The 141,070-nt window shown below is 43.8% G+C and overlaps 7 protein-coding genes across 23 annotated transcripts; 4 read left to right on the top strand and 3 right to left on the bottom strand.

Moving 5' to 3' along the window:
- Window positions 1–869: 869 nt before the first annotated feature.
- Window positions 870–29,615, bottom strand: Sema4f (ssemaphorin 4F). 9 transcript variants are annotated; one of them, XM_048352811.1, is made up of 14 exons: window positions 29,308–29,615; window positions 26,119–26,270; window positions 25,431–25,490; window positions 24,948–25,046; window positions 19,721–19,814; window positions 9,714–9,833; window positions 9,462–9,613; window positions 8,645–8,823; window positions 8,282–8,429; window positions 7,934–8,147; window positions 7,695–7,804; window positions 7,428–7,588; window positions 3,451–3,509; window positions 870–3,168 (listed from the first exon to the last, which is right to left on the bottom strand). In XM_048352811.1, exons 1-14 carry the CDS (start codon window positions 29,456–29,458, stop codon window positions 2,558–2,560), a joined length of 2,310 nt encoding a protein of 769 aa, XP_048208768.1. In that variant the 5' UTR covers window positions 29,459–29,615; the 3' UTR covers window positions 870–2,557. The 9 variants fall into 9 exon arrangements, with proteins under 9 accessions (XP_048208768.1, XP_048208770.1, XP_048208769.1 ...); XM_048352813.1 differs by lacking the exon at window positions 9,714–9,833; XM_048352812.1 differs by lacking the exon at window positions 24,948–25,046.
- A 17,644-nt stretch (window positions 29,616–47,259) lies between these two features.
- Window positions 47,260–100,221, top strand: LOC125356382 (meiosis 1 associated protein). Its single transcript, XM_048352807.1, has 9 exons — window positions 47,260–47,550; window positions 50,340–50,522; window positions 52,610–52,775; window positions 69,609–69,782; window positions 73,698–73,860; window positions 74,545–74,686; window positions 95,608–95,814; window positions 98,490–98,630; window positions 99,894–100,221. Exons 1-9 carry the CDS (start codon window positions 47,311–47,313, stop codon window positions 100,050–100,052), a joined length of 1,575 nt encoding a protein of 524 aa, XP_048208764.1. The 5' UTR covers window positions 47,260–47,310; the 3' UTR covers window positions 100,053–100,221.
- Window positions 100,222–101,042: 821 nt separating this feature from the next.
- Dok1 (docking protein 1) lies at window positions 101,043–104,112 on the bottom strand. Of its 7 annotated transcripts, none has more exons than XM_048352800.1 (5): window positions 103,643–103,786; window positions 103,027–103,326; window positions 102,782–102,887; window positions 102,419–102,603; window positions 101,044–102,179 (listed from the first exon to the last, which is right to left on the bottom strand). In XM_048352800.1, the coding sequence occupies exons 1-5, from the start codon at window positions 103,700–103,702 to the stop codon at window positions 101,370–101,372; spliced, it is 1,461 nt and encodes a 486-aa protein (XP_048208757.1). In that variant the 5' UTR covers window positions 103,703–103,786; the 3' UTR covers window positions 101,044–101,369. The 7 variants fall into 7 exon arrangements, with proteins under 7 accessions (XP_048208760.1, XP_048208757.1, XP_048208758.1 ...); XM_048352802.1 differs by having other exon boundaries at window positions 101,046–102,179; window positions 103,603–103,745; XM_048352801.1 differs by lacking the exon at window positions 103,027–103,326 and having other exon boundaries at window positions 103,643–103,760.
- On the top strand, window positions 104,056–125,531 carry Loxl3 (lysyl oxidase like 3). Of its 2 annotated transcripts, XM_048352798.1 has the most exons (16): window positions 104,056–104,569; window positions 106,172–106,496; window positions 108,282–108,445; window positions 108,978–109,192; window positions 118,935–118,991; window positions 119,611–119,670; window positions 121,945–122,164; window positions 122,557–122,737; window positions 122,864–123,018; window positions 123,258–123,425; window positions 123,563–123,725; window positions 123,907–124,150; window positions 124,246–124,361; window positions 124,439–124,575; window positions 124,687–124,798; window positions 124,995–125,531. In XM_048352798.1, the coding sequence occupies exons 2-16, from the start codon at window positions 106,184–106,186 to the stop codon at window positions 125,066–125,068; spliced, it is 2,379 nt and encodes a 792-aa protein (XP_048208755.1). In that variant the 5' UTR covers window positions 104,056–104,569; window positions 106,172–106,183; the 3' UTR covers window positions 125,069–125,531. The 2 variants fall into 2 exon arrangements, with proteins under 2 accessions (XP_048208755.1, XP_048208756.1); XM_048352799.1 differs by lacking the exons at window positions 118,935–118,991; window positions 119,611–119,670.
- Htra2 (HtrA serine peptidase 2) lies at window positions 125,481–128,755 on the bottom strand. The gene is made up of 8 exons (XM_048352808.1): window positions 128,175–128,755; window positions 127,869–128,073; window positions 127,582–127,776; window positions 127,306–127,338; window positions 126,983–127,088; window positions 126,751–126,820; window positions 125,929–126,024; window positions 125,481–125,837 (listed from the first exon to the last, which is right to left on the bottom strand). Exons 1-8 carry the CDS (start codon window positions 128,711–128,713, stop codon window positions 125,672–125,674), a joined length of 1,410 nt encoding a protein of 469 aa, XP_048208765.1. The 5' UTR covers window positions 128,714–128,755; the 3' UTR covers window positions 125,481–125,671.
- A 200-nt stretch (window positions 128,756–128,955) lies between these two features.
- On the top strand, window positions 128,956–131,930 carry Aup1 (AUP1 lipid droplet regulating VLDL assembly factor). 2 transcript variants are annotated; one of them, XM_048352809.1, is made up of 12 exons: window positions 128,956–129,124; window positions 129,201–129,338; window positions 129,417–129,567; window positions 129,753–129,937; window positions 130,136–130,208; window positions 130,314–130,387; window positions 130,605–130,671; window positions 130,776–130,878; window positions 131,001–131,120; window positions 131,224–131,339; window positions 131,526–131,644; window positions 131,746–131,930. In XM_048352809.1, the coding sequence occupies exons 1-12, from the start codon at window positions 129,075–129,077 to the stop codon at window positions 131,780–131,782; spliced, it is 1,233 nt and encodes a 410-aa protein (XP_048208766.1). In that variant the 5' UTR covers window positions 128,956–129,074; the 3' UTR covers window positions 131,783–131,930. The 2 variants fall into 2 exon arrangements, with proteins under 2 accessions (XP_048208766.1, XP_048208767.1); XM_048352810.1 differs by lacking the exon at window positions 131,746–131,930 and having other exon boundaries at window positions 131,464–131,605.
- A 490-nt stretch (window positions 131,931–132,420) lies between these two features.
- Window positions 132,421–139,409, top strand: Dqx1 (DEAQ-box RNA dependent ATPase 1). The gene is made up of 12 exons (XM_048353573.1): window positions 132,421–132,661; window positions 133,356–133,606; window positions 133,845–134,038; window positions 134,471–134,858; window positions 135,222–135,455; window positions 135,544–135,643; window positions 135,736–135,894; window positions 135,976–136,167; window positions 137,521–137,640; window positions 138,041–138,231; window positions 138,545–138,735; window positions 138,945–139,409. Exons 1-12 carry the CDS (start codon window positions 132,433–132,435, stop codon window positions 139,099–139,101), a joined length of 2,406 nt encoding a protein of 801 aa, XP_048209530.1. The 5' UTR covers window positions 132,421–132,432; the 3' UTR covers window positions 139,102–139,409.
- The last annotated feature ends 1,661 nt before the right edge of the window (window positions 139,410–141,070 follow it).

Raw genomic sequence — 141,070 nt, 5'->3', positions numbered from 1 at the left:
AGCAAATGCTCGTATTTTAGCTCCGGAGTGCTGGAATTACAGGCATGTACACCTGGTGGGTTCTGAATTCACATCCTCTTCTCAGATAATTTTAGGAATACATTAGTACAATGGGCAGGATGTTTTCCCTCTCCACAAGCTCACAGATGCAGATAGATTTTATTTCTATCAATGAAACCAATCAGGTTCCCAAACTCCCAGACACCTAAGAAATGACATATTTGATCTCAATCATCTTAGGGGTATTCATCTCTCTCCCTAGATTTGCACAAGAATACCGGGGACTCATGTGGCTCCTAGCAAGAAGCAGGAGAGCCACGCTTTTATTGCTTCTGAGCAGCTCATCCAGGCCCACACAAAGAAAAGGTTTCATTTCTCACAAGTGAGCTCCTTTTATCCATACCAAAGCATGGTATCCCCCCACTCCATACCCCTTACTCCTCCAACCAGTCACAGCCCAAATCCACTGTGATCTAGTGTCCCTTACCTTAAAATCTTTTCTCCACCCTCTCACCATAGAGGCTGTAATCCTCTCAAACATCCTCCTACTTTCTCCCCAAAGTAGAATCAATTTATGACCTCAAGCAATTAGGGCTGGCTGCAGTGAAGGGTAAACCAAGAACATAGACTTCCATATAGAAGGACCAGTAGGTCACAAAGGTCAGCCACATCTGACCTGCATAAAAATCTTATATCTGCCTAAAATCTCAAACCTAGCTGCTAAGATCTGGCCAGAGATGTCCCAGAGCAAGATATCTGTGAGACACTGGCCCACTGTCCACTATGTGGGACTTAAAATGATTGCATGTTGTTATGATTATAATATGGTTAAGCTATATAGTAATGGCATAATAAGCTAATAATTATAATAACAACATCTATGGACATAGTGCTTTATTGTTTACATGTTTTCTCATTTATTCCTTGCAGCAACCCTGAGGTAGTATTATTATCCCCCCTTCACCCAGATGAGTAAACTGATGTCCCTAGGTTAGATGACATGCTAAAGATCATATGCTCATTAGTGGCAAAGTCACTGATAATTCCAAACCCAAGGGGACTCATGAGTAGTTCACAGGCTGCTGTCAAGGAGTGCAGAACAGAAAATTTCAGCTAGGAAGGGCTGGACCATTCACCGAGCTTGAGGGTATCCTCACTGGGGATGAACGAGGCACATTCATTCACAGGCCAACACCAGGACTGAGCAGGAGAAGCTTAGAGTATGTGGGAGTAGGGAAGCAGGAAGAGGCCTGGGACTTTGGTGAGAGTTGACAGTATCTTCAAATACACACACAGAGCTCCGCTTCTATGGGCTGGAGAAACAGCATCCAGCAGCTACAAGTCCAAGACCTGGCTATAAGCAGCAGACTGAGTCTAAGACAAGTTGCCACAGAATGGCACTCACCTGGATGCGGCCCACGTGTAGTAAACCTCAGGAAGTGGTCCTTTAACTTTGTTAAGGCCTTGAGCATCTGAAGAAAGCCATAAAAACTTTCCCTCCAGAAAACTACAGACTCACGTGTACAGACAAGATTTTTTGCATACAATTACAAGGAGTTCATGGGCCCCAGCTAGGGGCTCCTGCTTTAGGGCAAGGGTACCATCCTGAGTAGAGTCACTGATACAAACCTATCAATAAGTAATTCCTATGACGGTTCCTCTTTTGTTGTCCTTACTATTGAGAATGTTGTGAAGTTTTGGGGTGTTTTTGATGAGAGCCAAGGAAAAGGAGGGTCAACCTACCCTCGAGCCAAGGAAAGAGAAGCTCAGGCTGGCAGTTGTAACAGCCAGGGAGAAAAAACAGAGAGAAAGATGGGGTCACAGGTACCACTGCCCTTCCTACCCAGAAGGTCACTTTGGGAACTTTTCTCTATTCAAATTTAGAGGAACATTGTGGGATGATGGGTGTGGTATTTTGTTTCCCTAACTGGGAATAGGGTGAAAAGTTCAGCAAGCAAGGCCCTCAATTCTAACCTTCCCCTCTCCACCCCTCCAAAGCACCTAAGCATAGGCCCAAGTCATTCATGCATATGAACGCCAATGTATTTACATACTTCCTCTCAGGGAAGAAGAGAAGTTGGGAAGGGGCAGGTCTCAGGACAGACTCCAGGTTATGGCCTGGGGATCATGCATTCCCCATGAAGAATCAGCTAAACCAGAGAATTCAGGGCACAATAACCCCTAACACCTCCATGCCTGTTCCTTCCATCCAGGGCTCACTGGAAAACCAAGTCAGAGCTATGCCCTGTGCCCCATTTCCAAAACTGGTGAGCCCAAGATAGAAAACCAGGTCTGAAGGGCCACAGGGGTGGAGAGGTGAGAGGCTACCCCAACTTATTGCAGAGAGCAATTCTGATCTCTCATGGGAATCAGGAATTAGGCAAAGGCCAGGCTGCAAACCCAGCCAGGCCTGGTGAGGGGACACACTGAAGTCCAGGTGATCACTCAGACTCACAGAACTGAGAGACCATGATGATCTTCGATGCCCAGCTACCTTGGTCTCAGTGGCCACTTAGTTCCTATAATCACTCATATACTAGTGGTCATTTGCTCAGCTCTAGATGGATGTCTCATCACATGTGGCTAGAGGAGCTCCTGTAAGTCGAATGTGGGCTGGGCTAGTGTAAGGATCAAGCAGGAAGGGTGGAGGGAAACCAGCAAAGCCACTGCCCCTCTTGGCCAGAGCTAGGGGTAGCCGTTCATCCTCAGGAGAAGGGGAAGGAGGGTCTTGACTATAGCTTGTGGTCCCAGAGGGTGGGGCCCCCAGATCTAAGCCCACCTTGTCTCTAGCTAGTAGTTCCCTCTGTCTCCGTTGCTGCTGGCTTCGGCCAATCAGGAGGAGAGTCAGGGATGCTGCAAGAACCCCCAGGATAAAACCACCCAGTCCAGCACCCACTGTGTGAGCCTGGCTTGGAGGATCCCTCGGACTGCCCGATACCAAGCTGTAAGCCGCTACCACACGGGCTGCCCCGCCCTCCTGACATTCACAGGCATAAGCACCCATAGCTCCTGGGGTCACTACCACCTCTAGCCCATCCCGCCGAGGGGTGAGTGTAGTCACTCCACTGGGCTGGTGCCACACACAGGATGCCCACGCTGAGCTGGGGGAGCATGGCAAGACGACATGTGCAGCTGTGGCCACAGGAACTTCAAACACTACTGGATGTTCTGTGGAGAGACAGCAGAGGCACAAAGGTGATGAGGCTATAGCTGATAAAGCACACAGGGAATGAGGCTACAGGCTGGGAGGGTGATGGAGAGAAGTATAGGGTGAGGTCAAACATGGGACAGGGCCATAGGGGAAAATGCCAAAAGAGGGGATTCCCAAAGAGGGTCAGGACCTGAGTCACTAATCACTCTGTATTCTAGGACCCAAGTAAGTGAGTATAAAATGGACAACTTTCTAATCCCTTTGTCTATCCCACCCACACTTATCTAAACCATACAAACCTCCAGGTTCTCTGGGACACAAAGAAGAGACATCTGCTGACTCTATATCTTGGACCAGCCTACAAAGGAAAGAATACATGGTAAATCCAATGTCAACATTCACTTCTAGGGCTGGGAATATGGCCTAGTGGCAAGAGTGCTCACTCACCTCACATACATGAAGCCCAGGGTTTGGTTCCCCGGCACCACGTATATAGAAAATGGCCAGAAGTGGCGCTGTGGCTCAAGTGGCAGAGTGCTAGCTTTGAGCAAACAAAAAGAAGCCAGGGACAGTGCTCAGGCCCTGAGTCCAAGGCCCAGGACTGGAAAAAAAAAAAAAAATTCACTTCTACTTCCTCAGAACCTGTGGAACACCCATTAATTCATGACACCCTCTGTCATCTTATAATCACCCTGAGAAGTAGTCAACATTCTTCTCATCAGCAAATATTCCCCCAGTACTCCTATACTCCTCATGATATTTGTCATGTCAAATTATATATATATATATATGTACATATATATATATATATCAGACTATGAACTATTGAAAAGATGTTTGGTGGATGTACTTTAAAAGAAACAGGAAGCCAGGTATGGTGGTGCATGCCTGTAATACCAGCACACAAGAGATAGAGGTAGGAAGATGAAGAGTTTGCATCCAGCCTGAGCAACATAATGAGGTCAAGGCTAGTCCAGATACCTAGTGACATGCTGTCCCCCAACCCAAAAAAAAGCCAGATACAGTGGCTCAAACATGTAATCTCAGCTACTTGGGAGTCAGAGATGGGCAGGATCACAGCCTGAAGCCAGTCTGAGAAAAACGTTGACTTAAAAAAAAAAAATGAGACCTCGAGGGAAAAGGCTGGATGTGGCAGTGCACACCTGTTATCTCAGCTATGCAGGAGGTATAAATCAGAAGATCATGGTTGAGGCTGATCTAGGGGGAAATGTGAGATGCTATTCAAAAAATAACTAAAACAAAAAGAGCTGGAGCATGGCTCAAGTGGTAGAATGCCTGGCTTGAGGTCCTGAGTTCAAACCCCAGTACTACCAAAAAACAAAATTAGGAAAGGAAAGAGAATCATCTAAAAAATGGACCTGGTTGGCTGGGAATGTGGCTTAGTGGTAGTGCTTGCCTAGCATGTAAGAAGCCCTGGGTTCAATTCCTCAGTATTACATAAATAGAAAAGCCAAAAGTGGCGCTGTGGCTCAGGTGGTAGAGTGCTAGCCTTGAACAAAAGAAGCTCAGGACAGTGCCCAGACCCTAAGAACAAGCCCCAGGACTAGCAAAAACAAATGGACCTGGTTGTCCACAACCACAACAATTCTCTGGGGGGAAAAAAAGAACTAGAGACACATGTCTCTGTGTTTGTGTCCTGTCTCCTATCTCCTGGCTCTTCTCCAGGCACCATGGCATCCCACCTCAGCTCTCCACTGGATCTGAATTGGTTTGTTTTTTTCCTAACAGTGTTAAATGTATTTGCTGGCTGCTGGTCTTTGAGACAGGAGTCCACCATGCAGTCACCAGCCTTTTAATAATGACTCCAAGATTCGACATCTCTCAAAAAAAAAAAAAAAGAATAAGAACTGTAGAGGGCTGGAACTATGGCCTAATGGTAGAGTGTTTGCCTTGTACACATGAAGCCCTGGGTTCAATTCCTCAGCACCATATATATAGAAAAAGCCAGAAGGGGCGCTGTGGCTCAAGTGGTAGAGTACTAGCCTTGAGCAAAAAGAAGCCAGGGACAGTGCTCAGGCCCTGAGTTCAAGCCCCAGGACTGGCAAAAAAAAAAAAAAAAAAGAACCATAGAATATATGAGAACTATAGAACAATTGATATCCTTGAAATGAGATTGGTGTGAGAAGGTGAAAATTTCTTACAAAGCTAAGAAAAGAAGTGACCACCAGTAGCCAAACCTGTAATCCTAGAATAATTGGAAGGCTGACATAAAGAAGATCATAGTTTGAAGACAGCCAAGGCAGAAAAGTTTACAAGACCTGTCATCCCTAGCTACAAGGCTAGCTGAGATCAGGAGGATCAGAGTTTAAGGCTAGTTCAGGCTGGCCTCAAGACTCTATCCAAAAGCTGGGCACAGTAGGATGTGCCTGTCATCCTAGCTACATTAGGAAGTAAAAAATAGGAGGGTCAAAATCTAAGCATACATCTGAGCAAAAAGCAAGACCTTATTTCAAAAATGACCAGTAAAAAAAGAAAGAAAGGTCAGAGATAATGTTAAGAGTACCTCCTAGCAAGTACAAGGCCCTGAGTTCAAACCTCATATCATACAAAAAAAAATTTACAAGCCTGGTTTGTTCAGTGGGTATGGTGAATGTGGGACATATACATAGCTGTGGTCACAGAAATCTTATAGCCTATACTTTTCTCTTATGTGTGAATTGATATATGGAGGGTAGAATGTACAGATGTATCAACTTAGATTCACACACACACACACACACACACACACACACCCCATGTTCTTCCCCTCCTCTTTCTTTCCTCTTTAAGTTCGTAATATATCTTAAGGACCATGGGAGCTAAAACCAATAAAATTTATATTTTAGGAAATACTAAAACAATAAAGAAAGTATTTGCTTCTGTCTTAGAGATTGAAAGTTCTTCCTCAAAGAACTAAAAGATGAAGTCAAAATTCTTAATCCAAAATACAAAGCTTCGAAGCCTGCCACTCAAGTTATTTACATCCCCAGTTGGCAAAATGCCAAGTCTGATCAAGAGTTAGCACAAAACTTTACACTTACAATTCAAAACAAATATCTGAAAAACAAAATTAAATTTTATGACTAGTGTGCTTATGTGTTTGTTATCATTTTAAACATTTTAGTTCTGTGTTGATATGTAAAATAATCTATTTTATATCCCAAAGAAAGTATGAATGCCTCTAAAGGATTTGTAACCTTGTAATTCTGTAATACATGAGGCTTACATATACACTTACAGTTCCTTAGTATATATTGTAAATGATTGGGCTTCAAAATAGGGAACCTCGAGGACAGTTTGAAAATACTTTCAAAACAATTGATCAAAGTACTTCATTAGGGGCTAGGAATATGGCCTAGTAGTAGAGTGCTTGCCTCAAATACATGAAGCCCTGGGTTCAATTCCTCAGCACCACATATATAGAAAAGACCAGAAGTGGCGCTGTGGCTCAAGTGTTAGAGTGCTGGCCTTGAGCAAAAAGAAGCCAGGGACAGTGCTCAGGCCCTGAGTTCAAGCCCCAGGACTGGTCAAAAAAAAAAAAGTACTTAATTATATCAGGCATTGGTGGCTCACACCTGTAATCCTAGCTACTCAGAAAGCTCAGGTTTGAGGACTGTAGTTCAAGGCCAGCCCAGCCATAGGATCTAAGAGACTCTTATCTCCAATTAACCAGCAAAAAATGGAAAATGGAAGTGTAGCTTCAAGTGGTTGAGCACCAGCCTTAAACTATAAAGCCAAACAAGATCTTAAGGCCTCAAGTTCACACACACACACACACACACACACACACACACACACACACACAAATATTTCATGGATGGGATCTCAATTCAAGATTGAAAAGGGATTTCGTCTTTTAAAACACATAAACACATTAGAGTTCCCAGTATATCCAACTGGGAAAATTGGAACATTTGATATTTGATGAGTAAAAATAAGATTTTAATATGATAATGGTATCTTACCCATTATATGGCTTATCCATTACATAACATAATGGATATATTTTAAAGAACCTTTCTGTGTTTGAGATAGACAAAGAAAGACTCATGGATAAAGTGATCTGATGTCTAAGATTTGCTTCTTATTAATTGGGAGCATTGATGAACAAGATTGGCCAGGAAATTGATTATAAAGCCAAGTGGTAGACAAGTGATGTAGATACTAACACAAGGAGAAAATACACAGGGATTAGGTGGCATTTGTGGATGAGAAACAGATACATGGACAGGGAAAGCCCAGGACAGCAGGCAAGAGAGCAGTGTAACATACTCACCCTCGGTGCTCACCAGCATGGGCCACACATGCATCTAGCCGGAAGCTCCAGGCACAGACAGGGTCCTGGGCCAGGATGCACTCTGAGCAACTCTGGAGGCGACCACAATTGGTCGTGTTTACTTGTGTCACCTCAGAACGGGAGCCAACCAGGAGCCAGCCCTACAGAAAAGGTGCAGAGAAGAGGAATGCATTGTTTCACCAAGACCCTGGGATCATTAATTGGATCAAGATTCAGATGCCACACGACCTGAAATCTATAACTCACATGGAACAATTTCATGTTCTCCACTGGCTGTGGCTCTGGGAACAAGGCCAGATCCTCAAGGACGCTGAGTTGGGCTCCGATGTGCACTGCTCGGTGAAGGTGTCCGTCCTCTAGGAGCCAGGCAGGAAGCAAGAAGAATAACATAACTATCCCTGTGCCTGGGGCTCCGAGGCCTGTATGTAATGTATTAGGGACCCTCTCTGTAGTAAGATTACCAGGCAACTTGCTTTTAAGTATACCTGTCCCCAGATAGAGCACATCATATTCTTTCCCTGAGAGGCTGGTCACCCTGTGGGCCACGACTCTGAGATAAGCTATATCCGTAGTCACCAGCAGGGGTTGGCCATCAACTGGCCTATCCATGAGTGGGTGGTCCCGGATGAAAGTGAGCACACGGTCAGGCAGAGCGAGCGATGAGCTAAACTGCTGCAGCTTCCTGTTGTTGGTAATGCACTAGAGGAAACAGAGGGCTGAGTGACCACACTTCCCCAGGAACAGGAAGTGTCAATAATATTCAACATCACACTTGACCACATAGCAGCTCTTTCATTCAGGCCTGGGATAAACACCTGCCCCAGCCCCCTCACCTGTCCGGGTCTAGGCTGAGGTACTTCACTTTCTATGACAGGCATTGCCCTGTTGCACTCATGTTTTAGTTCTCGAAAGGGACCGTTCAGTGCTGTCCGAATGTCTTGGGGTAGGAAGGCACAGACAGCAGAGACAACAGCCCCTTCCCTGAAAGAGACAAAGGTTGAGACCTGATATCTGGAGGGATAGCTTCCCACAAAAGAGAATAACTCATCCTTTGTCAAGTCACATGACCCCTCCAAGATACTCATGGGAGCCAGCCAACCCAGGAAGCCATCTACTCTGAAGGAGACAGCATGGACACCATTCCAAAACCACATGTCTCCCACCCCGTCACTCTCTTCCACACCAAGACCCCTCACCACTGGGAGGAAAAGATGCCATAGAAGACTGGGGTCCCTGCTCCAGGTTCAGGTTGAAGCTCAGCCATGTCCTGTAGGACACTGAAGGCCCGGCCATGCTCAGGCCCTGGACATAGAAGGTCAGCCTTCAGAAATGTCGTCCACCTCTGCTTGAGGGTCTTCCGTCCCCCACGGTCACCCTAAGGCAACAAGCACATGGGAAATTCTTTTTAGAAGACCAACATTGGGCAGAGAGTGTAGAAACCAATGCAAAATTCCTTCCTGACTTCACACAGATATATACTGATGGGGAGATAGGCATAAAAATGCAAGGACAGACACACTGACAAACTGTGAGGATAATGAGATACCCAGGTGGATGGGGGTCACAGTAACACAGTGACTAATCCAACTGTGCACTTAATTAGTACCATACTAAGGCATATTTTACAGAAGTTCCCTTATTTAGCCCTCAAAACAACCCTTACAGGTCAATTTCATAATGCCCATTTGACAGGTGATTTTCAAAGATGCTAAAGAACCTGTCCAGGGGTCACAGAGGCAGTAAGTGGGTACAACAGGACTTGAACCAAGGTCTGTCTATCACCATTTCCTACTTTTAATCTCTACACAAGTCCACCTCCTGTGGACAGTTTATTTAGAGACCATAGCTCCTCCCCTTCCCATTCCTTAAGCTACCAGGGAGGAAGTCAAGGCAGAGAGAAAAAAGCAGACATGACAGATGCAGTCAGATCAAGAGAGGAAAGGACAGGATGATAGACCACAGGAGACAACAGACAGCAGGAGATACAACTGACAGGGGAGATAAGGATCTCACCGCACACACTCGAGCCACCCGTGGGACCTTAATGAGTTCATATGAGTCAAATACTCTGGCAGTCTCCGTAAAGAAGAAGTAGACTTCATCATCTCCATCTTCATCCCCCCATTCGGCTGGGCTCAAGACCATGGCTGAGACAAAAGCTGGGGCTGGGGAGACCAGTGGTTTCAGATCACCCCCAGACACAGTGTTGGACCACCCAGCTTCCCCTTAGTCTGTCCCCCAGGAAATCCCTCTCTCTCTCCCCACCATTAAGCCAGGAAAGCAAGGTTTCTGTACGAATCCAGTCCTCAGCAAGACCCACAGCCCGAGAGATAATCGGCAGTGTCCCCAGGTAGTTCTTCACTGTGGCAGCATAGAGGATCCCCCCTGTAGGGTGACAGGAAGAAGAGGGTCTGTCAGAGACCCACTGAAGAAAGCAAAAACAGTTACAGGCAGGGCAAGGAGTAAAGCAGGACAGCCACTCTCAGGACTGATCATCCAGCAAGTGCCAGGCACCATACCATTAAGCACATCACAAGGCTCATATGACTTACAGTAAGCAGAGAAACACTACTCAAAAACAGTAAGGAAATCAACATTAAGTGAAAACTGTGCCAGAATGTCAATCAGTGTGAAAGAACAGTAAAGCCTCTTGTTGATCTTGACGTAACCCGGTAATATGCTCATTGTACTGTGACTCCCCAGAGGGAGCATTTGTTTTGTGTCCATCCCAATCTTACTTAAGTGCTCTACTGTAATAAAGTCTGAGGAAACAAATGTGCTTTCTGAATATCCCTTGGTGTTACTACACACATACAACTCTGTAGAATACTAGAATTATTGGAGACTTGATCAAATACAGATTACTGGGCCCAGTAATTGCCATTCAGTAGATGCGGGGGTGTTCCAACAACCTGCACTTCAAATGAGCAATTGCAGTTACTCTGATGCAAGGGCCTGGTATATATGCAGGTACTCTATCACTTGAGCCACAACTCCAGCCCTTGGAAAGGTATGTCTGGGGTAGAATCTATCAGGCAGACCTAAAAATCAATTGACTATTAGATGTGAGAGAATGGAGTATGATAATGTCTCTTAAGCTTGTAAGGTTGATGGTAGCACATAGCAATATTATTAATCAAGGCAGGAAATGATAGCAGAAGGCCCATGAAGGAGGTAAGTAGAGAGGAAGTAAATTCCACTATTGGACCTTCCAAAGTTGAAGTAACTACAAAACATAACTTAAATTATACATAATTACATAATTAAATTAAAGATACAAGAAGGCAATTAAAAAGAACAGTCCAGGAAACGGGGCCCGAGTCAGCAACCTAGGAGTCATCATACATCCTACTTAAAAGTCACAACCTGAGCAGCATTGATAGTACTGGCAGTGAGCAGGGAATGGTAAAGTAAGAAAAGAGCCCTGGTGGACACTGATGGGGAGAAGGGGAGGAACTATAGGCAACTCAGAGACCAGACCAGTGAGTCTGGAAAAAGTATGATGGAAGCTGGGTTGGAAGCTGCTACACAGACATCTTAGCAAGGGCCCATGGATGCTCATGTTCACTGAGGGAAGCAGGAGGAAGTAGATTCATACAGAAAGAAATACAGTCATCCTGGATTGTGGTTGTTCCAGAGGAGCTGTGTGTCATAGGCGCTGATAACTAGCCTTGACAAATCACTCTATGCAGAGAAAATCCAGGCAGCTTCTGAGGGCAGCAGTGGAGGGATGGAAACTTCCTTGGGTGGGGGGGGGGGGGGCAGCTGAAAGAGGAGAATGTTCACCATTTGAAATTATAGAAAGTGTTTCAAAACTAGGAAGCCTTGCATTTCAGCCCTGACTACTTAAAAGTCAGATAATCAATCAAGGCACAATGAAGCATGCCTATAATCCCAGGAGGCATCAGCAGAAGGATTAGAGGATTCGGAGTTCAAAGCCAATCCAGGCAAAAAATGCAGCAAGACACTGTCTCAAAAGAGAAGACGCAGGGGAGGGAAGGGGAGAGAAAGGGAGAAGAAAGGAGAGGAGAGGGTTCTGTTGTCTCATGCTAGCTACTCAGGAGGCTGAGCTCTTAGGATCATGGCTTGAAGTCAATATAGGCAATTATCTCCAATTAACTAGCAAACAAACAGAAGTAGAGGTGTGGCTCAAGTGATATCCTTAAGCAAAAAAAGCTAAGGGATAGTGCATAGACCCAGAGTCCAAGCTCCAGTAAGAGCATTAAAAAAAAATAATAAGGAAGGAAATGAAAGAGAGAAAAAAAAAGGGAAGGAAAGGAAGGGAAGAAAGAAAAGAAAGGAAGGGAGGGAGGGAGGGGAGGGAGAGAGGGAGAGAGAGAGAGAGAAAGAAAGAAAGAAAGAAAGAAAGAAAGAAAGAAAGAAAGAAAGAAAGAAAGAAAGAAAGAAAGAAAGAGAGAGAGAGAGAAAGAAAGAGAGAGAGAGAAAGAAAGAGAGAGAGAAAAGAAAATAAAGAAAGAAGAAAGGGGATAGGGGTATAGCTCAAGTGACAGAGCACTTATCTAGTTTGCCTAATATGTACAAGACAAGACCCTGGGTTAAATCCTCAACACAAGGGGTTGGGGCAGAAAAGAAGTACGCTTTTAGGCAAATTACCTTTCCTAAACCTCAGGTCCCTTGAATGTAGAACAAAAATGATTGAGTAAATGCTGAGGGTTTGATGAAATAACAACTGCAGAGCTCCAGCTAGAGTCTGGCACACTGTGGGCATACAATACATGCTAGTCACAGTCCCCTGTGTAACTTCTCAGGGCCAGATGTTTGACATGCTACCAGAAGGGGAGGAGGTCATCTCATTCCCTTCCAGAATTTTTTAGGAAATCAAAACCAAATATTGGTCATAGGTCCCAGTAGTAAATGCGTCAGCAAATGAGGCAACCCTTTGTACTTTGGGGGGCAAGAATAGGAGCTGATACAGAAGAGCTTGGTTGAACGCTTTCCCAAAACACACTCCAAAACCAAAACTCTGGCAAAAGCTGCATCATGGATTCCAGAGAACAGAAGGAGATGTTGTAGAGGAGACAGTCATAAATATTTTAAGAGACTGGCTCACTGTATAAGGCTGAGGGAGCTAGTATTCTGGCAACAATAAAAGACCACAGATATGCAAAGAGCCAACAGGGGATGGAAGGTAAGGGGTCTCCAATTTTTCTAGTTGATCAGTGTAGAAACCAGCAATATTGAAAACTAGAAACATAGAAAAGAAAATACTCTGTATAGAACAACAGAGGGTCACTGACACTAAGGCTAGTAGGAGAACTAGACACTTAGGGAGGAAGTAACTTCAAAGGGCTTGGAATGCTCCAGGAGCAGCCGAGAACTTTACAGCCTTACACACTCATACACAGAAAGGACAGCAGCCACTACAGTCACAAGGACAGGAGAAGAACACAGGAACCAGGTACCAGTGGCTCATGCCTGTAATCCTAGCGATGAGACTAAAAGGTAGAGAAGGGCTGGGAATGTGGCTTAGTGGTACAGTGCTTGCCTCGCATGCATGAAGCCCTGGGTTCAATTCCTCAGTACCACATAAACAGAAAAAGTCAGAAGTGGTGGGGTGGCTCAAGTGGTAGAGGGCCTTGAGCAAAAAGAAGCTCAGGGACAGTGCCCCAGGCCCTGAGTTCAAATCCTAGGACTGGCACACACAAAAAAAAAAACAAAACAAAAAGGCACAGAAGCAGTTCCTCTAAAGAAAGGAAAAGCTTCTGCTTGTCTTCCTAAGAGACTGATTATTATGGGATGTGGTAGGATGAACCAAGGATAACCAACTGCTGCCTCTAACTAACTTAGGTACCTGAATGAGCAATGGCACCAAGCACTCAGAAAAGAGAAAGATGGTAGAGGAGCAGGTTTGGAGAAGGTGAATGAAGATGATGAGCTCAGTTTGGGAGATGATGCTTTTGAGATGTCTTCTGGGACATCCAAGCAGAGATGTCTGAAAGGCAGTTGGATATGTGACCTCTACCCAAAGGTAATATGTGGAAGGTGTTATGGGGTTCGAGGGAGGAGATTCCACATCGTGCCAAGAGTCCACCACTCAGAGATAGTCTCAAGCAAAAAGATGGATTTATTGGGGAAGCACAAAGAGAACTGACCGGCCAGGGACGCAGTGCAAACTTGGGCGCTGACACTGTGACCCCGAGCAGTCCTCAAATTGGGGTTTATAAAGGTAAAAGTGTAGCACAGAAGTAGGAGGTTGACGCAGGGGGTAGAGCAAGCAACAAACACGTTAAGCAAGCCATTTACAGAAGCACAATTTTGGGGTCAGGTTGACCTAATAATCAAGATAGAGTCAGCTCTACTCCCCCCAACATTTCCTACCAAGTTTCCCTAGTCAAGATGGAGTCAGCTCTGCTCCCTACAACAGGAGGCAGATACAAGAGACATCACAAGAAAGTGGAGAACGGGGCTGGGAATATGGCCTAGTGGCAAGAGTGCTTGCCTCATATACATGAAGCACTGGGTTCAATTCCCCAGCACCACATATACAGAAAACAGCCAGAAGTGGTGCTGTAGCTCAAGTGGCAGAGAGCTAGCCTTGACCAAAAAGAAGCCAGGGACAGTGCTCAGGACCTGAGTGCAATTCCCAGGACTGGCAAAAAAAAAGTGGAGCTGGTGGAGGTCACACTACATAGAGTGAGAAGAGGCTCTTGTATGGAAGCCTAAGGAAGGAAGCCCAACCTTTAAAGACTGAGCAGAAGACGAAGAATCTACCAAGAAGCCTGAAAAGGACTCACTGGCGATTTTACACTAATGTGAATGGTATTGTCAAAATGGTCACATTTTTCCAAATTTAGTAGTACCATTAAAGACACACTATCTAAGTACAATACAGATAAGTATCACATTTTAAGTAGACTTATGAGGCAATTCCCAAAATATACACGTGTCAATAAACATATAAAATTGCTTCACCTAACTAGTAGAAGTACCAATCAAACTACGTGTCAAATGAGACATAGAAAAGGCACTGTTTTTGCATTTGTTAATTAGGTTACTTGGGACTGACAAGGGTACAATGAGACAGGTTTTCTCATCACTACTGGTGGGACTAACTGGACAGCAATATATCCAAATCCATCAAGCACCATCAAAACCTTTATATCCATCTACCTAGAAATTCCACTGTTTGGATTGGCTCATACAAAGTTAATTAGATTCATGAGATTTACATAAACTTGCATAAAAGGATTTCTGGTTTAGCATTTATAAAAGCAATACTTGATTTTTAAATTTAAATGTGCAAGTTATATGAGAGTAATTAAACTCCTTTGCATCCATAGAAGGGTATGCAATATCTAAAAATCATGTTTTGATTATGTGCAATATGGTATCTGTCTTCTACAATTTCTATGATGAAAAAATGCTCAGTATATCAATACTAAAGAAAATATGCACAGGGGCTGGGAATATGGCCTAGTGGTATAGTGCTTGCCTCATAAAGGAAATATGCATGATAATTCTAATTCACTTATAAAAACATACATATACACCAACAGATACAGTACAAAAAGATCCTCATATACTCCAAAATAATAACAGTGAGTACCTAGTGATGACAAGTTACAAAAATCTTCACTTTCTTCTTTATACATTTCTATATTTTCTAATTTCCTACATGTCACAATTTTTATAATTTAAAATAAGGAAATTCTAGCAATAGTTTCATCATTCATCACTAAAAGTCCTTTTTTTTTGTCTGCCAGTTCTGGGGCTTGAGCTCAGGGGACTGAGCACTGTCCCTGAGCTTCTTTTGTTCAAGGCTAACTAGCACTACTTCCGGATTTTTCTGTTTATGTGGTACTGAGGAATCAAACCCAGGGCTTCATGCATGCTAGGCAAGCACTCAACCACTAAGCCACATTCCCAGCCCAAGTTCTTTTTTTTGAGACTGGGACTTGAACTCAGTATCTGACACTCCCACTTATTAGCTGGCACTCTATCACCTGAGCCATGCCTCCAACTCCTGAAAGTTCTTTTTTATTTCAGACTACTTCTATTAATGTTAAGGGCTAAGAATTTGAGTCCCAGCTCTTATGTACTATTTATACTATTTGCTCTACTGCCCTTTTCAAAGCACAAAAGCAATAGGACTTAATAGATCAATAGTAAAAGTACCAAGTGAATGCTGGCACTTTTATAGACCAAAATAATAATAATAATAATAATAATAATAATAATAATAATAATAATAAATGATAGCCCTATTGGAGCTACAGTTGAAACTTGACATTAGTATCAACTATGATTTGGATCTGAGTCAGCTGGAAACATAGAGGTTCTGAGTTAAGTGGAGATGGCTATTTTAAACTAGAAACTGAATTTTTTACCACTTTACCCAATTATCAACTAAAAGACAACCTTAATTTTTTCCTTCTCTTTTATTCCCTTTTTGTCCCCTTTAGACAACCCAGAATTTAATCATTTGAAGTCATAAGACTTGAAATTCTTTGGAAAATGCTCTTCTCACCAAGCATAGGTGAGAAGAGGCATTGGCTCACACCTATAAACCTAGCTACTCAGGAAGCTGAGATGTGAGGATTGCAGTTCAAAGCCAGTATGTAGAGAAGTCTAGGAGACTTTCATCTCCAATTAGCCACCAAAAAGCCAGAAGCGGAGCTATGGCTGAAGTGATAGAGTGCTAACCTTAACAAAAAAGTCTAAGGTACAGTAGAGGCCCTGTACAAGAAGGAAGGGAGAGAGGGAAGGAGGGAGGAAGGGGGGGAGGGAGTTCTAAATATGACAAAGAGTTAAGTGTGGGGGAAATTTTTCAAGGAGAAAAACTATTTATCTGCTCATTAAATGAAGAAGACTGAGGATACAGTTACAATTACAAGGTAAAAGATGTGCAGATCGTGGGGACTGGGAATATGGCCTAGTGGTAGAGTGCTTGCCTCGCATACATGAAGCCCTGGGTTGATTCCTCAGCACTGCATATATAGAAAAAGCCAGAAGTGGTGCTATGGCTCAAGAGGTAGAGTGCTAGCCTTGAGCAAAAAGAAGCCAGGGACAGTGCTCAGGCCCTGAGTTCAAGCCCCAGGACTGGCAAAAAAAAAAAAAAAAGATGTGCATATCAGAATACTAACATCTTAAAAACTTGAGCACAGGATTTGCCAAAGGAGACATAAAAATAAGTACTAAAACATGAATATTTTAATGACAATAATACATTATGTGAGAAATTTTAACATTCTCATACATTGCTGGCTTAGGGTGTAAATTGGCTCACTCTCTCTTAAAAACTCAATTAGCAATAGATAATTAGTCATAAAAGTTCACACCCTTTGGTGTAGTAATCCATTTCTAGGAATCTTAAAAGTGATGATCCAAAATAAGGACAAACAATGAAGGAAAAAAAGGTCACAGGGTTGGGGATGTGGCTTAGCAGTAGAGTGCTTACCTAGCATGCATGAAGCCCTGGGTTCAATTCCTCAGCACCACATAAACAGAAAAAGCCAGAAGTGGTGCTGTGGCTCAAGAGGTAGAGTGCTAGCCTTGAGTAAAAAGAAGCCAGGGACAGTGCTCAGGCCCTAAGTCCAAGCCCCAGGACTGGCAAAAAAAAAAGGTCACTATAGCAGTATGAATAGTAGCAAAAACCTTGAAGTCAATTAAATAACATAAACAATTTGGAATTATTTAATTTGTGGTACACTTGGAAGCACCGTATCATTTTAAATTCTCTTATTATTTTTATTTATTTATTTATTTATTTTGTCAGTCATGGGGCTTGACCTCAGGGCCTGGGCACTATCCCTGAGCATTTTTGCTCAAGGCTAACACTCTACCACTTTAAGCCACAGCTCCACTTCCAGTTTTCTGGTGGTTAATTGAAGGTCAGAATCTCACAGACTTTCTTGCCCAGGCTGGCTTGGAACTGTGATCCTCAGATCTCAGCCTCCTAAGTAGCTAGGATTATAGGTGTGAGCCACCAGCATCTAGCTTAAGAATTCTCTTTATCAAGTATTTTAAATTATGTCAAAGCTTGCCATGGTGATGCCTGCTTATAATGCCAACACTTGTTAAGCTAAAGCAAGAATATTTCAAGTTCAAGGCCAGCCTAGGCTGTTATTACAGAGCAAAGTCTTTTCTCACCTTCTCTCCTGTTCCCTCAAACTTTAGAAATTCCTATAAGAAGTTGTATGACAAAATTTAAAATTGTATCCAGTAGTATTAACATTTAAAAGTATTGTAATACACACATAAAACTTCCATTAACCTGCTTGTTTAAGCCTAGTGCAAGAAAACAACTAGCTGAATTTGGAAGGTTTTATGTGGGTTGGTCTGACCTAAAATACAGGTACAAAATATTTTTTTAGCCAGTAAGCTTAGTACCCACGGCTCATACCTGTAATCCTAGCTCCTCAAGAGGCTGAGATCTGAGGACCACAGTTCAAAGGCAAGCTGGGCAAAAAGCCTGTGAGCCTCTTATCTCCAATAAAAAAGCCAGAAGTGGTGCTGTGCCTCAAGTGGTAGAGTGCCAGCCATGAACACAAAGAGGCTCAGGGACAGCATCTAGGCCCTGAATTCAAGCCCCACAACTGATTATCCAGTCATTCTCCAGAAGTTTAGGCATGATCTGAATAGAACCATTCCACATTTGAGCAACTACAGATGGTTTCTTCAAAGAAAGCAACCACAAGAATTTATTTAAGGGGCTGGGGATATGACCTAGTGGTAAAGTGCTCGCCTCGTATACATGAAGCCCTGGGTTCGATTCCTCAGCACCACATATATAGAAAACGGCCAGAAGTGGCACTGTGGTTCAAGTGGCAGAGTGCTAGCCCTGAGCAAAAAGAAGCCAGGGACAGTGCTCAGGCCCTGAGTCCAAGGTCCAGGACTGGCAAAAAAAAAAAAAAGAATTTATTTAAGTCATTTTCCTTGAAAAACAAAAGACTAGCCAGCAAAATACATGTGCATAAGAGAATGTGAGTGTGCACACACATTAAAAGGGCTACAAGGAACCAGATGCCAGGTGGCTTACGTCTGTATTCCTAGCTACTCAGGAGGATGAGATCTGATGATCTAGGTTCCAAGCCAGGCTGGGCAGAAAAGTCCCCATGAGACTCTTATCTCCAATTACCCACTCAAAAACCAGAAGTGCTAGAGCATTAGCATTGGGCAGAAAGAGGCTCAGGGACAGTGCCCAGGCAGGCACCCAGTGCCCAGTTCAAGCCCCACAACTAACAATAAAAAACAAGGGGGTGAGGGCTACAAGGAAACATCATAAAATGCTGACAGTGGTTTTCTTTTCTTTTCTTTTGCCAATCCTGGAGCTTGAACTCAGGGCCTGAGCACTGTCCCTGGCTTCTTTTTGCTCAAGGCTAGCACTCTACCACTTGAGCCACAGCGCCACTTCTGGCTTTTTCTATATATGTGGTGCCGAGGAATCAAACCCAGAGGCAAGCACTTTACCACTAGGCCATATTCCCAGCCCCACTGGCAGTGGTTTTCTAAGTAGAGCTATCCTAGAAATGCATTAATAGGATAGTCACTAGACACAAGAAGTTGTTTACATTCCTTTGGTTGTACTAGTTACATTTCAGATTCTCTTAGCCACAACAGCAAGTGGCAACCAAATTGGACAACAAAGATCTATAATATTTCCATCACCATATTAAAGGTATTTTGGACATAGCTATTCTACACTTAACATTTTTCTGGAAGGTGCTTTTTGGGGGGAGGGAGAGGAGTTGTTATTGTTGGGGCTTGAACTCTGAGCCTGGGCCCTGTCCCTTAGTTTCTCCACCCAAGGCTGATGCTCTATTATTTGAGCCACAGCTCCATTTCAGGCTTTTTGCTGGTTAATTGGAGATAAGAGCCTCGGGACTTTCCTTTAAATCATGATCCTTTAGATCTCAGCCTCCTGAATAACTAGGATTTCAGACGTGAGCCACTGGCACCCAGCTTAGACTTGTATTTTATTTTATTATTATGTTTATTACAATATTCATTACAGTAGATTCTTCTTATAAACATAAACACAAACAAAAGAAAGAAAGAAAATGAGGTTAACAGAAGAAATATTTACACTAGGAGTACAAAGGCCACATTCTCTAGAGAGATCTTTGGGAAAAAAATACCCATTGGGGAAAAGCAAGCATCACAGGCACTCAGGGAAGAATAGGAAAGGTCAAAAGAGACATGGGAATAATAGGCATTCCAAGAAAAGAAAGGACACAAAAATTCCAATAGCAGGGTTGGGGAAGGAGGTAATTCGAGCAAGAAATCACACATTCTTGTCTCTCCCCACTCACCAACCATTACAGCTGCTGACCGCTGAGCTGGCTCAAAAGGACATTTCCCCCGACCACTCTCAAGTCTTTCAACCTGCTGGAAACTGGACACATCCTACAGACCAGAAGGGGCAGTTGGTTTAGGGGTTTGGGGAAGGATCATAGTGAGAATTACATAGACAGTCAGATGAAGGAAAAGTCAATTTCCACTCATCTCCCATCCCTTTACCATTCCCATATTCAGTCACCTACTCCTGATTCCCCCACCCATTTCTCATTTCCCATCTCTGCTATCCCTTTCTCATAAGCTGATTCCTCTTTCCTGTATCACTCAATAGCTATCATGGCACATTCCCTGAATGAACATCTAGGGTGGCCCTAGAAAACACTAAAAGATGAAATATAGACTTTTCATCTGAAATTCTGCTGAATTGTTAGAGTTTGTGACTAGCTATAGAATGTACTATGTGATAAAAATGACCAGGGAAGAAAGCGGTCTCTTGAGGATTGGAGTCCTTTAGAAGGATGAACAAAAATTCAGGTTAATAGTGACCAGCTGAAAGCCCCTGGGGCCTCCCTATAGACCAACCCCAAGGATGAAAGACATGAGCAAAGATATACATTCAAGAGGGAAGAAACAGGTGAGAATATGACAGTAGGTAAGTATCTTTCTCTTCTAGGGTCTCCAGAGGGGTGGACTGACCTGGGTGAGAGGAGAGAGATGTAAGAATTCCACTAGAACTATCCAGAAGTTACTTTAGTCTAGCATCTAGCACTAAGAGAGACCTCAAGATAACACCTAAAAATGGAAATCAAGGATAATTATCCTGAGGGAACGTTGGCTTTAGATTGTGGCCTAGCCACTAGTCTATGACTGGTTGGAAATCAAAGGTATGGTATGGAAATGTCAGATATGCTATCTCCAGCTCAAACATTGGGGCAGACATATTACTTTAATGATCGCTAGATAAGAAACACAGATTCATATCCCCTGAGCTTAAGTATACCATTTGCTCAGTTATTTTACTGAGATGACACTCTTAAAAAAGGTCATTCAAATGAGATGTAATATAAAATCTCCAAAAAGGGACATTGAGTCAAAAGAGCCTCCTGGAATTGAATATCCCACAGGGCACAAGAATTCTAATTATATGGCAGTGGGAGCATCCCTACCTGAGGAGAAAGGCGATGGCTCAATAATTACAGTAGCAAGGTATCTGGATACTCTGAAAATGCAGTTATACTGGCTGTGGTTGCCCTTCTTCTTAGTCTTATGTATAGCAATAACCTCCTGGGGGTGGGGAATCTTTCTTCTTTGTTTTGCCAAGATCCATTTGGATATTTATAACATCATTCAGAAGCCAAACAAACTTATCGATGTAAGCAGATGAGCCAGGCATAGGCAACCAACAAAAGCTTACAAGAAGCATACATGTCTGTCACATTACATACCTAATGATTAGTTTTATAAAACCCAGGGGCTGGATGTTCCCCACCCCTGTATGCTGTCTAGCAATTTATCTATGTTTCCCCACTAACTAGATCACAGATTTTTTATTTTATTTTTTTTTTTGGCCAGTCCTGGGCCTTGGACTCAGGGCCTGAGCACTGTCCCTGGCTTCTTCCCGCTCAAGGCTAGCACTCTGCCACTTGAGCCACAGCGCCGCTTCTGGCCGTTTTCTGTATATGTGGTGCTGGGGAATCGAACCTAGGGCCTTGTGTATCCGAGGCAGGCACTCTCGCCACTAGGCTATATCCCCAGCCCCTAGATCACAGATTTTTGAACAAGAGAATAAACAGAAGACCCACTATTGCCTAGAGTATAAAATTCTAACCCAAGTGATCAGATTCCACTACTTTCCAAAATGACCTTTGTTCTGTCTCAACTCAATCACCTATTATTCTTGGAATACAAATTACATTTTCCCATCTCTATGCCTAAAATTGCTCCTTTGCCTTTCACCAAACACTACAAAGATATGCCTTTTCTAAATTCCTTCTCTTCACTCTTGATGCACTATTTGATACTTTGGTCTCACTATCTCAAAATGGTCTTCTATTCATTGGCTCTTAAAATTCCATCTTCCTTGTAGTCTCTCCTCCTGTTTCCTTCTTCTTTCTAGCCCTAACATGTACACCTTAGGATCTAGCCATAGTCCTATTTAGATATCTTTCGAGCATCTTATTCATTCTTATATTTCTAGCCCTTCTATGCAAATCATTGCCAAAACTCTCTGAGTCTTCAGCTGTCTTCAGCTGTATGTAGTCTACATTTTTATTCAACTGATGGAATTTTTCACAGAGATCAATTATCTATCTGTGCTTTAAAATTCCACATGCCAACTCCCCCCACCAAAGGTATTACTGTGTCATTTTGCCTCCTGACCTTCAAATGACTGAATCTCCCATTGATTGCATAGGTTGTGATTACTGTGCAATCAAAATTATCCTGAAGTGGGGTCTGTAAGGGGCAAGACTTTTTCCACTATATTCTCTGTCTGTATGTTGAGATTTTTTATTGAATTATGATCATGTTAGTTGGCAGTCTCTTGGAATAAGCTATGGTGAAGTAATTCCCTCAAGCTGAAAGCCAGATAAGAAGGCTCTCACTGAATAGTGAAGTTGGAAATGGTCTTTGGTCAAGAAAAATAGAAAGTATATACAAGACTTGTCCCAGACAATAAATTAAAAAGAAAAAGAAAGATCCTCTCTGCCTTAAATCAAATAGCCATAAAATATAAGGCTATAAAAACCTAGGCTGAAATTTTGGCCCTTCCTCTGTCGGATATATAATCTTAAACAATGGTATCTAATTTCTCTGAATTTCAGTTTATAAGATAGTAATAGGGCTGGGGATATGGCCTAGTGGCAAGAGTGCCTGCCTCATATACATGAGGCCCTGGGTTCAATTCCCCAGCATCACATATACAGAAAATGTCCAGAAGTGGTGCTGTAGCTCAAGTGGCAGAGTGCTAGCCTTGAGCAAAAAGAAGCCAGGGACAGTGCTCAGGCCCAGAGTCCAAGCCCCAGGACTGGCCAAAAAAAAAAAAAAAAAGTAATAAATCATCTAAATATCATGATATAACAACTAAATTCAATCATGAACATAAGGTACCTAGTATTAAGACTGCCACAAAATAAATATTCGGCTGAATGGTCACCAATTGTTGTGGTCATGATAGTAGTTAGAAGCCCAACATTTTTCTCTTAACTTCTGGAATTTCCTCACCAAATCAAATGAAAACATTTTTCTCCAATGTCTTCCAAGATGACACTAAAAAACATCACTCCATTGTTGCAGCTGGTAAATCCAGTGCTTGAACTTCCTTTTTTGGTAAGAATCTCCACATTTAATTCTGAACAAAATATCATCATAGCCAAATAAAACAGGTAAGGGCAGAAAAGAGTATTCAAAATGTCTATAAACAGGCTCCAGATGTAGATGGAAGAGCTAACATAGCTGACTTCTTTCTCCTACAAAAGAGCTTAGGACGAAAAATGTTCCTTCATTTTATGAGTCTGATAGATATGAGGAGCCAGAGAAAAAGCTGAACTGGTAGGTATAAAGGACACAGAACCTCTTCATTGCAGATGTCCCTTCTAACAGATAGGACCAGAACATTTTCTGTCCAAAAGCACTATCTAAAAACCACTAGGTCCCAACTCAGTGAACTAAGGAAGGAGAGAAAGACCTAGGAAACTAAGTAGGAACATTCACATGATTCATGGTTATGATATTCATATCCAACTGAATCCTTGAACCTATGAAGATTGGATAAGTACCACCATTTGCTTGGTGATAACTACAGGGAAACTAGTCCCTCAATATTACCTGATACATCAATTTTCAATACTACCTTTAACTGGGAAACTTCCTAGGAACCATTCAAATTTCTGTAAGGAGCTCATCATCCACATTATAGAAAGATTTAACACAAGTCCAACTAACCCTAAGGCAGCCTAGAAAGACTGACTAAAGTAATTCAGTGTATACAATTAGAGGATCCTAAATTAAAGATATGAGATGGTCTGCAACAAAGAAACATTTGGAGATCCACACTACTAGATCCAGGTAGATGGCTGGCTTACTGCAAATTGCAGAGGAGTCCAATCAAGAGCTATAGCTAAGGATTAGAATCAAAAGGGGAATTGTCATCAGGCACAAGTGGCTCATACCTGTATTAGCTACTCAGGAGGCTGGGATCTGAGGATCATGGTTCAAAGCCAGCTTGGGCAGGAAAATCCATGAGACTCTTACCTCCAATTAAGTACCAAAAAGGCCAGAAATGGTGTTATGGCTCAAGTAGTAGAGCACTAGCTTTGAGCAAAAAAATCTCAAGGATAGCACCCAGGCCTCAAGTTAAAACTTCAGGACTGGCACAAAAGGGGGGAGGACTGTCACATTACACTGAGAACAAAGGATAGGAGAAGATTTTTTTTTTTTCTCATCCCAGAGCCTAATAAAAAATGTGTGCTGCCAGAGGACCAGTGCTGACTACTGGATAATTGATGGGGAAAGCTGCGAGTTCAAAAAAGGTCATTATCCCAGGGATTCACATGGCAATGACTAGACTAGATATTGTTAGGGGAGTATACATCTCCCAAGACTGTCTGGGTTTGAAAGTAGTGAAGCCGTGCCTTCAGCAGCAACAATAGCATTTTTTTTAATATAGAAGAAAATATCGTTGACAGGATATCCACCTTGAAAACAAGATCCAGAGCATGGGGCAGCAATTATCACATTAGTGGGTAGTGACATCAGAAGCCATGAGAGCACAAAGTCACAGCCCACGCAGAATGAGGTTAGCAGAGAAGGTGAGGAAAGATGGTAAGATGGTCACATGATATAGGAGGAAAAACCAGGCATGGACACAGACTGTCTGGCCAAAGCATTCACAGGGTAATACAATTTCCTAGTTTTTAAAGTCTTTCTTGGATTTGTCCTCTCCCCAACCCAACCAGCATATCTAACTTCCTTTTACCACCCCATTACAATTAGCTTTATATTCTACATACCTCACCTTCTATAGGGCCCTCTCCCTCCCCATTCTGCTCACCACTGGTGGCAGGCAAAGGCTATTCCTTATCAGGACATCCCCTAACCCCAGTGCTTATGCACAATGGTTGTCTTAACTATGCCCAACACAGTGACTCACAGAAAACCCTTCCATCCTCCTACCCACCACCCCCAATTAATTCACGCTGACACAGGTCCCCTCTCCCTTTCCTTCTATCCCCTGTCACTCACAATAACCCCGCACTTCGGATCAAAAGCGAAGGTGCCACAAGTGAAGAGGTGAGAGGCATTGGCAATGGTGAGAATCTGGACAAAATTGTGACATTCATCCTGGGGGTCAAAGATGGTTAGAATCAGAATCAGCAAGTAGGTATAAGGGAAGGCAAGACAGGAGTCAAGACAGTTAGAGGCAGATCTGGGATCAGGGATGATGGGAGATAAGCATGGTGTTAAGAATCCCTATCTCAACTGAACAACTCATGCGGGGAGAGGGAAAGGAGGAGGGGGAAGGGGGAATGAGGGAGGAGGTAACAAACAGTACAAGAAATGTACCCAAGGCCCATATGAAACTGTAACCTCTCAGTACATCACTTTGACAATAAATAAGAAAAATAATCCCTATCTCAACCCATTGGATAGCATTACAGGGCACCAAGTCACAGCTGAGCCAAAGACTCAATTAACACTTGGGACGTGGTCCAGGTTCACACCTACCTCTTTCTTGCCTTTCTTCATACAGTCTTGTCTGTGAGACTCAGGTACCATCCAGTCAATCTGGGAAGAGGGGGAAAAAAGGAGAAATGGAGGTTTTCCTCTGATTCCTTGAACCAAAATCCCCCTGAGGTTAGGGGAAATAACAATTTTACAACTTCCATCAAACTAGGAATTTCTGAGATACCCCTAGAGCATTGTTTTTCTGTTAGCTCCCATTCAATAATGAGTAATGAAATCAATTGTGGAATCATATTTGTTTTTTAATGAACTAGAATATATCAGAGTATATTACATACAGGAAAAGTCAATATTATTTCAAGAAAAGTTTCTATTAGTACACACGTATATACAGGGTCATAACAGAATTCTTACTAAGGAGTGGTCAGAAACTTCAAAAACTGGGTCCCTAGAGTGTTACAATTCTAACGATACCCTCTGCCATGTCACTTGAAATTGGATTTTGTGGCCTCTTCCCCATCATCATGAACTTCTCTCTCAGAGGTTCCCCATTCAAGGCTTCCCCGGTCACATTCAGCTGACCCAAGTATTATGAAGTACATAATCTTCCCCTCAGACCATCATCACTGGTACATCTTTAGTTATTATGAAATCCCCATCCACCACCCATGAAACAACAGACCTAATCACATGCATGGGGTTTAGGGTCTGTCCCACTCTCATTACTCACCCTGTGGGGTCTCTCCCCTGAGAAGGGTAGGGACAAAGCAAAGATGGTATCCCGGGCACCGACATAAAGTGTGTGGGAAGCAGGATCCACAAGAAGAACAGTGTAATTGTATATATGAGGGACAGCAAACCGAGTGAGATAGGAATCCACCTCTGGCAGGAAGACCGGGGGGAAAAGGGGAAAATAATATCAGTCATCACTTCATAAGGGTTGGGTGTACCATCCAAGCCCTTTTGTGTGTGTGTGTGTGGCCAATTTTTGTTTTCTTCCAAATGCCATTATGTGGCAGTCATTAGGGGGAAAAGCAGAACTTTGACAGACCAACCATATACACATCCCCAGAGATAGAAACTAAAAAAGCCAGAATACTTAGTAGAAAACCCAGACAATTAGGCTTTTCTATTTAAAAAAACAATGTTTTTTAATAACAACATAAATATTAAATCTGTAAAATTTTTTGGGCTGGTTCTAAGCCTTGAACTGTGAGCCTGGGTACTGTCCCTAAGCTCCTTTTGCTCAAGGCTAGTACTCTACCACCTGAGCCTCAGCACCACTTCCAGCTTTTTCTGTGATTAATTGGAGATAAGAGTCTCACAGACTTTGCTGCACTGGCTGGCTTCAAATCTCAGTCCTCAGATCACAGCCTCCTGGGTAGCTAGGATTACAGGCATGAGACATAGTGCCCAGCAAGTCTGTAATTTCAGTTCATAGAAATGTGGTACATAATTTGAAAATATATTTTAAAAGTACAGGGGCTGGGGATATGGCTTAGTGGCAAGAGTGCCTGCCTCATATACATGAGGCCCTGGGTTCGATTCCCCAGCACACATATACAGAAAATGGCCAGAAGTGGCGCTGTGGCTCAAGTGGCAGAGTGCTAGCCTTGAGCAAAAAGAAGCCAGGGACAGTGCTCAGGCCCTGAGTCCAAGCCCCAGGACTGGCCAAAAAAAAAAAAAAGTACAAGTGTTTTCCTAATTTATTGTTTTAATCACTGCTTAATAATAACTTCTTCTTACATAGACTGTTTCACTAGTTTTTGCTGTTTTTCATTTTGTTTTTGTTTGCTGGGGATTGGTTCTGCTTTGTTTTATTTATAGGGTTAGGCTGGCCTCAGGCTCCAGACTAAGATTACAGGCATTCTGCACTATGCCCAGCAATGTTTCATTCATTTACCGACACACTATGAGTCTATCGCTTCTCTTACCCAACACCCTCAATCTCCCTCCCTCTACACACACACACACACACACACACACACACACACACACACACACATACCATCCCATTTAAATATTTAGAGTGTATAGTGGAAATAGTATATGTTCCAGAAACTGACCACTCTGTATTTGAATGTGGCTCTTCTACTTACCCACTATGAGGTCTTGTGTAAGTTACTTGCCCTCTCTGTGCATTACCTTTCTCATCTGTAAATATCACCACTCAAGGGTGTTGAAAGAATTAAGTGAAATAACATCCATGAAAGCACCTAACATAATGCATGTTTCATAAATAGTCCCTTTCTTCCTTCCTTCCATTTTTCCAAAAATCTTTTCCAAAATCTTATCAGCATTCAAAATTTATCTACTTAAATGGGGCTGGGGATATAGCCTAGTGGCAAGAGTGCCTGCCTCGGATACACGAGGCCCTAGGTTCGATTCCCCAGCACCACATATACAGAAAACGGCCAGAAGCGGCGCTGTGGCTCAAGTGGCAGAGTGCTAGCCTTGAGCGGGAAGAAGCCAGGGACAGTGCTCAGGCCCTGAGTCCAAGGCCCAGGACTGGCCCCCCCCAAAAAAAAAAAAAAAAAAATTTATCTACTTAAAGATTGTAGCAAATAACTTTGCATGAATTTACTTTCTCATCAGAACCTGATTCTGGGGAATCTACCCCACAACCATTCCAGTTCTTCTTTGTTTATTTCTTCTGCTCAGATACCCCCAAAACAGAGCAGCCAGCCATCAGTCTATTTATGTCTAGATGTGCTAATATAAGCCTCACCCACCCCAATCTACCAAATCCACACTCAACTCTGTGCTGCTACACCCTTCCTGCTCTCTCCTGATTAGTAAAGCCCTCGATTACCCAATCTCAGTCTTCATTCATATCTCCATCAGTGCTTTACCTTGATACCTTGATATCTAGAACCTCTCTGGATTCCTGGATATTAACTCAGCCTGGCAACCTTAACTTACTTTGTGGCTATTTTTCCAGCACAAATTGAAACCCCAGGCTCTGACCACAGCTTTGGCTTTTGGATTCATAGCATCCCTATATGTCACTGTCTCTAAATCATTACCCAGTGGTGAGTTTTTGCCAACAAGTGTTCTCTTACCTTCACCGCTGCTGTCTACCTACGGGGCTTACACTCAGTTCCCACCAAGAAGAAAACAAGGTCATGGCACACTCATGCCCACATCAGCAGAGTCTCTAAAATGTGAATGGCTACTTTTAACCTTGACATTTCCTGGCATTTTCTACATCTTTTCAAAAACCATTACAGCAGAACTTCAAATCAACTCATTGAATAGGTTGTCAGCACGCAGTGTCGAGAGTGTGCAAAGGGAGGAGGAAATAGTGAGGAAGTTAAAGGGCAGAAGTGAATCTGAGAATGGGGAGATGGAAGCAGGTGCCTGAGATGTATAGGAAATGGAGTTGGAAGGTTAGGGCTGTGAGCAAGGCAAGAGGCTTGGATGGGAGGTTGAAGGCTTGAACTGACCATCGGGAAATGATACTGACAGAAATGTTGAGCTGGGGAATCCAGGTGGGCAGTTATAGCAGAATGAAAAAAAAATGAGAAGTTTAGAAATAAAATAAGCTTTAGTGAATTCATGGATATGTGCGGAGGGGTGGGGAAATGAAGCAAAAAGGACTTCAAATAGACAACCTCTGGCAACCTCCCATGCCTTCCCTGGGCTTCAGAATCCGAAGGATCTGAAGTTTCTGAAAATTAGGTGCTGCAGAAGCAATCTGAGTGTGCCTTGGGAGCTGAGGATGGAGGCCCAGGGTGGGGATGGGATAAGACAGCACCAAGCAGGGGTCTCCACCGGGTCCCGGTGGGGCGAGGGCACCGCAGCACGCCCAGCGCCTGCACTGAGGACCCCCTGGTGCAGCCGCCCAAGTTAGGAAGGTAGCTGCGGGCGGAACCTGGGCGCGACGCGAACAGCTGAGGGCGTGGGCGGCCAACCTTACCAGAGCTGGGAAGCGAAGTCCTGGGCACTGAGCGGGGTACGTGGCCAGACACCGGGCCGCTCAGCACGGCCCCAAGCAGCAGCAGCAACGGCAAGGGCCGGGCCAGAGGCGGCCCGGGGCCCGGGCGGGGCCGCGCGTGACGGGCCAGCATCTTTGGCTCCGCCTGGCTGCCGGGTGGGGCGCGTCCAGCCACCTCGGCCCAGGGCCCAGGCGCCACTGGCTACAACCCCACTCACATCCCCGCGACGGTGGTGGCTGGGCCTGCAGAGGCTGGATGAAACCAACTAGGCTCCGCCCCCTAAAGAAAGGACCACTGTGGACCAGCTTCTTCCCCTAGCCAATCGGAATTGAGGGGAGGCGGGACCAGGAGAGGTCCAACTCCTGCGGAGGCGGAGCTAGATCCAGGTGTAGGGAGACATTTCTACCCGGAAGTGGGCGGCAGGACCTTGAGGAATTTGCTCTAACCCCAAACTCAAATGTCTGTGTCTGTATTCGTAGGGAAAAATGAGTATCTATACCAGTGGGTTAATGAGTATATATCAGATTTCTCAGAATCTTTGACAGGCGAGCTATGTCAGAAACTTAGGTGGACAAGGTTGTGTTGTTCCACAAGGTCAGACTTTACTGAGTAACAAGAAATTCCCAAGCTATGTCAATTTCGTTGGCTTTAATACCAGAAATACTACAAATTTCACTTGATAGCAATTGGCAATGATAGGATCTTTCATTCAGGTCTTAACTAATATGTTATTAATGTTAATGACGTGTTTGTTACTGAATGGCTAAGAAGGGTGAAAGAGGTGTAGAGTGCAGAGAGATGTGGGAGCACAGGCACAGAGAGCTGATAGGAAAGCTATGAAAAGTCCCCGTAGGGAATCAAATAAGAAGTTTGGCACTTAATGTATAGTTGATGGATGTGAAGCAGTTGAGTGCCATCAGTTCTAAGTGAGTTTTGTGCCATGAGTAGGAGAAACTGGGCTCTCTAGCACTGGAGCTGGAGGGTGAAGACAGGGCCAGGTTATTGCTTCACTGTGGCCATTTGCTTCACTCTGGCTCATGGTGGGTTACCTAGAGATAGGGTCAATGTGCCTGTCACATCTCCATCTTGGAGTTTCCCTTCTTTTATATTTCATGTGAGAAAATTTTTTTGGTGTGACAAAGCTCAGGTATCTGGTGTTTATGACATAACTTGATATATTTACAGGTATAATTATTTGTTGGCACAAATAAACTATCAGTTTGTGCCTCATGGTGTGTTGGCAGATGGTGGTTGCTCACTTTTATAAGCAAAATGTAGAGTCATTCTATCTTGGCACTTATACTCAAAATGGAGTGACTTAGGTCAAAACTATTGCTTAATAAACTGGAGCACCTGTCCTGGGGCTTGAACTCAGGGCTTGGGCACTGTCCCAGAGCTGTGCTTGAGGCTAGTGCTCAACCACTTGAGCCACAGCTCCACTTCCAGCTTTTTTAAAATCCATTTAATTGGAGTTAAATGTGTGTGTGTACAAAAAAAAATCAAGGCAAGAAGTGTTTTTCTTTTTTTAATCAATATGTTTTAAGAACAGAAAGATTAGACCTTATCCTTAGTTTTTTAAGATTGACATCTTGAAATGCAGATGAAGCCCAGCTAGTTTCAGATATTTATATATTCTCTGCTTGAGAACTATTATGTAAAAACAGCTTTATTTTAATAGTACTTATTTTCCTTCTATTATGTGCTATTTTGTGATTAGAAAAACATAAAGGATGAAAAGATATAAAAAAATAATTGAACATTGAAAAATACTGTTGAGTGTGATGGTGTGCATCTGTAATCCTTGTGCAGGAGGATCATGAGTTCCAGGCCAGCCTAGGGATCATAGGGAGACTCTATTTCCATAACAACAAAATACCATGCATATTCTCGACCTCCCCTTTCTCAGACTTATCTATCTTTTTACTTCTCCTGTACTGAACTACTTGCCCCTTAGTAAGATTTTGAATTTTTTATAGATGGAATAGTATGATGTATCCTCTTGAATATTGAGTTTTTCACTATTTTTGTTTTTTGAGCTTCTTCTATATAAGAGGTATGCATAGTTTTCATTTATTTCTTACTACTATGAAGTATTTTAGTATCTACTCTTCCATGGATAAGGCAATGCCTTGCTATTATGAACAGTAATAAGATATAATGTCTACCTTACAGGGTTTTAGTATGGATTACATGAAGCAATGTCCATAATGTGCTTAGGAGAATGTGTTATATTGTTATGCCCAGATTTCGGGTCCCCAAAGACCACCAAGGAGCCCATTCCAATGCAAACGCACGAGAGTCTTTATTGCAAGCTCGAGCCTGAACTCCCAACTGTCACCGACATAGCGGATCTGGATTGAGAGTTCAGACCCTCAGATAGGCAGGGTTTTTATTGTGATTACAACAGGGGCAGGGTATTTCCAACTTGGCAGATACTTGATTGGATAGCATTTAGCAAGCAAGTCTTGTCCTATTTCTATTGGCTATCTACCCTTTCAGTTATCTATTTTGGCTTTGATATCAGGAACTGGCCTCGATATCAGGAATTGACAACAGGTGGTCACATAGCATTGATGCAGAGGGTTAGTGCAGGGGGTAGAGCAAATCACAAATGGGTTACGCAAGCCGTTTACAGAAGCAGAATTCTGTGGTGAGGCTGACCTAGTACCAACTTTATTTTAACAATTGCTACCCAATTGTTTTCCCACTACCACTAAGCAAGCTTGAGCGGGCTAAAACAATCCAGTACTCAATCATAAGTAAACCAACCCAACAGTTACCATGGCATTTCTACTACTACTACTATGGTTATTTCTATAGTCTATGACTATGATCACTTTTTACTGTCTGTTACCATGGTTGTTACCCAGGTATAGAGGTGAACAAGTGCTTCCTACATTTTTAAATGTTAAACTATAAGAAACTAGTCTTGGGCTGGGAATATGGCCTAGTGGCAAGAGTGATTACCTTGTATACATGAAGCCCTAGGTTCGATTCCCCAGCACCACATATATAGAAAATGGCCAGAAGTGGCGCTGTGGCTCAAGTGGCAGAGTGCTAGCCTTGAGCAAAAAGAAGCCAGGGACAGTGCTCAGGCCCTGAGTCCAAGGCCCAGGACTGGCCAAAAACAACAACAAAAAAAAAACACTAGTCTCACGGGTGGGGGTGCAGCCATCTAGCATGGAGTCATCACCAGGGTTTAGAAGCTGTTATAATTTTAACACTGAAACTTATATTTAGTCACTCAGGTTCTCAGGTTAGCCCTTACAATATACATTCAATAACAAAACTATTAGTATGTTCTAGCAAGAATTGGTAGAGCTATTATATTCATGAATTTATAGGCAGATAAGTGTTTCCTTGAAAACTAGTCTTCAGTGATATTGGGTGCTTTTTAGGTTTGAATTTATGGCCTTGTGCTTGACTGTCTTGCATGCTTGGCTGAAGAGCTACCACTTGAGCCATACCCTGAATTTTGCTGATTATTCATTTTTACTGTTTTATTTTAAATTATTATCTTCAAATAGTTGTACAAATGGGTTTCATTTTAACATGTGTATTTATGTGTACAATGTATCTTGATCAGTATCACTCCTTCCATCATTCTCCCTCCCCCTACCATTTTGCTAGTTATGTTATATTGGTAGGGTTATGCAGATACAGTCTAAAACTTCTTAAATAAGATCTAACACCTAGCAAGTAATTTACCATATTATCATTCAGCACATAATAGATTTTTCACAGGCAGATACTGGGCAGCTTTGCCTCATTTCCTACAGCAAGATATCTGATATCTGTCCATATTTAATTTAGATGATGCTTGAGACTTAGATTACAGAGTTGTTGCTGAAATGAGTTAAGGCTTTGGTGATGGAATGAATGGATTTTGCATGCAAGGAGAACTGAATTCTAGGAGTGAGGGGAAGAATGCTTTGGCCTAAATGCTTATTCTCTCCAAAATCCATATGCTAAAATCTAATCCCCAAAATTATGAAATTTGAAATTGGTAGCTTTAGAAAGTGATTAGATCATGAAGGTGGGACTCCAGATAGCTATCTAGTTTCTTCCACCTATGGACATGGAGAAAAGGCATCATCTGTGAACCAGACACAAAATCTGTCAATGCTTTGATCTGCAACTTAAGCTCCAGAGCTGTAATACATTTTTTCTCATTAGAACAGTACAAATATATTGACACAGTTATCATATCTTAGTCTACTATAGCGTATATAGCCCTTTATTCCTTCCCTATTTTTCATGACTTTGGCAGTCTTGAGAAGTACTTGTTAGATATTTTGTAGGTAATACCTATATTTGGCTTTGTCTAGTTTTCTTGGGATTATAGTGGAGTTTCAGATTTGGGGAGAGAATATCACAGAGATGAAGTGCCACTCTTACATCATATAGGAAATAGGATACCTACAAGTCATTCTTGGTGATGTCAGCCTTCATCACTTGGATAAAGTAGTGTTTGCCAGTTTTCTCCTCATTGAAGTTACTGGGAAAGCAGACTGTGATAAAAGTCTGGCCCTAAGTAAAGAAGTAAATGAAGGAAGCATCCTAGACTGTGGATGTACAGCAAGACTGTTGAGGAATTACAGACTCAGAGCATCCATATAGGACTCTTGTGTCTCCCAGGTGCAGATCTGCCATAGTATCCCAACCACACTCAGTCACTGGCTGGCAGCACCCTGTGAGAAAAGCACTCCCCTCCCCCAGTAAATATGGCAGGGGATTTCTAAGCATCTGTTGCCCTTTGCAAGGCACTTTTTCATGACAACTACAATTTGTCACCTTCGGATAATAATTCTTCATGGAAATATGGCACAGTCTCTCATGCCTGGTACAGTCCTTTGTATATAAAGAAATTCTACTTCATATGAATGGACCGACTCACAAAGGATACAAAAACCTATTCAAGGAGGGAAGAACAGTGCCAACAAGTGCCTCAAATCATCCATACACATTCCCAAAATTTCCCCTCCATCTCAACCCAAGTGAAGCCTAGATGATTCTGGACCAAATCTTGCCAAACATGTTAACAATTGTCAATAGATAAGAAGTCAGAGTGTTACTGTTAGGGCTGACCTGAAAACTGGAGTAACTAAATATAAGTTTTAGTGTTAAAATTATAACAGCTTCTAAACTCTGGTGATGACTCCATGATAGAGGGCTGCACCCCCGCCCGTGAGACTAGTTTCTTATAGTTTAACATTTAAAAATGTAGGAAGCACTTGTTCACCTCTACACCTGGGTAACAACCATGGTAACAGACAGTAAAAAGTGATCATAGTCATAGACTATAGAAATAACCATAATAGTAGTAGAAATGCCATGGTAACTGTTGGGTTGGTTTACTTATGATTGAGTACTGGTGTAGATAGAGCTGGTCAGATCTGGTTGAGTCAGCTGGAGTAGCAGTAGAAGCACACTTCCTGCTCATGGAGCCATAGCCCACAGGCACGTCTGCCTGGCTTGCCAGCCACGAGCTGTCCACACTCCCCACGTCCCCCTGGGGGAACAATTGGTGCCCGCCACTAGTGCCTTACATCAACTCCCCGCTAGGTGATTGGCCGGGGAGGACTCAGGAGGTTGGGGTGCTGGGGCTATATAATTCCTGATCTGCGCAACAATAGACAAGACCTGCTTCAAGCTTGTCCTCCCTGTGTGTGTTCCGTGTGTGCGTCATTCACGCTTACCTCCTGCCGAGGATCTAGCCCCACAAGTGTCGCCCAATGTGGGGCTTGAGTGTTTTCGGCAGGCGGACGGTCTAGTGCAAGGTAAGTGCCTCCATGGGCAACCTCCCCCTGCAGCACGAGAGCCTCAATCTCGAGCGCTTGTTGCCCTGCTTTGGAGTAGGCAAATAAAAGTATCAGAAAAGGAAGATAGTTTGATATGGGAAATAGTAAATGCATTGTGCCCATGGATTGACTCCAGGGCCATTTGGGATCCAGATAGCTGGACCCGCGTCCTTCAAGCGGCTCGTAAAAAAGAAGTCCACGAAGGCGCTGAGCTGCCCTTGACTTTTTACCCTATTGTAGTAGCCATTCAAGCCTGTCTGTCAGGGAGAGAGGAGGGGGAAACTCTGTAGGCATTCAACGCCTCACTGCGGGAGGAGGCAGAACAAGCAGAAGATGGCGGAGCTGCTCAGGCACTTCTGTCTTCTTGTGACTCAGCAGACAAGTCCAGTAATGGTGCGGATGAACAAGAACTTCTGCCATCTTGTGATGCAGAGGGCCGACCAGCTATACTTGCTAAACCGCCTCCCCCACACTATCAATCCCAGGAAGTCCACCCAACTGTTTCTTTTGGCCGTTTAGGCCAGCCTAGGAATCCCCCTCAGGGGACTTTATATCCTTGGGCAGACATATCCAACTTTGCCCAAGAAGGAGAACCTGTTGTTCCCCCTGTAATACAACAGCTGTTTACGCCCCCCCCCCACACACTACCAACCCCATAGATGAGCCCCAATTCACATTCCCAATGAACGTTCACCAAACTGCCGCCCGACCCAATCTATGGTACCCCCATGACCCAAAGGTGCTTGACAAATATCGGACCGCTGTTAGGGAGGATGGACTGCAGTCTCCATATGCTCAGCAGATGCTCGAAAGATTAGCATCGATCTTAATTGCCCCCATGATTGGAAGAGCTTAATGCGCACAGCCCTATCTTTGGGAGTCTTCCTTTTATGGAAGGCTGCTTTTTATGATGAATGTGAACAACAAAGCACACAAAATGTCGCTGCTGGCGGACATGATGCTAACATGGCGGACCCTGATTGCTTAAAGGGGGAGGAAGCTTATGCGTCTCCCGTCGCACAAGCAGCGGCACCCTCGCAGTACATTGACCAAGTATGCCTCTGTGCATTACGGGCTGTTTCCTCAGTCCCTTCTAAAGAAGGGGACAAACAACTAAAAACCCTTATACAACGTCCCAACGAGCCTTTCACGGACTTTGTTGCCCGTGTTCAAGAGACAGTGGCCCGGAAAGTGTCCCACGCTGGAGCCTGAGATGTACTAGCCAGGACCCTGATATGGGCGGGGGTCCACACAGGAATGTAGAAAAGCCATTGCCCCTGATCAAAATGGGGAGATCACTGATTGTATCATGGCCACAAAAGATTTGGGGACATAAACTCCTCCCATGACTGCCCTTGCACAGGCTTTCGCCTCTACGGCTGCCCCCTAGTGGTGCCGGCAGGAGCCCGACCTTGTTGGGGATGCAGCTGGACTGGTCATTTTAAGAAGGATTTCCATCACTCCGAGGGTCACCCAAGAAGAAACAACCCCCTTTCGTATGTCCTAAATGCAAAAAAGGTTTTCACTGGGCCTCCGAATGCCACTCTAAAACTCAGCCTTTAAACTAGATTAGGGGCAGTCCTCAGCCCCTACCCCAAGAGGACAACGGCAACAGCCACCCCACCCCCCAAGTGTTATGGACTATTCCTATCCAAAATGGAAAAGCTAGAATGGAACTTAAAATAAATGGAATAAAATTTAAAGGTATCATTGATACTGGAGCCGACTGTACAGTCCTTAGAAAGGAGGAGGTCGAAGGGTTAGGATGGAACCTAGTTCCCGGCCCCTGCCTACAGGGTGTCAGTGGAAAAGCTGCTTCCCTCCAGGTCCAGTGGCCTATAAAATGGGAAGACTGCAATGGAGCCAGCGGGGCTTTTAAACATCTTGTCGCCCCTTGGCTTTCCATGCAATCTTTGGGGAAGAGATGTTCTTACTAATATGGGTACTGTGCTAACAACAGATGATAGGGCTTTCTATGAGGACATCATAACAGATCGAGCCGTTAATCACCCGCAGTACCTATGGCTGATTCCCCAACCGTCTTATCTGGCCCATTGGAAAGACAATCTTTGATTTCCTAACGACTGAAGAAGAATTAGCCTTACAAGTCATCCACTGCTATTTTAACATTGATAATCATATGCCCAAAAACCCCATTTTAAAGGTTACTCAAGAACTCCCACTTTCGTGGGAGTGCCCTGCCCGTCCCAGAGGGAAACCCATTCCTTGAGCCATTGTGCTTTTTACAGATGCTAGCAAGACTGTTTATGGATTTTACAATGCTGATGCTAAAAAATATGTACTTCAACAACACTCCCTGTCTGTCCAAGCTGCTGAATTATTAGCCATAATACTTGCCCTTATGTCCTTTCCCACTGAACCTCTTAACATTTTTTTCTGATAGCCTATACGCTGTGTAAACTGTCACTATTCTTCCCGGGGCGTTATTGATGGACGATGGTCAGGAGGTAACACAAGTAATGTGCCAGATTCAGGCTATACTAGACAATCGTGCCCATCCCTGGTACATTCAACACATTAGATCTCATACTAACCTCCCTGGACCCCTAGCTGCTGGTAACGAGGCTATTGACCATGCTGTTACTCTAACTGTGTTACTCACCAATACATCTATGGACCAGGCCCGAGCATTGCATGGTCGCTTCCACTTACCAGCAACCACTATCAAACAGTTATTTCCTGATTTAACACACCAACAATGCAAACACATGATTCGGTCCTGCTCCTCCTGTGCGCCTCTCTTACCCTTAGGACCACTACAACCCATGGGAACAAATCTGCGGGGCTTTAGGCCCAATGGCATATGGCAAATGGACATAACCCATATTCCCCAATTTGGCAGGCAAAAATACATCCATGTATGCATAGATACATTCTCAGGCTTTATAACAGCCTTAGCCCTAACTGGTGAAACAACAAAGCACGCCATCAAATCACTTTTACATGCCATTACAATTATTGGCATTCCTTGGACCCTTAAGACAGACAATGGCCCTGCTTACACATCCAGACAGTTTTGTGAATTTTGCGTCCTTTGGAACATTACACACCACACAGGTATCCCATATAGCCCACAAGGCCAAGCTATTGTCAAACGCAGTCACAGGAAATCAAGGCCCTCCTTTTAAAAGAAAATGGGGAAATGGAGGGGCTAGGGCTCAAAGACCCCCAAACACAATTAAACTATTGTCTTATAGTGAAAATTTTTTTGACATTTGCACCTACCACGCACGGGTCCCCGGCAGCCCTGCATTGGGGTCTCCTGAAGGCACCTACTACGGTCCCCGTGGTTAGATGGAGGGACCCCATCACAAGAAAATGGGAGGGCCCTGCCCCCCTAATGGCACAGGGGAGCGTATTTGCTTGTATCTTTCCAGACATGAGCAACAAACCTGTTTGGATTCCAGCTCGTGATGTCCAACCAACCATCACCACCCTCGAACAAGATGCGTTGACTACGCTTGGACAGCCCACAAAGGAGAAGGTGCAGACCTCAAGCTAGCGCCCATGCCATCACCTGGGGATACCTAAAAAGGGATTGGTAGAACAGGCTCAAGCTATGGCCCTGGACCCAAACCTGGGGCATGGTACTCTATTCCTCCTGATGTGTGCCATTATTACAGCCAATTCCCAATCTGCTGCAGGGCAGGGTAAGATAACACTAGTACCCAGCCCTCAAATCTTGATGATGGTAGGGGAAGATGCCACCCTCTTCCCTCAAATGCTTTCTTCCAACAGCACGGTCGGCCTCCCCTATTCAGCAGATGCCTTCTGGCATCAAAAGATAAACCTCACCTTCACATGTGGGGAGGCTATTCCCTTTTGCTTTTCAAATGATTCAATTAGACAATTTGATGGCTGTACTATCCCCCTCACCCTGGTGACTCATGGGACAGGGTGGTGGAACTACACAGGACCCTACCCTGTCTGCTCCACTGGGAAAAATTGCACTCAGGCTACTGACATACCTTTCCATATGCAGCTATGTCCCCGTAGGGAGTTTAATAGTTTTAGCAATGTTTCCACTCCTCTTGAGAAATTAGTGATTCGTTTTTGTGCCAGCTCCTGGCAAGGCAGGATGTTTGGAAGCCTCACTTTGTCCCTACGCCCGGCTATATACAACGGGTCTGAGGAGAATCCCAAACCTCAAAATCTAAAGGAATTTTACAACTCTTCAGGGGGACGATTGGGGGACCTAGGACCCCCCCCCCATGCCAATCGTTTGTTCATCACATTCCTGCCTGGACCTGTCCCCCTTTCTATTGGCCAACACTCGTCGCTGCAACTGTTCCATGTGTGACCAAATGTCAGGGATGGTGGTGGTTAGAGCCCTGTTCTTTTTTTGTCTAGGAGACAACTCTTCTGACACCTGCATGCTTAGTAATCACTGGCGACCAAATGACACATACTCCTTTGCAGGTTTGGTGCGTGTTCCCCCGTTTATCATTTTGGCTACTAATGACTCTCAGTTTTCCCAGGTTCAACTGATTCGTCCGCGCCCTAGGAGAGCAATAGGATTGATCATTGCAATCATGTCGGCAATCATCGCCTCAGTGGCTTCCACTACCACCGTTGCTATATCATTGTCCCAGAGCGTGTCCACAGTGCATCAGATAAACCAGCTCATCCCTCAGCTGTCATCCATAGAGCTGCAGCATCTGCAGGTTGCCAGTCATCTTAAAGGAGGCCTTCTTGTGCTCCAACAACAAATAGACTTGCTCCAAGAACAGATTACATTTCTTCGGCTGCAACAAGGAGGACTGTGTAATGCTATGACTACTTCTGTCTGTCAGCTTTCCACTCCCGTGCCCAATGTCACTGAACTTAGTGACTACATCCAAGGCCGTTGGTCCCTTAAGAACTTAAACTTTACCTAACGCTTACTCCATGACATTACCCACCTAAATCAGACCACTATACAGCTTTACTGTATACTATACACTATACACTATACAACTATACTGCCTCCTTTTTAGAAGATGTGCTTAAAAAGCTACAGCAATGGTTTTTGCCATCCTCTCTGGTTATCTGAGGAGGCCTTGTGCTATTAGGGCTTATTCTTCTGGGGATTGTTTTAAGTGCCTGCACTCCCGGCAAAAACACCTCCAACAACGGGTCACCGTAATGAGGTCCTTTTAAAAGAAAAGGGGGAATTTGTGGGTAGAGCTGGTCAGATCTGGTTGAGTCAGCTAGAGTAGCAGTAGAAGCACACTTCCTGCTCATGGAGACATAGCCCACAGGCACATCTGCCTGGCTTGCCAGCCACGAGCTGTCCACACTCCCCCGGGGGACCAATCAGGGGACCAATCGGTGCCCGCCACTAGTGCCTTACATCAACTCCCCACTAGCCGGGGAGGACTCAGGAGGTTGGGGTGCTGAGGCTATATAATTCCTGATCTGCGCAACAATAGATGAGACCTGTTTCAAGCTTGTCCTCCCTGCGTGTGTTCCGTGTGCGCGTCGTTCACGCTTACCTCCTGCCGAGGATCTAGCCTCACATACTGGGTTGTTTTAGCCCGCTCAAGCTTGCTTAGTGGTAGTGGGAAAACATGGTAGCAATTGTTAAAATAAAGTTGGTACTAAGTCAGCCTCACCACAGAATTCTGCTTCTGTAAATGGCTTGCATAACCCACTTGTGACTTGCTCTACCCCCTGCACTAACCCCCCCTGCATCAGTGCTATGTGACCACCTGTTGTCAATTCCTGATATCGAGGCCAGTTCCTTATATCAAAGCCAAAATAGATAACTGAAGGGGTAGATAGTCAATAGAAATAGGACAAGACTTGCTTGCTAAATGCTATCCAATCAAGTATCTGCCAAGTTGGAAATACCCTGCCTCTGTTGTAATCACAATAAAAACCCTGCCTATCTGAGGGTCGGGACTCTCAATCCAGATCCGCTATGTCGGTGACAGTTGGGAGTCCAGGCTCGAGCTTGCAATAAAGATTTTGCATTGGAATGGGCTCCTTGGTGGTCTTTAGGGATTTCCAAATCTAGGCATAACATTACCTTCCAAAACAGGAAAAAGGAAGCAATATATGATAACTGGGAACAATGGGTACTATTTTAGAGTTAAGGTTAGTGTTGAGGTTGGTATGTTAAGGTAGGGTGGGTTACTTATAATAGACCCTTTAACCAAAAAGGGAACATAAACAGTTTTTAAGCCAAAGAATGACACAATTAAAATATTTATTACAATAATAATTCTAATAGTGTAACAGTCTGGAGATTATAAATAGGAAAATTTATTTGTACAAAATGAGAAAGAAAAGCTGTTTAATGTGGTTTAAAATGAAACGCTGGCTGTCTCTCTTTTTCCTTCCCCTTTATCTCATGCTTCTCCATCTCACGTGGGCAGGCAGTTTGCTCTCCCCCCAGTAAACGTTTCTGCCTGAACCCTGTGGCAGTTTACTGTCAGGGAACCATCTGATGCTGAGACTCGGCTTGTGGAGTCAAGTGACCTTAGAATTGCGTCAAGAGAGATTAACTGTGACTCCACCCACAGTCATGCTACAGGTGGCAGAGTAGTTTGCTAGATCAGCCTCATATCACAGCTTCCATTGATAGATTTTTCCTCCTAACAAACAGAATACTTGATAGTTAGCTCCTTCAGTCAAAAAGCAAATAGTGTTGACACCGTGACAGTTTTTTTTAATGTATTACAATGAAATTACTTTGAACATGTTTATGCACACCCATACACACACAAATTTTAAGGTGTGCGTAGATTTTTTTTTAAATGAAAATTGGCCGTACATTTTCTGGAATTCCAGTGTCAAAATACATTTTTTCCCATAGTATGATAGAAACTTGGTTACTGCTAGATAAACAGATGGCACCAAAAACAAGGCAAAACTAAAATGAAAGGCTGGCCATAGGGCCTCGAGGCCAGGTAGAAGTTTCGGCCTCTTCCAAGCCTCTATGCTTTCTATTGCAAATCAGACTTAAGTATTTTGGTTTGTGTGTTTGTGTGTACGGTGTTGTTTTGCTGTTGTTTGGTTTGGGTTTGAACTCAGGGCCTGAGCACTGACCCTTATCTTATTTGCTCAAGGCTGGTCCTCTACAATTTGAGCCACAGATCCACTTCAGCCTTTTTTGCCTAGTTTATTGAAGATGAGTCTCATGGACTTTCCTGCCCAGGCTGGCTTCAAACTGGATACTCAGATCTCAGCCTCCTGAGCAGCTAGAATTACAGGTGTGAGCCACTTGTACCTGGCATGTTGAAATGTTTTTGGGTTGTTGTTTGTTTCATCAGTCCTGGGGCTTAAACTTGGGGCCTGTGAACCGTCCCTGAGCTTCTTTTGCTCAAGGCTAGCACTCTCCCACTTGAGCCACAGCACCACTTCCAGCTTTTCCTGTTTATGTGGTACTGAGGAATCAAACCCAGGGTTTTCATGCATGCTAGGCAAGCACTCTACCACTAAACCACATTCCTAGCCCTCCTATCACCCTTAATTATGTTCAGTCTTGTCTGAATTCTTTTCTTGCCAGATACAAGGACTGAGATTATTGAGCTGCTCTAAACATTTTCATAACATTTGGTGTGTTGGCCCAGAATTTAAGGATTAAGTATGTCTTTTTCTGACTTGAACTCATCAAATGGTTACAGTATAAGAGGGACATATGGGGACTGGGAATGTGGCTTAGAAGAGTAGAGTGCTTGCCTAGCATGCATGAAGTACTGGGAGGCACAGAGAGGTTCGGGGGCCAAAAGCCCAGGCCCAGCATTCAAGCCCCAGGATGGAGGGAGAGGGTTGAATAAAAAGGGACAGACCCTCCAGGGATAGAGAGATTAAAAACTGCCTGAGGGAGGATTAACATGGGCGTAGGGGAGTTGGGACTGAACTCAGGGCCCTGGGTGCTGTCCCATGGGATTTTTTTTTTTTTCAATTAAGGCTGGCACACTACCACTTGAGCCACAGCTCCACTTCCAGCTTTTTGGTGGTTAACTGGAGATAGAGTCTCACAGACTTTCCTGCCATGGCTGGCTTCAACCCACAATTCTCAGCTCTCAGCCTCCTGAGTAGTTAGGATTACAGTTTTGAACCACCTGAGTCCAGTTTAATCTAATTTTTATGCTGGGGCATGGGAACACTTTGTGTGCTGTTTCCCAGTCCTAGCACAATAAAGTCTTAGCAGCCAAGCCCTGGTGGCTCACACCTGTAATCCTAGCTACTCAGAAAGCTGAGATCTAAAGATTGCAGTTCAAAGCCAGCCCTGGCAGAAAAGTCCTTGAGAGGCTTACCTGTAATTAATCACTAGAAAATGGAAAGTGGAGTTGTGGCTCAAAGACTAGAATGCTAGCCTTGAGCAAAAGAGCTCAGACAGCTCCCAGGCCCTGATTTGACCCCCACAACAAATAAAAAAATAAAAAGTCTTAGCACAATAAAAGCTAACTGAATAAATCCGGCACTGGCTGAGTGACGAATGACTGGTGTGAAAGAGAAAGGTTAAAGCCAAGACAGTGCTAGGGTGCTGCTGGATTTGAAGGGGGAATGGGGGGAATGCTAAAGAGGAAACAGAGGATTATTAGCACATACAAGATTTATCCATGATTTTTCCAAGATTTCCCATGGTGCCTGCAGGGACTTCCAGAATCTGCTGAGGGGAGCCCTTTGAGGGTGTGTGGGGAGGGGGAGGGGAGTTACCAGGGTTACCTGAGCAAGATGGCGGCGGGGTGAGGGGACACTGAGATGGGGCCCTGAGGGGGGTTCCTGGAGGGGGGCTCCCGACTGGGGCCCTGCGTGGTGGGAGGGGCACGGTGGCGGGGGAGGGCGCTGAGGGAGATTCCAGAGCGACACTTGGGAGCAGCGACTGGGAGGAGTACCTGAGGAGCACCTAAGGTGGGGCTCTGAGTCGGGCACCTGAGGGAGACTGGAGAGGTGCGTAGAGCGGTACCCCTGAGGGGTGGTGCCCGAGGGGTGGTGCCTGAGGCAGGCACCAATGGCTTCGCCCACCGTGGGGCCTCGTGGCCAGGTAGGAGTTTCGGCCTCTTCCAAGCCTCTCAGGCGGGGACTTGCTAGGGGCCTCCCAAGGAGGCGGCGCTGGCGGTGCAGCTTCCCTCCGCCCTCAGGCGGTGCAGGCCCGGGTGCAGGCCCGGGTGCAGACTGGGTACAGACGCCAGTACAGACCCGTGTACAGGCCCGGGTGCATGTGCCTGTCGCTGCTGAAAGCCGGAGCCCCTCCGCGCCCACGCCTATCCCCGCGCGCGCCCGCCGGAGGCCCTGAGGCCCTGAGACTGAGGGGACACCGTTGCCTTTCTTTCCTCACAAGGGGGAAAAAAGCCAAGCATGGGGGTACTCAACCTGTAATCCAGCACTCAGAAAGCCAAGGCCGGAGAACCCTGAGTTCTAGGCCAGCTTGGCCCTGGGCAACATCGAACACAAAACAAAACAACGGAACTGGAAATGTGGCTTAGTGATAGAGTGCTTGCCTAGCATGCATGAAGCCCCTGGTTTGATTCCTCAGTACCACATAAACAGAAGAAGCCGGAAGAGGCGCTGTGCTAGCCTTGAGCAAAAAGAAGCCTGGGACAGTGCTCAGGCCCTGAGAGCAAGCCCCAGGACTGGCAAAACAAAACAAAACAAAGCCTTAAGGTAGAAGAGAATGTTTTAAGTTTTTTTCTCCTTTCTGAGGAAAGCTTGCAATTTTAGGGTCCACCAAAAAAAAAAAAAACAACCCTATTTAATTTATTAATTAAAATGAAAGAGGCCAATAAAGGCAAAAGTGCTTAGGCGTTGGAGGTGCATGTTGTTTTATTTTGTGTGCACTGAGGATGGGCCTGCCACTGCTAGGTCAGCATTCTGTCACCCAACTATGCCCCAAGCACCTCTTCAAGGGTTTCAGTGGAGCCTTGGAATGGAGTGTGAACCATCAAATTATCTATTCATCATTTATTACTGGTGAAGAGGTCTGAGGGCCAGCCATAAAAGGGTGGTAGAGGCCTGAGGGCCATAAAAGGATAATATATGTGTTTTGGTGAGGGAAAGTAAAGGGGCCCTACCTGTTCTTTTAAATGAGGATGGGAGGAATCCTGCTCAGGGAGCTCTAGCTAGACTTTGAATGTGTTTGTACTGCTGAATCACCTGTGCAATTGGGCAGTATATGGCCTAACCTGAAAATGGGTGGAAGACAGATACAGAATTTAGGGGCCAAGGTAAGAAGTGTGAACTGTGTTGTTGGAAGTTGTTGGAGGGTTTTTATTGTTGTTGAGTTGTGTTTGATGGTTCCAAGCCCCGTTCCAGATGTAACCAGTTTTGCCAAAAGGAACTAGTAGGTTTTTGTTGCTGTTGTTTTGCCTGTCCTAGGGCTTGGACCAGGGCCTGAGCGCTATCCCTGGCTTCTTTTTGCTCAAGGCTAGGTAGCATCTACCACTAGAGCCACAGCGCTTTTTTCTATATATGTGATGCTGAGGAATCGAACCCAGGACTTCCTGTATGCGAAGCAAGCACTTTACCACTAGGCCATACTCCTAGCCCCATAGTGTTTTTGGTAAAAGAAGAGAGTACAGGGTCAAAACTAAGGTCAGATCCTATTTGGTATTAGTATATCCAAGCACAACAGCATTATTTGATCATGTGTGAGTACAGAAGGAAAGTCACTGCCTATTTAAGGAGTCTCCCATTCAAAGGAGGCTCACAATTGCATATTAGTGTGGGATCTAAAAATGACAGTGCAAAGTGAAACCACAGAGAGATCTTAACCAAAGGAAAATTTTGATCACTGTAAAACATTGGAAGCCAGGGCCTATAATCCTAGCTACTCAGAAGGCTGAAATCAAAGGCTGGAAGTTCAAAGCCAGTCTATGCAGAAAAGTGGGTAAGACTCTTAACTCCAATTACCCACCAGAAAACCAGAAGTGGAATTGTGGCTCAAACTGTAGAGTGCTAGCCTTGAGTATAAGAGCTAAAGGAACGCTCTCAGGGCCTGAGTTCAAGCCCAAGTAGGGGCACACACACACACACAAAGTTTTCAGGTGTCAAATTGGTTGTAACATGTAGAAATTAGTTCCGTGCACTCAATTTAATAGTATAACAGAGGGCCTGGGCATATGGCCTAGTGGCAAAAGTGCTTGCCTCGTATACACAAAGCCCTGGGTTCAATTCCCCAGCACCACATATATACAAAAGGCCAGAAGTGGCGCTGTGGCTCAAGTGGTAGAGTGCTATCCTTGAGCAAAAAGAAGCCAGGGACAGTGCTTAGGCCCTGAGTTCAAGGCCCAGGACTGACAAAAATAAAGTATAACAGATAAGAGATTTTTATAGGAAGTGGAGGCATGGCTCAAATGGAGAGCCAGTCCTGAGCAAAAAAGCTAAGCAAGACCGCAAAGCCTAAGTTCAAGCCCCAATACCAGAAAGAGTGACAGAGACAGAAATTTATATAGTGTTGTTGTCTTGGTAAATAATTAGGCATTGGTTGAATTTCTGGTTCAAGAATTCTTTCAACAAATTAGCATATTCAAGTCATGAAGGGCCTTCTTTTGTCTTTTGTTCTCTGTGTGTGTGCATGAGTGTGCACGTGTGCATGTGTATTTAAACTCAGTTGATTGAACTCAACTTGTGTTTGCTAGGCAGGCCCTTTACCACTTGAGATATACCCCAGCCCCTATAAATGGCTCTTGAAGAAAAGGTAAATACTTTATAGGAGAGAGAAACAATCCAAGAATTCTAACCATGGGAGAAACATGGTCATATTTTCACTTTTGAGGGTTACTATTATCAAACAATATGCTAGACACTGAGGGAAAAGACTATATGACAAGTTTCTACCCATAGAAAATTCATATGATGGGAGATATGTCCTAGAAACAATTTACACTATAGTACAATGACTGCTAATCCAGAAATAAGGTTTCTGAAAATAGCTTACTTTGAAGTTTTCTTGATTAATTCTGCACAGCATCTCTAAGTATTCTCATGTTTATACTATAGTCAAACATCTAGATCTCCTGGCCACTGCTAATATAAGATAGTCTAGGTGAATTCGATTTAGTATCCAATGTGACTCCTTTTTGGACTTAACCCCCACAAATTGTGTTCTTTCTTTCAACAGACACTCAATCCAGTTTTATTAAAGCCAGTGATTTCTCGTTCCTTTCTGTAGGTGTAGACAACATCCATTATCCGGTTTCTGGCTGCATTTCCACCTCTGGTTAGGCTGCCATGCATCACAGACGATTTCTTAGTACAGGGTTCTCCACTGCCACTAAGATTAACCAGCAACCTCCTCGACTTCTCATTGTGCACATGCCTCTACCATCCTGGGCTGACATCTGCTCCAACCTCTGTGAGGCTCTGCAGAACTTTTTCTCTTTAGCCTGCAGTTTGATGGGCCCCAGCCGTATGTCTCTGTTCAGCTTGTACATGGTACAAAATCAACATGAATGCATCCTCCCTTTTGTGGTGAGTATATCTATGTGTATTTACTTCCTCCTGAAAGCAAATATGGGATTTCTGGAGCAGAGATCACAGTTACTGTTACTTAAAGTTTTAAATTTATTTTAAGTACTCATTCCTCAGATCCAATAGCCTACAGATGACACCACATGAGCCAGATGTCATCCTGCAGGAGTACTGGGACTGCCCAAGAGAATGACTAAGTTATTCATTTAAGAATTTAAATAGGCTACTACTAAATAATACTACTAAATAATACTACTTCCCTGGACCTTGGCATTTACACTACTTTGAATAGTAATTCTTTTTGTCCCCTATAAAATGTAAAAGCTAAGGCAGTAAGTCTCTAAATGTCTTCAGAGTTTTGTCTATTCAGTCATGGTTTTACTTCCCAAGTTATCCTTTCCAATTTTCTTTGCTCAGAAAATCCTGACCCTGGGTACCAGGCTATAAGCCTATAATCTTAGCTACTTAGAAGGCTGAGATCTGAGATTTACAGTTCAAAGCCAGCCCAGGTAGGAAATTCACAAGAATCTTATCTCCAATTAACTACAAAAAAAAAAAGTCAGAAGTGGAGCCATGGCTCAGTGGTAAAGCTCTAGTCTTGAGAGAAAAAAAAAAAACACTCTGTGCATAAACATGAAAATATTTCATGTATTTTCCACTCAGATGAAAACTTTATTCCCTTCAGGCAAAACTCCCCCAGAATTTTAATAGGCATTGTCTGGGTCAGGCCCATTGTTTTTAGAAAGTTCTCGCATAAACAAAGAAAATTTCAATATCTCTTTTCTCCCTTTTATAAAGTTCAGAATTGCATAGATGAGAAGAAAAAAAAACCTATGTTGTGCTGACAAAAAAAAACAAAAACCCACAACTGTATGTTGTGCTCACAGAAGCTGGAGTTTATGTCTCCAAATGAGTCATAGCTGTGCACTGGTGGCTCACACCTGTAATCATATATATTCAGGAAGCTGAGATCTGAGGATCATGATTCAAAGCCAGCCCTGGCAGAGAAGTCCCCATGAGACTCTTATCTCCAATTAACCACTCAAAAACCAGAAGTGGAGCTGTGGCTTAAAGTAGTACAGCCCTTGCTTTGAACAAAAGAGCTCAGAGACAGCACCCTAGGCCCTAAGAGCAATCCCTACAACCCCCTCCCCCCCCCAAAAAAAGGAGTCATAAATTTAACTTATTAGGCATCATAGCTAAGTGATGATCATACTTTGGTCTGTTGGTTATTTATCCTTGTGATCACATAACTGACTAGGAGCTTCATGATAGTATTATACCAAAGAGAAAAGATCAAAATTCAAAACTTGAAGTACAGTTTCTACTGAATGCATATCACTTTTGTACCATTGTAGAGTTGAAAAATCGTAAGTCAAAGAATCATAATTCAGGGTCATTCTGTGTATATAAAATATTCACTCTCCTAAAGTACTCTTTTTTTTTCTTTTGCCAGTCCTTGGGCTTGAACTCAGGGCCTGAGCACTGTCCCTGGCTTCTTTTTGCTCAAGGCTAGCACTCTACCACTTGAGCCACAGCACCACTTCTAGCTTTTTCTATATATGTGGTGCTGAGGAATCAAACCCAAGTCTTCATGTATGTGAGGCAAGCACTCTACCACTAGGCCATATTCCCAGCCCCTAAAGTACTCTTAGATGTCACAAAAGTTAATGATGTACTGAATACAAACTCTAAAGTATGAATGGTGTCAAAAAGTATAAATGTTTCAGTCAACATTATCTAGCCTCAATAAAACTAGAAATAACAATATAAAAGAACAAATCAGTGCTTTGAAATTTTAATAACTCTAAAACAACTGTTAAGTCAAAGAGAAAATCCAATCTAAAATTACAAAATAACACTAGGTGTCAGTGGTTCATGTCTCTCATCCTAGTTACTCAGGAGGCTGAGATTGAGGATCACAGGATCTAGCCTGGGCAGGAGATTCTTATCTCCAATTAACTACCAAAAAGCCAAAAGTGGAGCCATGGCCCAAGTGGTAGAGTGCTAGCCTTGCTCAAAAGAGCTCAGAGACAGCACTCTGGCTCTGAGTTCAAGCCCCAGAACTGGCACCAAAATTTTTTTAAATAAATTAATAAGTAGTAGTAATAGTAGTAATATAATCACAGAATATCTAAAAGATAAGTATTAATATAAACACTAGAAAAAAGGCAATGCTAACAGAAATATTCATACACTTAAATTATATTAATGTAATTTAAAATATATTTTAAAAAAGAAAGACAAAATAAATGAAGCAAAGAAGCAAATAAAAATATTTAAGGAAAGCTGAAGGGAGGAAATAATAAAGATAAAAACACTGGGCACTGATGGCTCATGCCTGTAATCCCAGCTATCCAGAAAGCTGAGATCTGATGGTCAAGCCAGCCAACTGGGATTACAAGAATGAACTGCTACACCCAGGTAAACATCATTATTAAATAGAAAGCTCTTAGTGAATGACTGAGAAATTAAGATAATGTCTAAGGCTAACCATTGGATGCTAAGCATCCAATTTGAAGAAGACCAAAGTAAAACTAAGTAGTCATAACTGCATTCTTATTGGGTAAGTGAATGAATGAGTTAAAACACTTTCATTCCTATTTCTGGCTCTAGTAGAGGGAAGTTTTAGTGTTTTCCTGGAACATATTTGGACAGTATACTTTGTCAAATCAATTTTCAAGAAAAGAAAGAACTCCTAAAGAGTAATTATTAATGACGTTAGACTGTCAATTTATCTGAAAACCAATCACTAAAGTTTTATATCTTTGATTAATTTTTCTCTGCAGCAAGTGAAAGGGAACTTTGTTAGGTTGCAAACCTGCATCTCAGAACTTCGCATGCTGCAGAGGGAAGGTTATTTCAGACCACAAAGCATTTCTTTGAAGTTGGCAGTAGAGGATGGACTACAGCAGTTCAAACAATACAGCAGACATGTGATGGGTGCCACTCTGCCTTACACTTTCCTGGAGGTAAGAGATGCTGGCCCTTAAGACTGAAAGCCAGCTTCCCATTTCATTCCATATAGGTGATTCATTATTTGTCATTCTTACATTATTCATGTTTCATACATATTGAATGTAATTTTCAAGGTTAAATTTATAAGTCCTTGAAGACAAAAGAAGTACTTTTCTCCAGCTATAACCCAAGTAATTCCTAATATGTAAATAGATATGTAAAGGACCTGGAAAAATAGGGACTAAGTGATTATGAGGAAAAAAAACAGAAATAGCCAGACTCTGGTGGCTTATGCCTGTAATCCTGTCTACTAAGGAGGCTGAGATCTGAGGATCACCATTTGGAGCCAGCCCAGGCAGAAAAGTAAGACTCTTGGCCCTAATTAGCACCAAAAAATAAAAGTGGAGCTGTGGCTCAAGTGATAGAGCACTAGCCTTGAGCTAAAAAGCTCAGTGAATGCACTCAGGCCCTGAGTTCAAGCCCAGGACTGTCATTTAAAAAAGAAAAGAAAGAACAGGGGAAAAAAGATATAAAAATAAAATTTGAGGGCTGGGAATATGGCCTAGTGGCAAGAGTGCTTGACTTGTATATATGAAGCCCTGGGTTCAATTCCCCAGCACCACATATATAAAAATGGCCAGAAGTGGCACTGTGGCTCAAGTGGCAGAGTGCTAGCCTTGAGCAAAGAGAAGCCAGAGACAGTGCTCAGGCCTTGACCTGAGTCAAAGGCCCAGGACTGGCAAAAAAAAAAAAAAAAAAAAAAATTGAGTATACCATCTGCCTCTGGATTTTTGGACTTTTCAAGTCAAACATTGAACTGTCTTGATTAGGTCTGTATTTATATTTACCTGAGTACCCTTAAGAATTTGTAATTGTCTTTAATCAAATTTTGCTATCAGTTGAATAACTTTTCTTAGAATTTACAAATATAAAACCTTCTGCTAATATTTACAAGACAATATATTGTAAACCAACTGTACACCTGGGGGAGGGAATTGGAGAGGAGGGAAGGTCAGAGAAAAATGAGGGAGGAGGTAACAAGTTTAACAAGAAATGTACTCACTACCTTATGTATGTAACTGTAACTCCTTTGTATATCACCTTAACCATAAAAACAAAATAAAATAAAATTTCTACTATCCTGGTAACAAACCAAGACAGTTAAAATGCATAAATTTTGATTGGATACTCCAGTTGCATGAGAAGTTAAAAACTCCAGAGGGACCCAGTCAGCCTCCACACGTTTGTGAGTTTTGTCTCCAGTAGTTCAACTGAGATTCACAATATATTTACAGGAAAAATCAGGAAATTTCCTCAGGGGAAAGGAAAACATTTTATAATATACCAGAAAATTGCATTTTTTGACAAGTTATGCCCTCTGGAAAAACTAGTTAGACAGAGTGTAACCTCTGGGGTTTCAAAAGAGCCTAACTGGGGGACAAGAAATACCAAACTCAACTATAGCCTTGTGTGTGTGTGTGTGTGTGTGTGTGTGTGTGTGTGTACTTGCATGTGTGTGTGCATGCATGCACAACATGCACACAGGTCTTAAAGTTTGAACTCAAGTCATTCCTTCACTTGTTTTTTTTTTTTGCTCAGGCTGGCATGCTACCACTTGAGCCATGCCTCCCATTCCCTAAGTATTATTTTATTTTTTTAATTTAATTTATTTATTAATTGAACACAAATTTTTTTGACAAGGTGTTGTGCAAAAAGGGTACAATTACATAGTAGGGCAGTGTGTACATTTCTTGTGATATCTTACACCCTGTTTTTCTTTCCCTTCTCTAGGTCAGGTAGACATATATACAATATACAATGTATCAAGAACATATACAGTAGCCACGTGGCCAAGCCTAAGTATTATTTTTTAAAGGTCCCACCAGAATCTGTCAAGTGAACTTTGATTTATATCATTCCTTGACCTTTTAGCTAAGATCAAATAAAATTAGATTTGTAAGTTACAGTTAAATATTTCTCTTCGCATTAAACACAGTAACTACTACTACAAATTTCTGTGCTTATCCTCTAGACATACATTATGTACTTTACTCTGAACATCATGGAGAACAGACCCATTAATTCTTAAATTTATTTTCAGATTACTGTCCTGACTTCTCATTCTGGAAAAGAAGTGGTCAAACAATTGGAAGAAGGGTTGAAAGATATTGACCTAGGCAGAGTCAGAAGGCTTCAGGTTGTCGAAGTCACAAAGGGGATCCTAGAGCAAATGGAATCAGAGTCTCCTGAAGAGGCTGGCAGTGATGGTAAGATTTTTTTTTTAATTGAATCTCACTGCGTTGCCTAGGCTGGTTTTAAACTCTAGATCATCCTGACTCAAGAATTTCTTTTGTGTGTATGTGCCAGTACTGGAGCTTGAACTCAGGGCCTGGGCACTGTCCTTAAAGGACTTTTTTTTGCCCAAGGCTAGTGCGCTACAACTTGAGTCACAGCTCCACTTCTGGCTTTTTGGTGGTTAACTGGAAATAAAGAGCCTTTCCTGTCCGGGCTCAAACCACAATCTTCAGATCTCAGGCCCCTGAGTAGCTAGTGAGCCAAGAATTTTTTAAATATAATTTTATTGTTCCTATTAAGGTATTGTACAGAGGGGTCACCATTTCATAAGTCAGGTAATAATGTGTTTACCCAATAAAAATTTTAAGTGAAAATAGTTGAAAATAGTTGTTTTTTATTTGACTCACAATTCTGAAATATGAGAAGTCTAAGATTCAGGGTTTGGCATCTGCTGAGGGTCTTCCCACTATGTCATAACATGGTGGCAAGTATCACATGGCAAAAGAGCGAGACAGAGACAGAGATGAGCACAAATGCTTGCATGACAAGGAAATACACTCTGGCCTTTTACTTTTTTGTTTGTTTTGTTTGTGCTGGTACTGAGGCTTAAACTCAGGTCCTTGCACTTTTACTTGGCTTTCTTGCTTATAGCTTGCCTTCTACCACTTGAGCCATGCCTCCAGTCCATCCTTTTGTTGGTTAATTGGACATAGAGTCTTGTGGACTTTTCTTTTTCTTTTTTCTTTTTTTTTTGGCCAGTCCTGGGCCTTGGACTCAGGGCCTGAGCACTGTCCCTGGCTTCTCTTTTGCTCAAGGCTAGCACTCTGCCACTTGAGCCACAACGCCACTTCTGGCTGTTTTCTGTATATGTGGTGCTGGGGAATCGAACCCAGGGCGTCATGTATACAAGGCAAGCTCTCTTGCCGCTAGGCCATATCCCCAGCCCTTGTGGACTTTTCTGTAAGAAAATTTACATACTTCAGGTCTAAGTAGCTAGGATTACAGATGTGAGCCAAGAGTGCCTGTCAAACTTGCCTTTTATAAGGATCCCACCTTACAGTGCTTTTTGTGTGAGGATTCTCTCTCACACAGAAGCAGTTTTCTATTTCAGTATTGGTCTTCAGTGCTGAAGCTGTTTCTGTTGTTTTTGGGCCTGTCGTGAAGCAATATCTCATCATAGCAAGACATGTAGAGCAATGCAACTCAGCTTTTGACAGCCAGGAAATAGAGCAAGCACAGGTTTTAAAAAAAAAAAATGAGTGAGTTATGAGGCTTGAACTTAGGGCCAAGGCACTGTCCCCTGAGCTCTTTTTGCTCAGGGATAGTGTTCTCCTACTTCGAGCCATAGCTCACTTCCAATTTTTTGGTGGTTAATTGGAGATAAGAGTCTCACAGATGTTTCTGACTGGACTGTCTTCAAACTGCAAGCCTCTGATTTCAGTCTCCTGAGCAGCTAGGATTACAGGCATGAGCCACCAGTGCCTGCTTCCGCTTATATTTTAATGGGATCATTATATAACTAATTTTTATAATGTTCTTATGTGTGTTAAAAATATTAGCGTTTATAGGTAGAACAAATGTTTAATGGTTTTATGATTTTATTGTGTGGTTGTACCATAGTTTAATCACTAGTAAACAATTTGATTTATAACATTTTACTATTATAACGATTGCTATGAGAGCAGATTTATATGAAGGGATAGCTTTTTTTTTTGGCCAGTCCTAGGCCGTGAACTCAGGGCCTGAGCACTGTCCCTGGCTTCTTTTTTGCTCAAGGTTAACACTCTGCCACTTGAGCCACAGCGCCACTTCTGGCCATTTTCTGTATATGTGGTGCTGAGGAATCGAACCCAGGGCCTCATGTATACGAGGCAAGCACTCTTGCCACTAGGCCATATCCCCAGCCCTGAAGGGATAGCTTTAAGGGCTAATGATCAATGTATTTACCTAGGGTCTGGTGTGCAGAAAGGTACCATACTTGGAGTTTAATGGTCTTTGGCTGTTGTCTTACATTTCTTAGTAACTTTATCCATTTGTGTGTGTGTGTATGTGTGTGTGTGTGTGTGTGTGTGTGTGTGTGCGCGCGTGTGTGTATATATGCCAGTACTAAGGTTTGGACTTAGAACCTCACACTTTCACTCATCATTTTCAGTTATGACTGGCACTCTATCACTTGAATCATGCTTCCAGCCAAGTGTTTTGCTAGTTCATTATAGATGGGGTCTCTCTGACTTTCCTGACCTACCTGGCTCAAAGCTCAGCAATAATTTTATCTTTGAACTTGTGTTTTGTAAGTGAAGTTTGTTTATTTATTGTACTGGGGATTGAGCTCATGGACTCCCACCTGCTAGGCCAATACTTTACTACTTGAGCCATGTCCTAAGCCCTGCAGTGGGCATTTCTATGTGTGCATAATATTGGAAGGAGCCTGTATAAACAGAAAGCACTGCAAGAGGGTGAACCATTACCTGAGCACTAGATGAATATAAACTAGTTAAAAAATGCTTATACTCCATAATTCAACAATTTATACTTAACTTCCTGAGAGTGCCTACTTTTTGATAGCATTGATCTCTTCCTACTCCCACATGAGAAATATCACTCTTCTCTCCTCCCTTTCCCTATAATTAAGTAGGCAGATTGGTAACTAAGGTTGTAGTTCCTGTTAAATTCTCACACATATGGATGTCTCTGGCATCATGAGGTCACTAAATTTTCCTGGCTGGATAGAGGATTGAGCTGTATGGTTTGTGAGCTCTTTTTTTTCAGTATAAATTTGTTTAGATTTATTTTAAAATGTTTATAATAATAATTACTTATTTATTGTCAAAGTGACGTACAGAGGGGTTACAGTTTCATACGTTAGGCCATGGGTATATTTCTTGTACTATTTGTTACCTCCTCCCTCATTCCACCCTCCACCCTCCCCCTCTCCCTCTCCCCCCATGCGTTGTTTAGTTGGTTTACATCAAATGGTTTTGCAAGTATTGCTTTTGGAGTCGTTTGTCTTTTTATCCTTTGTCTCTTGATTTTGATATTTCCTTGGTCTCACACTACTTTTCTCAAGCCAGTCTTCTCACAGAGTCCTTTCTATTCCTCATTCCTCCACCTACAGTAGGCTTTTCCTGACTCCTTTCCCTTTCTTCTTCCATCCTCTTCCATCCTCCTCATCCCTTCTATCCTAATTCAAGTTTAGGACTACTGTTTTAACGTTCCTTTCATTAGCTCATCTACATCACTTGTGATCTGCAGCATACAATTCACAATTCAGCACCTATCTTCCTTATTGAATTGTCCACCACTCCTTCATTGTGTGATAATTCTGTCTCTTCATCTAAATTGTGAATTCCTTGATGTCTTTTCAGTCTGCATTCTGTAAACACTTTGGTTGAGATTCCTCATGTCTGTATCCTAGAGTATACCACATCCTAGATAATCAAGAAGTATTTGTTGAATTAGCTGAGGACATATTTATGAAAGGCCTTCTTAGTCTGCTCAGCATCTCTTAGATCCCCTTTCTCTGGTAATATCTCCTCTTTTCTAGTCACAGAATAGGTCATGACCCAGGCTGATGCAACTGTAATTCTCCAAGACACCATTCACTGTCCTTCCCATTGAGTTTCAAACTGAATCCATGAGAGAGAAGGTCATTTTCTTTCTCTTTAGCACTTTGGGCATGGACTATGTCTTTTTTTTTCCTTCAGAGACTGTACCCAAGAAAGAATCTCAGTCTCTAAAAGCAAAAAAAAGAATTAATCTTTTTTTTGTGCCAGTACTGGGGCTTGAACCCAGGGCCTAGCACTCTTGCTGCTTTGTGCTCTTACTTGGCTTTTTCACTCAAGACTGGCACTGTACCACTTGATCTGCTCCACTGAACAAAAGCATTCATGAATATCCATTTATTGTTATAGCTTACATATGTATTTCAGGTCTTTATTTATATAAAATAAAAATTTTATAATAGCTTTTTACAGAATGAAACAAATGTGCCCAAACTAAAAAGGCCACTGTTATCAATATATTTAGGCATTCAGAGGCAGTTGACTAGGTTGATAAGATTCTGTACTCACTAGTATGTAAGTCTTTCAGCCAGTTACAAATCATCCTAATGATACTATCAACTTGCCTACAATTCTCAGCCATGTACACAAGAATATCAGGTTCCTTTTCTAAGTGCTTACAAACCATCTGTTTAATATTTCCTCCTAGAGTTTGCCAGAGATCAATGTCAAGATCCTTTAGAAAGGTATTTTGTCCATATGTGTTCTCAGGAAACACAAAATGTTAACAATCCAAACAAAGAAGATAATTGCTTTTTAAAGAATTCCAGAGAGAACCAGAGGTTGGGGGAAGTCCCTCCTATGCTTCTATGCAATTGTCAGACTCCAGATATTGACTTTGTTTCCCTCTTTTAGTGTCTTAGAAAATAGACCAGAAAACAAAAATGTTCATTGAGTTTGTCTTTGGTAACTGCCTCAAAGTCATTTCCCTAGGGCATTAAGACCAAAGTAGAGCCACTGTTGTGCTTAATACCTAAAGATTTTTTTGACAAAAAGAAGGATTTGTTTAACTCATTAGTAGCAGCCATGGTTTCAGAAAAATAATAACCTGTCTCTTTTTTATAAGTAAATATTTTTGCATAATGACAGTGGCTCATGACTGTATTCCTAGCTACTCAGAAAGCTAAGATCTAAGGATTTCCCAGCCCAAGTGGGAAAGTCTGTGAGGTTCTTATCTCCAGCTAACCACCAAAAAGAAAACCTAGAAGTAGAGATGTGACTCTCTTGAGTCACAGAGTGCTAACCTTAAGGTGAAAAAAAGCTGATGGATAGAGCCCGGGCACTGATTTCAAGCCCCAGGACCAGAAAAGAAAATTTAAATAAGTTTTAAAACTTTTTTTAAAAATATGTTTTGTATTTTTGTGGAGTACTTGGGATTCAACTCAGTTACATGCCATTTGAAGTGCACACTTAATGTGCTTTTATTGTAGCATGGCCCACAAAAAAAATAGTTATCACTACAATCAAATACAACACATTTCCATAATTCTCAAAAGATTCCTATTGTCAACTCCTTTTGTTTCTCCATACATCATCCTTCCCTTCATCCCACCATAGGCCACAGATCTACTTTCCATCTGAAAATTCGTTTGCATTTTACATAAATGGATCATAGATCATGGTTCATATTTTAAGATTCACCCATATTGTTTACATCAGTAGTTTCTTTATATTGTTGAGTAGTAGTATATTACATGAACATGCCACATGTTGTTTAACTATCCACCTGTTAATGAGGATGTGGGTTGTTTCCCATCTTTGACTGCTATGGATGAAACTGCTGCACAGACCATTATGTGGACATATGTTTTCATTTCTCCTGGCTCTTACTTTACCATTCATTATTCCCATCCATTTACTTTCAATCCATTTGTGTCTTTATAGTTAACGTATATCTTTGTCTATAGACAGCATATAATTGGGGGGTTTTCTTCCCAAGACTGGAACACAAACTCAGTACCCGAGGCTTCCACCTGTTGGCTGGTGCTCTACCACCTGAGCCATGCCTTCAACCTCTTGGTCTTCCTTTTTATCCTCTGGTTTTATTCATGACATTTTCCCTTAAATATTGATGGTTAGATTTAGGCCTACTGTTTTATATTTTCTTATCTGTTTTTATTGTTGTTCTTTATTCCCTGCTTCCCTGCTCTTTGCAGATAGTGGTGTTTAAACATTTTTAGAATTCTGTTTCAATTTGTCTATTGTCATTTAGCTATTCATCTTTGCTTTATTTTTCATTATTGCTCTAGGGATTACATTATATATCCTTAACTTTTTACAGTCTACTTAGAGTCAATATGATACCACTTAACATAAAATATAGAAACCATGTAGGGATTAAATATACTTACTTTAATTTAAAGCTATTTTAGGGGCTGGGAATGTGGCCTAGTGGTAGAGTGCTTGCCTCGTATACATGAAGCCCTGGGTTTGATTCCTCAGCACCACAAGTGTGTGTGTGTGTGTGTGTGTGTGTGTGTGTGTGTGTATATAGCTAGAAGGGGCTCTGTAGCTCACGTGGTAGAGTGCTAGCCTTGAGCAAAAAGAAGCCAGGAACAGTGCTCAGGCCCTGAGTTCAAATCCCCAGGACTGGCAAAAAAAAAACTGTTTTAATAGCCTACTAAAAATTAACATCGTTGTTAGTCCCCTTTGCCATAAGAGGACCAGTGAGAATATTGCCACCTAGGAACCAAGAAATAGACCCTCTCCAAATACTGAATCTACTGGAATCTTGATTTTATATTTCTCTGCATCCAAAACTGTAGAATAAAGTTCTATTATTTATAAGCCACCTAGCCTATTATATTTTGTTATAGCAGTATAAACAAGACTGGTCCCACACCAGGCCCCATAGCTCCCTAGTTCATCAGTAACAGTGTAAAATCATCCATTGTGAATCATTACTATTTCATTCTATCTTCAAATAGTTGTATAAGTGGAGTTCAGATTAACATATCCATGTGTACAATGTATCTTGATTAGTTACCCCTCCATCACTCTCCTCCCCTCCCACTTATCTCATCTCCATCTGTTTCCTAGTCCCATTTTCACATTTACACTGAGTATTGTGACTGTATTTGCCCACCAATCTTCTTTCATCTGCCTTGCCTTAGCTTCCACCCCCCACCCCAAGTCAAGACATGTTTAAGATTCTTGATACTCCTTTAGGTTCTGTCTCATAATTGTTCAAAAGGGTTACACCATTGGATCTCACTCCTGTGTATACCAAAGTTTAATCCATATACATATATATGGATTATATTATATATGTGGAAGTATTCCATTCTTTAGTTTTGAGTCTTTGTTCAGTCTACCTTGAGCTGTATTTGCTTGATGAAGGGCAGATGAGTGGACAGCTTTTAATGGTAGAAACTCCTGCATGGCTCACCAGGGCTGGGAAAGGGATATGACCACTACAGACATAGGAGACTCTGCTTGAGCTCTGCCCATGGAACTTCCAGACTCATCCCTCTATCCCCATTGCCTTCCACCACCACGCCATGAAGAAGGGTGATGGGAGGGCTGGGCTGAATCTGACACTGGTCATTTCACAAGAGCTAACATCATGGCACACCCTAAAATACTTTTTAAAATATTAGTTCTATGCTGGGGAGCAAAAAAAAACCTACAAAGAAAAAGAGAAAGGAAAAGGAGCCCTAGATCTGCTCTGCTCCAATCTTGAATACAACTAGATCAAAACCAAAGCCTCACAATAAGGAAGTCATTCTTCTTTAAAGTAAGAATAGTGACATGTTGCTACATGAACACATTCATCTAGAGATCATAGCCTTCACTTTAGCAGCTCATTACCATTTCCCATTCTCTCTCTCTTATTGTGCTCCAACATACCAAGTCCAATCCCACCTCAGGACCTTTGACTTTCCTCATTACCCTACCCTGAAAGGAGCAGTCTTCCCACATATCTTTACATGACTCATTTCACTTTGTTCAAGTCTTCTAGTCAACTATTACCTTTTTAAAGAATATTCCCCTGTCCAGCCAAGCTACAAATTCATACACAAACCCACATGTGCTCATAGTCCACATTATCCTTTCCTGCTTTTATTTCCTCGCATCACATAGGATCTGCAGTTGCATTGTTTTGTTCAGTGACAGGCAAATCTGTTTTCTTTTCTTTTCTTTTCTTTTCTTTGTCAGTCTTGGGGATTGAACTCAGGGCCTGGGCACTTTCCTTGAGCTTTTGTGCTCAAAGCTAGTGTTCGACTGTTTGAGCTACAGCTCCCATTTCTGGCTTTTTGGTGGTTTATTGTAGGTAAGAGTCTCATGAATTTTCCTGGCTGGGCTGACTTCAAACCACAATCCTCAGATCTAAGCCTCCTTCGTAGCTAGAATTACAGGCATAAGCCACCAGAAACCAGCTTAAACAAACTCTATCTGCTCTGATTACTTATCCTAGTTAACATCTTACAGCTACTTCTGTAATCAAGAGAGTAGATTCTGCTGATTGTAAACTGCTTCAGGAAGGCTGACATTGTGACTGCATGCTCTTTGTAGTGGACATTGACATTTGATGGGATCACAAAGACCCTTTGCAAATCTGATAAAAGCTGAGGACCTATCCTCTTCCCCTAACAACCAAAATGCAGCTATACACATACAGATGAAACTACATACAATGTCAAATGTTTCCCATATCGCAATGTCATCCATGATTGTAAAGGACAAGCCACATGAGGGTCATTTGGAAGGGATAGCCCTAGCCTCTGAGACTTTTGTGGAACTGGGAAAATGTGCAAGACAGGGTAAAAGTTTTATTTCCTAGTTCCCTAGACTTTTTATGCTGAAAAGTACAGCTATTGCATATACATGTAGAAAACTCCATTATAAGCAAATTTTGGTTCCATAACACTGTTTTAGGGTTCTTTCAAAATCAAAATCGAGAGACAAAGGATAAAAAGACAAATGACTCCAAAAGCAATACTTACAAAACCATGGGGGGGGAGGGTGGAATGAAGGAGGAAGTAACAAGTTGAACAAGAAATGTACCCACTTCCTTATGTATGAAACTGTAACCCCTCTGTACATCACTTTGACAATAAATAAGTAATTACTCAGAAAAAAAAAGAAAGGGATTTGGCATTCATTCTGCCAAAGGCAGAGCTTGATTTTCTTTTGTTTCTTTTTTTTTTTGCCAGTCATGGCGCTTGAATGCAGGGCCTATGCACTGTCCCTGAGCATTTTTTGCTCAAGGTTAGCATTCTACCACTTTGAGCCACAGCTCCTTTTCTGGTTTTCTGGTGGTTAATTGGAGATAGGAGTGTCACAGACTTTCTTGCCCAGGATGGCTTTGAACACAATCTTCAGATCTCAGGCTCTTGAGTAGCTAGGATTCAGGTGTAAGCCACCAATGCCAAGGGAAAAAATATAGTTATATTTTTATGAATCTAGAAATAAGAACAAGAGGAGTTTCTCCAGACAGTTAAATTTATAAGACTCCAACATTGAGACTAATGAGAAAACAACTCCCTTAAGAAGGGAGGATGGCTATTGAGAATGGCAAGATTGGTCTGTAGCTTTGTTGATGGTACTGGTATGTGTAGAGGATTTTCAATAACTTGAATTTCTTAGGTTTTGTCGTTATCATTGCCCTTTCAGAAGAGAAGCTTAAAAATTCAGTGAAGAGGAACTATAGGTATGGATCAAATGATAGAGCACCAGCGTTGAGCAAGAACTTTAGGCCCTGAATTCAAATCCAGTATGAGCACTTAAAAAAATAGAAGAGCTTACTTCTAAGTCTTTGATACATTTGGAGTTGATTTGGGTGCAGGGCGATATATAAGGCTCTAGTTTTAGTTTGTTACAGGTGTTGAACCAGTTTTGTCAGCACCATTTGTTGAAGAGGCTGTCTTTCTTCCATCCTATTTTTTTCCCTCCTTTGTGAAAGATTAAGTCGCCATAGTTCTGCCGGTTCATTTCTGAGTCTTCAGTTCTGTTCCATTGGTCCTCAGGTCTGTTCTTTTTTTTCTTTTTTTTTTTTTCTTCTTTTTTTTTTTCTTCTTTTTTTTTTTTTTTTTTGCCAGTCCTGGGCCTTGCACTCAGAGCCTGAGTACTGTCCCTGGCTTCCTTTTGCTCAAGGCTAGCACTCTGCCACTTGAGTCACAGCACCACTTCTGGCTGTTTTCTATATATGTGGTGCTTGGGAATTGAACCCAGGGCTTCATGTATATGAGGCAAGCACTCTTGCCACTAGTTCTTATGCCAGTACCAAGCTGTTTTTATTACTATAGCTTTGTAATACAGCTTGAAATTTGGTATTCAAATTCCTCCAGCACTATTCTTTCTACTTAGGATTGTTTTTGCTATTCAGGGTCTTTTATTGTTTCATATGAATTTCTGGATTGCTTCCTCTATTTCATTAAAGAATGGAGTGGGATATTGATGGGTATTGCATTGAATTTGTAGATAGCCTTTGGCAATATTGCCATTTTCACAATGTTAATCCTCCTAATCCAAGAGCATGGGAGGTTTTTTCATTTCATTGATACCCTGAAAACACTATAAGAAGGAATAGGAGAAACACTTGGTTCCTTGGCATAGGATGAAACTTCCTTAATAAAGGCCCAGAAATGCAACAAATCAAAGAAAGGTTTGAAAAATGGGAATGCATCAAACTGTAGAGCTTGTGCACAGCAAAGGACATAGCTTGCAAGATAAATAGAAAGCCCACAGATTGGGAGAAGATCTTTACAAGCCATACAATGAGCAAAGGCCTCATATCTAAAATATACATAGAACTCAATTAAATTTCTCCAAAACAAATCCTCAAAGAACCAAGAGCCCCCTCAAAAAATGGGCTAAAGACCTAAAAAGAGACTTCTCTGAAGAGAAAATGAGAAGGGCCAAGAGATACCTGCAGAAGTGCTCTATATCACTGACCATAAAAGAAATGCAAATCAAAACAACACTGAGATTCCACCTCACCCCAATAAGAATGTCCATTATCAGTAAAACTAATAATAACAAATGCTGGGGGTGATGTGGCCAAAAGGGAACCCTACTACATTGTTGGTGGGAATGGAAATTTGTTCAACCACTCTGGAAGTGGTATGGAGGTTCCTCAGAAGGCTAAACATAGAGCTCCCCTATGACCCAGCAGCCCCACTTTTGAGCATCTATCCAAAAGATTACAAGCAAGACCACACTAAAGCCACAAGTACAACAATGTTAATCGCAGCACAATTTGTCATTGCTAAAATATGGAACTAACCCAGATGCCCCTCAGTAGACTAGTGGATCAGGAAATGTGGTACATATACACAATGGAATTCTATGCCTCTATCAGAAAGAACAACACTGCCCCATTCATAAGGAAATGGAGGGCTGGGAATATGGCCTAGTGGCAAGAGTGCCTGCCTCCTACACATGAAGCTCTCTGTTCGATTCCTCAGCACCACATATATGGAAAATGGCCAGAAGGGGCGCTGTGGCTCAGGTGGCAGAGTGCTTGCCTTGAGCGGGAAGAAGCCAGGGACAGTGCTCAGGCCCTGAGTCCAAGGCCCAGGACTGGCCAAAAAAAATAAATAAATAAAAATAAGGAAATGGAAGGACTTGGGGAAAAAAATCATACTAAGTGAAGTGAGCCAGACCCAAAGAAACATGGACTCTATGGTTTCCCTCATAGGGAATAATTAGTACATGTTTAGGTTAGTCATAGCAGAAGATCACAAGAGCCCAATAGCTATGCCCATATGAACACGTAAGATTATGCTAAGCAAAATGAAATCCATGTTATGGAAACAAGTGGCATAGCATTGTTGTAATTATTTTCAACATGCTATGTGAAACCATACCTTTTTTTTTTTCTCATATTCCCTTCCCATGGTTTTACCCCTGCTATCACTGTATCTGATCTTAGTACCCTGGATACTGTATATATGTGTATTAGAACTAGGGAAGGGCAAGGGAATACCAAAATCGAGAGACAAAGAATAAAAAGACAAACCATTCCAAAAGCAATACTTATAAAACCATTTGGTGTAAACCAACTGTACAACTCACGGTGGGGAGAGGGGAATGGGGAAGGGGAAGTCAGGGGGAAATGAGGGAGGAGGTAACAAGTGGATAAGAAATGTACTCACTGCCTTACATATGAAACTGTAACCCCTCTGTACTTCACTTTGACAAGAAGAAAAAAATAAAAATAAATAAAATAAAAAAATAGAAGAGTTCAGTGAAGGATGTTACTACATGTGGCCACAGGGAGGCAGGCTAAGTCCAAAAGTGGAATGTGAATGTAGCCTTCCTCTATAGTTGCAGTGATATAGGCCTTTCTTCAGCTTCATAATGCAGCTTCACTACTGTCACCCTGCTGTCAGCAGGACTGGTGTTTTAGGACCCACAATTCCCCTCTCTTTGGCCAGTATGGGAGTTGCTCTTCATCTGAGAAGGGAGATGTCTCCTCCTGAACATCAGGTTTAGCATATTTAGTTGTATTTTCAATAATAGATGCTCTTGTTCTTAGGTACAGTAGTGGTGAGGGAAAAAATATAGAAGCCAAGAAATGTGACTGGGAGAAACAAGTTTTAAAAAGAAAACTACATTCTTTTTTTAATTTTTTGCCGGTCCTGGGCTCAACCTCAGGGTCTGGATACTGCCCCTCAGCCTCTTTGTGCTCAAGGTTAGCACTCTACTTCAGGAGCCACAGCTCCACTTCTAGCCTTTTCTGTTTATGTGGTACTGAGGAATGGAACCCAGGGCTTCATGTATGCTAGGCAAGCACTCTAATGCTAAGCCACATTCCCAGCCCAAAAAATACATTCTTACCGTATGGAAGCTAGCATTTTGCTGATGAAAGAGAAGGAAGAAACCTATTGCATGCCATTTTTAGATAATAATATCACATTTTAATACCTTATAAGTAGGAAGTAGGTCATACTACTAGGAACTAGTACTACTATATAATACTATATAATACAGCTGGTATTTTGCCTTGTGGTCACTAAAAATAGGTTGTACTAACAACCTATTCACCTAAAACCACTTTGGTAACAATTTCAAGGCACAAGACAAATCCTGATCATTTCATGAAATCCCACTACCTTTCATAAGCTCAGGAAAAAACAGAGAGAGAGAAGAAAACCATTTCAGAGGAGATGAACTAACAAATGTGATTAAAATTGCCCAAATGAAATTCACAGATACCAAGGAATGCTAATTAAAGCCAGATAAGGGAAGATATAAGTTAAGAAAAACTGGAAAAGTCAGAGCTGAGTTGAATGCTAGAGGAGGGGCAGGCCATAGAGTGACAGAGTAATAAAAGCTCGAAGGAAGGAAGGAAGGAAGTAGGTCATATGACAAGGAGACTAACATAGCTGAAGCAGAAGCTTTACAGGAAAAGTAATAAGAGCAATTGTTTAACTCAACAGGCCTTTGCCTAGCTTCAGCTCTGTGTAGCATACTGAACTAGGGAATAGAGAAGATTCATGCCAAAAGAAACAATTCCTACACTTGTTAAGTTTTATTTAAATGAGAGAAATAAAATGTGTTCCCAGGTAATGATATACTATTTGTACATATACAACGTGTACTGCATGTACTGCAAATGTAAACCAAAAGCTATTAAAAGAGCTGGTCATACTATCTATAATCCTAGCTACTCTGGAAGCTGAGATCTGAGTCACATCTGGCGAGCCCTCTCCCTCTTCAATGAATACATTCATCCTTCACACATGCCAGTACCATCAGTAAAGCTACCAACCAATCTTGTCATTCTCACTACCATCATCCATTCTTAAGGGAGTTGTTTTCTCATTAGTCTCAATATTGGAGTCTTATAGTTTTAACTGTTTGGAGAAAGCCCTCTTTTTCTTATTTCTAGATTCTTTAAAAAAAGATAACTATATTTTTATTCTCATAATGGTCATGGTAGGCATTTCTAATCTCCCACCCTTTATACTTATTTGTCATGTCCAAAATTCTGTCATTGGAACTCAGCAAGTTTACCTTCTCCACTTTCTGAATGTCTTTACAGAATCCCATTGCTTCAGTTCTGCATCCTTGTGCTTTAATAACTATTTTTACCTCATGGAAGAGAAGCTGCACAATTATTTCCATACTTGTTACTCAAGACAAAATCAAGTTCACTGGCTTGGAAAATTTTAATTACTTCTTGCTTTGGTAAAATAAAATTTACATTCTTTTTTTAATTCTTTATATTTTTATTAGCATCCATTAGTTTTACAAGGCAATTTTACTTTGACATCTTTATATATGCATACAGTGTACCTTGACCTTGATCAGATTCATTCCTTCTTTCACCTCCCTCTTCTTTCCTGCCCTTTTCCCCTAAGTATTCTAAACAATTTTTTTTTTGCCAGTCCTGGGGCTTGATTTCAGGGTGTGGGCACTGTCCCTGAGCCTCTTTTGCTCAAGGCCAGAATTCTACCACTTGAGCCAAAGGGCCACTTGTGGCTTTTTCTGTGTATGTGGTACTGAGAAATTGAACCCAGAGCATCAAGCATGTTAAGCAGGCCCTCTACCACTAAGCCACATTCCCATCCCAGTATTCTAAACAATCTTTATTGTTCCATTTCACACATGTGAAGTATTTTTGACTCTATTCACATTCCTACATTATTTTTGAAAGAATTTTTTAATTACAAGGAATATTTCTTTAACAATAACTTCATATTTATCATTATAATACTATGAAGCATGATGGAAGAGGTGAAAATTTGGGTAAGAATGATCCAGAATACAGCTTTTAGTAAAACCTTTAGTGCAATGCAGTTAATACACGATGATGATGATGATAATAATAATAATAGTTGAAAAGTGAAACAGGCTCTGTTTGGGGAAAGTACCAATAGAGGGAGGAGAGGGGCGAATGAGAATGAATATAATTGAAGTAGGTTATTTGCATGTGTGAAAATAGAATATTGAAACCTGTTGAAATTGTCTTAAGAAAGGGAAATGAATAATAGTGATAGAGAAGGTAAGGTTGATCAGGATATGTATGTGGAAATGTTACAGTGAAACCTCCCATGAACAACTAATGTATGCTAATTTTAAAAAGCAAAAAGAATAATACTTTAAAATTCCTTAAATGTAGGATGAAAGCATATCTCAAGTGGTAGAGCAGCTGCCTAGCAAGTAGGAGACCTGAGTTCAAACTGCAGTCCTGAGGCTGGGGGACGGGGGACAACTTAAGAGCTCAGAATATCATATATATACAATGCAACTGAATGAATTGCTAGTTACCAAATAAATCCTCTTTACTATCCATTAAAAATGACAGAGTTCTAATCATCTGGCCAAAGAAGAAAATACAGTTGGTGCCAAGGTTCAGCTGCAGGATAAGAGCATTAACTATCATGTGAAGGCCTCTAACTCTCCCCATATACCTCCCCTGTGTTGGAGCCAATACATTGGACTGAACCCCCTTTGTTTCTTGTGGAAAGTTTGCTACCTCTACCAATAGGTCTCCAGGAATGTAGTTCTAGAAATAAACTTGCCTTCTCCCTGAGGTTCATGAGTTACACACAGAAGGCAATTCATTACAGCAACTGGTTTTTCTTAGGCCCTTTGTGAAAGCATTTCAGAGAGTCCCTCACGAAGAGGGATCCTCCTCAGTTTCTTTCCAGCTCTTGCCTCATTTCCTCTGTCTATGCTTCCTCCACCACCTGATACTTGGCTTTCACTGACACTGTTATGTGAAGACTCACACCCCAGTGCCAGGGCTAGTGCTGCCTCAAGCCAGAACTATCCCAGCAAGGCCATCTTACCCCACCCAGCCAATACATCTCATTCACATTTGGGATCAGATCACATACCACCAGATCATCTCCATCCTGCTTGCTACCAACCACTAACTTTAGTTATAGTGTGAAATAGTGTCAGTGACTAACATTACAATCTGATCATAAGATGGAACCCATAGTTCTTCTATTTTTTTTTCTTTTAAGATTTTTTAGAACAGAAGTGATCATTTAATATTTTCACTACAACACAACATAAAACTGAAGCCCTACTTGTTAACTAAGTATTTAATTTATATTGCTATAAAATGAGGGGCGGTGCATGCACATGCAGGTGCTGGTACTGAGACTTGAACTCAGGACCTCAGGGCCTCAAGTTCCTACTCAGCTTTTTCCTTCATAGTTGGAGCTCTACTACTTGAGTTCCGCCTACAGTTCCAGTTTTTTGGTCATTAATTGGAGATAAGTGTCTCATGGATCTAGCTACCTGGGCTGGCTCTAAACCAGGAAGCTCAGAGTTCAGCTTCCCAAGAAGCTAGGATGACAGGGGTGAGCCACATGCACCTAGCTCTAGAACATTTTTAACTATATAAAATTTAAAACTGAAATGAAATTCACTGTCTGAGGATGTGACTCGGGTAGGGTGACTTTCTAACAGGCATGAGTCCCTAGGTTTAATTCCCAGAACCTTAAAAAAAAAATAACCAAATTAAGGCCAGGCACCAGTGGCTTCCACCTATAACCCTAGCCACTCAGGAGGCTGAGATCTGAGGATTGTGGTTCAAAGCCAGCCCAAGCAGGAAAGTCTGTGAGACTCTTATCTCCAATAAACTACTCAGAAAAAGCTGGAAGTGGAGCTGTGGCTCAAGTGGTAGAGCGCTTGCCTTGAGCCAAATGATGCACAGGGACAGTGTCCATGCCCTGAGTTTGAGCCCCAGGGCCAGGAAAAAAAAAACAGGAAAAAAAACACAAATTCAAATAATACAGAAGTATGAATTTAAAAAGGGAACTGTATCGTTCACTGTTAACAGTTCGGACCTTTTTAAATGCATTTTTATATGTGTGGTACACATATATGTGTACATACATATATATATACACATTCCTATGCAGGTAGTTTTATGTTTGTGCAAATAGCATCATACCTATTCTATAACTTAATTTATTCCCTGTCTCCTAGCTTCCCATATTAGTACATGTGGCTTACTTTTGGCAGCAGCTATACAATACTTCAAAGTTTGAATGTGCCATTGTTTATTTAAATATTTCCATAGGTGAATTATGGCACATTCAGTGTCCATGTACTAATGCACATTAGAATTACTTTTTATTAGAGGTATTATTACACCAATGCTGTACTGAACACCTTTGCATATGTCTCTTCATGTGCTGTCTGAGAGTGTCTCAAGGATAGATATCTACAGATGCAGTTGATGAGTCATAAAGAAGACAGATGCATTTAAACTTTTATATTTTCAAACTTTGTAATTAAAAATTAAATACTTAACTATTTTCCTTTCTTTTGCAGAGAACTCCATCCTGGGAACTGACATTGACCTTCAGACTATAGACAATGATGTTGTTGACATGGAGATTTTCTTCAAAGCCTGGCTACATAATAGTGAAACAGACCAAGAACACATCCACCTTCTTCTTCCTTCACAGACTTTCGGCAATATTTCTAGAGCTGGTGAAAATCCAAGTATACAAAAGATATATTATTTAGATTAAGAATATCTTTGTCGGGGCTGGGGATATGGCCTAGTGGAAAGAGTGCTTGCCTCATATACATGAAGCCCTGGGTTCAATTCCCCAGCACCACATATACAGAAAACGGCCAGAAGTGGCGCTGTGGCTCAAGTGGCAGAGTGCTAGCCTTGAGCAAAAAAGAAAGAAGCCAGGGACAATGCTCAGGCCCTGAGTCCAAGTCCCAGGACTGGCAGAAGAAAAAAAAAGAATATCTTTGTCTAGGATTAGGACTGTAGATTGATGAATCCTCAACATACAAATTATTTGAGACCTAGAGATTGAATGAGACTGTCCAGTATTAGTATGAGGTATAAGGAGAAAAGTTCTGGGGCTGGGAATATGGCCTAGTGGTAAAGTACTCCCCTCTTATACATGAAACTCTGGGTTCAATTCCTCAGCACCCATATATAGAAAAAGCCTGAAGTGGCACTATTGCTCAAGTGGTAGAGTGCTAGCCTTGAGCAAAAAGAAGCCTGGGACAGTGCTCAGGCCCTGAGTTCAAGCCCCAGGACTGGCAGAAAACAAAAAAAGGAGAAAAGTTCTAAAAAGTGATACCATTACAAAGCTGAACTTAATTAAGCCCTGCCAGCAAGAGCCAATTGGTTTAGGGGCAAAGTCTTAGATTTCAATGATAGGGCACAGCTACACTATACAAGAACCCAATGAATCATATATTTTTTTCTCAGTGTTCTCATTTTAATATGGTAGATATCAACAATATCAATATTGAGGGACAACAGCAGAGGCAAACCACAGGGAGGGCAACTAGTGGCCCAAAATCATGTTTGCAAAGCATTCAGGCAGTTATTGAAATCAAAAGAAACCCATGTTCCAGGCATGCCAGAAATTTCCTGAATATTGTTCTAATTGGTGAGGATACTCCACCAGATGGTAGGAGTATCTATTCTCCCATCCCTTCTGAAGATTGGCTTAGGACCTTGGGTGGCAGGATTAGGAGATGGGCCTATCACTATTGTCAGCCACACTGAAGTTTGGGAAGCCATTCCTTAAGGATCTAACTCCTAGGGGAAAGGATCAAGGTATGTCTTCTTTAGGGTTGAGGGTTTGTACCCATTTTTCTTATTGAACAGAATACAGATAGTATTTACAAAGATCACAGAGCATTGAAGGCTGAATAGTATGTGATGCTTTCCAAAGCCCTTCATGGGCTCTGATTCACTGGGGTTCCAACCTCCTCTGAGGACTTTTTCTTAGACAATGGCACTATTTTTTAGGTCTCTGTTATTGTCATTGTTTTCTCAGGGCAGGAAAAGCTCTTTGAAGGTATAATTAAATAGAATTATGATGCTTTCTGTCGGGTAGCCATCGGATCTCTTTTTTCCTCCCTCATTTAAATCTATGAACTGGAATGCTTTTTTATTTTTAGTCTTATTAGTAAGGGTGATATACAAAGGGGTTACAGTTACATAAGTCAGGTAATGAGTACATTTTTTGTACAATGACCCCTTTCCTATCTGTCTCTCAGTTTTGGAATGCTTTTTTACAACTTGACATCATCTGTCTTTTCTTTCTGTGTAATAATCTTCTTCCTAGGACCTTCTTTTTTAATCTAGTTCAAAGATAATTATATCAGTTCCTCCCTATCCTACTTTCTGGAATTCATTTACAACTTTCTGTTGAAAGCAGTTTCTGACTTTCTAACAACCTTTGTGTGTGTGTGTGCATGTGTGCATGCACACACGTGCACACATGCATGTATAGTCTTAGGACTTGAATTAGGACAGGACTTGAGTCCTGTCCCTGAGCTTTGTGCTCAAGGCTACTTGACCACTTGAGCCACAACTCCACTTCTGTTTTTTTGGTGGCTAACTGGAAATCAGGGTCTCACAAATTTTATTTCGCCAGTCTGGCTTCAAACCTCAATCTGCATATTTCAGCCTCCTGAATAGTTAGAATTACAGGTGTGAGCCATTGATGCTTAACTTAAATGAGGAACTTATTTTTTAATTGTACTACACAGGCAATGTACACAGGGGTTACAATTATATAAGTCAGGTGAAAAATACATTTCTCTTTTAACAATGTCACTCCTTCCCTCATACTCTCCCAATTTTTCCCTCCCATGCCTACACACAAGTTGAATAGTTCCTTTTCAACATAGTTTCTACAGAGTACCACTACTGCATTTATTTATCCCTCTATGAAGAACTTATTAAAAATACCTATATCTGCTCATGCCTATAATCCTAGCTACTCAGGAGGCTAAGATCTGAGGATCACAGTTTGAAGCCTACCCAGGCAAGGAAAATCCATCAGACTCTTGCCTCAAATAAACTACCCACAAAAAAACCTGATGTAGAGGTCTGGCTCAAGTGATATAGCAATAGCCTTTGGTAAAATGAAGGTCAGAGACAGTACCCAGGTCCTTTGTTCAAGCCCTAGAACTGGCACTCACACACACATATACACACACACACTCACACATATGCACACGCACACACAAACCACCCTTCTATCTGGGCTCTACTCCCAAAAATCTTGATTTAATTGGTCTAGAGTACTGCCCAGACATCAGTATTTTTTTTTAATTATCCAGGTTGGTGTTCTTACTTCAGCTAGCATTAAGAACTTTAGCCAGATAAATACAGCTGTGCAGACCTAAAGCTCACAGACCAGATATGGAAGAATACACATAAACCAGACACAGAAAAAAATGAGAAAGACCTAGAATTCTCCTATTGACTTCTTAGGCTGTAGAACTTACCAGGCCAAGAGCCATCTCATTCCAAATTAATATCTATATCATTAACTGGGCCACGAAGGGCCAGCTAAAATTGACATCTAATCTGCCACTCTGTTTTTTCCATGATACTACCTTTATTGTCTCATGTTGAAGTTACTGTGTTGTTTTAACGCACATTGAAGTTATTCATTTTTAAACTACTACCATCAGCTACTAGCCTTCTCACAAGCACTCAACACCTGTCCATTTGCAAGTTTGCCTTCAGTATTCAAATGAGGTATATTTTATTGAAAAACTATTCGTATATTTTATTGGAAAAAAATTTTACAGTATCAAGAATTAAAGCACATTGCTACAAAACATTGCACCCTATAACATGTGGAAGTAACAGCTGGAGCAGAAGCTTGATATAGTGTTATACAGTACAAGCACCCCTCAGAACTGTTGTCTATGCCATAGTCATGTTCCAAGGCCCTGAAGATCCTATGCACAGTTTTCTCCTTTGTTATAATTTTATTATCTTTATGTAGTTGTATAATAGAATTATAATTCAGTATGTCAGTGTATGAGAACAATGAATCCTGATCAGTGTCATCCCAGGTTTCTTTGTGGAATTAAAAATAAGCTACTTTAGGGCCTTGTTCTACCCATACCCCAAAATGTCTCTAGAAAGCCTGCAGAAAAACAGTAGCAGTCTTCAGACTGCTTGACTTCTGCTTTCCTGCTCCTCCTCCATCTGATCTGCTGTCATGCCAAAGTTTAGCCAAAGGGAAGCTACAGAGGGAAGATTTCCATCTGTGGTTGCCAAAGAGCCTCTGTATATTTTGGTATTCACTGCTTATTTCATACATGTTCCTCTTGGATTGGGTTAGAAGCCAGATCTGTCAATATAGGACAGCTCAGCCAGGCGAGAAGTGAAATGGTAAAAATCATGACAGGCACAGAAAATAAGCTAACTATTGGGTAGAGTAATAGATACACTATAGGTCACAAACCTGCTTTATTGTCTCAAACTAAAGCATTTCCCTCTGCCTACTCCCTGCCTCTTCCTTTCCCTTGCTTGCTTGAGAGAGAGGAAATGGATAGCAGATGTTGTCTCTTAATGGCTTAGCCTGAGGTAACTTGTGGCCTACAATCTCTCCTCCAATGCCACTTTTATTGTAGTGTGCCTGAAATGTGATCTCCAAGAGCGGCTTCTCAGCCCATCCTTGCTTCCTGGTACAGCTGATGGCACCTTGAGAATAGATGACCCCAAAGGAGACCTCAGTACACTCTACCATATGGCTTCCCAGTCATCATCCTCTCACTATAAGCTCCAAGTAATCAAGTAGGTACAAAGGAACCTCCCCAGTCTGTGCAAGTGCTATTCTTTCTAGTTTCTGTCTAGGAAGTCTAGAGCTGCAGGCTATATTTCTAAGTATGTATCAGGCAGAGTTAGTTCCAAGGTAGCAATTACTAGTACGGTATGAAAAACCAAGTTTGAACTATTCAGCATGTGGAGGCACAAATAGTAGATGCTAGAAATGCTGCAGCATGAGATTTGGAAACTCAGGCTGTCTCTGGAGAAAAGCAAGATGATTTGAAAGGTATTCAGCCATTCAGTAAATGTTTATTGAGTGCTTACTACATAGGCATTAGTATAGAGTTCCAACTTTCTAGGAGCTAGTAGTCTACAGATTCTACTCCCAGCCCTCCTGTTCTCTGAGTGTTAAAATTCCTGCTTCCAAAGAAACCAAGTCTAAGTTAGAATTAACAATATTGGAAAAGGCTATTTTTACTGCTTTCTATTCATAAGCATAGGACCTATGTACAGATTCTTGAGCTTTGAGAATCTTCTGCATACCAGATTCTATGCTGATGTTGGCCATACAAAGATGGATAATGCATAGACTCTAATCCCAAATGCTTTTATAATACGGTCCTACATTTAAGATGAATTTATGTGGATCAATGTACAGGTTCTAAAGTTACTAAGGAGCCCTGTAAAGTCTTTGCCTTTGTCTCTTTCTAGGGCTCTAAAATCTAGTGGGCTCTGTGAGTCACTGACATATGGACTCCCCTTCATCCTAAGACCCACGAGCTGTTGGCAGCTGGACTGGGATGAGCTGGAGACAAATCAGCAGCATTTTCATGCTCTGTGTCATAGCCTATTGGTGAGTGCCCATGTCCCCATGTGAAAAAGAATATTCAGATACCAACTGTAGGACAGCAGCGACTAATTCTTCCCTAATTCCAGACCTGCCTCAACTCCTGAAAGAGGACAGAAAAAAAAAAGATTCACTCTGAAATTTGGAATTAATATGACCTGCCTTTGTTAGATGACTCTAAAGGCTAGGAATGTGGTTTAGTGGTACAGTGCTTGCCTCACATGCATGAAGCCCTGGGTTCCATGCTTCAGCACAACATAAATAGAAAAAACTGGAAGTGGCTCTGTGGCTCAAATGGTAGAGTGCTAGCCTTGAACAAAAAGAAGCCATGGACAGTGTTCAGGCCCTGAGTTCAAGCCCCAAGACTGGCAGAAAAAAAGAAAAAGAAATAGATGACTCTAAAGGAGAGATCAGCACACTTTACCAGATGGCTTCCCAGACTTTAGCCTCACATTACCTGTGATCTGAGTGATGACAGGTTGTCCAAACACAGGCCAACACAGGCAAATACAATTCCTACTGATCTCATAGCTAGCAATTCCAGAGACTTAGGAAATATCTCTAAGTGTAAATCAGACAAAAAAAAAAAAAGTTGGGCTACTCAGCCGGTGAAGAGAACAATTTCTGAAATCAATTGTATATCAATAAGCTTGAAATTTTCCTATTTTATAATAACTTAATATTTAAATGGCAATAATGAATTTTCTTTAATTAATGCTATTTTAAAATATTTTATTTATGGGGTACCAAGGAATTGAACCCAGTTCCTCATGAATGTTAGGCAAGCACTGTACCACTAAGCCACATTCCCAGCCCAGTAATGGTATTTTAAAACCTTTCTTCCTAACATTGTGCTGAATATTACTGTTCCTTTAAATTAAGATTCCTTAAAGGGCTGGGAATGTAACTCAAGTAGTAGAGCACTTGCCTGGCAAATATGAGGCCCTGAGTTCAAACCCCAGTACCACCAAAAAACAACAACAAAAATCTCTTGGTCTATGGCAGACATTGTACTAAATCCTAGATGTATGTTCATTGGTGATATAGTAGACATTATGCCTACAAGAAACCTACTCTTTAATGGAAAAGGCAGACATATACACAGATTGTTTTTCATATATATCTGAATGAGTGATTGTTAAGGCAGTATATAACTCTGTATCTCTTTCACTATCAGAAGCAGATTATATTCACATTCTTATTCTCTTAATTGTGAGACAATTACAAAGGAAAAGAAAAGTAGTATAAAAGGGCCTGTCTGAGGCCTGTAAGATAAGTAGGAATCAGTCAGATGACAAAACCACTCCAGGTTTGGGGAAAGGCATATGCAAAAACCCTAAGTCTTAAAAGAACTGAAAGAATCAAGAACAGAAAAGCATTATGACTGAATGGAGCAAGGAGGAAAGAGGCAAACAGTGAAGTTGGAGAAGTTAGCAGAGATGTGTCAGTCAGGTTAGAGTAAGGACTTTATCATAAATAGAAAAGGGGTGGGCTGAGAATATGGCCTAGTGGCAAGAATGCTTGCCTCGTATACACGAAGCCCAGGGTTCGAATCCTCAGCACCACATATATAGAAAAGGCCGGAAGTGGTGCTATGGCTCAAGTGGTAGAGTGCTAGCCTTGAGCAAAAAGGAAGCCAGGGACAATTCTCAGGCCCTGAGTTCAAGCCCCAGGACTGGCAAAAAAAAAAAAAAAAGAAAGAGGGCTGGGAATATGGCCTAGTGGCAAGAGCGCTTGCCTCTAACACATGAAGCTCTCGGTTCGATTCCCCAGCACCACATATATGGAAAACGGCCAGCAGGGGCGCTGTGGCTCAGGTGGCAGAGTGCTAACCTTGAGCAGGAAGAAGCCAGGGACAGTGCTCAGGCCCTGAGTCCAAGGCCCAGGACTGGCCAAAAAAAAAGGAATCATTTTATATTTTAAAATATTACTTGAGGAACTGGCCCTATGTGGCCCAAGTGGTAGCCTTGAACTGAAGAGCTCAGGGATAGCGCCCATGCCCAGAGTTCAAGCCCACGACTGACCCAAAATAAAAATAAATATGTGTGTGTATGTGTATAAAACTTGAGCAGACATTTGTAACAAAAGCAAGATTTAAAACAGAAGAAGGTAGAAGGGTACTATGTAGTAATGTAGGATGGAGAAAATTGTGCTTGGGCTAAAGTCTACTGGAGAAAAATAAAACAGAGAAATATTTTAGATATAGAACCATTAGAACTTGGTGAAATGCTGGACATAGAGAGTAAGGTAAAGTATCAAATAACAGTTTCATTTCTGACCTGAACAATTTGGAAGTCATTCCACAAAATGGAAATAAAAAGATTAAAAAGCACACACACACACACACACACACACACACACACACACACACACATACACACACACACACACACACACACACACACACACACACACACACCCCACTTAAAAATTAAATAAAAGAACTATAAATAGAAGTACCCAAGGACAGATATAGAATAAGGAATATTGGTGATCAGGACAGCACATCTTTGTGTCTCTTTCACTGTCAAAAGATTTCTTTTCCTGTTTCAAAGCCCATACTCCTTTTCAGGGTCCACCCACTGAGTTCCTGTTTCCTGTATGAAGAATAACGACCTCCTGTCTTTGCAGAGCAAAGACAACAGACCAGTTATAACTGTTAGTGCCTAACATCTCAGTTCTCTATTTACTTCACTTAGTTCCTCAGAATCTGGAAGATGATAGATACATCACTGGGAACAAATTTCTCCAAGTGGCTCATAGTACATATTTTAAACAGACTTTGGCATTTAAACATGCTGTTAGAGGAAGTATAAATTTTCTGGAAAATTATACCCTTCAACAATTTTGTTTGGAATATTGCCCAAGAAAATAGTCAGAAAAGGAGGCAAAACTATATTGCAGAATGTTCATTTCAGTGTTATATGCAATGATTTTTTAAATTAGGAACAAAGGCTAGGATGTATCTTAGTGGCAAAGCACTTGCCTAGCAAGTACAATGATCCTGGACAGGCAAAAACAAACAAACAAACAAAAAAAAAAAAACCAGAGTATCCTTGCCACTGAGTCTGTATTTCCTAATTTCTTTATTTGACAAATACTTAACACTATGTACCAGGCTAGGAAAAAGAGACTTCACCTTTATCACTCCTTTTTTGGAAATCCACACTTGTGGTTAATCAATCACTAATAAATACCTTTTGGGGGGAGCATTTACTAAGTGATAAGCTCTTAACCAAGTGCATGTTTTACCTTATTTAATCCTCAATACTCTGTGAGGTGGGGATACTTGCTTCTATTTTTACAGATAGAAAAAACTAAGAGGCCAAGTGACTTACGAAAGGTCGCAAAGCTACCAAAGTGGTCAAGTCAGAATTTGAACCTAGTTCTACTTACTACAAAGCCACTCTTTTCATTTCTTTTTTTTTTTTTTTTTTTTTTTTTTTTTTTTTTTTTTGGCCAGTCCTGTGGCTTGGACTCAGGGCTTGAGCACTGTCCCTGGCTTCTTTTTGCTCAGGGCTAGCACTCTGCCACTTGAGCCACAGCGCCCCTTCTGGCCATTTTCTGTATATGTGGTGCTAGGGAATTGAACCCAGGGCCTCATGTATATAAGGCAGGCGCTCTTGCCACTAGGCCATATCCCCAGCCCCACTCTTTTCATTTCTTTACTAAATTCCCTACTCTAGATATATCCAGATAATGCAGACTACCTCACTAAGGCTAACTCTTCCCTCACATTCCAAGCTTCTATACTTGTCTGACTGTTAGTTTAACTAGCTAGATACTCATTACTGCTTTGTTTTCTTTTTCTTTTTTCTTTTTTCTTTTTTTTCTGGCCCTGGGGCATGAACTCTGGGTTGGGCCCTGTCCTAGAGCTTCTTTTGCTCAAGGCAAGTGTTCTAACACTTAAGCTATAGCAGCACTTCTGGCTTTTTTGAGTCATTTGTTGAGATAAGAATCTCATGGACTTTCCTGCCCTGGCTGTCTTTGAACGCTGATCCTCAGATCTCAGCTTCCTGAGTAGCTGGGATTACAGGCGTGAGTCAATGACACCTGGCTGCTCTTTGTCTTTCTTTTCTTTTCTTTTTTTTTTTTTTTTGTTGTTGTTGTTGTTGTTGCCAGTCCTGGGCCTTGGACTCAGGGCCTGAGCACTGCCCCTGGTTTCTTTTTGCTCAAGGCTAGTACTCTGCCACTTGAGACACAGCGCCACTTCTGGCCGTTTTCTATATATGTGGTGCTGGGGAATCGAACCCAGGGCTTCATGTATATAAGGCAGGCGCTCTTGCCACTAGGCCATATTCCCAGCCCCTCTTTGTCTTTCTTGTGCTACAGTTCTTTATTATTTCGTCACCAGATTGAAAATGTACTTTTAGGTCTAGAAAAGATAGAATCTTTTTTAGGCGTCTTCTTCTTTTAGACAACAGTTTTAAATGGCTCTTAGTTCACATGACATAGTCTCCAGGCAGCAAAACTCCTGAATGACAGTAGGTTGCAGAGTCACAGTGTTGCTTATAACTTTTTCACAAGCTTTAACTCACTCATTTAACAAGTATATTTTTATAGCAGAGTTCAAACCTTCCTGATCCTATTTTCACACATTCTCTATACCTTTTTATCTCTGTCCATTGTTTTGTGTTCTTCCTTACACTTTTTCAGATATTCTTTTGAAATCTTATGTCAAGTCAGCTTCTTGTGTAACTCTTGCCTTGGCTTTCTCACTGTGATGTCTCCCCTCCAGCTAACTTCTCATTCTACCTTCTGTCCTTCTGTTAATAGCTGCATTGCCATTGTCTGTTCACCCAGCCTTGAAACCTCAGCCATTTTCAGGCATCTCATCCTTTTTACATACTCACCACTAAGTCATATGAATCGCACTCTTGCTTTCCTGTTCCACCTCTTGTTCTTACCAAATCTTATCCAGTTGACTCCTAATGGGCTTGCCTGCTCCAATCTTTCCTTGCACACAGGCACCATTTTAATTTTCTTGAAGCATTCCCCTATTATCACCTGTTTTCCCATGTGCCCATATCTAGTCACTTAGTAAATCTTAGTTATTCTCTCTCTACAGCACCTACTGCACTTGCCTTCTTCCATTATTTTTATCACTGTCCTTTATCACCTGCCCTTCAATATTGCAACAATGTCTTCATTTGTCTCAATGCCTCCCTTTTACATACTGCCTATCAATTAATACTGAAATACAGCAATGTGTCTGCCATTCCTTGACTTAAAAAATATTTTATGGGCACTGGCATCTGTAATCCTAGCTACTCAGGAGGTTGAGATCTGAGGATCATAGTTTGAAGCCAGCTGAGGCAGGAAAGTCCGTGAGACTTTTATTTCAATAAATTACTCAGAAAAGGCCAGAAGTGACACTGTGACTCAGGTAGTAGAGCAATAGCCTTGAGCACAAAGAAGCTCCGGATAGCACCCAGGCCCTGAGTTCAAGCCCCAGGGTCAGGAAAAAAAAAAAAGTGACTCGTGATATGTCTCAGTGATAGAGAACTTGCCTATGTGTGTGGGTTTAATACTTAGCACCGAAAACATGTATTTGCGTGTGTGCGCGCGCGCGCGCATGCACGCGTGTGCGCATGCACGCGTGCATATATGTATACCAATGCTGAGGCTTGAACTCAGTGCTTCACTGTCTTGCCTGGCCTTTTCACTCATGGCTGTCACTCGACCACTTAAACACTCCCACTTCTGGCTTTTTGCTGGTTAATTGTGTTCCTAGGGGCCTCTCCGAATCAAGATCTTCAGATCTCAGCCTCCTGAGTAGCTAAGATTATAGGCATGAGCCATTGTCACCCAGCTTCAAATAGCTCTTAAAGTACATGATCTAATGATTTGACTTATACTCTGAGATGTGAATTTGACTTGCCTCAAACTCTAGTAGTTGTTTCTTAGTATTTCAACCACTTTTTCTACTTTACTAACCAGTTCCTCAGTCTTTAGTCAAATTTGAGTTAAGACGGAAAATTTATCTTTCATTAACTCTCTTTTTAGGCAAGTCAGAGCAAGGCAGTTTTCTAAAATGTTGTAGTAAAATGTAATATGTATTGTCCAGGAAAATTCTGGACTTCGCAATTCCTAAGTTCCTGAGTACTTCATTACTTTCCAGGGGAAAGTATCTTCGGGAACCTACTTCTCTAAGCTTGGGTGCATTTACCTATTTGTAATCCTAATGAAACTAGTGGCCCATATGGCTTAGTCGCTGTACAAATGCCATAGTAAAGTAACATTAACCGTAGACTCAAAAGTCACTTTTAAATTCCTATATTTGCACTTCTAAAGAATACTAAAGAAAGCCTGGGGGGGGGGCGGGGGGAATCATGTCTTATCATCCTAGCCACTAGAGGCTGAGATCTGAGGATTAAGATTCAAAGCTAGCCCAGACAGGAAGTCCTTGAGACTCGAATCTCCAATTAATCACAGAAAAAAAGCTGGAAGTAGAGCTATGGCTCTAGGGATAGTATACCAGCTTTGAGCTAAAGGATCTAACTCATAAACACAGTGGCATTTCCCAAAATTTTCTCCTTCATTCCTTAATTTTCCCTAACCTTAATTGATCTTAACTGTTTTTAGGACCTTTTAGTTTCTCTCTTTACTCCTCTTTCTCTCAACCCCTAGTCCTTCCCTGTTCCTCTCTCAGTCCTCCTCCCACTCACCATGTATTGTAAACTGACAGCCCCAATGATGTAACTCCCTCACTCTCTGGTCCTCTATTTTTGTACCTATTTAAGATATCCGACAATAAAACTGACAAGTCTTCTCCCTTCCTGAGGAGAAGTGGACTAGATGAGAAAGAAAGAAGGAAATAGGCATGACAGACACACACTAGTAATTCTCTCTGTCATGTGTAAAACAGACTATATTTTATAGTTTCGGGGTTTTTTAATATAATTTTGCTTTTGTTTTGAGACAAGGTCTCCTAGTTAGCCCAGCGAGTCCTCTAACTTATTATCCTCTTGCCTCAACCTTCCACGGGCTGGGATTATAAAATGTATTTAAGATTAAGAAATGCAATTGCATGTGTAAAGCACCTGGCATGTATCTAGCACATGATTTGTATGCAGTCAATGATTAGTAGTTCCATAGTTTCTACTTGTTTTCTTCTTCTTCTTCTTCATTTTTTTGCCAGTCCTGGGCCTTGGACTCAGGGCCTAAGCACTGTCCCTGGCTTATTTTGTTTGCTCAAGGCTAGCACTCTGCCACTTGAGCCACAGTGCCACTTCTGGACATTTCCTATATATGTGGTGCTGGGGAATCGAACCCAGGGCTTCATGTATACGAGGAAAGCACTCTTGCCAATAGGCCATATTCCCAGCCCTCTACTTGTTTTCTGTTCTTGCTCCTCCCCCTCCTCCTCCTCCCCTTCCTCCTCCTCCTCCTCCATATTTTCATAAACATACTAATGAGTTATTTTAAGAGTCTTCATACCTTAACCCAATACCTAATGGGTTTGGTTCTATTTCTATTGTTTCGTTTTTCTTTTGGTTTTCAGACATATGATCCTAAACTTTCAGCACATTTAAAGAATGATGCACACTGTCTATAAATAAATAATAGTTGCACCAGTGGTGTTGGCTTCTTCTGGCCAGCAGATAGCCAGCAGATAGCATAGGGGCTTATTCTACTCAGGAACTGTACTGACTCAAGGCTGGACATTATCCTGCTAAGGCTCAGTCTATGTATGCTTTTTCTAGCCTTCCAGAGTTATCAACTCAAAGCCTAGTATATTGTGTATGTCCCCTCCCCCTTGGAAGGTCTCAACTCATCACTGTCACCAAAGTCTGATAAAACACTATTTTTTTAGGGGAAGGTTTCCTCCTTAAGAGTTTTTGCCTCCTAACCCATGTAGTCCTAGTATTTGGCATATGTGCTGAGTGGGAAATTGGCTTGAATCCCACCAATCCCCACCACAATGTCTCCACCAAAAGATCTGTAGGTTCTCTGTTGCCTTGTAGGTACCTCAGCAGGTTGTAATCCTAGATTCTGAGCCCTACAGCCACCAACTCCTCCAACCCAGAATCAACTATGTTCTCAAGACAAAAGAAACAGAAGTAATTCCCCCCCATCTGGATTTTCCTTTCTACATACTGAGCTGTCTGTAGCTCTCATTTCCTCAGCAACTCCTGTCTTCAAACAAATCGTTTCTGCAAATTATCCAGCTTTTCAAGTTGTGATAAGCAGGAAAAGCAATCTGTTAGTGACCACTCCAACCCATCCAGATGCAGAAGTAGATGCTTATTAAAAGCTCAGGGCTGGAAGTGTGGCATAGTGGTAGAGTACTTACTTGCCTAGCAGGTATGAAGCCCTGTGTTGGATTCCTCAGCACCACATAAACAGAAAAAGCCAAAAGTGGCACTGCGACTCAAGTGGTAGAGTGCTAGCTTTGAGCAAAAGAAGCTCAGGGAGAGTCCAGGCCCCGAGTTCAAGCCCAGGACTGGCAAATACATACATACATACATACATACATACATACATACATACATACATACATACATGCTCATTTATTTCCTTTGTCATCCTAGACACATAGTACATTTCTAATTTCCTTCAACCAGTTAGCTGGCTCCACCATGTTTTTACTTTCAGGCTCTTACATTTCCTTACAAGTGAAAGTATAGCTTAGTTTATTCAGTGCTATCTCTGTTTCCATCCCTCTTTTTGGAGCAGTTCATCTGAACAACGTCCACACTGCAATAACTGAACCCTAGTGGCTAATGCCACCCCACCAGACTCATCAACTCTACATGTTGTGTAAGATTTCAAACTGCACTTGATACATAACTCTAAGTCTTAGTCATCTACAGATTTAAGTGTAATTTGTATTCCCTGATTATATACTTGGAAATTATTTTATCTTTCTGTCTTCCTTGGCAGTTCATTTCATTTTCATCAGAAGATGAGTTTTACATATTCTGGGAGCCAATGGCTCACACCTGTAATCCTAGCTACTCAGGAGGCTGAGATCTGAAGATTGTGGTTTGAAACCAGCCCAGGCAGGAAAGTCTGTGAGAGTTGTATCTCCAATATACTACCAAAAAAGCCAGAAGTGCAGCGTGGCTCAAGTGGTAGAGTACTAGCCTTGAGAAAAAAAAAAAAAAAAACTCAAGAAGGGAAACTAGGCCCTGAATCCAAGCCCCAGGACCACCACCAAGAACAACAACTACAAAAATCTAAATCTGAGGATTTTTCAATGACTCTTATGTTGACAAAATTGAATAAAAATAAAACTGATCATCTTTTTTCATGCTAGTCCAGGGCTAGAACTCAAGGCCTGGGTGCTGTCCCTGAGCCTTTTTGCTCAAGACTAGCACTCTACCATTTGAACCACAGTGCCACTTTTGACTTTTTGGTGGTTAATTGGAGTTTTAAAAGTCTCAACAGACTTTCTTGCCAGAGTGGCTTCAAACTGAGACCCCTTAGATTTCAGCATCCTGAGTAAATAGGAGTACAGACATGAGCACCCAGCATATATTTTGTTTTTTTAATTTATTTTTATCTTAAAATTTAATACTTTGTGGTGCTTACTGTATCCCTGAAACAGTTCTAAACACTTTACAACTATACATTTATTTTATCCTCATGACTCTGTATACGTGAAGTAGTATCTCTGTTTTACAGATTAGAAAACTGAGAGTAAATAGTAGAGCCAGAATTGAACACGGAAAGGCTGGCTTCAGGCCCCAAATTCTAAACTACTTTACAGCCCCGTGAAATTCATTTTTATATGATTACAGGAGGTCTCTGAAATATATTCACTCAGTAAGGATCAGAAGACCCCCAGACTTTGTCAGGAAAAGCTGGAGGAGAGGCAGAAAGTGAACTCTTCTAGCAAAACTGGGTGTATTATGTTGCTGAAAGCTTATCTAATCCTGCCCTCCCTTTATTTTTCCTTTGCCCAATCTCCTTAATTACTGATCTTTTTGCCTTGTTGTATTTTCCTAAATTGCTGTAACAATTTTGTGGAGTGTGATGAAGAAAAATATAAATAAAAAAATATATTTCCAAATCTTTATGAGTTGAATCTATCCACTGCCAGGAAAATAGCATTTCAATTACCAAAACCTAGTGTGTAGTCCAGTTATGTAGCTAGTGACTCACTGTCCGCATCCTCATTTCTCTTACAAAGTCATGTCTGTGTAAACTAGAAAAAAAATGAAAATACCACCTAGTTCTTTCAGTTTCCTACTTAAAATGTCAGAGTCTCTAGAGACACATTCCAGAGCTTTCCAGGCCATGTCTGACCTAATTAGCTGCAGAAGTGACAGAATTCCAGCCAGGATATGTCCAGTATGAACCAAAGTACATAGGCAATGAGCTGGTTGGGCTGTAAATGGGTGAGGAAGTGGAAAGCCTTTGGCGGTAGAGGCAGAATCAAAACCAAAATTCCAAGCTGAGAGTGGGGTGATGGGAGGTCAGGAGGAATTTTTTTTCAATGAATGGAATGAGGGTACAAGGAAGGAGGGGAAAAGTAGAAACTAGGATGGTATACTGGCATGGGGTCAGTGGGCTTCCTGTCATCCAGCTTTGTCTGTTTTTCTTGGTTTATTGGTCACCAAGTTCCTTTTATTTTCTACCCAGCCACACTAACAAATTACTGAATGTTCCCCAAATATGCTAGACTGCTTCATACGGTCATATTTCTTGCACTGCTCCTTTTCCCTTGCTTGGGAAAGTTTGCTTAAATACCTTCACTAGTAAGCTTTCCTGTCTATACCATACTCTGCCCACTCATTTTCTGCCCTTCCCCACCGTGTACCTGTGTACCTGACCCTTCATGGCACTGACTATAGTATGAATTTGTATCATACCTCTCTGATGTGAGAAATATCACATTACTTTGTTTTTCTAAATCAAATTTAGAAAATATCATTTCCCAGGTACCTGGATATAAATACACATAGTATCCTTATGGATGCTTTTACTCCTAAATTCATACCCCAAATCCTACTATCCTAACATTGTTTATAAAATGTGGGCAATAGGCCTCTGGCCTTCAACCCACTGATCAATGTTATACACAAATTGCCAGAATAAACATGTTTATCTTGTTCCTGCTTTCAGTGTTACTATTACATATGAGATTAGCTATGAAGTGTTGGGGTTTTGTTTTATGGCTGTACTGGGGCCTAAACTCAAGGCCTCCTACCCTTGCTCAGCTTTATTATTCACAACTGGCATACTACTATTTGAACCACATCTGCACTTCCAGCTTTTTATTGATTAATTGGGGTAAATCTCTCAAATTTGTCTGTCTGGACTGGCTCTGAACTTCAGTTCTCAGATCTAAGCCTCCTAAAGTAGCCAGGATTACAGGTGTGAACCACCAGCACCCAGCTAGCTATAAGGCTTTTATTAAGATAAGAAGTGATTATAGAGGCTTTTATTACGGTAACAAGTCCCATTCTGTTCCTAGTTTGTTGAATGCTCTTATTAGGAAAGGGTATTGGATTGATTTTATTTATTTATTTATTTTGCCAGTCATGGAGCTTGAACTCAAGGCCTGAGCACTGTCCCTGGCTTCTTTTTTGCTCAAGGCTAGCACTCTGCCACCGGAGCCACAGCGCCACTTCTGGCCTCATATGTGTGGTACTGAGGAACCAAACCCAGGGCTTCATGTACAGGAGGCAAGAACTCTTGCCACTAGACCATATTCCCAGCCCCGCCCCCCCCCTTTTTTTTGGCAGTCCTGGTGCCTCTCTGGGCCTGGGCACTGTCCCTGAGCTTTTCAGCTCAAGGCTAGCACTCCACCACTTGAGCTACAGCTCCATTTCCAGTTTTCTGGTACTTAATTGGAGACAAGAAACTTTCCTTCCCAGCCTGGCATTGAAATGCAATCCTCAGATATCAACCTCCTGGGTAGCTAGGATTACAGGCATGAGCCATCAGCACCCAACTTGCTTTTTTGTACATCTGGATGACTATGAAGTTTTGTCCTTTAGTCTATTAATACACTATACTACTTTGATTTTTTTTCAATACTAAAGCAACTTTTCATTCCCAGGAGAAATTTCATTTAGTTATGGAGTATAAATCTAAGTATTGCTGAGTACTTTACTAGTATGTTGAGGGTGTGTGTGTGTGTGTGTGTGTGTGTACACATAGGGATAATTATCTATAGTTTTACATATATCCATATAGCCAAAGTAGGATTTAGAAGGAATGTATAGCCTTAAACTCTCACATTAAAAAAAGAAGCTCGGTACATATGTGCATAGGGATATTCATCTATAGTTTTTTTGTGATGTCTGTCTCATTTTGATATCAGGATAATATTGCTCTCATATAATTATTATATTGTTTGAAAGAATTTGTGAAGGGTTAGTTCTATTTTTCCCTTAAACATTTGGTACATTTTACCAGTGAAGCTATATGAGCCTTGTGTTCTCTTGTGGGAACTTTTCTGATTACTAATTCTATATCTTTACTTGTTACAGGTTGTACAGTAAGCAATTCATATAGTTATACAGTAACAGTTCATATAGTAGGCCTAAGACTCTTCTTACTGCTTAGAAGGTTGAGTTACAACTTGCATCTGGAAACTTGGATTTGGGGGGCATTCCTACCACAGCCTAAATATTAAGAGTGATCTATTAGTCCCCAGCAAAAACCTTGGACTTGAACCTCTAAAAATATATTCCCCATGTATTATCATAATTTAGTGCTGAAGGAATTAACTCTCTTAACTCTTGACTAAGGTAAAGGATTCCTTGAAGCTTGTATGTCTTTTCCTCTGGATTTTGCTTCATGAGCCTTTTCCCTTTCCTAATTCTAATTTGTTTCTTTTTGCTATAATAAATCATATCCATGAGTGTAACTATATGTTGAGTTCTGTGAGCCCCCCTAATGAAACACCAAAACAGGATGAATTTCATCCTGAGTCTTTTTAGGAATATGTCCCTTTAATTTAGGTTGACAAATTATTGTTTGTAATATTCTCTTACAACCCTTTTATTTCTATGACATCAGTAGAGATTTCCCCTGTTTTATTCCTAACTTTAACATAATCTGAGTATCCTCTTTTTTCTTTCATCAGTCTAGCTAAAAGTTTGGCAAAGTGTTGGTATTTTCAAAGAACCACTTTCAGCTTTATTGACTACTCTTTTTCTATTCACTTTTTCACTCATTTCTTCTCTAATTTTAAATATATCTTCTGTTTGCTTTATATTTAGCTTACTTGCTTCTTTTTCTTTCTCTCTTTCTTTTCTGATGCAGAGTTTTGCTGTATAGCCCAGCTTGACCATTCAAACTCACAATCAGCATTTCTAGTGCTGTAAATACAGGCATATGTTATCATGACTGGCTTTAACTGTATTATTATTTTGATCTCTCTCTTTCCTCTCTCTCTCTCTCTCTCTCTCTCTCTCTCTCTCTCTCTCTCTCTCTCTCTCTCTCTCTCTCTCTCTCTCTCTCTCTCTTCCTCCCTCTCTGGCTTAATAGTACTAGGATTTGAACTCAGGGTCTAAAGCCCTTTCCATTGGTTATTTTCAAGGTAGGGTCTTGCTTTATATCTGGGCTGGCCCTGCTACAATCTTACTATTTGTTCTTCACTGGGGATAATATAAATGTATTACTACACTCAGTAGTTGTATTTCCCCCTATACTTGAGTTAACAAGTACAAACCTCCATGCCTAGCCATTGGTTGAGAGTCTCACAAACTACTTTTGCCTGGGCTGCCCTTAAACTAGTACTCAAATCTTTGCCTCCAAGTAGCTAGGATTACAGAATTGAGCCACAACTCCCAGATTCTTCATTTTTAATGTAAGAGTTTAAGGCTATACATTCCTTCTAAAACCTACTTAGGCTATATGTATGTATGTATATATAATACATTTTTCTATTATTTAGTTTTAATTCATTTTAAATGACAAATCTAATTCTCTTGTGATTTCTTTTTTGATCTATTTATTATGTAGGATTTATTATGTAGGATTGTATTGTGTGTTGTGTGTTGTGTGTTGTGTAGGATTGTCACATATTTGTACATTTCCCTAATTGTTTTCATTATTGATTTCTAATTTCATTTCACTATTGTTGAAGAAAATATTTTGGGTGATTTCAATCTTTTTCAATGTATTGAAGTTTGTTTTATGCCCTAATGTTCCATGTTCTCTCTCTTGTTTTGGTGGTTGATTAGCTGCATCGGCCCTAAAAGTGTCTCTCCCTAAACCTCTTGTTATATGAAAATAACTCTTAATTGTTTAATTCACAGTTGAAAAGTTTGCTATCTTGTGCTATTTATAGGATCTAGTATGAAAACAATAACTATGTTAGGCTTTCATTGAGGACTTATTTGGCTCATGGATTCAGAGACTTCAGGCCATAGCCCTTTGCTCTGGGCCCATAGTGAGACATCATGATGGCAGGAGGGTGCAGCAAAAGCTTCATTTCACACCTCTCATCAGACAGGTTAAGATCTATCCCCCAAGGACACACCATCAGTTACCGTTCTGAGACTAGGCCCCCACCACCACATCAGCCACTTTCTAAAGTCCCAAAAAAAGTCCTAGGCAATGCTACCACATGGGGATCAACCTTTTAATACATCAAGCCAATGGGAGACACTTCATATCCAAATATAACAAGAGTATTAGGCATTGTTCCTTCTTCTTCTCCCCCCTCTGGAATAATAGAAGCAGAAAATGCCACATTAATTTCTTCCTCACATACTTCCAGTTCCAAAGACCCCAAGTTATAGGCTGGGGGCATGGACCAAGTAAGTGGCAGACAGCCTGCCTAGCAAGCACAAGGCCCTGAGTTTCAAATTCTAGCATCACCCTCCCCTGGCCTCTCTCCCCCCACCCTCCCAAAAAAAACCTCCAAAATCCAAAGGCCAAAAGTTATACTCAACTCTTCCTTAGTTAGATATATTTCACTTTCTCAATTCATTATACTAACAAATTGCACCTTTCCCACAAGCAAAACTAAAACAATGCTCTTTATTCTCCCTACACTCAGTGGCTGCTTCTGAAACACCCCTGTGCAGAAACTGATTAATGCTTCTTCAATTGCATATTACATTTAATCCCAAGCAAGTACTGGTTTGATGAGATTGAAGCATCCACTTGCTATATATAATAAACTCTCACCTGCCCTTCCAGCATGTCCTATACCAGTAATAATAAAATTATTTCTTTTTTGCCCATCTCAGCCATTTACCAGGAATAAGTAACCATGTTCTTTCCCCATCTTTTGGTATCTGCAATGAATCTCTGAGGCTGTAACTAAAAGAAAACCAGTTCAACTGTACGTTAAATAATTAAGAATTGTTCTCAAGCTGGGTACTAGTGGCTCAAGCCTGTAGTCCTAACTATCAGGTAACTGAGATCTGATTGTGGTTCAAAGCCAAACTGGGCAGAAAAGTTCCTGTGAGATTCTTTTTCTTTTTTCTTTTCCAGTGCTGGGGCTTGAACTCAGGGCCTGAACACTGCCCCTGGCTTCTTTTTGTTCAAGGCTAGCACTCAACCACCTGAGCCACAGTGCCACTTTGGGCTTTTTCTATGTATGTGGTGCTGAGGAATCAAACCCAGAGCTTTATGGATACGAGGCGAGCACTTTACCACTAGGCCATATTCCCAGCCGCCTGTGAGATTCTCATCTCCCATCAACTACTCAAAAACCAGAAGTGGATGGAGCTGTGGCTCAAAATGGTAGAGCACTAACCTTGAGCAAGAGAGTTCAGGAACAGTGCCTTGAGTTCAAGCCCCACAACCAACAACAACAACAACAACAAGTTGTTCTCATATAACAAGAAGTCTAGGGAGAGACTATGTCAGCTGACATCACTGATCAACAAAACCATCAAGTACTAGGCTCTTTCCATTTTTGTGTTGCAAGCAAGTGAACATCATCCTGTTTCATGGTCACAAGACAAGTGCTATACCTTAAGACCAAATTCTATCCTGAGAAGAAAGAAGAGACAAGGGACAGGGGACAGCTTTGTATTACAAAGCTTTTCCAGAAAACTCATTCAGTCACTTCTGCTGTGTCTCTTTATTTAAATCCAGGTCATATGATCATCCTGAGATCAATGAGTGAAGACTAAAATCTAGGTAGAGAGAAAGGAGTGAGAAGCCAGAGTAGTGGCCAGCCAACCACTTTGCTTCACAGTTCTAGTAACTAAAAGTTTATACCAGAGTGGGAGAAGGGGACTTTGTAGGCCTGAACTTAAGAGTATGGCCTGCCAGTCTATGCATAAACTACTCCAAAGAAAGTGAGTTCTGGCCAGGCACCAGCAGCTCATGCCTGTAATCCTAGCTTCAGGAAGATGAGATTGGAGGGGCCATTGTTCAAAGCCAGCCGGGCAGAAAAGTCCACGAGACTCTTATTTTTAATTAAGCACCAAAAAGCAGGAAGTGGAGCTGTGGCTCAAGTAATAGAATGCTACCTTGAGCAAAAAAACTCAGGGATAGACCCTGCTGTCAAGCCCCTCAACTGGCACAAAAGAAAAAAAATGAATTCCATTAAGTTAAGTCTAAGCTTTTTTGACTGGCACCTTCCCTAACCAAACACAGACAAACACAAACATAGACATCACCTTACTTGCCTTGTGATAAGTTTAGCATCTAACTCAAGCTCCTTTCTTAAGAACTAACAACAACAACATTCTAAATAACTCAGCAGTCATCTGTAGTCATTAAGCATTTTTCATTATGAAGACCACAAAGACTGATCTAGGGGCATCCTGAAGCACTTTTTTTTTAGCCTCAGATACTTGCTATTACAGTGAACATGTCCATCATAAGTCAGCTGGCTATCCTGGCAGCCCATCCTATAACTTGGATGACATCTTTGAGCCCTCAACCTCAAGTATCTGGTGCCATTAACCACTGTCCAGGAAGAGGCTAGAAATTCTACTTCCCACTTTCTCTGAATGCTTCAATGAATTGAAGCTAAATTAATATCATCATTTAATAAAGATGCATTCATCTCTCTTCTTCCCAAGCCTTTTGTCCCCTACCTCTCTATAAGTCATCCCAGAATTTTTAAAGCATTCTATAAAATCCTTTCAGCAAGCCATTTTCTTTTCAGTCCCCTGACTGTCCTCACATCAGTTGTGACTTTTAACAGACTGCGGTCATTTTTATATGCCAATTATCTAACAGATGCTTTATTATTGTCTCTTACTAATTTCAGATTACAATACTGAAAAGATTCTTGGTAATTGCTGACCTGGGCTCTTGTAGAGTCACAATAGCTCTAGTAATAGCAGCTGCTCTGCTCTCAGAATTTATTTTTTATTTTTATTTTTTGCCAGTCCTGGGGCTTGGACTCAGGGCCTGAGCACTGTCCCTGGCTTGTTTTTGCTCAAGGCTACCACTCTGCCACTTGAGCCACAGCGCCACTTCTGGCCGTTTTCTGTATATGTGGTTCTGGGGAATCGAACCCAGGGCTTCATGTATATAAGGTAAGCACTCTTTGCCACTAGGCCATATCCCTAGCCCCTCTCAGAAATGTTTTAACTCAGTTTACTCACAGAACACACTTGCATGTTTAAGATAGAAGCAAGGCATGGTGGTGCCTGTAAATCCAGCACTAGGGAGGCTGAGGCAGGAGGATCATAAGTTCTAGGCCAGCCTGGGCTATATAACATGCCTCAAAATACAAAATAACAACACAAAATAAGAGGAAAACTGTTGGAATAAATCTTCAGTATTCTTACTACTTGTTGCTTTGTATTTAGTTTATTTCATGGGAGTCAGCTTATTTGCTCCAATTTGAGCCATTTTGCCTTTAAGAATTGAATTCTATATTGGAAATACACTTGTATGCAGGTTACCTTCAATCAGTGGAGAGAATGTTTTCCATACACATGCAACTCAAGTGTCCAACCAAAAGTGACCAGCCATGAAGTTTAAAAAATTGCAGGGTCCCATTAGGTTGGTGTGCTATAATGATATGTTGGTAACTATTTTTTTTTTTTTTTTGGCCAGTCCTGGGCCTTGGACTCAGGGCCTTGAGCACTGTCCCTGGCTTCCTTTTGCTCAAGGCTAGCACTCTGCCACATGAGCCACAGCGCCACTTCCGGCCATTTTCTGTATATGTGGTGCTGGGGAATCGAACCCAGGGCCTCATGCATACGAGGCAAGCTCTCTTGCCACTAGGCCATATCCCCAGCCCCATGTTGGTAACTATTGTTTCATCAGCATTTAGTAACTTCCAGGCAAACAGCTAACTTTGGTGTACCATCAATTAGCTCACCTCAAATTATAAGGATATTTCAGAAAAGATTGTTTTCAAAATAAACAACTATGGAGTTATATAAGATTAAAAAAAAAGATTCTTGGTAACACCACAATGTAGCAGGGTATAAGTTTGTTCCTTACTGCTAATGTGCCAGAAATTGTATACTACCATAGTGTCTTACCTCAGTAACAACATTTCTCATGTTCATTCACATCTGGGGTGACCAACCATTCCAATTTGTCCAAGACTAAGAATTTTCCTAGGACATAGAACTGTATGTATTAAAAGTAGGCAAGGGGCTTAGTGATAGAGGGCTTGTCTTGCATGCATGAAGGCCTGGGTTTGATTCTTCAGTACCACATACACAGAAAAAGCCAGAAGTGGTGCTGTGGCTCAAATGGTAGAGTGCCATCCTTAAGCAAAAGGAAGCCATGGACAGTGCTCAGACCCTGGGTTCAAGCCCCAGGACTGGAAAAAAAAAATGGGCAAGCCAGAAGAGTTGGTCATCTCAAGTCTTGGACAATCATTAGTTTACAAACCTTCCCGTTACTTTCTTATAAGCTCCAAGAGGACAAGGAGTATGCCTAATGAATTTCTACCCATAGTGCTTAGAATATAACAGACACTCACTCAGTATATTTTAATAAACATTCACAAACAAATTTATGGATAATGTAAGAACAGAAGATTCAAAAGTAATAATTATCCAAATCCTGAGACCCAGTGACTTAAGCCACCTGAAATATAGTGTCCTGCGACTACCTAGTTATCCTTTCAAGCTTCAAGTGTTCATGTTCCCAGAGCAAAGAGATATCCCAAAACACATAGATTTCATGATTTCTATATCAGTGATTTCCAACTTGATGGATTTTGTACATCCAATAGACTCTCCATAACATTTTGGACCTGTTCTTCAGTAAGACATCATACCTCCAGATATAAGCAAAATACTAGAAAAGCATAAAGTCCTAAAGGTGCCCATAAAACTTGTAACATAGTCCCTGGCACATGATAAACATTCCATTAATGTAATTAGTGGATTTAATTCGTTAAATTCATTGTGATTCTATTATGTTTGTCATACTAATTATTGCTAAGATTAATTTCCCTAAATCACCTAACCTGCCTAAAACCTTTGAGTGGAGTCACCATAGCTCCAGCGTTGTCACAGGAAGATGTCACCCAAGATGTCCTTACCACTTTTTGATGCCTACCAGCCTTTCCGTTCTGTGCTACATTTGATAGCAATACTACTTTCATGTGCCAGAGTACAACTCCCTTTCCCAAAGAACATTCTTATAGATACAATTCTCTTTTTTACTTTTTAATTAATTAATTAATTTTACATTAATAATACAGGGCAGGGTCCCTCTTAGTATAATTCTGATGACACAGCAGGTTTTGCCGCTTTCCTGTTTCACTTTTCAATTGTCTTCCACAAAACACTGATACTTCGCTTTTCCCTTAATGTCCTTTTAGCCTCCTTCTACCTTTCCTTTTGTATTACTTTTTCCAACTTTTCCTATAGAAGTAGGTAGAACTAGGTTGTTTTTGTTCATCTGATAAAGCAAGGAGACTATTATGTTGAGTCAAATACTTGACCACCCCACCCCCCAACAAGAGGACCCAATTACAACTCTTCGGGCTCCATCTTTCCTGGAGTTTTATGGTTTCCCTTGGAAAACAAACACAAAAATTAGCCTCATTTCCATGTCTCGTGTGAAAGAGTGCACCTGAAAAATCTGCTTATAAATCTGCCTATCCATGTTCTAACCTCTGTCATCTCCAAGGTCTGTGGCAAAGTACTAACTCTCTTCACTCACAGAGACACTGCTCCAGAATCCTGACCTTTCACTTTGTCCTGTGACTCACTGAGTTGATCCCAAGGGCCCTGCCCTACTAACTGCCTTGTAAAGCTTCCTTTCCATACTATGGAGGCTGGATCAAGATGCATTAAACTCATTCCAAGGGTATACCCCATTGTGCCCATTTTACCTGTCCATAGCAACACAACCAGACTTAATCATCCTCAAAAAGCTGAGTTTCTATACTACCCTCTACAAGTCTAAGTCAAGACTAATTTAAAGAACTTTAAGTCTTACCAGGTGCCAGTGTCTCAGGCCTAGCTATAGAAGAGGCTGAAATCTAAGATCTCTGAGGCCAGCCTGGGCAGAAAAGTCTGTGAGACTTTTATCTCCAATTAACCAGTAAAAAGCCAGAAGTGGAGCTGTGGCTCAAATGATAGAACACTAGCCTTGAGTGAAAAAGCTAAGAGTCAATGCCCAGGTCTTAAGTCCCACTACACACACACACACACACACACACACACACACACACACACACACACACACACTCACTCACTCTTGTAAGTCTTAACTAGAAGGTGTAACTCAGTGGTAGAGTGTGTACAAGATCCTGAATGCGATTCCTAATACTAAAAAGGAAAAAAAATCCTAGGAAAGTCTATTTGGGAGATACCAACTCAAAGGGCATTTCTTAGCTCATGTCTCCTTTGTGAGCCTTGTGATGTACTCTTTCTGGCTTGTTATGGACCATGGAAGAAGAGTAGTGCCTGTGGTCTTAATGAATCAGACAGAAAGCCTTCCCTCTCAGGACCAAAATGAAATATATTTTCCATCCCTGCAGTACTCCTGGAGGAATTTTAGGAAAGTCTCAGTTGGAATTGTCCTCAAAATGTGCCAAAAACTGAAAATGTATGTCCTTGTTTCAGAAAAGAGAATGGCTACTGCTGGCCAAAGGTGAAACCTTAAGCCCAGGACACGACCAGAGAGTTCATGCCAGTACCTTCTACGTGATTGTGCCATCATGCTCCCTCACACTGCTGGTGAAAGCAGTAGCCACGCGGGAACTGCTGCTGCCCAACGTCTTTCCTCTGCTGCCCGAGGCCCCTCCTGAAGACAGTCTTAAGATTGTGGAGGCAAGTGAAGCTCAAGTTTCATGCAACAGAAAATGGAGTTCAAGAAAGGGATGGAGGAGAGGAATGAGTCCATGAAGAAATAATCTTTGGAGGAAAGAATGGCTCCAAAGGGTGTGGTAAGGGGGTCAGAAAGAAAGCAAGGCTAGTGGAAGCCATTGCTTAAATTATGGCATAAGGTGAGAAATGGAGAAACCTGATAGGTTGAGAGGAATGATGTTTGAAGCCCAGCACCAGTGGCTCACACCTGTAAACCTAGCTACCCAGCAGGCTGAGATCTGAGGATCTTGGTTCAAAGCCAGCCTGGGCAGGAGAGTCTGTGAGATTCTTATCTCCAATTAACCACCAGAACACTGTAAGTGGTGGTAGCTTTGAGCTGAAGAGCTCAGGGATAGCATCCATGCCCAGAGTTTAGGCCCCTTAAACCACCAAAGAATTGAAAAGACAGAATTGAAAGAAAAGCAAGTCATTGGTATAAGCAAATGGCTGGGATTAATGCCATCCCAAAGGAGCACACATAAAATGGATGAACCCACACATCTGAAATCATTGAAATGAATATGAATGGTTAGTTGTTGGAGGGCAGGGAAGAGGGAAAGTTGATAGCAGCCAAGGAGATGAGAGAAGAAATTAGTATAGGCAGGTCCAGTGCCAGTACTGATGCAATTGTTTTCTTTGAGGTTTTTTTTTTTTTTGGGGGGGGGTGGGTGTTGCCAGTCCTGGGGCTTGAACTCAGGGCCTGAGCACTGTCCCTGGTTTCTTTTTGCTCAAAACTAGCACTCTACCACTTGAGCCACAGCGCCACTTCTGGCCTTTTCTATATATGTGGTGCTGAGGAATCAAACCCAGGGCTTCATGTATATAAGACTTTACTACTAGGCCATATTCCCAGCCCTGCAATTGGTTTTCATTTGATTTGGTGTAGTTTTCTCTGCACTGGCTACCACACCTCCTCCAATTCACACTTCCCTATGGTGAGCAGATTGCGAGTTGGAAAAGAGAAGGGAAGTTTGGGAATGTGACTTAGTGGTAGAATGTTAGCCTAACATGCATGAAGCCCTAGGTTCGATTCCTCAGTTTCACATAAACAGAAAAAGCCAGAAGTGGTGCTGTGGCTCAAGTGGTAGAGTGTTAGCCTTGAGCAAAAGAAGCTCAAGGATAGGCTCAGGCCCTGAGTTCAAGCCCCAGGACTAGCAGGAAACAAAACAAAAAGAGGAGGGAGGTTTACTAGGGAAAAAGGGAGAGTGTACAGCAGAAGAAAAAAGAAAGAAAAGAGTTAAAGAAGATGCCTAAGCCAGGTGCCAGTGGCTCACACCTTTAATCCTAGCTACTCAGGAGGCTGAGATCTGAGGATCACCGTTTGAAGCCTGCCCAAGCAAAAAAGGCCTGGTGAGATTCTTATCCCCAATTAACCACACAAAAACTGGAAGTGGTGCTGCGGCTCAGCTGGTAGAACCTAGCCTTGAGCACAAAGAGGCTCAGGGACAGTGACCAGGCTCTAAGTCCAAGCCCCCACAACCACCAAAAAACAACAACAACAAAAAGAGGTAAAGAAGATGCCCAATAGGAACCTGTGAATGGCTTTTCATGCTTTTAGGTCTTATTTTAGTGCCCTCGAGTAGGGATATGTTGCATCTCTAGACTGGCAGTGGCATGTTCTTGCCTTAGTGCATGGCTCCACTTGTCCATATCGGTGTGAGGCTGCGTTCTTACAACTCTAATAATATACAGTAGTGTATGCTGTGTGTTTGTGGGCATCTATTTCTATTTCTTGAGAAAGGAGTAAAAAGCAGCCCAAGCTGGGAGAACTGAGCTTAGTGGTAGAGCACGTGCCTATCATGAACTAGTAAGACCTTGAGTCCAACCCCTCGCACCACAGACAGGGAAAGGCAGCCAATAGTAGGCACTCAGCATAGCCAGGACCAGGTGGGAGAAGCTTCAAATAAGACTTAGATGCAATAACACAAACAGCCCTGAAGGCTATCTCTTACCGCCCCTTCCCTCCCTCTCTGTTCCCTGCATCTGGATTCTGCTGGTCTCTCTGGCTCTGGATAAGGAGAATTGGAATCACATCACTGCTTGATCATGAGGTGCAGAAAGGACAGAGCCTGGGATTGTGTTCTGGGCTTGGCAGCCACCGGGATGTAGAAAGAGGTGGGCACAAGTGGCTGTGGCTCACTCAGTGTCTCACTTCAGAGCCAGGGGTTCCTGGCACAGTAGGTTGTGGCTGGAAAACCTGACTGCTCAGGAATTCTGTGTTCAACTCACCTCAGTTCAGGAACTCCCTGTACTGCTGTATTTGCCTTGCTGACTACAGCAACCTTATTCTTTAGCCATATAACCTAAGGACACCTTTCCCCATGCATCTTTTGTGCCCCTTACAGGCATTCTGACCTCTCTCCCAACCAAGTAGCACACTTTCCAGGATTAGTGGATTTGGAGTCCCTAGCCATTCGTGGTTGCACCTACTTCTGTACCCTTGCCTCATGCTTCCAAGCATGCAGACCTGGAGCAGAACATCCAGTGGGACACATCTGTATCTCACAGCCTCAGCTATAGTCTCAGCCTCAGTGGGGTCTTCATACTCCTCCAGCCTCTCTTACTCCAATGTCTCTGTGGGACATCTTCTATTCTGAGGCTTTATGTTCCCTGGGTAAATCTCCTCCTTCCTTCCACAGAACATGCTGGACAGCCTGGAGCTGGAGCCCACCTACAATCCCCTGCATGTTAAAAGTCACCTGTACTCATACCTGAGCAGTACTTTTGCCAAGCCTCAGGGACGGCTTTTCACAGGCTGGGAGACCCGGCCCCCAAGAAAGGTATGTCTTCCCTTCTCTGTCCTCCATATATCCCATGTCCCCACTTTATACTCAGAGGTCAAAGGAGTCCTATATCCCTATTCTCACAACCTAACTCAAAGGAGAAGACCAGCTCCCACATGAAGATCTCCTAGGTGGAAGGAAGAACCAGACCCAGGGAGGAAAAAGAAACAGAGAACTGATATTACAATCCTTATTGGGTTGGGAGGCTTGTCTGCTTAGGCATTTACATATGCTAGTACTTTGGTGAGTTGGCTTTGGGCTTTGTTGTTGAGACAGAGTCAGTCTTACTACGTAGCCCAGGCTGGCCTCAGACTCCATTTTCCTGCCTCAGCCTCCCCAGTGCTAGGATTATAGGCTTTTGAAGCATTAACCTAGGTTTGTGTGTAGGTGTTGTTTTGTTTTATTTTGGTTTTTGTCCAAGACCAGGACTCAAACTCTAGTATCTGAAACTTGCTTTTGTGGTTGGCCAGTGCTCAACCACCTAAGTCATGCCCCCAATCACTAGATGTTTTAATTATGGTGTTTTATGATAACTCATTAGTCACTTAACAGAACATTATCCTACTAACTATAAACTGGCTACACTCCCACTGCAACCACACCCCTCTCCTTGAAAGAAAATGCAGAGAAGGTAGGGAAATAACCCGCCCAAGGGAAAGAAAAGAAGCTTTGTAGGGCACCAGTAATTAGTCAGGCTTCATGGTAAGTGCTTTCACACATACCCTCACCTTAATCCTCCCTGCAGGGTAAGTGCCACAGTCAGTTACAGAGGAGGAAAGGGAAGTGATCAAGGTGGCCACTTGGAGATAGGGCTCTCTAGGGACAAGAATTAAAGTCAGAAAAAAAAAACCTGAAGGTCAGGTGTTTTTATGAGACCCATAGTCTGTAATATTTGGGTTTCCTTTTGCTCTGAGCCATTTTTCCTAGTTTTTCAGAAACAGAGCTTTTAGAAAAACTCCCATTGTACCTTACCTAAAATTATGGGGAAAGGATGTTTCCAAACGACAATCACTTTAGGGGTGACAAAAATGACTAGAAGCACAGGTGCAGAAGCCATCACAGAATAGATCGATGGGAAAGCTGACAGGAAGGACAACTGGACAAGTGGAGAGTACAGTAGAGCTGCAGCACAGTCATTGGCCTGGGCCTTGAAGCTGTCACTTTGGGATTGGGACATGAAGGACTAGAGGCCCAACAGGGAAGAGCAGAGCTTAGAGCTGTCTGGTCTTCAGAGATGGACCCTGCTTACTCTCTTTGCAGACTGGGCAATCACAGACCAGCCGAGTTCGAGCCACAGTGGTTCCCCTGCCAGTGACACCAGCCCCATGTGGAGCATCCAAGATGCAAGCAGCCAGAAATGCTTCCTCCGAAACTTGCCTGCCTTCTGAGCCAGAGGAAGAGTATTCTTCCCAGCCCTAAGTCATTTATGCCAAAGCGTAGCAGCCCTGCTCCCCCACATCTATGCCCAAGCTCATAAATGGCTGCCTGTGGTCTAACCTGTCTTCCATCCACCTGAGACTCCATGAGTGCAACCTGACGGAGAAACAGAGACTTCCCTCCCTCTATTCCCAGTGCTGCCACCACCCTACTTCCTTTTCCTAGCAGCAACTCTTTTTCTTTTGGATCATTTGATACTATAAACACAAATGAAGATTAAACACCCAGTAAGCCTCCACCATTATAAGGAGCATTCCTAGCCCAGAATTTCTCCTCATAGCTCTGTATAAATAGGTGAGTGACATTAGATCACCTTTTGGAAACTGCAACTCAGGATTAAAGATGAGGTTTGCAAATCTTAAGAGAAACCAGGAGAACTGGACCCAGCATTATTCCAGAGTAAGTGCCCCCCCCAGTACCGAACCAATGGCAGTTCCTTCATCTCAAAAAAGACAAGTGCTTGGTGCTTGGTACCTGCATGCAAAGTATGTATGTTTAGGGGCAGAGGGTATAGGGCAGGGGTCATCACAGCACGGAGAAAGGGATGGTGTGGAAATTCCCCTCCCCAACACCTGGCCCATTTTCTTGTCAGCTTCTCCATGCGCAGAATAATAGCCATCATTCCTAAACCACTTTTCCCTGTGCTTTAGATTACATTAAGCACTTGAGAAATGTATCATTTGCATACAAACAACCTTGTGAAGTGGAGCCCATTATTAGTTTTCTCACACTTTACAGAGAGGCAGCAGGTGAGCCTCACAGTATAGTCTAGACCATGTGGGCCTGAAATGACTAAGCTCTGAGCAACTACACTATAGGCTTCCCTCCCTGTGACCCTTTCCTCCCAAGGCCCCAAACACGTTCCTAGGTGTCTTCTTTATCTCCCCCACACCACTCAGCATATACTGCCCTGTGTTCCTTCTGTGTCTATTCACACACAGAGACCTTTAAACTCAAGCTGACTTTAATGCAAATTTTTTAATGTAAAAAATACATCTCTGGTAAACAACAGTGCAGGGTGATGGGTCCAGGCAACCTCTAAACAGGCCCCTCAAACTGCACCCACTCTGACTGAGTACCACTTTTCACACTTTTCCTCCTTTGGAGGACTTAGAGGTGCTAACTCTCCCTAGAGATCATCCCTCAAGCCCTGCCATCTGATCCAGTTCCTAGGACTTCCTGGAACTGACAGTCCTTCCTATGACTCCTCTGGTCTCCTAGTTTCACATGAGTCCCTCCCACCCTCCGGTTCCTGCTGGTTCTAACAGATTCCCAGTGTCATCTTCCATGTACTCCCTTTCAGGTTGAGCCCTCTGACTTGACCCCAGCCCTGTCAGTCTCTACTCTAGACAGCCCACAGTCCCATCCTCCTGAGGCCCCACTTTTCTGGACCTTACTGTACAGGGCAGTGTCTACACTTTGGTTTTTGCTGCCACTGCTAGTGGAAGTACCAGGTTCAGAAAAGGTCAAGCCCTGAGGCTTGGGAGCTGGGCGGGGCTTTGTGCTTCGAGGGGGTGGCACAGCATAATCATCAGTTGCTGGGTTGTAGGGGAGTTCATAGCCTTCCTCCTTCACCCGAGCCTGGCACCACCACGCATCCTTGAGCTCCTGAGGTAGATCATACAGGCCTCGGGGCTGGGCTGGGGCCAAGCCTTCGGGTTCATCATAGATGGGGTCCTCTTTGGAATCTGTCAGCTTGGCCTTCAGGAACTGCTGCTGCACATGCTCATACAAGTCCCAATAGAGAGGTTTCTTTGAGTGTACTCCCTCTTCTGCCTGAGTAGGTGTGCTGTCCACCGGGTCTGAGTAAAGAGAGTCCTGGGGAGGGCCTGCAGGAATACGCAGGGAATCTAAGGGCTCTGCATACAGGGCTGGGGGGCTGCCCAGCTCCTGGGGACTAGAAGGGGAAGTCAACTTCCCTTCTGCCACCTCTCCTTCATGAGAGTCAGCTCTGAGGACATCGTGTCCCTGTCCTGCTTTTCCCTGAGCCTTCTGCCGTTGAATAGCAGTCTCCACTGCCTGAAAGATGTCATTTCCCTGTGTTGTCTGGAAAGTGAAGGTTCCAGGGCCTGAGGGGCAGCGTCGACCAGCCTCAAAGGAGAACATGACCTAGGAGGGGGTGGAGGGAAACACATAACCAGAAGCACAATAGAGATAAGACACAGGGCCTGAATTAGTTACAAGTTCAATTCAAGAACTAGTTCTTCTACAAAGAAGAGAGCACCTAAGGACCTTGGTGTAGGCAGAAAAGGAAATCTAAAGGGCAAAACTTCTCACCTTCCTCTCCAGCCCCCCACCACACCTACCAGAGCTGCCCAACCTGACAGCCCTTCCTTGCAGGCCCAAACCTTGTCTCTGCCATAGCGACGCAACAGAGTGTAGGGCCAGGAAAGGAGTGGCTCCAGGATCTGACTCTGAGTCCCCAAGGTGAGGAGTGTCAGTTTTTCAGCCTCTACCCTCAGCATGTAGGAACCGTGAAGGCCACAGCGCTCAGAGGCCTCAGTCCTCTGCATGGTCACCCAGAACTGGGATCCTGAAAGGAATACATCATTAGAAGGGAACCTGGGGGGGGGGGGCAGGGGGGGAACTCACTTGGAAGCCAGATCTCAAGGTCTTTCTACTTCTTCATGGGTCCTTTGGCTCTCTCATCACCCCACTCCCCAAGAGCATCCCTTCCTCTCCATCCCTACCCAGGCTTGTCTGACATCTACCTTCCCAGGTGGGGCTGTATAGAGAGTTCTCCAGCATCTCCAAGGCTGAAAGCTTAGGTGGGTTCTTGGGTGGCTTCTCGCCCTGCGCCACAGCCCAGCCGCCTTTCTGAAATAGAGATCACAGAGGAACCTTTTTAATTCCCTCTGCGCAGCTCCTGGGGTCAGGGGTGGAGGCTTAACTGCCGGCCTTAACCGCCCAACTCACCACCATTTAGACCCAGCCCCTCGCAGCCCCAGGCCCTCACCGGAAAGGCGTTACGACACAAGGTCTGCACCCAGACGGCGCTGGACAGTGCGTCCGCCGCTAGCAGGTGTGATCGCTGGGCAGTGTCCAGGCGGAAGGCTGTGGCGCCAGGTTCGGGTGGACTCTCCATGGCCACAGGGGCCACGCTCACACACTCAGCCAGCCGGATCACCTTGCAGTCCAGGCGGCGGGATCCCCCTGGGCCACCTCCGGAGCTCGACCCCTTGTGGTCAAAGAACTCGAGCCTCGCTACGCCGTGGGGACTGGCTGGGTAGAGCACGGCCCAGGTCTTCCTCCACCTCTGGGAGAGAGCGAGAGACGCCAGAGTGTGAGAGCAGCACGCGCCCTCCGCGGGGAATGAGGGACTGGGGCAGGCCGATTTGGGGCCTGGGGCTTCCCAATGAGGCTCAGTTTCCCAAGGGTCTCCCCAGCACCAAGAAGGTCATACCAGGAAACAACACGCGCTTCTCCGGGGCGTGCAAAGCAACTTCGAGGGGACACCCTGGGGCCCTCCAACTGCGGACGCCGCGCTCCAACCTGCTTCCCGCCCTTTCCCTCTTTGGACCCTTTCATCCACTAGTAGCTGATGAGGTCCGACCTCCTGTGCTCCCCACTACCTTAGTCCCGAAGCGCTGACTCTGTAGAAAGAGTGGCCCTTCCATCACAGCCCGGTCCATGGCCCCAGGAGGTTCCTTCCGTGCTTCTTGGCCCCGAGGCCGGAGGGCGGGGTTGGGGGCGGAGCTTGCGCTGCCGGAGGCGTTCCCGCCTCTCTGCGGCCCTTGGGGCCGGGAGGGGTCGCGGCGTAGGGGGGAGTCGGTGAGGGGAGGGAGAGGAGCCGCTGGGAAGAACACGGGGTCCCCAGATGAAGCCCAGCGGCTCGCCCTCCCTGGAGAGCGCAACAGGGGCTCCGCCCGGAGAAACTTCCGTGGTTTCAGCTCCAGGGCCCTGAGCTCCTGAGCTGGAGGGAGGCATGTGATGTCAAATGCTGACATCAGAGTGAAAGCCGTGACCTCACCCGCGAGCACCCTAGAATACCGGGGAGGCCAAATGGGCCCTAGGGACTTCCGTTCCTGTGGCCAGACCCTCCCGTCGCCCAGCTCAAGTTGGACTGGACTGTTTACACTAGCGGGGGGTGTGGAGGAAGGGCTGGGGGCAGCTTCCCGCCGCCTTGGGCACTGTTGCCCGGACCACTCCCGGCCCAGTAGTCGCTTGCAAGTCCAGCTACCTGGCCACGGCTGCCCGGCCCCCAGACTGCGGGAAAAGAAGGCTTCATTGACTCTGGAGGGTCAGAGAAAGAGGGGGAGGTGGCTCGGCGGCGGCCCGCTCCACCAGACACGGGGGAGACCTAGAGGAGGGAACTGGCCAGGCAGGAATGGAGGGAGAAAGCGGAATGTGGGAGGGCTCAAGGGGACGTGGGAGGAACCAACGAAAGCGGGGGAGGAAAGGGGGGCCCAGTCTCCCCTGGCTGATCACTTTTTTTTTAATCACTAAAACTAATCTCCAGGACCGGGACTCTTCTCCCAGCCTCCAGGGCCCTGCCAAAGGTAGGGGAGTCGTCGCACTGCGGGGACTGAAGGAAGGGGCGTTGGGGATGGAGAGGATGGTGGAGGGACCAGAGGATGGTGGAGGGACCAGAGACAAGGGATGATGTGAGTGAGATGGAGTCGGAGGGAAGCCCACCAAACTGAGGTTTTTATTATTGTCAAAGGGGAGTGATACCAAGGAGAGTGGAGAGAAGCAGATACTTGGAATGGGGGCTGCATGGGGCTTCCATATAGGGCAGCTGGGAGGGCCCTAATGCTGGGGGCTCTGTGAGAGGCCCTAGCCCTGGGCTCCCAGACCAGAATGTGTCCCCAAACAAAGCTGTCTTCTGAGCTGTTTGTCTGGGTTGGGGGAAGTATGGGGTGGGGGGCAGGGGGGGGGCCTGATGTAGAGGGGCTGCTCTCAGTTCTGGACAGAGAAGGCCTTGGCTGAGAACTGTAGCCAGCTCTGGCCACTGGGTTGCCGGGTGACAGCAGGCAGTTGTGTTGGCAGGAAGCTTGGATAACCGCACCCTAAACCCTCTGGAGAAGGAAATCTGCCGGTCCTTGGCCCGCTTGACCTTGCCCGGCATCAGTGAGCTGATGTACTGGGAAAGGTGTGCTGGGAATTCTCCACGTATATTGGGCCCAGATAGGAATCTACTAGGATTCCCATTCAGAGAATCAGAGATCTAAGGATCTTGTAGGCTCTCCTCTCCTGCCTCTCTCCACAATCAGTACAGCTATCTGCAACTCTATGGCTGAATGGAGGCATCTGGTCATGCCTCTGGTATCTGCTCCTGGGCTAGCGCTCTCTCTCTCTCTCTCTCTCTCTCTCTCTCTCTCTCTCTCTCTCTCTCTCTCTCTCTCTCTCTCTCTCCTCTCTCTCCTACTCCTGTGTTTCCTGCCTTTCTCCCTCACTCTGTGTGCTTGGTTCTCTCCCACCACCTTCTTCATCTTCAACATGTTTCTTTTTATTTTCCTCTATTCCCACAGTCTCCTTCAGCACATCCTGTCTGCCTGGGTCTTCTTTCTGTGTGCCTGTTCTCTCTCTCTCTCTCTCCCCCTCCGGTCCTGGGGCTCGGGCTCAGGGCCTGAGCACTATACCTGGCTTCTTTTTGCTCAAGGCTAGCTCTCTACCGCTTAAGCCACAGCACCCACTTCTAGCTTTTTCTGTTTATGTGCTGCTGAGGAATCGAACCCAGGGCTTCAGACATGCAAGGCAAGCACTCTACTGCTAAGCCATATTCCCAGCCCCTGTGCCAGTAATCTTTATCCTGACCATCTCTGTTTCTCAGTCTCTAACTTTGCTATTTTAATCTCAGATCCCTCAGACTATGATGGGAGTAAATGTAGATGATGATGACAGAACTACAGAAGAACATTGTGGAATGTAAACACTAATTATAAAAGTTGCATTATTTACAAAAGGAAAGGAGAGCCTCCCTCCCTCACCCCCAAGCTGGGTCTCTAAGTTTGTGCCTCTGTGTCAGCACTCATTTAGTGTATGTCCCTCTCTCCCTATTTCTTGATCCTGATGGCTCACTCCTCCTCCCTCTCCTCCTCTTCCCAACCTTTCCTTTCTCTTTCTCTCTCCTCCTGTCTCCTTCCCTCTCTCCCTTCCAGGCCTCCCCTGCCATGCAACCTATCAATGTCTGGCAGTGGAGCCCATGGGGGCTGCTGCCGTGCCTGCTGTGCAGTTTGTGCTTGGGGTCTCCATCACCTTCCACTGTCCCAGAGAAGAAGGCAGGAAGCCAAGGGCTAAGGTTCCGGCTGGCTGGCTTCCCCAGAAAGCCCTATGAGGGGCGTGTGGAGATCCAGAGAGCTGGTGAATGGGGCACTATCTGCGATGATGACTTCACACTGCAGGCTGCCCATGTCCTCTGCAGAGAGCTGGGCTTCACAGAAGCTACAGGCTGGACCCACAGTGCCAAATATGGCCCTGGAACAGGTGAGCAATGTTCTAGGCATAGCCTAGGTAATATCTAAGTATGGTCTAAGTGCAGAGAGAGAGAACACCAAGATGACACAACCACAGGGATACTGTCACAGGGAAGCAAGTCAAACCCATGGGTGACAAACCCACTAATATAGTTACCTGGAGAGCTCTGTGGCCTTAGGCTACTGGGAGCTTTCTATGGACCTTAGATGTGCCATGTGCACAATGACTATAGATGATCTATGAGTTGTAAAAGTAGAATTCTACAAGGGAAGCCTAGAGATGAGTGAGCCATGTATGATGAAAGTACAGTTGAGGGGCTGGAATGTGGCTTAGTGGTAGAGTGCTTACCGAGGCTCTGGGTTCAATTCCTCAGTACCATATAAACAGAAAAGGCCAGAAGTGGCTCTGTGGCTCAAGTGGTAGAGCACTAGCTCTGAGCACAAAGCAGCCCAGGGACAGCGCCCAGGCTCTGATTCAAGCCTCAGGACTAGCAAAAAAGGAAAAGAAAAGAAAAGAAAGTACAGTTGATTTCATGGGAAGCTGAGAGCAGGAAAATGTCTGGATGTCCCCAAACTAGAAGGGATCACAGATGCTGTGGACAAAATCAGGCTACAAGCCTGAACTAAAACTAACAAACAATTAAGGTACATTGTATACATGTGTAGAAATGTTACAATGAAACTGGTCTTGTACAACTAATGAATGCTAATTAAAAGGAATCTTTTAGCCAGGCACTAGTGGCTCCCATCTGTAATCCTAGCTACTTAGGAAGCTGAGATCTAAGAATCAAGGTTCAAAACTAGCACAGGCAGAAAAGTCTGTAAGACTCTTACTTCCAATTAACCACCAAAAAGCCCAAAAGTAGAAGTACAGCTCAAATGATAGAGTACCAGCCTTGCGTGAAAAAGTCAACCAAGCAAGAGCACAAGTGGCTGAGTTCAAACCCCAGTACCAACACAAAGGAAAAAAAAGTAAAGAAATCATTTAAGCACTGTTACATACCAGGATGGAAGGGATGGAGAGAAAGGGGAGGGAGGGAACATTCATGACAAGTATGTATGAGGAGGTGAGGTAGGATACTATTTAGGCACAATTCTCATTAAGGCCTAGAGGCACTGGCACTGTAAGCTTGAAAGACCAAAACATGCAATCTGCAGCTGATTCCCCAGTTCCCACTAACTTATAACCTGTGGAATGAAGTATTAACTTGTAGATGCTACATTTTTAGAACAACTATAGAAAATAGGAATGCTTTCAGGAGTGTAAGTCCTGTTGAAATCTGAATAAGCGATCTCTGCATATTCACCGTGGCAGCTACCTTTGAGGCAGCACTCATCTGAGAAGTCAGCAATGTGCACTGTGGTCCAGACAGAGCAATAAGGGACTACATGGCAGCACAGCAGTATAAGAATATCCTGTGTGGGAGAATGTGAAGCTGAGGTGAAAAGATTCATTTGGCCAGTAAGCTAAACTATTAATAAGTCTCCATGTAGCTATTGATGGATGATCAGGACTGATCAGAACTTCATGGTTGATTCTTGGCCTTGTATTCATCCTAATAAATTCTTGAGCATCCCTGGATCACCTCCAACTATATGTAAATGCCCCCTTCCATCTTTCTCTCAGGAGGGTCCTATCCTGTATCTTCCCCCTTTTCTCACCAGAAAAAAAAAAGAAACAAAAATAAACTCAGGATCATCTTCACAGTGAGGTGTAAAGCCATCAGGCTCCCTCTCCCCAGCACCCCCCTCCCCCATCCTTACTTCCCAAACTTCTCTCCATCTCTCTCCACAGGCCGAATCTGGCTAGACAACCTGAGCTGCAGTGGAGCTGAGCAGAGTGTGGCGGAATGCACCTCTCGGGGCTGGGGAAATAGTGACTGCACCCATGATGAGGACGCGGGGGTTATCTGCAAGGACCAGCGTCTCCCTGGCTTCTCAGACTCCAACGTTATTGAGGTCTGCAACACGTGTGCACGCACAAACACACACACACACACACACAAACACCCCCCAAGATGGCCAGAGAAGGCTATAGTGTGGCAGCGTGACTATATACAGTTATAGATGATATTAGAGGGTAGAGGCTCCCTTAGCTCCCAGTAGGATAATTTGGATTGAAACAGGGAGGACAAAGAATAGAGATACAGAGGCCCTAGAAAATCCAAGTGGGTTTTGTTGTTTTTCTTTTTGATTTAGCATTAGCATTAGAGTTATAAAGCCTGGTCTGAGCCTCTCCACACTCAGCCTGGTCACCCAGGGCTCTCCTTCTCTTCACATAGTCCTGCTCTCTTGTAGCATTCCCCTTCTTACTTTATCTTCCAAAGCCACTTGCCTTGTGAAGTTCCCTCCCGTCCCAGGCAGAGTCAGGTCTCCCTCAAAGCCCTTAGGCACTCTTGATCCTGACACTCAATCGTGGCTCCTTAAGGATGGCAGAACGTGTGAGAAGTACTGCTGAGATTCCTTTCCCTGCATGTGGTCCCATCCCCAGGTAGAACATCACCTGCAAGTGGAGGAGGTGCGACTTCGACCAGCTGTTGGGTGGGGCAGGCGACCCCTGCCTGTGACCGAGGGGCTGGTAGAAATCAGGCTTCCCGACGGTTGGTCTCAAGTGTGTGACAAAGGCTGGATCGCCCACAACAGCCGCGTGGTCTGCGGGATGCTGGGCTTCCCGGGTGAGAAAAGGGTCAACACGGCCTTCTACAGGTGAGGGGATGCGGGCGGGCGCCGGGTAAGGTGGCCGGGGTGGGGTCAAGGGAAAGGTTAGGAGTGGCAGAGGGAAGGCACTGAGAGACCTGACAATGAGGAAGCTGTTGTGACATTGGGCAGCCCGGGAAATACTGCGGGGCCAGGAAGGGTCCCCAATGGGAGAACTGAAATATGCACAGTGAGTTCGCGATCGCGAGGGCAGGGCGAGTGGCTATGATCTTGCTTCTGTGCAACCCAACAGACAGATTTTGGGGCCTCCGCCCGGCAAGCAAGAGGCCCTTCCAGCCCTGGTGAGTTGGAAGTCAGTGAGGGTGCGGCAGGCCTCAGGGCCCCGCGAGTTTGAGGTCAGCGTGTGCTGCCTGGCCTCCCCAGGCGGCGCCTGGGCGTGTCCAGCGCAGGGCTGGGCTGCCGGGATCTAAGGGATGGTGGTTGGCTCGCGTGTCCCCACCACTGGGCCCATCCAGGAGAGGCTCCCCAGCGCCCCAGAAACCGCACACCACTGGCAGTTTGCCCACTGGAGAGTCTGCAAGAGCCACTGAGCCCTGGGACTCAGACTGGGGGTGGGGAGAGATGGGGTGCAGTGGGGGGTCTCCCAGCGGCAGAACCCCCTCCACCTGCCCTAGAGCCTGGTGTATGCGCCGGCTTCCAGGGTAACCGGGTGAATGGTTCTGTGCTGACAGCGTCTTCCTTCCCCGGAACATCTAATTTTGGAGCCCTTGGGAGCCACTCCAATGTTTGGAAAGTGTCCCACCGGCTCTCTATAATCTTCTATCTTGCAGGACAAAAATGCTCATTTGACTCGGCTCTGCCTTAGATCAGTTGTGTTGAAAGGCCTCTTGACATCTAGATGGTTCCATAGAGCCTACTGTTTCAGATGTGGTCTCAACCAGGCAGAGCAGGGCAGAAGTGTTCATCTTTGATTAAAGCAGGTCTCAAGTCGGATGGTTTTTCTGTGGAGGGAACATTCCACTGCTCATATTGAACTTGCAATCACCTAAAACCAACTCAGCTCTTCCTTAATATTGAAAAGGCACCCTAAAAATTGTTGAGTTTACCCTGTTAAATCCCTTTAGATACATAATTGAAAAACCATTCAAATGACAGGGTGATCTTAGGAGATAATCTTGAGTCTTGATGCCATTTTTCATCTATCATCCTTCCCAGCCTCCTCTGCTGGATAGACATGATAGCTTTGCCCTTCCGCTTCATCTAAATAACTGTAAAAATCATTGCTGAAATACTTAAAGCAAAAATCTAAGTTTCATTGCAAAAAATTGCCACTAGATTTATCCCAAACTTCAAATTATTTGGAAAGGTTTTACTGGGGTGGGGGATTACCTAGGAATTGAGAAAAAATAGAACCCTACAATGTGGTGGGCATGCGTGTACACAGAGAGAGACAGACAGACAGACACAGAGACACAGAGACACAGAGAGAGAGCAAGAACAGGGTGACTAAATAGGATAGTATTGTCCCTTGAAAGCCAATTAGAGAAAGTAAAGGTGATGCTGACCAGTGAAAGAGGTGAAAAAGTGGTTGATTTTTTTTTTTTTTTTTTTTTGTCAGCCATGGGGCTTGAACTCAGGGCCTGGGTGCTGTTCCTGAACTCTTCTGCTCAAAGTGAGCACACTACCACTTTGAGCCACAGTGTCACCCACTCTGGTTTTGTGGTGATTAATTGGAGATAAGAGTCTCATGAACTTTCCTGCCCAGGATAGCTTGAACTGCAATCCTCAAATCTCAGACTCATGAGAAGTTAGGATTACAGGTATGAGCCACAAACACCCAGCTTGTTTGAATTCTTTATATAGTCAGAGGGCTGGTAGGATTTGCTTATGGACTCAATCTGATGTGACAGAAAAAGAAGAGTTAAAATTCACTCCAAGATTTTTGCCCTCCCCTAAGTATAAAATTGGTCTTTTCTGATAAAGAAGGCAGTAGTGGAGCATGTTTCATATAAAGATAGGGGTTACAGTGGTAAACAGGAACTTGGCTAAATGTGAGGGTTTGAGTTTCATTAGGTTTGGTTTGATTTTATGTACCAATACTGGGGCTTGAAGTCAGGACCTATGTTCTCCCTCAGCTTCTCCCCTCCACCTTCATGGCCAAGGTTCTAACACTTGAGCTACACCTCCACTTTGGGCTTTTCTGCCACTCCAAACCTTCATCCTCACATGTCAGCCTTGTGAGTAGTTCAGATTATAGGCATGAGCCTCTGGCACCTGACTAAATTTGACATTCTTTTTCTTCTTTTTTTTTTTTTTAACCAGTCCTGGGGCTTTGATTCGGGGCTTCTTTTTGCTCAAGGCTAGCACTCTACCTCTTGAGCCACAGTGCCACTTTTTCTGTTTATGTTGCTAAGGAATCAAACCCAGGGCTTCATGCATGCTAGGCGAGCACTCTACCACTAAGCCACATTCCCAGCCCCTAAATATGGCATTCTTAAAACATTGAAAAGTAGTAGTAGGCAGAGTCCACTTAATGAAACTATATAAAGTCCTATGATAGAGGCATAGCTAGAGGTCTGCCAGCACAGGGGATTAAAAAAAAAAAAGCCTGGATAATATCAGTAAGAAAATGAGCATAAATTAAAGAGAAAAAATAGTTCAAGGACTGAACCTTGGGAATCTTAGACATCATTATATCAGAAGACAAAGTGAAATATAAATAAAGGTAGGAAGAAAACCAGAAGAGTGTGGTGACATGGAATCCACAAAAAGAGCTTGGAGAAAGAGTGACCATCTAAGACAGTGCTGCCAACTGATCTCAAACACACAGGGCTAGAAATGGACACTGGATTTATCAGTGTGAACTTCATTGCTGATCCCAAACAGGATGTATTAAACAAGGGTAGAGGTGTGGGAAATGTGGCTTAGCGGTAGACTGCTCGCCTAGCATGCATGAAGCCCCCAGTTCAATTCCTTAAAACCACATAAACAGAAAAACTGGAAGTGGTGCTGTGGCTCAAGTGGTAGAGTACTGTCCTTGAGCAAAAAGAATCCAGGAATGGTGCTCAGGCCCTGAGTCCAAACCCCAGGACTGGCAAAAAAACAAACAAAGGTAAAACATATATTCTGAAAAACAATGGAAGAAAGCATGAAATGAAATAAAAGCATAAAATAGAACCTTTTCATGTCAGGCTTGGTATCAGATGACTGTACTCCCAGCAGTCAGGAGACTGAGGCAGGAGGATCAAGAGTTCAAGGCCAGGCTAGGCTACATAGACTGCATCTCAAAAAAAGTTAAAAAAAAAAAAAGTGGGGAGTGCTGGATGTAGTCCATAGTAGAGTACTCACCTAGTATGCTCAAGACCCTGAATTTTATCAAGTACAAAGAGGAGAGAGAGAGAGGAAGAAGGAAGAAGAGGAAGAAGGGAAGGAGGGAAGGAAGGAGGGAAAAACAGGTGGGAAAGAAGGAAGGAAGGAAGGGAGGGAGGGAGGGAGGGAGGAAGGAAGGAAGGAAGGAAGGAAGGAAGGAAGGAAGGAAGGAAGGAAGGAAGGAAGGAAGGAAGGAAGGGAGGGAGGGAGGGAGGGAAGGGTAGGAAAGGAAGGGAAGGAAAACAGGCAGGCATATCTGGGCTTCAAGTTAGTATGGACAGCTTTACAGATGGGCCATGCTTGGAAATTAGAGACCCAATAATTGTCTCTACGTATTAAATAATGTTTGTAGAGCAGGAATATTTGCTGTGAATTTGGAATAGCATAATGAATCTAGAATCTGACAGGTAGGGAAGGGGTACTAATGCACAGAGGTCAGTCTTTTGGGGAAAGAGATTAGGAGTCCTGAGAGAATCTGAGGCTCTGTGGTAGAATATGTTCTAGATCTTCTTTTGCAAGTCAATTCAAAGGGAGCATTCTTGTGGATAATACAATTATGAAAGCTGCTCAAGATAGTTAAAGACAACTTTGTTTTTCTGCTTTTCCTTCTTTTTCTTTTCTTTCTTTTCTTTTTTTGCCAGTCCTGGGGCTTGACCTCAGGGTCAGGGTAACGTCCTTGAGCTTCTTTTGCACAGACTAGTGCTCTACCACTTGAGCCACAGTGCCACTTCTGGCTTTTTCTGAGTAGTTTATTAAGAGTCTCATGGACTTTTCTGCCCAGGCTAGCTTTGAACCTCAACCCCTAGATCTCAGCCTCCTGAGTAGCTAGGATTGTAGGCATGAGCCACCAGCACTTAGCAACTTTACTTCCATTAGAGGGAAAAATTATATCTCTTGTCTCATAGAGGAAGCCAGTAAAATTTAGGAAATAATAAAATTGGGGAGGGGGCTGAGAATGTGGCTTAGCACTAGAGTGCTTGCCTAGCATGCATGAAGCCCTGGCTTTGCTTTCTCAGTACCACATAAACAGAAAAAGCTGGAAGTGGCACTGTGGCTCAAGTGGTAGAGTGCTATCCTTGAGCAAAAGAAGTTCAGGGATAGTGCCTAGGCCCTGAGTTCAGGCCCCAGAACTGGAAAAAGAAAAGAAAGAAAGACAATCAGAACCTGGTTTTACCATCTTTAAATGTGTTTTGGTAGTTCCAGTCTAGAACACATTGTAGAATTTTAGGAAATGAATGGGTAGATACTAGAACCATTTGCTGCTTTTATACAAACAAAGAGATGCTCTAAGAGGTTTGGCACTATTTAAGAAGTCACTCGGAGCTGTCCTGTAATCCTAACATTCAAGAGATTAAGCCAAGAAGGTTTCAAATTCAAGGTCAACCCAACCTAGCTAATGAGTTCAAGGCCAGCCAGAGCAACATAATGACACCCTATCTCAAAAAAAAAAAAAAAAAATCCAGGTACCAAGTACAAATAATTTACTCCTACAATCCTAGCTACTCAGGAGGCTGAAATATAAAAGTTAGCATTTCAATGGGCTGGGAATATGGCCTAGTGGCAAGAGTGCTTGCCTTGCATACATGAAGCCCTGGGTTCGATTCCCCAGCACCACATATATAGAAAACGACCAGAAGTGGCACTGTGGCTCAAGTGGCAGAGTGCTAGCCTTGAGCAAAAAGAAGCCAGGGACAGTGCTCAAGCCCTGAGTCCAAGGCCCAGGACTGGCAAAAAAAAAAAAAAAAAGGTAGCATTTCAAGGACAGCCTGAGAAGAAAAGTCCACTAGATTCCACCTCCAAACTAATTAGGAAAAAGTAGTGCTAGAGGTATGGCTCAAGAGGTAGTGCACTATTCTATCAAATGTAAGGTCCTGAGTTCAAGTCCCAGTTCCACAAAATCACTCTTCTTTTTTTCCTTGAGACAGAGTTTCTCTATGTAGCCCAGGTTAGTCTCCAACTCTCAATCTTCCTGCCCTAGCTTCCTGAGTGCTGGGATTACAGATGTGAGTCATCACACCCAGTTTTATAAGTCACTTTTCTGGTCAAGGTGCTACCGGCCTATAATCGCTGTTACTCTGGAGGTGGAGGCAGGAAGATCATGGAATATGAGATCAGCTTGGGCAGTCAGCAAGATCCTATCTCAAAAAGAAATTATGAAGCAAAAGAGATGGGGCTATATAACTCAAGTGATTGAACTCTTGCCAGCCTGCCAATGTGCTAAATTCCATCCCTCGTATTGCAAAAAGAAATTACTCTTTAGTCCAGTATCAATTTATCATATTATTATTGAACTCTTGCTCTTTACCAAGTTCTGTGTAAGGTACTAAGAATACAAAGATGAATAAATAATGAGGCAGGTAAACAGGCAGATTGCAGGCCATACTGTAATGGGAATTGTGCAAGGAACATGGCTCCAGTGTTAGAGTACTTGCCTGGGAGGTATGGGGCCCTGAGTTAAATTTCAATTTCACAAAGTAACAGGAAGCCATTTAAGTATTTTAATAAAGCTGCATATAGTGCTTCATGCCAGTAATCCCAGCACTCAGAAGGCAGACACAGGAAGATTGACAGTTCCAGGCCAGCTTGGGCTACACAATGAAACCCATTTTCAAAAAAAAAAAAAACAAAAAACAGTGGGAAAGCCAGGAACCAGTGGCTCGTGTCTGTGATCCTCACTACTCAAGAGGCTAAGACTGAGGATTGCAGTTTGAAGCTAGCCCAGACAGAAAAGCCCCTGTGAGACTCTTATTTCCAATAAATTACTTTAAAAAGCTGGAAGTGGTGCTGTGGCTCAAGTGGTAGAGCGCTAGCCTTGAGTACAAAGAGTCTTAGGAACAATGCTTAGGCCCTGAGTTCAATCTCCAGGATAGGAAAAAAAAAGTGGGGAAAAGCTAATGAGGAGGCTTTTGTGATAAGACATACTCAGATTTGTGACTCTTAAAGATCATTTTGACTGCATTCCTGATACTGTTTTGGAGAAGAGAAAGAATGAATGGATTGGAGAGATATTTAGGAAGTAAAAGGAAAGAGAAAGGTTGACTCCTAGATTTCTGGTGTGGATTTTGCCAAGACAATTTTGTTTGTTTGTTTGAAACTTCATTACATTTTAGATACATTTGAGATATCCACTGCCAAGAAGGTAATGGAATAAAAAATACTGGGTACAAATGAAGACAGCAGTCTTGCTACAGAGAGATTCTCAAGATGAAGACTGAAGCTGGGTTCTGGGTTTACAACTTAGGAGTTAGTGTGGCATGATGGGTAGGGAGTGGGCTAAAGAAACAGTGCACACTTGAAGAATTTTGCTGTGGGTGAGGGCAGAAGGCAAACCTGTAGAATAGATTTTACACTTGCTTAGAAGGACTTGTTTGAGAAGAAGCATTGTTTATGAGAGAGAAGCATTGCAATAGAATGCAGAACTGGGGAGAGTGGCCTCAGAGAAAATGGACTGTTGGAAGGAATGTGAAGAGGTTGTATCAGTATAGGGAGGTCTTTGTGTTTGATGCTTAGAGTAAGGAACATAATAGGGGAATGAAAGCACATTTCTGAATCAAGAAATGTAACTCAAGACAAATATCAAGTTCAGTGCTACTGCCTACACTTGCAATCCTAGCTACTCAGGAGGCTGAGACCCGAGGATCATGGCTCAAAGCCAATCTGGGTAAGAAAGTCTGTGAGATCTCTTATCTTCAATTAGCCACCAAAAAAAGGCAGAAATGGAGCTGTGGTTCACGTGGTAGAACAGCAGCCTTGAGCAAAAAAATCTAAGAGGCAGGCTCCGGCCCTGAATTCCAGCCCTAACACACACACACACACACACACACACACACACAGACACACACACACAACAAATAATGGCACTAATTTTAAAGGAATGTAAGTAACCTTTATTCCTTTATCTCTTATGTGATATATACATATAATATTTATAAAATGAAAAGTTCCAGTCTATGCACACAAGCAAACATACACTTGATTTAGTTTTTAACTTAGAATAGTGGTGATGATGTTGATGGTATATGTACACGCGAGCATGGGTTGCTAGAGACTGAACCTAGGGTTTTTGTTTATCTATTGTTGTTGTTGGATATGGATAAGCTTTTCTGCTCAAGGCCAGCACTCTAGCACTTTGAGCCACTGCTCTACTTCTGGTTTTCTGGTGGTTAATTGGAGATAAGGAGTCTCATGGACTTGCCTGCCTGTGCTGGCTTTGAACCTCAGTCCTCAGATCTCAGCCTTCTGAATAGCTAGGCTTACTAGCATGAGCCACGGGCGCTGGACTGAACCCAGGGTCTTGTATATATCCCTAGCCCATGAGACACTTCTAAATTTCTAAATAACCATGAATTCTTCTGAGTACGACTCCAAAGATGAAAATGATCTCCTTGTACTTATCAATCAAAACAAAGTGCCAGATTTATCTCATTTTAGACATTTTTTAATAAAAGGTCCTTGGAGAAGTTTTATACCATATTTATAGTTGTAAATGGTTCTAAACTCTTATCAATGCCTTAAAAAAGGAACCTGGAAGTTGTATAATCTTTATCAGGAATGGTAGTCATACTGTATGTTTTGACAAGACTGACGAAGCATAGCCACAGGAAGACGCTAGGGCAGGAAATGCCAAACAGTTTCTGACCTGCTTAAAGTGTATACATTAGAATCTCTTGACACAGAACACCATGTCAGAATGTGAAACTCCATAGCAGGAAGGAACATGGTCGAAGAAAGGACAACCAAGATGATAATAAGCCTATAAGAACAGACAAACATCTTCAGGAAAAAACAAGAGATTTTGCACTATGAAGAAATATTAATTTCTTTATAGTGTGTCCTTTCAATGGTTTGTAGAGAGGATGATGGATAAAACATTTTAAAATTATCATGACATGTTATCTTAAGAATGTATTTTTCATAATTCCAGACTTGTCCTTATCTTTACTCATAAACACAAATTTTAAGCAGGTAAAGTTTTACACATACCTACACACACACACACACACACACACACACACACACATTTCTAATGGTGCTCACAAATACTGTATTTCTTTTTTGCATTGAGAGTATCGCAAGTTGAGGTCTGTAATCGTGACTGTTCTTTGAAGCTTTCATTCCCCAAACTTCTATTCTAACTACAATGTAAGAAATCATCTTATGCTCTCTGGTTTTACTTAATTTTTTTCCAAAGTCACATTTTAATAATTCTAATATACATAATCTGCTATGTTCAATTCTATTTAACTGAGAAAGAATACTATAATCATTTATTTTTAAACACTAAATTCTTGATATGTTATGGATATTTTTAGTAAATACTTTGACTACTGAACATTCATAAAAATTTCAAAAATATTTTATTTTATTTTTTTTGGCCAGTCTTGGGCCTTGGACTCAGGGCCTGAGCATTGTCCCTGGCTTCCTTTTGCTCAAGACTAGCACTCTGTCACTTGAGCCACAGCGCCACTTCTGGCCGTTTTCTGTATATGTGGTGCTGGGGAATCGAACCCAGGGCCTCATGTATACAAGGCAAGCTCTCTTGCCACTAGGCCATATCCCCAGCTCTCAAAAATATTTTAATTGTAGGATAGTTAATTAAAAAAAAGAACAACAAACACAACCTGCATTCATCTGTACAAAGTTGCACAGGACAAAGTAGAGCTGTAATTAAAGTCTTCAAAATTAAATAGTGAATGAGAGGAGAAGGCTTGGTTTCTTTTTCAGTTAAGACCTAAGGAAATCTATTGGAGAATGAAACAAGTCAATTATTTAAGCCAATTAAAAAGAAATAAGATTTATTCCCCAGAAGTAAACTGGGAAGATGAGGTCAGCTTTTGAATGACCAAAGCCTATGAGATTAGGACTGGAACCAAGTGAACCTTCTCAGATGTCCAGCCTTAGTCCTGGTCCAGCAACCTCAGCCATGAACAATACTAGAGCCTTTCTTGGAGAGAGAATCCAGGAGAGAAAAAAATTGAAAAAATACAGTCTAGGGGAAAAAAAAGATACAGTCTGCCTTCTTAGGCCTGACCCTGGCTAGTTCTGTTTCAGACTGGTCGGTAGAGCAATCTGAGCAGTTCTAACACCCTCCCCTTTAGCTAGCCCATGAGCTTTGCTGCCAGCATCTGGACTAGGAGTCTTCATTCCTCATCTGCCTTAGTCTAATTTTCCAAGATCCTGGCATTAGTACATGATCACTTCTGAGCCTACTGCCTCCACTGTTGCCCATCCACCTGGTCCTGTATTCTTGAGGCCAAACAGCCTTGAAAGTAGGGCCTTGGGAAAGAATATCTGATGATGTCATATCCTGCCATCAGGAAAGAAACCCGCTGGGAAAGAACGCTTGCCTGTTGTCCTGGCTTCACCAGCACTTTCCACCTGTTCCCTCACTGATTCTGATTCCTATTGTCTTACCTAACAGAAAGTTGAGGAAGCGAGCGGCCAAAACCTCGGCCAGACGCCCCAAGTCCTTTGGAAGGTAATGGGGCAAGAGCCCCGGGACCTCCTGCTTGCCACTGAGGCCCCAGGAGGTGGATGGATGGATGAAAGCCTATCCATGTCCATCCCATAACCCAAGCTGATAGATCAGGAATGTGGAAATGGCCATTCCTGAGAGAGGGAGGGAGGCAGGCATGGGCTTTGATCTTGGGGAACACAAAGTGGGGAAATGTAGGATGGTTGAGGAAAAGCCTTTCGTCTTTACATTTCCCTAAAATAGTCTGGATGGTAGCCTTAGCCACCTGCATTCCTCCTCCTCCTCCCCACCAACTCCTCATGTGCCTTAGTTTACCCACATTCCCATTTTCTCTCCACCATTAAGCTTTGCCTCGATGTTCTCACCTCTCTCCTGTCTGGATTTCTCTAGTCCATTACCATGGGTATTATTGAATCCAGAGAGAACATGAGTTGCTGAAGTATGTACACATCCTCATAGTGTTCAGCAGTCAGTGTGTGCTGGAAATCCAGCCACCCTTCACTCTACCCCTCCCACAGTCTGCATTAAGAGTTCTTCCAAGGAAGAGAGAAAATAATCCTCTATCTTTCCTGGGCCAAATCCCTAATCACTACCTCCACCAATGTCTTTCTCCTTTTTGCAGACCAATCACCAAGTTTAAAGTCAAACCCAAGCCCCGAGTGGGTAGGGGGCCAATCAAGAGGTAAATAAAGTTGGGGCTGGATGGAGAAGTGAAGGAGCAGAGGGGAGAATAGGACTGTGGCCTGGGAGGGATCCATGAGAGGTCTCTGACTGACAGAGCTGACCAAAAGATGGAGGAGAAGCAGTTTTCACAGCCACCTTCCAGATATTTACAGAATATGAAGTGAGATCAGCACTATGTTGGTCTCTAGGGAACTATGGTGTCATAGGGTTTTTGTTCTTCTACATGCTTATATTCCCCCAGTGAGTTCTATAATATAATCTAGCACTTTTCTCCTTCAAATGCTGTACTTACCTCTCCTCCAAGAGATTAAGTTTGCCTAAAGGATCAGTGTCTCTGTCCTATCTTTTATTTACTTAGTTGCTTGGGATTTTATGTTGTAGGTGGTGGTAGCGTTAGGTTGTTTTTTGTTTGTTTTAGTAAATGCTATCAGTTTACCTGAGATACCATAAGAACCTTTCAAAGGGTGGAATGAGATGCACAGTCCCTGACTCTCTTGCTTGGTTTAGTTTGTCTCCCAGCTCCATAATTTTCTTCCTGGGTTCATTCAGAACTCATGTGAGTGGGGAACTTCTGACCCTTTCATTCTAACTTGTCTCCAAAAGCAGTTTGCACATGAAAAGTCTGATAACTTATTCAGCATATTCATCCCTTTCTAAGAAATTGTCCCCTCCTCTCCTCAGAAAGTTCCAGGTTTATCTGGTGATCCCCTTGGCCCTCAGATTCTCCCTCTGGTCACTGCAAACAAATTTGACATTTGGGTTTGTTCTTTCAATGCCTTTCTAGCTTAGGGCCATCATTGCCCAACATGGCCACATTCTGGCCTCCCCTGACCCCCACATTAAAGCACATCTAAAATTTTTCTTTTTCCTGTGATGGCCTCTTTGAATTTTATTTTCAGCCAAACAGGACTTTAAAAGAGGATCTGATCTCATTGATCTTCAAGATGCATTTCTTCTGAGCTCCCAAAGGTACTCTGTAAAGTCTTCAAGCTTCCCTAGCATGATTTTTATTATAAACTTTCCTCCTTCTTGTATTTTCCTAGCCAGTGGCTTATGGTACTTTTTTTCCTCTGATATTAAGGGCAAATTACTGCAGTAATTTACCACCAAATCAACCTCACCAGCCTCATCTGCTTTTCAGGTGTTATGGAAGAGGATACCTCTCCCCTACACACACCTGGCTGAATCTCCCATTCCATCAGTGTCTATTTTTTAAAAGCCCCTCTCCTCACTTCTCACAAGCATCTCTGCAGTATTTCCAAATGTTAACATCTCTATTTAGTCCTGTATTTTATCCAGACAGCTGTGGGACAATATTATGTAATTTCAACATTTCTTTCTTATAGAAGCAGGGACTACTTCATTAAAGACATCTACAGCTTGGCTCAGGCCCCAGGTTTTCTCCCTTGTGTGTTATTCACATCCACCTTCCTTCTCTGGCCATATAGCTCCTCCAACTTTTTTCTGTGCTACATTTACATGTCTTCCTTCTTGTATATGCCAGTACTGGTCCTTCCTGTGGCCACTAGCTGAGCTCATCTCACTGTCAGTTTCTGGCCTAGAAGTCCCTTGGCCTCTGAGAAACCATTCAGATTTAAGACTTCCTCAGTTCTGTGCATCTTGACTCATTGGGTTATTCAAACCTCAGTATTCTAGAAGGATTTGCACACTGACTTTCCAGGCTTCCTGTTTATGTCAGCCACTCCCTCCTGACTATCTCTTCCAGCTGTGCAATCCTGGCTTCCCATTTGATTTGTACAGCAGCTTTAGTCTTGGGATTGTTTAGAGCCTGAAACATGAAACCACTGAGAACAAGCTTCTGTCAGGCAAGTTAGAACCAGCCATCCTTGCCCTAGGGTGGCTCTGCTGCATAAGGTCCCCAAGTACCCTCCCATCTGGGTAAGTGGAGGCTCTTTCAGCCTACACACTCAGCAATCCTTTTGTCCCTCCTTGGGGGAGAATGGATAAGAGATCATGAAAGGCTGGGGATGCTGGGTGCCATTGGCTCACTCTTATAATGGCAGTTACTCAGAAGGCTAGATTGGAAGAACATGGTTCAAAGCCAGCCTGGGCAGGAAAGGTTGTCAGAATCTTATCTCCAATTAGCCATCAAAAAGTCAAAAGTGGGGCTGTGGCTCAAGTAGTAGAGTGCTAGCCTTGAGTACAAAAGCTGAGACAATATTCAAGCCCTGAGTAGTTCAAGTCCAAATTGTAGAAGGGTGGCGGGAGAACAACAGTTTTACCTTACTATACCTTACTCCTGTCCTCCTAGACTGCTGGCCCAGCGGCAGCAACACTCCTTTGGTCTGCATGGAGTGGCATGCGTGGGCACAGAAGCCCACCTCTCCCTCTGTTCCTTGGAGTTCTATCGTGCCAATGACACCACCAGGTGCCCTGGAGGAGCCCCTGTGGTGGTGAGCTGCGTGCCTGGCCCTCTCTACACAGCATCCACTGGCCAGAAGAAGCAACAACAGTCGAAGGTCCAGGGAGAGGTGTGTGAACCAATGAATGTTGTTATTTTGTGGTGAGGGCTTCACATATGCTAAGCAAGTGTTCTACCATTGAGCTACACATACACCCAGCTGAAGAAAGTGACTGTGGCCTTTCCTACTACAGGTGAACACAACCCCTCTCCCTCCCCCCAAAAAGCATCCCTTGCTAAGCACAGGCTTGACCTTTGAGGGCAGAGAGGAATCTTCCAGGGGGGTGGCTACAGGCCTGCTAGGACCATTCTCTCCCACCAAACTAGCACTCATCTCCCCAGGTCTACTTAGCCATTTCAGGCTGTTTCTGCTCACCTCTGTTGAGCACACCTCTCTCTCTCTCTCTCTCTCTCTCTCTCTCTCTCTCTCTCTCTCTCTCTCTCCCCCCCCCCCTCCTACAGGCCCATGTTCGTTTAAAGGGTGGAGCCCACCCTGGTGAGGGCAGGATAGAAGTCCTGAGAGCTGGCACCTGGGGTACAGTTTGTGACCGCAAGTGGGACCTCCAGGCAGCTAGTGTCGTGTGTCGGGAGTTGGGCTTTGGCACTGCTCGAGAGGCTCTGACTGGTGCTCGCATGGGACAGGGTGAGTAGACAGGCAATGGGAAGGTATGGGGAGAGGACAGTTCACACTCCTGGGGTTATATTCCTCAGGAAGGAGTCCCCTGAGCAATGAAGTTACAACCTCTTGAGCCCTGACTTCTGACCCTAGGCATGGGTGCCATTCACTTGAGTGAAGTTCGATGTTCTGGCCAGGAGCCCTCCCTCTGGAAGTGCTCGTACAAGAACATTACAGCTGAGGACTGTTCCCATAACCAGGATGCTGGTGTCAGATGCAACCTACCCTACACTGGGGTAGACACCAAGGTCAGTCCTCTTCACCACCTTGAGGCAGGCCTCTATCTCTTATTCTCTCTGGTCCTGGCCTCCAACCTCGAGCCTAGTGGCTCCTAGCCCACTGCCCCCAATCCTACCATCCCATAGCTCCCACCTGTCACCAGCATTTGCATCCCTCTGAATCATTCTTCAGCCACATCCCTGCTATAGTTTCCCAATCCTTTACTCCCCAAACCCCACATCTGTGCTTCTACTCTTTATCATTACAGATCCGACTCAGTGGGGGCCGCAGCCGATATGAGGGGAGAGTCGAAGTGCAAATAGGAGGACCTGGGCATCTTCACTGGGGTCTCATCTGTGGGGATGACTGGGGAACATTGGAGGCCATGGTAGCCTGTAGGCAACTTGGTCTGGGCTATGCCAATCATGGGCTGCAGGTAAGTAAGAAAGAGAGGAAGAAAGCCAAAGCTATTGTCTCCAAAACCTGTTTAGGGAAAAGGACTGGGGAAATGAGTCCCTTGTCTCAGGAGGCTAGATGCTGGGATCTCACAGAAACATCTGCATATATCCTCAGGAGACCTGGTACTGGGACTCAGGGAATATCACCGAGGTGGTGATGAGTGGAGTGCATTGCACAGGGACCGAGCTATCCCTGGACCAATGCTCCCATCACAGCAGTCACATCACCTGCAAGAGGACAGGAACCCGTTTCACAGCTGGAGTCATCTGTTCTGAGAGTAAGTGAAGGGTGGGGGTTTGCAAGCCAGGGAAAAAGGTCTCTGGGTCATCCCCTTGGAGGGTTGTAAAGGAAGGGCATTCCTTCTCTATGGAAAACCAGTCTCACTCTAGGGATGGAAGCACTCCCCCTAACCTTCCATCAGAAGTGATTTCCAGCACTCTCCTTCCTTTCTCCTGCAGCTGCCTCAGATCTGCTACTGCACTCTGCACTGGTACAGGAGACAGCCTACATCGAGGACCGGCCCCTGCACATGTTGTACTGTGCCGCTGAAGAGAACTGCCTGGCCAGCTCTGCCCGCTCGGCCAACTGGCCTTATGGCCACCGGCGTCTACTCCGATTCTCCTCTCAGATCCACAACTTGGGACGAGCTGATTTTAGGCCCAAGGCTGGGCGCCACTCCTGGGTGTGGCATGAGTGTCATGGGTAAGAGGAAGGAAGGGGTCAGGTAGAAGGGCAAGCCATAAGCACTGGGGCAAGCCTGCTGAGGTGAGAAAACAGAAGTTTCCTTGTTCCCACAGGCATTACCACAGTATGGACATCTTCACTCACTATGATATCTTGACCCCCAATGGCACCAAGGTGGCTGAGGGCCACAAAGCTAGTTTCTGTCTAGAAGACACCGAGTGTCAGGAGGGTGAGTTGGGGCCTAGAGTGGACTCCAGCATCTCCAAAGCACAGCCTTTCCTGTCACTGACATATCAATCTCTTCAGATGTCTCCAAGAGGTATGAATGTGCCAACTTTGGAGAGCAAGGCATCACTGTGGGTTGCTGGGATCTCTACAGGCATGACATTGACTGCCAGTGGATTGACATCACAGACTTGAAGCCAGGAAACTACATTCTCCAGGTGCCTGGAATTGGGGGCTCTGGGATTGCAAGGAGGAAGAGGAGGGTGATTTAAAGAAACCTCTGGATTTGACTGTAGTTGGGTGATAGGATCCTTGTCACTCACTCACAGGTGGTCATCAACCCAAATTTTGAAGTAGCAGAGAGTGATTTCACCAACAATGCAATGAAATGTAACTGCAAATATGATGGACATCGTATCTGGGTGCACAACTGCCACATTGGTATTTAATGGGATGAGGCTATCCAAAAAGGCTGGGGGATGAGAGGGAAATGCTTTTCGTCAGTGGGTTCTGTGTATTCTCACCCACTCTTCTACATCTTGGTCTCTCCACTTCTACTCAGCCCTCCCCACAGTGGGTCTGTCTTCCTGTTTCTGTACAGAGTACCAACTATACACACTGCCTATCCACTCTGCAGGTGACGCCTTCAGTGAAGAGGCCAACAGGAGGTTTGAGCGCTATCCTGGCCAGACCAGTAACCAGATCGTCTAAGTGCCACCACCCTCCTCTGCAAACCACCACTGACCCCTCAATGGCAGGGGTCTAAGGCTGCCTTTACCTCAGGAGCTTACCATGGAACTCCTGACATCAGCAAGCCCTTCACACTCATCACCTGGCACTATGGGTGTGGAACTCTCAAAAGTCATCACCTTCCTTCCCAGGCCAGCTGTCAGCATCTGTGGCCCAGCATGGGGAATGCCCAGGCCCAACACCGGACAGAGCACACAACAAAGAGCAGTACCTGAACCATTGCCCAGAGCAACAGGTGGCAGCAGCTCATTTTCTTGAATAGCAAAGTCAGCAAAGTTCCTTGTAGCTCTCCTAAGTTCAGGAGGAATACAGCCTTACCTCTAGCCTTCTGGTGAGGAAAAATATCCAGCTCCCACCCCCTACTTTTGAACGATAACATGTTCCTAGGTATAATTTTATTTTGTATAAAAAGTGTTCAATTCTTTAGAGCCTAGGGTTGGTGCTGGAGTTGGAGGGACCTGCCCCCAATGTTTCACTGACTCCTCTGCCCAGGTGCCCTCAGAACCTAGGCTAGGAAGGCAGGAAGGAAATCAGTGCAGGAGCCCCATACACTTGTTAATCCAGTCATTCTGTGACCTCAGGGGTCACATATAACGTCAGTGTTTCTGATCCCCGTCGGATCCGCACTGCCAGCTGGGATTGAGTCCGAACAGCTTCATACACATCTTCAGCATTTTGTACCAGTTGTTCCCCAATGGCCAAGACTACATCACCGGGCCGTAGACCAGCCCTAGGGAGATGGGCATAGAGTAAGGAGCAAATGGGCAACTCCAATCACGGACATTCCTCCTCACCCCACTTCACAGAGCCATCTCTTTTACCTGTGTGCAGGAGAGCCCAGGATGACTTTATGAATGAGTACGCCATGCTGAACATCAGGAAAACTTGGTTCTCGAAGCTGTAGTTCAGCAAGAATGCTGAAAGAGCACAGATTACCCTATTAGCCACACACAGGAACTCTCTCCTTTTTGGGTTACTTCATCAACACACTGATAAATGTATGGCCAGGACACACACTGGGTACCAGAAGTCTGAAGGGAACTCACCTTCTGCCTTCTAGCAGTTAATGGGATATATACATAAGAGTTAACAAATTCCAGATGATATACTGTGCTAAGTCAATGGCACTAATGTCATTTTTGAATTTTGAGAAGCTTTAAGAAGAAGTAGAACTTAACCTGAGCCTAGAAGCATGGGTTCTATATATAGATAACAAGAACAGCATAGGTAAAGACATGGGAATAAGAGTATTCCTACAAAAGTAACAATCCAGGGCTGGGAATGTGGCTTAGTGGTAGAGTGCTTGCCTAGCATGCATGAAGCCCAGGGTACAATTCCCCAGCACCACATAAACAGGAAAAAAAAAAGTAACAATCCAGGTTTAAGTTAATTCAGAGACATAGAAAATAGCCCTTTAGTGATAGATTCATAGATTGAAGACTAAATCATAGCAGTAAAAGTATGGAATAAAACTGAGTACCAGATGGAACAAGGTAAGAGGAAAAACTCTTGTGATAGTGAGAGGCAGTTCATTATCTAAGATAATGACAGAACTAAGAACAAAGCTTGACAAAAAGAGAGTCCAGTTACGAACCACTGATCATACTATTGGTCCTACTTGTCGCTATACCTTACATTCATACCTGGGAGTAAGAGTCAGCATCATTACTCCAATGTAGCGACGCTGGGATCCACTGACTCCAAACCAGGAGCCTGTAGGAGGGAGACAAATAAGCTCCATTTAGCTTTGTCCTTCCTTCTCCTCCCTCCCACCCTCCCAAAAGACCCCCTCCATAAATTCCCAATGAATACCCCTCCCTTTTTTCCCACCCACCAGTTTAAAGGAACCTCTTTCCCTCTCTAAGCCAGGCTCACTTTTCTTTTCCCCTCGGTGCAGAAATTCTCTAAGGCGATCAGAAGGGATGGCAAAGGAGATTCCAGCTGTGACCTTCATGGTGTTCACACCGATTACCTCCCCATCCTGCAGGGACACAGCCCCCGGTTCCTTAACCCAAACAGATAGTAGAGGATAGGGACACCTAAACAAGAGTAGTAGGGATTGTTGGGGCGATCTGGTTGGATACTCGAAGACAGATAAGAGAGACTGCAGAAATGACCAAACATCCTTGAGTAGAGGAAAACCCACCCTTCCCACACTGACCTTGGAGTATGGATTCTTGGAAGAATATCACACTCACCAAGTTAACCAGGGGACCCCCAGAGTTTCCAAACTGTAGGCAGGACAAAGGTGAAAATATGAAAGAGATCTGGGAATTCTAAACCCCAGGGGCACAACCCCAAATGTAGGTACTTTCTTCAAATTATGTTTTGGTAGCCTGTGGAGTGGCTACATTTTTGCACCCAACCTCTGAACATAGGCTCATTCACTATATATCAGTTAGTGCACATAATACCACACAGACTTGCCGTCTTATCCCAGGCTAGCTTGTCATTTCTATCACATCAGGACTTACATCAATAGCTGCATCCGTTTGAATGTATTCCACATTGGTTTGGGGGAGTCCTAGGTCTCTGGCTGGACGCTGAGCAGAGCTGACAATGCCAGATGTGATCGTGTTCTGAAGTGCAAAGGGACTTCCCATAGCGACAACAAACTCCCCTTGCCGGACATCTGCTGAGCATCCCAGTGGCAATGTGGGAAGCGGTTCCTAAGGGGTAGAGGGTAGGAGAGACACACGTCACCCTGAATATGGAAGCAAGTCAACAGCTCCCACCAGATCTGATGTACCCTGACCCCTACCTTGGTCTGAATCCTCAACGTGGCAATGTCTGCCACAGGATCCACGGCTGTGACCGTAGCCTCGTAGGTGTCTCCGCTAGGTAGCCTCACTCGTACCCGGCGCCGATCTGCAACCACGTGGGCGTTGGTAACGATCAGCCCGTCCGAAGCTACCACGAATCCTGAGCCGTTTGAGATAGGGACTTCACGGCCCGAGAAAGGGTGTCTGCAGTGGGGAGAAGCACGGTATGATGAAGCCCCCACCCCTCAGGCTCACCAGTCTTTCAGCCCGTGGCTTCTATACCTCCTGGTCCACCCCACCATTACCGATCCAGGATCTCAATGTAGACCACAGCAGGTGCAGTTTTCTCCACCACATCTGCGATGAAGTTGTACTGGCTTCGAGGAGAGGTGGGCTGTGGGGCAGGGACCGCGGCCAGGACAGACGGAGGACCCCGCCCCCCGCCCGCCAGCAACAGCAACACTGCCCCCCCAGCGCCCAGCGCCACCGCTAGCCACACACGAGGACGGGCTCCAGGGTTCACCGAGACCTCCTGTGCCTGGGGGTCTCGGGTCCCTGTAGTCAATCGTCCCCGGGAATCCGGGGTTCCAGACCTCAGGCTTGCCTGTGGTTCGGGGACCCCCATAGACAACCGGGCCGGGAGACTGGGAGTCCCACAAGTCACCCGGGCCTGGGAAGCAGGAGTTCCTGACGTCAGCAGAGCCCGAAGGTCAGGGGTCAACAAGGGTACCTTTCCCCCGAGGAAGCCCCCCAAATCCCTCCATCCCTGGAGCTTCCAGCCGGCGCCCCACCACCCCCGAAGACTCCAGCCCGCACCCCGCCACGCCCTCAGCGCAGCAGCCATGAGCTCCGCCTCAGCTGCCTTCTCACCCGCCCAGCTCAGAGGCGGTGCTCAGGCCTGGAGCCGGAGGACGCGGGACGCAAGGCACGCCGGTACTTGAAGTCCCCCTGAAGTGCACGCTGGGACCCAGGGCTCCCGCAGACCGACTCCGCCCCGCCGCATGGATGCCGGGAAATGTGGTCCCTACGGGACTCGGGTTGTGAGGCGGCCCAGAACTCGCGAGGCATGCTGGGACCTCTAGCCCTTCCGGGGCGCCTTCCGGACTCGGGCTGCCCAAAGACTCCGCCTTCCCAGGAGGTCCTGCGGCCCGGAGTGAAGATGGCGGCGGCGGCGGCGGCGGCTGGCCTTCCCTGAAGCAGCTGTGATGGAGCCTCCCCCGGCACCGGGGCCGGAGCGGCTCTTTGACTCGCACCGGTAAGAGCTCCGTAGGAAACAAGCAGGCCGGCTCCCGTGCCCTCCGGCCCCTCATCACCTCGCCTCTCGCCCTCAGGCTCCCGGCGGACGGCTTTCTGCTCCTCGCGCTGCTGCTCTACGCGCCCGTCGGATTCTGCCTCCTGATCTTGCGCCTCTTTCTCGGGATCCACGTCTTCCTGGTCAGCTGTGCGCTGCCAGACAGCGTCCTTCGCAGGTGCCGAGTCCAGCACCCCAGGGGTTTCTGGGCCGGGCCCGAGGAAGACCGCATAGTCAACACCGCCTGTGTTCTCAGGTTCGTGGTACGGACCATGTGTGCTGTGCTGGGGCTCGTGGCCCGGCAGGAGGACCCCGGACTCCGCGATCACCGTGTCAGGGTCCTCATTTCCAACCATGTGACACCCTTTGACCACAACATAATCAACCTGCTCACCACCTGTAGCACCGTGAGTGGTGGGGGTCGAAGCCGAGAGCGCCCCCGGGTGGATACCTGGCCTCACCTCCACTGGCCCTAGTTTCGTTTGGGGGATGTTGAGCCTTACCCCTAACTCCACTCATTTACCCCATGTCACCCCTACTCCCCCCGTCATTTCATCCTACTCTTTTCTTCTTGCTTTCCCTCCATTCTTAGCCTCTACTCAATAGTCCTCCTAGCTTTGTGTGCTGGTCTCGGGGCTTCATGGAGGTGGATAGGCAGGGGGAGTTGGTGGAATCACTCAAGAGATTCTGTGCTTCCACGAGGCTTCCCCCTACACCTCTGCTGCTTTTCCCAGAAGAAGAGGCCACCAATGGCCGAGAGGGGCTCCTACGCTTCAGGTGAGTAAGCACAGGTATCTGGCTCTAACTGAATAGGTGGTCAAGCCCCTATCCTGCTCCCTCCCTAGTCCATTACCTGTCTTCCCACTTCCAGTTATTTCCTAGATTCCCTAACTCCCCATTTATCTGCTTACACTGTTTGACAGTATGAGCTGCTGAGCTAGTTGAACACCTATCCTATTCTCTTTTCTCTTCTAGTTCTTGGCCGTTTTCCATCCAGGATGTTGTACAACCTCTTACTCTGCAAGTCCAGAGACCATTGGTCTCTGTGGTAAGCGTGTGTTGGACAATGTTGGACAAAGAATCTCTGGGATTTGGAAGGGAAGGTTTCCACCCAGAGCTCTGGCATAGGCTTCACTTCATGCTCTCTCCTCAGACTGTGTCAGATGCCTCCTGGGTCTCAGAACTGCTGTGGTCACTTTTCGTCCCTTTCACGGTGTATCATGTAAGGTACTAACTGTCCTCACTTCTTAGTGGTGTGGAAAGAGCTTACTTCAAGATCAAAGAAGTAGTTGCCTCTTCTCTGTCCCTTTGTAGAAAGAATGTTAAGGTTCTACCATAGACAATACTCTTTACTAATCTTACCCATGGATAAAGGTACCAAAGTAGGAAGGGAATGACAGCCTGTCTTGGGTGGCCCAACATGGCATTGGATTGTTTTTTGCAGGTGGCTTCATCCTGTTCATCGCCAGCTGGGGGAGGGGAATGAGGAGTTTGCATTCCGTGTACAACAGGTGGTAGTCTACACAGGCAGGGTGGGAGTGGGACCCCTCCTTTGGGAGAGGAGGGAAGGTAAAAATTTTGAGATCTTGACATATGATTTTACAATTCTTTATAGCTGGTGGCCAAAGAATTGGGCCAGATAGGGACACGCCTTACTCCTGCAGACAAAGCAGAACACATGAAACGACAAAGACACCCCAGATTGCGCCCCCAGTCAGGTGTGTGGTCTCTACACAAAGTTTTTTAGGTGTCCCCCCCCCAATTCCTGTGCTAATGAGCCCCTCTCCTAGTTTTCTACTTAGCATATTTCTAATCTGACTTTTTTTTTTCTTTCTTGCAGTCCAGTCTTCTTTCTCCCCCTCTCCTAGCTCTTCTCCTGATGTGCAGCTGGCAACTCTGGCTCATAGAGTCAAGGAGGTTTTGCCCCATGTTCCACTGAGTGTTATCCAGAGAGATCTGGGTATGGGAAAGGGTGGCCTCAGAGTGACAAACAGGGAAGAAAAGTGGGTTGTGAAGGAAGCAGATGAGCAGGGAATGGACATTCCTCCTTCCTGTCTTCCTAGCAAGGACTGGCTGTGTAGATTTGACCATCACTAATCTGCTTGAGGGGGCTGTAGCTTTCATGCCTGAAGATATCACTGAGGGAACTCAGTCCCTTCCCACAGCATCTGCCCCAAAGGTGAGACCCAGGAAGTAATCAAGTCCAAGACCTAGGGGTAGGTTGGGATAGTCTACATACTCCCTCTCCCTGACACCTCTTTTTGATCCTGAGACCCTAGCACAGTGCCTCTCTTGCAAAGTAGGCATTCGATGCGTGTTTAATGATGATGACTTCGCAAGCCCTCTGACATTGTGATCACCTCAGTTCCCCAGCTCTGGCCTGGTGACCCCTCAGCCCACAGCCCTAACATTTGCCAAGTCTTCCTGGGCCCGTCAAGAGAGCCTGCAGGAGCGCAAGCAGGCACTGTATGAATACGCACGAAGGTGAGGGGCTGCGAGTACAATCAATAGGAAGCAATAAGTTGGAGGACTTTATGGAGCTAATTCAACAAAGCCTACACAATGTCTCTCCCCATGTCCCACAGGAGATTCAGAGAGAGACAGGCCCAGGAGGCTGACTGAACTCAAAGGAACACATGGCACCCAGAGCCGCAGGACCGGAGACTGGGGGCAGCCCTCACCCAACTCACAACAGGCCGGATGAGTGGGTGGTAAAAGGGAGGGATGGGGCTCCCCCAATCTCACATTAAATTCAGGGTTTTCACTCAAAGTCTCTGTTGCTTCTCTGGATTTCAAAGCCCCTTAAATAAGTTCCTTTTCCCATGGTTGGAGGGTGTGAGTGAGGGTTTCCTTTTAGGTTTTGGAGAGATGGTCACAATGGAACACTCTGGAAAGACCTCATGCCAAGAGATGAGTGATGCTAAGAAAGTGTTTTTTTTGTTGGTGTGTGCCAGTCCTGGGACTTGATCTCAGGGCATGGGCACTGTCCCTGAGTTTTGTGCTCAAGGCCAGCATGCTACCACTTGAGCCACAGCTCCACTTACAACTTTTTGGTTGTTAGAGATAAGAGCTCCAGGGACTTTCCTACCCAGAGTGGTTTCAAACTGTGATCCTCAGATCTCAGCCTCCTGAGTAGCAAAGATTACAGGTATGAGTCACTGGAACCAGGCATTAATAAGAAAGTGTAACAAATGGAGGTAGCAACTGGATCCCAGATTGAGTGTTAAACTTATGTTTTGTGAAGCTGCCATTACAAAACTACAAGTCCCATAATGCCTTTCACAAACACAAGACCAGCAAATACTCTAGTGACCAACACTTGTTACCTATACGTTTCCTGGATAAGTTATAGTGGAACAAGTAACCCCACCCTCAAGCAAGCTTCAGGATTGGAGGTGGAGCCAGAATTTACCTTTGTACTTCTGGCTACTCAGGGTTGGTGTGACTGGTGGGGTGGGTCCAGAACTGGCTGCCATCCTGACTGCTCAGAGCTCCAATCAGGTTTGAATCCAGAATCCTTTTGGCCCTTTGTCCACCTCCTCCTGTTATTTTTTATTTTCCTCTAGATCCTCTCTTAGGCTGCTACGTCTTATAATTCTTTCTTCCGGATCCCTGTAGTAGTCATAAGGTCTTTACCACCCAACTACAGACAGGGCAGAAGTCCACTTCCGGAGGTTCCTTTGAAACACCCAGCACTGTTTGTTTTTTTGTACCCCTGCCAGCACACACCTCTAAATCCTCACTAAACATGGATGTGGGGAGCCAGGTACCTGACATCCCAAGTGATGTGGTCGTTTTCCTAAGGCCATGCCTTCCCAGATTCTCCCCTTAAGAAGGGAAAATCTAATCTTGGTATTATGTTCTCATTCACACTTGCCTAGAATCAGCCCTTCCTGGGTTCTCATTCTACTGCTGACTATGAATACTGGGGGTAGGGAGGGGGGTGGTTGATTGATTAATTGGTTGGTTTATTTTGGGGTTTTTTATTGTTTGGTTTGATGCTAGTGCTACGGCTAGAACTTATGTCCATTAGCATTTTCCCCCTTTGCTAGTGTTCTACAAATTGAGCCAGCACTGTTTCTTGACAAGCAAGAAATGGATGGCCCCGGGGCATTAGTGCCTAAGAGGTTAAGGATAGAGCCAGGACTGTGTCAGTCTCAGATGTGAAACCTTATGACTGCCCTACTTTCTATAGGTCTTAAAGCCATCATGAGCTCTCAGCCTCTGAGGCTTGCAGAAGAATTTACCCTAAATCCTGGAGAGTCTGAACTGGCTGTGAACCCCTTTGATGGGCTCCCCTTCTCTTCTCGCTACTATGAGCTCCTTGAGCAGCGAAGAGCCTTGCCCATTTGGGCTGCTCGCTTCATCTTCTTGGAGCATTTGGAGAGCAGCCCCAGTGGAGTGGTGTTGGTATCTGGAGAGCCTGGGTCTGGCAAGAGCACCCAGGTGGAGGGAAATTCTGCGAGTACATAAAGGGAGGGACTGAGGAATTGGTTTTTCCCTGGACATGGGGGTGGGCTACGTGGGGGAGGCAGACAAAGGGAGATAGGTGGGTTAAGCTGGTGCCACTGCTGGCAAAGGATCGGGGAACTCCACAAGGCACAAGATTAAGCTTATTATAGTTCCCCCAGCTCTTTTGACTGAAGTCCTGTGTCTTCTGACTGGTTGTCCTTCCCTATCCTAGATTCCTCAGTGGTGTGCAGAGTTTGCTCTGGCCAGGGGATTCCAGAAGGGTCAGGTTACTGTTACTCAACCTTACCCTCTGGCTGCCTTGAGCCTGGCTTTTCGGGTTGCTGATGAGATGGACCTGAGCCTGGGTCATGAGGTTGGATATAGCATCCCTCAGGAAGACTGCACAGGACCCAGCACCATGCTCAGGTGGGGCCCTATGCAAGCCTAACCCAAATCTAATACCCAGATGGAAACCAAAACATTAGAAATCTCATGCACCAGTTTGGAATAAGCCCAGCTGTCCAGCATCTTACCATTCCCTCTTAACTTGCCCTTTAAATCATGTGTAATACAACTGCCAAGCCAAGCCATTGAAACCCAGCTGAAGGTCTCAAAGGCTCACTCTCGTTTTCACTGTGAAAATCTTGCTTCCAAGCTGGAGTATAGTTTATGAACCAAGAGGTTCCAACCAGCCTGAAGGTTGTGGGGTCAGAGTTAGGAATTCACATCTCAGGAAGTCAGTTACAGTAACTTTTTCTGACCTTGATAAACATCTAGATCCCATAGGGAGAAGTTCCTGAACTGCTAGGGCTTGTCACTGGCGACACTGACTCCTCTGCTCATTACCAATGTCAACAGGTTCTGCTGGGACAGGCTGCTTCTGCAGGAGGTGGCTTCCACCCGGGGCACTGGAGACTGGGGTGTGCTAGTGCTGGATGAAGCCCAGGAACGATCCGTGGCCTCAGATTTGCTCCAGGGGCTGCTGCGAGATGCCAAACTGGGAAACCTTTCAGGAGATACTAGACTGGTTGTGGTTACTGACCCAGCTCTTGAATCTAAGCTCCAAGCCTTCTGGGGCAATCCACCTATTGTGCATGTACCCAGAGAGCCTGGTGGGAGTCCTGTCATCCCTGTCTACAGGGACGCTGTCCCCACTGATCGAGTGGAAGCTGCATGCCAAGCTGTGCTTGAGTTGTATCAGAAGGGGGCTCCAGGAGATGTGCTAGTGTACCTGCCCAGTGAGGAGGTAAAAAAAAAAAAAAAAAAAAAAAAGCAAAAGGAAGTACTCATGTATACCATCTTCCTGTCCCAGGAATGGGAGTAATGCAGGTTAGAAATCGCTGAATGGTAATGTTTATTCTTTTCTGGGGTCTTTGGGAAAATACCAAAGATTTCCAGATAAAGAGATCCCCCACCAACTTTTTGATTCCTTGTGATGTATAGGTTTGTGGCTCAGTGAACTGTTGAAATTATACCATCACCAACTTTATAAGTCTGCATGTTACAGAGTGAAGGGTCATAGCTTTCATCAATTTTTCAGAGGCATGTATTCCCCCCCCCCCAAACTCTATAAAAGGTAAGAATTGCTCAATACCCCATCCTTTCCTAGGAAATTTCCCTGTGCTGTGAATCCCTGTCCAAGAAGGTGGGGATGCTCGCTCTCCCAGGACCTCCACCACGGGTGCTACCCCTTCACCTAGGCTGTGATCAAGCTGTTCAGGCTGTGTATGAAGACATAGACATGGGTGCCTGGAAAGTCGTGGTCACTCATTGGCTGGCAGACTTCTCTTTCTCCCTACCTTCCATCCGACATGTCATTGATTCAGGACTGGAGCTTCGCAGTGTGAGTGAGAGATGAGACGGTATGGGGTCTAAGATAGAAACAGCACACTCTGATCTTATCTTGGCCTTGGTTGGGGATTGGACAACAGGTTTATAATCCTCGGATCCGAGCTGAATCCCAAGTCTTAAGACCAATTAGCAAGTGTCAGGCAGAGGCACGAAGACTGCGGGCAAGCAGATTCCCACCAGGTAAGAACCGTGGCTTCCAGATCCAACATTAGAAGAATCCCAGCATACAAGTCCTGACAAAGCTATTTCCCTAGGTCTTTTTCCCCCCTCAGGATCCTGCCTCTGCCTATATCCTAAGTCCATCCTAGAACTAGAGGCTTCTCCCCTGCCCCATCCCAGAGTATGTGAAGAGAACCTGAGTCCTCTGGTGTTACTACTAAAGAGAAGACAGATTGCAGAGCCAGGGCAGTGTCACTTCCTGGACCGGCCTGGTGAGCACCTATCCTGCCCAAGAGCTGCCTTCCACCACCCAACTCAGACCTCATGCCTTGTAAGCCCTGTTTCCTCATCAGCTCCAGAAGCATTGATGCAGGCCCTGGAAGACTTAGACTATCTGGCAGCCCTAGATGATGATGGAGACCTGTCAGACCTGGGAGTCATCCTGTCCGAGTTCCCCCTACCCCCTGAGCTGGCCAAAGCTCTGCTGGCCTCATGCGAGTTTGATTGTGTGGATGAGATGCTCACCCTTGCTGCCATGCTCACTGGTATGTTTATAGTTTTAAACTACAAGAGGGGTTGGAAACTAACGCTTTGTTATCAGAGGTGTTTTGCAGTGCTGAGGATCTTATCCAGGGTTTCCCACATGCTATGCCAGTGGTTGGCTACTGAACTACACCTTAGCTCCTCAATGGAGTAACTCACAGCTATGAATCAGTGGCTCTTTGTTTTGTTTTGTTTTTTGCCAGTCCTTACCTCCCAAGCCTGAATTAGCTGCCCTCCTCTTTGCTTCCAGAATACCATATACACATATCTTTCTTGCTTATCCAGTCTGTTTACTTGGTGGTCTCTCCTACTAGGCTCTAATCTCTTTGAGGGCAGAGACTGTCTTTCATTTGCAGTCATCTCTCAGTATCAATGCTCTGGAGGTTGGTTCTAGGACACACACACACACACACACACACACACACACACACACACACACTGCCAAAATCTGCTGCTTAAGCCTCTCATGAAAATGATGTAATGTTGTATAAAACGTATGCATCTTGGGCTGAAAATGTGGCTTAGTGGTAGAGTGCTTGCCTAGCATGCATGAAGCCCTGGGTTCTATTCCTCAGCACCACATAAACAGAAAAAGCCAGAAGTGGCACTGTGGCTCAAGTGGTAGAGCTCTAGCCTTGAGCAAAAGAAACTCAGGGACAGTGCTCAGCCAAGCCCCAGGACTGGCGAAAAAAAAAAAATTATGCATCTCATCTATACACATTACCTAATTCATGCCATCTGTACATTACTTATAATGCCTAATACAATGATATATATTATATGTTTAAGGAATAATGACAAGAAAAAGGTATGTATATGTTTGCATCTGTATATACAGATACAATTTTTTCTGAATAATTTCAGTCCACAGTTGATTGAGTCTATTGGTGCAGAACCTACAAATATGAAGGGCTGGAAACTGTATATAGTGATATTAGAACTAGGGAAGTGAAAGGGCATATCAAAATCGAGAGACAAAGGATATAAAGACAACTCCAAAAGCAATACTTGCAAAACCATTTGGTGTAAACCAACTGAACAACTCATGGGGGGATAGGGAGAGGGAGGGAGAGGAGAGGGGGAAATGAGGGAGGAGGTAACAAAAAGTACAAGAAATGTACCCAAGGCCTAACATATGAAACTGTAACCTCTCTGTGCATCACTTTGACAGTAAATACGAAAAAAAAAATATGGAGGACTATTTTTATCCTCAATTTCTAACAAAGTACACAGCACCTAGAATTTATCAATGATTTTTGAATAAAGTCCACAAAGAAACTTCTGCTTTTTGAGTATTCCACCTGTGTTAGCATCGTTTCTCATTCTCCCAAACCATCTTCCTCTTCTGCCTCCAGCCGCTCCTGGATTTACTCATCCTCCACTCTGTGCAGAAGAGGCTGCCCTGCGCAGGGCCCTGGAACATGCTGATGGTGACCACAGTTCTCTGATCCAGGTTTATGAAGCTTTTATACAAAGTAAGTGGCCCACTCTGTAGGATTTCGCCAAAAGTAAAACGGGCCAGGTGTCGGTGGCTTACCCCTGTAATCCTAGCTCCTCAGGAAGCTGAGATCTGAGAATTGTGGTTCAGAGCCAGCCCAGGCAGGAAAGTCCATGAGTCTCTTATCTCCAATTAACCACCAGAAAACTGGAAGTGGTGCTGTGGCTCAAAGTGATAGAGCACTAGCCTTGAGCTGAAGAGCTCAGAGGCAGCTCCCAGATCCAGAGTTCAATCCCCATGACCAACAAAAAGAAAAAAAAAAAGTAGACATTATGCTGACATATGTCTATGCTAGGAAGAAGAGGCATTTGGTCATGGGTCAAATTCTTTCAGGGTCTCAAGCATTTTTGCTGTAGCTGAACCCTTTCCTCTCCTAGGTGGAGCAGATGAAGCTTGGTGCCAGGCTCGAGGTCTAAATTGGGCATCACTATGCCATGCCCGTAAACTTCGAGGAGAACTCTTAGAACTCATGCAACGAATCGAACTTCCCTTGTCACAACCAGCCTTTGGATCTGAGCAGAATCGCAGAAATCTTCAAAAAGCACTGCTGTCTGGATACTTCCTCAAGGTTAGGGGAAATGGTTGGAGAGAGGGTAATAAAAGGAACAAAAGGCAGAGGGAACGTGTATAGCACACTACCTCTAAAAGCGAGATCCAGGTGGTCATTCAAAAGGTTCTTTAGAACCAGGAGAGACTTCTCTTCTGAGTCTTTGGGGACAAGGAGTTCTAGGTAATGCCATATGCTAGACACCAGACAACACATACAAGTAATGCTTTACTGTTACTTTTCCTTACCCTTACTGTTTCTCTCTCAGCCCCTCCTTACTTTTCCTGCCTCTTTCCTTCTACTTATTCTTTCCATATCTTCATCTTTCAATGAGGTGGCCCGAGACACAGATGGAAGTGGAAATTACCTGCTCCTAACCCACAAACATGTGGCCCACCTCTCTTCATACTGCTGCTACCGAAACCGCCGGGCTCCAGCCAGACCGCCACCATGGGTGCTGTACCACAGTTTCTCCATATCCAAGGACAACTGCCTTTCCATTGTTTCTGAGATTCAACCTCAAATGTGAGTTCGTAGATGCCCACTGCCCATTCCTCTCCCTGGGACCTGAACTAAAACCGGGAAAGAGAAATTAGAGAAATTTAAGAAGAGGGGATATTAGTGGTTTGCTATGACATGGTTTCAGGAGGATTTGTGGAAGGGTTGGTGGAAAGCTCAATAATCTGATGTATAAGAGAAGATACAAATCATCTAATTATCACTGTCTCTGTCAGGCTGGTGGAGTTGGCCCCTCCATACTTCCTGAGCAACTTGCCCCCCAGTGAGAGCAAAGACCTCCTGAACCAGTTAAGGAAAGAACTGGAAACATCAGCAGCAGAGAGTGAATCATCCTCCCCACCAGAGTTCAGAGATGCTTGTGTCCTGCAGTGACTGCCTGCCTAAAGACCAGAGCTGAATCTGGAGTTGTGCTCAATGGTAGAGCACCAATCCTACAAGCTTGAAGGGCCTGAGTTCAAACCTCACTACTGAAGAAAACAAAAACAGAGTTGGCTCTTCTGGTGGCATTAGATCTCTAAGCAGCCAATCAGATTTAGAAGCACAAAACGTAAGGTCAAATGTAAATTCTAGATTCTCTGTCCCAAGAAATGGTAGACTAGGAGAGAAGGAAATGGGGTAAACAACCATCTAGAAAAGAACCCTTTCCTTAGTCTTCTCCTAGTTATTGGCATGGAAATAAAATGTTTTACTTCACCATTTTATGCCAAATTCATGACTCTGTACTCTTCTTTGGTCTTGTAATGCCAGGGCTGGAAATGTGGCTTAGTGGTGGAGTGCTTGCCTAGCAAGCATGAAGCCCTGGGTTCTATTCCTCCACACCACATAAACAGAAAAAGCCAGAAGTAGTGCTGTGGCTCAGGTGGTAGAGTGCTAGCCTTGAGCAAAAAGAAGCCAAGGCAGTGCTCAAGCCCTGAGTCCAAGCCCTAAGACTGGCAAAAAAAAAAAAAATGTATAATGCCAAATTTGATTTTTGCTTTTGCAACACTATATTACGACAGCCATAATGACACTCTATTAAAGGCCTAGGGCCTACTCCAGCTATAGCCTCTGGCTCCCATGTCAGGTCAAGCCTCAGTACTTTGACTGACATAGCTATTACTAGCACTTGGGCTACAATGAGTCTCTGACCCTGCTTCTCTTCCCTCTGTCACAATGTTTCAGTTTATGGGGAAGAAAGAACAAAAGTGCTAGAAGAATCAGACAAAAATATTCTCTGTCTTAAACCTAAATCTTATTCCTTTTTAAATTTGAAGGCTATTGCAACCATTCCCCAATTCAATTCATCATCAGACAGCTTCCTAGTAGCCTCTGACCCAGTCACAAGCTGAAGTCTTCTAATAATTTTTCTTCCTTTTTTCTAATATTCTTTTCTTTCTTGCTCATTGTAAATGTGTTTGTAGAATTTAGGAGAAAGGTTTAGTCTGTTCTCAGAATTCCCTTCCTTGGAGAGTTTTTTTAATTCTTTTTTTTTAATGTGAAGGATCTAGGGCTTGAATTGGGACCCAATGCTGTTCCTGTGCTTTTTTGCTCAAAGCTAGTGCTCTACCACTTGAGCCACAGTTCCATTTCCAGCTTTTTTGGTGGTTAGATGGAAATAAGAGTCTCACAGACTTTTCCTACATGATCCTCAGATCTCAGCCTCTTAAGTGGCTAGGATTACAGATGTTAGGCACTGGCCTGGAGAGACTGTCTTATATCATTATTACAACCACATCCACTAAGTGGATGTCAGCTAATCTCCCTAAAAGGCAGAATTTATTCAAGTTTCACCATTTAGTTTTGCCTACAGTTAATCTTACTACAGTCTTCCTAAGTTCTTCATCAACCACAGTACCATCCACTTATTTCCTAATCAACACTTCCATTCTTGAAATTATATCTTTGATTTTTTTGGGGGGAGGGGGGAGGGAGTCATGGGCTTGTACTCTGGGCCTGGGCACTGTCCCTGAGCTCTTCAGCTCAAGGCCAGAGCTCTATCACTTTTCTGGTGGTTGGTTGGAGATAGTCTCACAGAGTTTCCTGCCCTGGCTGGCTGGCTTCGAACCAAGATCCTCAGATCTCAGCCTCCTGAGTAGCTAGGATTACAGGTGTTTGCCACCAGCACAGGGCTATCTTTAATTCTTAAGTCTGCCAATTCCAAAAAAAAAAAAAATTCTTTTGCCAGTCCTGGGGCTTGAACTTGGGCCCTAGGCACTGTCTCTGAGCTTGTTTTTGCTCAAGGCTAGCACTCTACCACTTGAGCCTACCACTCTACCACGTGAGCGCCACTTAGTCTTTTTCTGTTTATGTGGTACCAAGGAATCAAACCCAGGGCATCATGCATGCTAGGCAAGCACTCTAC

Source organism: Perognathus longimembris, chromosome 8 (assembly GCF_023159225.1).
Source record: "Perognathus longimembris pacificus isolate PPM17 chromosome 8, ASM2315922v1, whole genome shotgun sequence".
Lineage (NCBI taxonomy): Eukaryota > Metazoa > Chordata > Mammalia > Rodentia > Heteromyidae > Perognathus > Perognathus longimembris.
The sequence above is the reverse complement of the archived record's forward strand: the minus strand, read 5'-3'. Positions and strand labels throughout refer to the sequence as shown.

Excerpts from the sequence above, each read along its gene's own strand:
- LOC125356382 (XM_048352807.1), top strand. The coding sequence starts at position 47,311 with ATGCATCACAGACGATTTCTTAGTACAGGGTTCTCCACTGCCACTAAG. Across the intron at positions 52,776-69,608 it reads TGAAGAGGCTGGCAGTGATG|AGAACTCCATCCTGGGAACT; the intron begins GTAAGATTTTTT and ends TTTCTTTTGCAG. Across the intron at positions 98,631-99,893 it reads AGACCCGGCCCCCAAGAAAG|ACTGGGCAATCACAGACCAG; the intron begins GTATGTCTTCCC and ends CTCTCTTTGCAG.
- Aup1 (XM_048352809.1), top strand. The coding sequence starts at position 129,075 with ATGGAGCCTCCCCCGGCACCGGGGCCGGAGCGGCTCTTTGACTCGCAC. Across the intron at positions 130,672-130,775 it reads TTGCATTCCGTGTACAACAG|CTGGTGGCCAAAGAATTGGG; the intron begins GTGGTAGTCTAC and ends AATTCTTTATAG. Across the intron at positions 131,645-131,745 it reads CTGTATGAATACGCACGAAG|GAGATTCAGAGAGAGACAGG; the intron begins GTGAGGGGCTGC and ends CATGTCCCACAG.
- Htra2 (XM_048352808.1), bottom strand. The coding sequence starts at position 128,713 with ATGGCTGCTGCGCTGAGGGCGTGGCGGGGTGCGGGCTGGAGTCTTCGG. Across the intron at positions 128,074-128,174 it reads TACATTGAGATCCTGGATCG|ACACCCTTTCTCGGGCCGTG; the intron begins GTAATGGTGGGG and ends TCCCCACTGCAG. Across the intron at positions 125,838-125,928 it reads CTGGGCTCTCCTGCACACAG|GGCTGGTCTACGGCCCGGTG; the intron begins GTAAAAGAGATG and ends CCATCTCCCTAG.
- Dqx1 (XM_048353573.1), top strand. The coding sequence starts at position 132,433 with ATGCCTTTCACAAACACAAGACCAGCAAATACTCTAGTGACCAACACT. Across the intron at positions 134,039-134,470 it reads GGACCCAGCACCATGCTCAG|GTTCTGCTGGGACAGGCTGC; the intron begins GTGGGGCCCTAT and ends CAATGTCAACAG. Across the intron at positions 136,168-137,520 it reads CCTTGCTGCCATGCTCACTG|CCGCTCCTGGATTTACTCAT; the intron begins GTATGTTTATAG and ends TTCTGCCTCCAG.
- Dok1 (XM_048352800.1), bottom strand. The coding sequence starts at position 103,702 with ATGGACCGGGCTGTGATGGAAGGGCCACTCTTTCTACAGAGTCAGCGC. Across the intron at positions 103,327-103,642 it reads GTCAGCGCTTCGGGACTAAG|AGGTGGAGGAAGACCTGGGC; the intron begins GTAGTGGGGAGC and ends GCTCTCTCCCAG. Across the intron at positions 102,888-103,026 it reads TGTGTCGTAACGCCTTTCCG|AAAGGCGGCTGGGCTGTGGC; the intron begins GTGAGGGCCTGG and ends TCTCTATTTCAG.
- Sema4f (XM_048352811.1), bottom strand. The coding sequence starts at position 29,458 with ATGCTGGCCCGTCACGCGCGGCCCCGCCCGGGCCCCGGGCCGCCTCTG. Across the intron at positions 9,614-9,713 it reads CTTGCTTTCCTGGCTTAATG|CCCCAGCTTTTGTCTCAGCC; the intron begins GTGGGGAGAGAG and ends TGGTCTCCCCAG. Across the intron at positions 7,589-7,694 it reads AGAACATGAAATTGTTCCAT|GGCTGGCTCCTGGTTGGCTC; the intron begins GTGAGTTATAGA and ends CCTTTTCTGTAG.
- Loxl3 (XM_048352798.1), top strand. The coding sequence starts at position 106,184 with ATGCAACCTATCAATGTCTGGCAGTGGAGCCCATGGGGGCTGCTGCCG. Across the intron at positions 124,151-124,245 it reads GTGTGGCATGAGTGTCATGG|GCATTACCACAGTATGGACA; the intron begins GTAAGAGGAAGG and ends TTGTTCCCACAG. Across the intron at positions 124,362-124,438 it reads AGACACCGAGTGTCAGGAGG|ATGTCTCCAAGAGGTATGAA; the intron begins GTGAGTTGGGGC and ends CAATCTCTTCAG.